A 144,179-nucleotide genomic window follows, 5' to 3' on the forward strand; every position below is an offset into this window, starting at 1 on the left:
GCAGAAGCCAATCTATAAGTAGATGGCCCATGCAGTCAGTGAGAATGTGGTAGCTGGTGTATTATAAATTGAAGCCCATTGTCTTGACGGTAACCTTGAAAAGTTACCAACTGAAGCATGGATGATGTCTTCCAAAGCACGCAAACAGCAGCTTTGGCTATCCATGCCTTTATGTTGATGAGTTAAAATTCACTACCAGTCCCTAATGTATTGGGGAAAATTTTAGCAGCAATAAACCATAGTAGCTAAGCTTACCCTAAAGTCAGCACAAATGATACAAGTGCACTTACTGTGACAGATGAATTCACTGCCAATAAAGATCGCATTCTGAAGTTGGAGGCAGGCATGTAAATATGTGGGATTCCTACATTAAACAGGATTAACTATTCAGTAATTAAAGAAAAGTTGAAGGAAACATTTATTTCATTTGTAAAGAAAACATGAAAAATCAAGCATAACACAGAAAATAATACTAAGGCAAGAAATTCTTTTTAATTTCCAGGAATAGTATAATTTAGTATTATGAAACTGTCTGACAGAGATAGAACTGTGGTTTGCAATTTTAGAGAGTTGATTACAAAGTATGTTATACACTCCAAAACTAAAGTGAAGGCCATATCTCAACCACACCAAGAGGGTAAAATCAAACTTGTTTGTTATTATTTTAGAGTTACAGTGAAAATGAAATCTTTCCAACCTTTAATTCAGCAACTACAATGATTGCTGTTTAACATTCCTAAAGTTTGAGTATATAACACATACTTTTTATGTCCATACTGAAAAAAGATTATAATCACTCAAAAATAATCAAACATTTAGAGTAATAAAACATGAAGTTCAACTGATCCTTATTTTTTGTTGTAAAATATGAGATTATTAATGACAACATTTTATAATGGTAAAACATAACACTTTATAATCCTTGAAACTTCACAACATTGCAAGTTGTATCTTCTTTAAATTTACAAAATAGTGCTAGGTAATCGCTAGCATTGTATATTGACTAATGCATAATGATAGTGAATGATCAGGACATATTGAAAGTAGAAACTTAAGACTTTGCCAGAAAATTAATACTCAAAGGAAGCTTGGCTTAACTAAAGATAAGAGATCAATACATTGCAATTAAAAATATATATTTTCATTTGTTTTGTAAACTTAGAAAACTAGTCAAGAATATCAGAAATACTGTTCTATTTAGATAATTGTCCCAATATCTGTTTTCTAGTTAATATATGTTTGCTGGTTGTTTGCCTTGGAATGCCTAGTTATCACTTGACCAAATCTTACCCATTCTTCTAAAAATCTATTAAAATATCATTTCCTTATTCGTCCATCTGCTAATTCATTCTTTACAAACTTATCGAATGACTTCTATATATCAGAACCTATATGTTACATTCAGTGAATGGGATAAAGTAGGAATTAGCTTGCTGTCATGTAAATAACATTTATGTGGAGGCCTCAGACAGTTCACAGGTAAACACATGGATGTGTTCTGTAACTCCAAGTAGCCATAAGTTCCGTCATGAAAATGTACTGAGACAGGGGGTTGAGATAGGGTAGGGTCATGAGAATTATTTTAAGCAGGATGGTCACTGGGGGCCTTTCACAGGAGATGATACATACAAGGAAATGAGATCTGAGAACACATTCAAGGCCCCGAGAGGAGAAAAAGCTTTGTTCAAAGGACAGAGAAGACTTTGTGGAGAGGGTGGTGTAATCGGGTAGGGGAGTATAAAGTATGTATTTTTAAAGGTATTCAGCTTCAGATCGCACGGGGCTTTGAAGGTGAGAGTAAAGTGATTGAGTCTCATTTTAAAAGTATTTGGAAGAATTCTAAGAATTTTGAACAAATTTGTGATGAAATCTCATGTATAATATCTTTTTTTAAAAAAGATTATTCATTTATTTGAAAGGCAAAGTTCCAGAGAGGAAAGAGAGAGAGAGAGGGAGGAAGGAGGAGAGAGAGAGAGAGAGAGAGAGAGAGAGAGAGGTTAACCATCCACTGCTTCACTCCCGAAAAGACTGCAATGGTCGGAGCTGGGGCAAGCCAAATCCAGGAGCCAGGAGTTCATCGGCGTCTCCCACATGGGAGTAGGGGCCCAAGCACTTGGGCCGCCTTCTGCTGATTTTGCAGGTATGTTTGAAGGAGCTGGATCGGAAGAGGAGCATTCCAGACTGGAAACAGCGCCCATATTGGATGCCAGCTTTCCCTGCTATGCTACAGTGATAACCTCTCATGTATAATTTCAAAAATCACTGTTGCTGCTGTGGAGAGGAAAGATTGTAGGGATCAAAAATACGAAGAGGAAAATTGATAACTAGAGTGAAAGACATTTGTGGGGATACAACCATCTCTTCAGGGTCTGAGACAGAGGTGGTTCTATAGAAATCTCCGTAGGTGCTGTCTCTCCAGCACCGGGTGAGAAATGTGGATATTGGGGGTGAGGATATGCACACTGATGGAGGACTAATTGTGGTCATCATCTTGGTGTTGCTCAGAAAGACATAGGTGCTCATGTGAGAGCCAGCAGACCATTCTGCTTTAGGGAACTCCTATGTAATCCTGAATCTTCTTTGATCTCATTTACGGGGAGTAGGAGGCTAGGAGGAACCAAGGTGTAACAACACTCAGTGCTAGAGTTGTACTTTGAACTATAACAAAGAAATAAGGGAAGAAAATGATTGCCCTCAAATTGTCCTGTGGCAGAGAACAATGCTGTTCACCAAATCTCATTGACTCTTCCTGAGAACCCAGCTAGACATTTTTGTACTGTGAATAGGGGACTGAGTTCTGTTCAGCGGAATATGGGGGACAGTTGTATATGCAACCTCCAGGCCTGGTGGTTAAAATCTACAGTGTGGCTGTCCACAGAGGAGTGTAAGACGTCATCTGTCGCCACAACAAACTGGAGTGGGCTGTCTCAGAGTCAGAAATGACCCTCTAGTATGTGACTTTACTAAGATTTGGGAGTTGCTGATTGGGAGATACAGTCTATTCTGTGGAATGTGGAAATCTAAATCTATTCTTTTTCTTAAATATGTACATTGAAAATGACTGTTAGTTTTAATTTCTGCAGGTAATAATTAGAACAAAATGAGATAACAAATTATTAAAATCTAGAGAGTGGTAGAGGGAAGAATCTCTTTCTTTATATAACTGAGTCATTATTGTCTGTATTTGCTTAAACTGAAACATGAGAAACATGTTCAATTCTTTTAATAGCAAATTAGAGTCCTGAATTCATTCCATAAAAGTTAATTCTGGTGACTGAAATGGATAAACTAAACTTGGCCTCTTAAAAATATGACAAGTAAGAATCATTCTCTCAAAGAAAATGTCATCACTGGGGGTTTACATATGGGGAACTATTCACTTACTCCATTTTCTTATCACTGATTACTTTATTAATTATTATATACTAATAAGCATAAACATAAATGAGTAGGAATTTCAAATGGGCACTCATTAACTTCCTCTAGACTGATTATGCAATGCCACTTTACTATATACACATGACACATGATTACATGTTCCTTTCTGCAATTTTATGTTAATTATTAAACTTAGAATTAACTACTCTGAGTAATTATTAACATATTCTATTCATTGTGACTATCATTCATATTTTTATAACAAGGCTGCATTCTAGAAAGAGAAACCTCATTACATTAAACATCATTTCTGCACTCGGGGCTGCAACTATTTAAAATATAAGGAGAAATAACTAACATATTCAAGGGCAATTTAAAAATTGCCCTAATAAAATAATAAGAAAACAAAAATTTTCATGCTTTTTCTTATTTTCAGACATTATTTTCTTGATATTGACACCACAAAAATGCAGGTAGTGATTAACATTTTTCCATAATCAAGCTGAACATTAGTTTATGATAATAGCTATGTAATGAGAAAGCTTTGTTGGATTTTCATTCTGTGATTTGTCCTGTCAAAGAAAACATTGCTTTGGATTTTTCTTCTGAACAATAAGGCAAAATTGTTTCATTAAAAGAAAATGAAGAGATATTGAAGAGTGCAAATGCAAATTATCTTAGTGTTCATAGTAACTAGCAGTATGAACAGAAACCAGTTTTTGTTTTAGGTAGTACATAGGTTTCAGGAAAAATGTATTAGGTTGAAAGATATTTTATTGATATAGAAAAATCACATCCACACCAAATAGCTCTGAGTAATATTTGTATAGAAAATGATTGCCCATAAGACATAATTATGAGTAAGAGGACAAAGTTGTAGGAAGAAAAAAAGTAGGCTCAAAATAAAGAGGGAAAACAATTAACTATCTCTTAAACTAGAATGAATTACCACTTGAGTAGCAGACTGCATTTTACTGTAGATAATTAAGGAGGTGATAATTTGTTGGAGGTATCATGGATGTATAGCTACATATGCAGACTGCATGCAAACTTGAACGGGGTAACCACTGAGGTCTCTTTTACTTCTTACATTCTGAGGCTTAAAAATCAGAAAATTCTATTTTGCTTTCAATTATGTGAAAGAAATGTTAATTGTGGTCATCAAATTCATCATCAAATTGACCAGAGATGGAAATCTCTCAAGTATTTACATTGACCTGCCAGGTTTGCATGGATTTCTCTTTATCCTCAATAACCTAGTAAAGCACCATGCTATATTCTCTATTTTTTCCCAGTAATATGCTTCTTTTATTTTTGTGCCTTTATCTTAATAATATATTTAAACAAGAAACAAAGTTAATATTGAATTTTCTCATAAAATTTGCTTTCTTATTTATAGTGTTACATTATAAATAGCATTCCATTATACACAAATTAAAGACTGTGCATTACTGTATGTTCTCTTTACATAATCATTCATAATATAGTACATACAGCTCATAACTATGCAATATTTAAGCTTAGAAAAACTTGAGGAAGGAAGTACAAACTTTATCAATAAGACAATTATTTTAAAATGTTCTGAGCTTAATTCTCTGCTAGATTGTTTCACTGAAACTATTCTTTGTTAAAGAAAAATGCCCCATATGAGGGATGAGAAGAACAGTTTAAGTTACCACTGGCTCCACTTAAACAAGTTAACAAATAAAAACTCCTTATTATTTATCATTGCTTTTAAATGGAGCACTACCACTGTCAAATCATTTAAACAAGTAGGTTTACTCTTCAATTCAGACACATAACATCAAAGACAGTTGGTACTTCTTTATGAAATAAAAAGTTTTCTTCAACTTTAGATTTTCCTTGTAAGCAGTTAAAGCACATATTTTGTAAGACGATGTGATCATTCCTGGTCTTAGGTTACACAATGGAGAATTTCTATTTCATCAGGGTAGAAGCAAATACAAGCACTACACACACACACACACACACACACACACCATTCCCACTCAACTGCCAGAGGCCCACATAACACTAAGCATGAACTAGCACTTGTGTCTCGAGCGGTACACGAGGTTGCTGTCAGAATTATATATATATATATATATATATATATATATATATATATATAAGAATATAAAACACCCAACTTCAGTTAAAAACCCCCAAAAGCTCAGGTTCTGGAACAGCTTTCAGTTGCTTCCTTTTTAGCCTGAACTGTCAGCTCACTGGGCTTTCCAGGCGGCAAATCCCACCTTTGATGGTCACTGACTATCTTGCCACCCTCACCGGGAGGAAGACTTGAAATATGAATCTTGGCCTTCCCACCCTGGGCTGACATAGTTCCAAAGCACATGCTTTCTGTCGTGTGGCTCCAAGAAACTCCATGTTTCCTACTGGTCACACCAAGGCAGGAATCTCTGAACTTCTCAGGGTCTGTGGGGTGGGGTCCAGGATAAAAAAGAAGAAATATATGCAGACGAGTCAGCCTCTGCAGAACATCTGTATGATCGGCGAGCAATCACTCCACCAAGCACACTGTCTTCATTGGCAAGGAAAGGTGAACTGATAAACTTGTTTTGCATAGTCTCCAACAGAGCTTGGTGAGCATCTTCAGCTTGTAAAGCGTGTCAACATTCTCTAGCCAGTATGGTGCGCACGAGATGCTCCACACATCCTGAGCTACTCACAGCTGTGCAGTAGAGATTATGAACGCCAGTATTTTCCGCCCAGCAGCCACATCCATAAAGAGCAGCCAGTGCAACTCTCCCTGGATATTCCAGACCAAGCCTCCACTAGAGACAGCAGTAGCAACGTTCCCTTCATGGTCTACAGCCACAGTACTCACTGTGTCCAAAGTGCCTGAGTCATTTTCCTTTTTACTTGATTTTCATCTTTTCTTTAGCTGAATAAAATCTGTTTCTACTCTTTGTGCCAGCTCTAGTTTCCTCTTGCTTCTTTTAAATGCAGCTAAACTGAATCTTGTGTTCATTTTAGGAGGACAACAAGGTATTCTATGATCTGCTGCCCACCTATAGGCTCCTTATCCAACTAAGAAGCTGTCATAAACTTACAGCAACCGGCACACTTAAGACTAACCAAATATTTCTTCCTTAAGATCACAAGCAACTCAAAGATGTGCACTTTCATACTTCCATTCCTTGTAGCTTACAGCCAGTGCAATAAGACAGGAAGAAAAGGAAAGAAGGAAGGAAGGAAGGAAGGAAGGAAGGAAGGAAGGAAGGAAGGAAGGAAGGGAGGGAGGGAGGGAGGGAAGGAGGAGGAAGGGAGAAAGGAGGGAGGGAAGGAGGGGGAGGGAGGTAGGGAGAGAGGGAGAGGGCAGCTATATTCTCTACACTGCTTCATGAAGCTATAACATGGACACATAGGGAGATATGCTCCTTTTTTCTCTTTTCAACGAAGGAGCCATTGTTCCAAGTTTTTGGAATGAGGTCACCGGGAAGCCTTCAGCTGTTACCCTCTACAGGGATGGCCGTGGGAACAGGCAGAGAGCTTCCTTGCTGATGCTGACAGGATTTGTAGGGCCCAGTCATTTTGGCTCAGTAAGGGACATTTTACTTCCAGAGCTACTCTTACGGATTAGACACGCCAGGGTTTCTCAAGCTTGTTACTATTGACATTTTGAGCTGTATATCTGCTCTGGGGTCTATCCCATGTTTGACATCATTCCTGCCTTGTACCCACTAGATGCTAATCACAACTAAACAGCCCCACCTGGGTCATGATAACGAAAATTTCACCCAAAGTGGGGTAAAATTGTCCACCATTGAGAACCAGTAGGCTAAAGCTGTCAAGTCAGTGAATTCGCCCACGTTCCAATCTTCCCCTGGCCCTTAATGTTGATTCCAATGCCTGCAAACTAAGCACTTCAAACACTAAACCTTGTCCAGATTCACAGAAAAATGAAAATGCTGTTTAAATCCAAACTAAATAGTCACTAGATTCTTAGGAAGGTGACTATAATTCACCTAATCTACTTGAACTCCTTGCAGAGGCTGTTAAATAAAGCAGAAATTCAAAGCTGAGCCACACTTTAGCAAGCTACTTTAAGGAATTTCTAAGTATGTAGAAATACAGGTTGATGTAAATTTAGCGGGTGGATGAATTTCTCTGCACAATTTAAAAAAAGATTTTTGTGAATTTATTTGTGGTCACATGAGGCAACAGCATAGTCAGGAAAAAGCATGGTGAAGAAAAGTTTGGGAGAGGCAGGGTTCTATGGAAAATTAAGCTAAGCAAGAATTGAGTTGGCCTTTAATTAGATTGTTGGTGTTGTCATGACATAAATAAAATTTTTCCTTCACCCTTCTATAAAAACGTAACAAATTCATAAGGAAATTGTAGGTATGGGGTGTGTGTGTGTGTGTGTGTGTGTGAAAATTGAGGGAAAAGGACTACATTTCACTCTATAGGCAACCTTTCAGAGATCAGCACACACAGTAAGAGGGTGTTGATCTCTAAAATGACTGTCTTCAAGAGGAGCCTTCAGTATAGTGCTCATAGGGAAATGCTTAAGTCCTCAGGCTGCCCCCAGATTTCAGGAGAGATATCAGGGAACATAGCATTCAAGGGGAATCCATATCAATTTAATTAAAATTTGAGAGGGCTGGCCACCTTTTCTGACATCCAGATTATAACAAAATATAGTGAATAATTTTATGTTGCTTCACATCTTCTAAAACATTTTGACTACAGCATCTCAACTGAGATATACCTTGTATGATAGTTTACATCTTTGTTTTTAACACAAAAATCATTGTTCAAGACCTAACCAATGGATATCCTCAGATACTTGAGTCCTGTTCCATCAATCTCCATTTTCTTTTACATGTGTTTATTTATATTTATTTCATTTTAAATGTTTTCATTTGAAATCCATAGAGGAGGGAGGAAGAGAGAGAGAGCTAGTGCTTCACACTCAGGTTCACTCCCCAAATGTCTACAGTAGCCTGGGTTAGGCCAGGTCAAAGGCAGGAACTGGTGGCTCCATCCAAGTCTTCCAGGTGGGTGGTAGAGTACTTGAGCCATCATCTCCTATCTCCCAGGATTTGCATTAGCAGGAAACTGAATTGGAAATGTAGGTGGGACTTGATCCAAGGCACTTGGATATGGGATGCAGACATCGCAAACAGTGGCTTGACCTGCTGTGCCAACATGTCTATTTTCCTTACACATATTTCCATCAGAGCACTTATCCCATAAAATCAATAATTGTTATAACGTATATTTTCCTGTAATAAAATAGTAACTGATCAGAGACAAGCATTGCATTTTGCTTTGTCTCGTTAAATCCTAGGACAGTACCTAAATATATGCTAAATATGGCAGGTAATGCTGCCACCTGCAGCACTAGCATCCCTTATGGACACAGGTTTGAATCCAGGCTGCAGTGGAGAATGGCCCAAGTGCTTGGGCCCCTACACTCAGATGCAAGACCCAGATGAAACTCCTGCCTCTTGGCTTTGGCCTGGCCCAGCCCTGGATGTTTCAGCCATTCGAAGTATGAATCAGCAGATGGAAGAACTCTTTCTCTCTCTACCTTTTTTTCTTTCTTGACAGGCAGAGTTAGACAGTGAGAGGGAGAGACAGAGAGAAAGGTCTTCCTTCCGTTGGTTCACCCCCAAAATGGCTGCTACTGCCGGTGCACTGCGCTGATCCGAAGCCAGGAGCCAGGTGCTTATCCTGGTCTCCCATGCGGGTGCAGGGCCCAAGCACTTGGGCCATCCTCCACTGCACTCCCTGGCCACAGCAGAGAGCTGGACTGGAAGAGGAGCAACCGGGACAGAATCCGGCACCCCAACCAGGACTAGAACCCAGAGTGCCGGAGCAGCAGGCGGAGGATTAGCCTAGTGAGCCGGAGCACCGGCCTCTCTCTCTATCTTTGCTTCTGCCTCTCTATAACTCTTACTTTCATATAAATAGATTAATCTTTTAAAAAGTGATTTCAATCTAGTTTTTATAGATGCATTCAAAATAAAACTTATAAAATGTGCTTTATACTGTTATTCCATTACATTTGCGACTATACAGATAGTCAAAACTGAAAAAATAGGAAAGAGATGAAAAGAGAAAGACTAAAACACCTACTTATGTGCATGCTAACATATATGCATTTCTGTAAGTTTTTAAATATGCATGCTTACAATAGGATTAACCATTGAAATGTTTGGTCCTTTTAGTAGTGATAAGTAAGTGCTTCATGGTTGCAATAGTAGTTATAGACAAGAAAAATATGAACATAACTTATTTTCGTTCATGAAGATTTTGATTCCAAGTTTGCCAGTGTAGGCTTGGAAAAATGAGAAAGAAAGAATGCGTTGGAAGAAAATTTTTTTGCTTTATTAGTAACACCTCATAAAACATTGTTCTATTACTGGTGCAAAGTGACTTCCAAATATTTGTAGCATCAGATCATACCTTTCCTGTAGTTACGAGTTGCTGGCCCCAAGGTACATTTTCATGTAGTTAGTTACATGCTTTATCTTTGATCTCCAGCCAGATATTCCTCCTTTAATCACTGTGGTTTTATGTGTGGGGTAGACTGTTGTTCGGTTTCTGTCTTTATTTTATTTTATTTTATTTCTTAATTGGGGGAGGTGTGGGTCAGAGTTGGGATTACTCTTCTCTGAACTTCTTCCAAACTGTCTGGGGCTTAGATGCCTGACACTGAATTTCAGCATCCAGGTGTGGTATTCTCAGAATTTCAGAGGCTTGTCAGTCTGTGATGAGATGAAACATGTCTTCATTTGTCACTCTGCTAAGTGAACTTCTTTGGGCAAATATCACCAGACTAGAATATGTAACACCTCTGTCATGTTGATTTTCGTACAAAAGTAGAATTCAGGAGTGTGGTATATCTATGTGTTTTAAATACATCTTGCATAGTGGTTCCTTTTTGTTAAGTTGTCCATCCACTTATTGTTGTGTAAAAAATTAACCCAGGTCTTGGTGGCTTAAAACTGTGTTTTATCACATGATTTGTGGGTCAGGATTTGTGAAAGAGCTAAGTTGGGTGCCCATCACCAATCCACGCGATGTGCTGAGGCAGGCAGGCTGGACTACACAATTTTGAAGATGACACCTTCATGCACACATGGGATGCCAAGAGGATCCTTGGATTCTTTTTTCTTTTCCCTTTCTCCATACACTCACTTTCTCATGATTTCTCATTCTCCAGTCCTTTGTGAATGGCTTAGATTTCTAACAGCTTCAGCTGCAGAGAGAGTTTTGTTCCTTTTACCAAGAGCAATTTTAAAGAACTTCAGGGAGAGACCATTCAAGTGCCAACCCTCCAGCTTTACAGACCCTCCACACATTATGGCCAGGGATGCAGGATGCCTGTTCACATGGAAAATTCCACATCAGCCTCATCAATGGAGAAAATATTAAGTCATTGGACAAGAGGAAGGGCATCATATCTCTAATATGCCCTTTAAGGTGAAAATAGAATTTTAATATGATAAACAATCTGTTCACTTCCCTCAAGTAGCAGTACAGAAAAGGATATAAAATTTTGTGTATAAATGACAAAATTATACACATGCACCACATTCCTGCTCTATGTGGAACTCTGTTTAAAAATATGTTCTCTTTATTTATTTCACCTTTTACTTTTTCTATAGGTTTTATTATTCCATTTTTCATATGGTCATTTCCTGAGCATTTGCTTTCCAAATATAACTCATTATGCTACTTGGAGGATGGCTTGCTACAGCCTTTGAAAATGACAGTCAGGATCTAAGGTCCTGTGTGTATGGGAATCTATAACTGAATGACTTGCAGAAAGCAGGGAGTCACAATGTGTTGAACTGTCTCTCCAACAGGAACTAAACAACTCTTCCCATTTGGGGAAAACTGCAAAGAAAACTTCTGGCCTACCTGAGGTCCTGGGTAGAAAGGAGTCACCCTTAAAAGAGAGAAACCAGGGGCTGGCATTGTGGCATAGCAGGTGAAGCCACTGCCTGTAGTGCCGGCATCGCCTATGGGTGCCAGTTCTAGTCCCAGCAACTCCATTTCTGATCCAGATCTCTGCTACAGCCTGAGAAAGCAGTAGAAGATGGCCCAAGTCCTTAGGCTCCTGCATCCACATGGGAGACCCAGAGGAAGCTCTTGGCTCGTCGCTTCGAACTGACCCAGCTCCGGCCATCGTGGCCATTTGGGGAGTGAACTAGTGGATGGAAAATCTCTCTCTCTCTCTCTCTCTCTGCTTCTCTGCCTCTCTATAACTCTGCCTTTCAAATAAATAAATAAATCGTAAAAAAATGAAATGGGAAGCTCAAGCTGGTGTGGGATCCAGTCAGATCATGTATATAAGTAAATATACCATACATCAAAAAATGAATATAAGAATTCATCAGCTACTGATGCATTTCTCCTGTCAAAGATGAAGCAAATAAAAAAAATATTAGATTACACAGAAGAGACTCCTGTAAAGAGTTCTGTTTTGTGTCACATGTAGATCACACAAAAGGAAGTTTTTAGGGAGTTTCAGTAGAATCAAATCTAAATTAATAAAAGTATTTAAAAAGCCTTTAAAATAGAACTGCTTGAAGTATCTATTAAACAATCGACTAGGCACAGCCAAAGAGAAAAGGTATATTTATATACAGATTGTTTTAAGACAAATAACCTTTCTTTTCCAGATCTAAAATAAGAAATAAATGCACAGATTTAAGCCTTTACCAAACTCTAAACAAGATGAATGTAAAATAGTACACAACTGTTAAGAACAGAATGAAAGTAGAACTTCAAAAGCAAAAAGAAAAATCTTGAAACTTGGAGACAGATTTCCTATTTTTTAAAAAGAAAATACCAATTAGTTTGACTGTGATTTTAGCATCAGCAAAACATTGGGGTAATTTTTCCAAAGTGCTCAGGGGAAACTTTGGCATTATGATTTTCTGAGAATTTTGTATTGGCTGTCATTCAAATTTGAGGGGCTAATATAACAATTTTTGCCTCTCAACCAATTTTTATTTTGAACAATTTTAAATATTCATAAAAAATTATAAAGTTGTATAATGAACATGGTATTTTGAATAACTGAAGTCAAAATCATTAGTGGTATCTATACTATTTTTATTTTTTGCTCTATAGATTTATTGATCATCTATCTCCACATATATTCCTTCTCTAAAGCTTTTGCAGATTTCTTGCATACTCTATGACAGTTCATTGTTAACTACTTATGCATTAAATTTCCTGAAAATAACGATGTTCTCCTTCAGAGAAAAATACTGCAATCATTGTAAACCTATATATTATACAGTTAGAGGTCAAGCCTACCTTGTGGTGTAATAATGTCTTTTTTAAAAGTTTATTTAAGTTATACATATTTCATTTTTCATATATATAGATTTAGGAACATGGTGATACTCCTACTCACACTCTCCTGCCCAGCTCCAACCCTCTTCCTCCTCCCTCCCACATTCCCACTCTTAAGCTTTTCAAAGATCAATTTTCAGTTTATTTAGTGATTATATAGTCAAGCCTACACTAAGTAAGAGTTCAACAAATAGTATGAAGAAAAAAACACTTTTTCAATGTAAGAGACAAGGGCTATAAACAATTGTTGAATCTCAAAATGTCTATTTCACTCCAATACATTACATTCCATGTACTCTATTAGTTACCTCAGATCAGGGAAAACATATGATATCTGTCTTTTTGAGACTGGCTTATTTCACTAAGTATAATGATTTCCAGTTGTATAATGATTTCCAGTTGTGTCCATCTTGTTGCAAAACAGTTTCATTTTTTTTTTTTACAGCAGAGTAGTACTCCATAGTGTATATATACACCATAAATTCTTTATCCAGCCAACATTTGATGGATATCTGGGGTGATTCCATATCTTAGCTATTGTGAATTGTGCTCCAATGAAAATGGGGGTACAGATAACTCTTTCATATGCTGATTTCTTTTGGTTTGAGTAAATTCCCAGGAGTAGGATGGCTGGATCATATGGTAGGTCTGTATTTAGATTTCTGAGGTATCTCTATACTGTCTTCCATAGTGGCTACACCAGTTTACATTCCGACCAACAATGGACCAGGGTACCTTTTTCCCACATCCTCACCAGCATTGTTTCTTGTTGATTTTGGCATGAGAGCCATTCTAACTGGAATGAGATGAAACTTCACCATGGTTTTGATTTGCATTTCCCTTATGGCTAGTGATCCTGAGCATTTGAATTTCCTCTCTTGAAAAATGACTGTTAAAGTACTTTGCCCATTTCTTAACTGGATTTTTTGTTTTGTTGTTGATTTCTTGAGCTCTTTATAGATTCTAAATGTTAATCTTTTTTCAGTTGCATAGTTTTCAAATATTTTCTCCCATTGTGTTGGTTGCCTCTTCGCTTTGGCGAGTATTCCTTTGTGGTGCAGAAGCTTCTCAGCTTGATGTAATCCCATGTGTCAACTTTTGCTTTGAAAATCATAACATGACTCTTCTTTGAGCACAATAGAATCTAACTGGAAACCAACAAGTAAAGAATTACTAGGTCATATGGAAACACATGGAGACTGAACAACATGTTCCTGAATGAACAGTGGGTCATAGAAGAAATCAAAAGAGAAATCCAAAAATTTCTGGAAACAAATGAGGATGACAATACATCACATCAAAACTTATGGGATACAGTAAAAATAATGTTAAGAGGGAAGTTTATAGCAAACAGTGCCTACATGAAGAAATTGTAAAGGTACTGAATAAACAAGTTTTCAATGCATCTCAAGGACCTAGAAAAACAACAACAAACCAAACATAAAATTAGTAGGAGGGAAGAAATAATAAAATTAGAGAAGAAATCTACAAAATTGAAACAAAAAAATTATGAAATATCAGTGAAATGAAGAACTGGTTTTATGAAAAAATAAATATAATTGATACACTATTGACCCTAGTAACCAAAAAAAAAAAAAAAAAAGAGGCAGAAATCCAAAATCAATAAGATCAGAGATGGAAAAGGAAATGTAACAACAGATACCACAGAAGTAAAAAGAATCATCAAGAATTACTACAAAGAGCTGTATGACAATAGGTTGTGAAACCTAGAAGAAATGGATAAATTCATGGACACATGCAATCTACCAAAACCGAGTCATGAAGATATAGAAAACCTAAACAGACCAATAACCAAGAAAGAAATTGAATCGGTAATAAAGACCTTCCCAACAAATAAAAGCCCAGGGCCTGATGCCTTCACTGCTGAATTCTACAAGACTTTTAAAGAAGAATTAATTCCCATTATTCTAAAGCTATTCAAAACAATTAAGGGAGAGAATACTTCCAAACTCCCTTTATGAAGCCTGTATCACCTTATTTCCCAAGCCAGAAAAAGATACAACAGAGAAAGAGATCTATAGACCAATAACCCTGATGAACATAGATACAAAAATCCTCAAAAAATATTAGCTAATAAAACCCAAAAATATATCAAAAAGATCATTCACCCAGACCATGTGGAATTTATCCCTGGTATGCAGGGATGGTTCAACACTCGCAATCAAACTGAAACATCAAGCTGAAGAACAAAGCCATATAGTTTTCTCAATAGATGAAGAGAAAGCTTTTGATAAAATACAACATTCTTTCATGATGCAAACCTTAAGCAAATTGGGTATAGAAGGAACATTTCTCAACACAATCAAGACAATTTATGACAAATCCACATCCAGCATCCTATTGAATAGAGCAAAGCTGGAAGCATTCTCCCTAATATCAGGAACCAAATAAGGATTCTCACTCTCACCATTGCTATTTAATGTGGTCTTGTAAGTTTTAACGAGAGCCACTAGGCAAGAAAAAGAAAGCAAAGGGATACAAATCAGAAAGGAGAAAAATCAAGCTATTGCTATTTAGAGATGACATGATTATATATATATGTGTGTGTGTGTGTATTCCAAAAGACTCCATCAAGAGGCTATTGGAACTCATAAAAGATTTTGCTAAAGTGGTAGAATATAAAATCAACACAGAAAAATCAGGAGCCCTTGTATACACAGACAATGTCATGGCTGAGACAGACCTTTTAGGAGCTGTCCCATTCACAATACCTCCAAAGAATTAAATACCTTGGAATAAATTTAGCCAAGGATGTCAAAGATCTCTATGATAAAAATTACAAAACACTAAAGAAAGAAATAGAAGAAGGCATTAAAAAATGGAAAAAATCTTCCATGTGCACAGATTGGAAGAATCAACATCATCAAAATGTCCATACTACCAAAAGTAATTTATAGATTCAATGCAATTGTAATCAAAATACTAACAGCATTCTTCTCAGATCTAGAAAAAAATGATACTAAAATTCATATGGAGACAAAAGAGACCCTGAATTGCTAAAGCAGTCTTACACAACAAAAAAGATGTCGGAGGCACCCGCAATACCTGATTTCAAGACACACTACAAGGCAGTTACAATCAAAACAGCCTGGAACTGGCACAAAAACTGACATATAGATAAATGGAACAGAATAGAAACTCCAGAAATCAATTCATGCATCTACAACCAACTGGTGTTTGACAAAAGGCTAAAATTTATCTCTTGAGCAAGGAAATTATCTTCATCAAATGGTTCTGGGAAAACTGGATCTCCTCTTGCAAAAGTATGAAACTAGACTCATTAACTAACACCTCACACAAAAACACACTCAAAATGATCAAAGACCTAAATCTGTAACCTGACACCATCAAATTCTCAGGGAACATTGAGGAAACTGTGCAAAACATCGTCATAGGCAGACTTCTTGGAATAATGTCTTTTATAGTTGTTCAGGTCCAAGATTATCCATAGTGCAACAAAAAATATTCATTGTACTTAGTTGTCATGTCTTAATTTAGATTCCTTTAATTTAGAATTGTCCATCTCTTGGTCTTTAACCTTTAGATATGTACAGGCCAATTTATTTTAACATTGCCAATTAATGAGGATTTGTTCTATTGAAAACAACATCAATTCACTGAGAAATTTCTCATGTTTGATATAACTGTAGTTCTCAGCTGTATACCTACAATGCTGTTCAGTTAGATTGCTTCCATCTTGTGTTTGTTTTTGTTATTGTTAATGGTTTAGAGTGCTTTTTAGTTTTCCCTGTTTCATATTTATAATCTTCATTTTTCTATAGGAGAAAAATAATTATCACAACACCATCAACATATTTTCTTATTTGTGTGTTCAATTCTATAATGCACACACAAAGCTTTTGGAAATTCTACTTCTTGAACACTATCAATTGTAAACCTGGTGAGGAAAGTTTTTCCTTTACTTGTTCTATATGTTTGCTCTTCAAATATGTTCCACTGAAGGTGTTCAGCAGGAGTAATGTGTTTTGTGCTAGATTTAGTTGCTTTTTCTGTTTCCGTTGTTAATCTGATAAATATGTAATTATCAAAGAATTCTGTTTTAAGGCTTTAATTCATCATCTAAGTAAATTTCATCTTCTGAAATAGAAAAATCATTCAAGTATTAAACATTACAAAAACAATATGGACATGTATTGAATCCGTATTATTCTCTTTCCTATCCTCTGCATTCCATTTTCACACAATTGTCACAGAGAACACACACATCCTTCTTTCTTCCTGAGTACACAGTATTTTGTATACATATATGCACAAAAATAAACATTTTGTCTATCTGTGTACACACAGACATATATATGTATTTCAAAATGTACATGAATGAATGGAATTAAAAGATAATACACATTTTTTTTTTGACAGGCAGAGCGGACAGTGAGTGAGAGAGACAGAAAGGAAGGTCTTCCTTTACCGTTGTTTCACCCTCCAATGGCTGCTGTGGCTGGCGCACTGCAGCCGACGAACTGCACTCATCCGAAGCAAGGAGCCAGGTGCTTCTCCTGGTCTCCCATGCAGGTGCAAGGCCCAAGGATTTGGGCCATTCTCCACTGCACTACTGGGCCATAGCAGACAGCTGGACTGGAAGAGGGGCAACCGGGACAGAATCCAGCGCCCCAACCGATACTAGAACCTGGTGTGCCAGTGCCACAGGTGGAGGATTAGCCTACTGAGCCACAGCACTGGCCTGATAATACACATTTTCCACGAATTTTTTTAAGACTTAGAATATGACACACACACAAATACACACACATAGACATGTATATTTATAGATCTGTGTTGTTTCAAATATTTCTATTACAATAACAGTGTCACAAAAAATATCATGTGCAAAGTTATCCCTATTATTGGAGGTACATTTTCATGGCAGATTCTTAAAAGCAATATATCTATGTGAAAGGATAAGTTTCATGAACAAAACAGTAAAATAATAAAAAAATTAAAGAAAAATTTCTCAGAAAAAAACTTACGCTAAATCAATAGCATGGATTCATATTTCCAGTATTGTTATTTATTAACTGTGAGATGGGGGAAATTTTCTAAATCAGGTGTTTGTCAAAAAAGAAAAGAGAAGACAAGGGCAAATTGTGAGACTCAGGTTGGAAGTGATGTAAATACTAGGAGGTGAGCAAAGGTCTTACACTACGAAGATAGCAAGGCAGTTAAAATATCTAATAGCATTGCTTGCTGCTAAAAATAAAAACATAGAGATTCAGAAAGTAAAACTCACATGTGCACAGGGACAAGGTCTTTTATATTGACAAGTAGACATTCTTTGTATATGTGTTTTGTGCACCTATATTAAATGCATTGTAGCAATATAGCCTCTCAGAAATATACCCAAGTTATTGCACTTATCATAAAAACAAAAATATGGAAGACAACTTTGCAATATCACTTTAACCTTGAATAATTCATTTAAACTTTCGAATATTAAGTTCCTTATCTGAAAAATGAAAATACTCTATAATAACTCCTATCTAAAAAGATTTTTTAAGAATAAAAAGAAAGTATTAATATGTAGGACAGGGTGGCCGGCGCCGAGGCTCAATAGGCTAATCCTCCTCCTAGCGGTGCTGGCACACCGGGTTCTAGTCCTGGTCGGGGCGCCGGATTCTGTCCCGCTTGCCCCTCTTCCAGGCCAGCTCTCTGCTGTGGCCTGGGAGTGCAGTGGAGGATGGCCCAAGTTCTTGGGCCCTGCACCCCATGGGAGACCAGGAGAAGCACCTGGCTCCTGCCTTCGGATCAGCGCGGTGCTCTGGTTGCAGTGCGCCGGCCACGGCGGCCATTGGAGGGTGAACCAACGGCAAAGGAAGACCTTTCTCTCTGTCTCTCTCTCTCACTGTCCACTCTGCCTGTCAAAAAAAAAAATGTAGTACAGGGGCATTGTTGTGGTACAGTAGGTTAAACTATTGTCTGCAATGCCAGCATCCCATCCGGATGCTGGTTCAAGTCTGGGTTGCTCTGCTTCTGATCTAGCTCCCTGATAATGTGCTTGGGAAAGGAGAGGATGATGGCCGAAGTACTTGGGCCCCTGCATTCATGTGGGAGATCCTGGATCCTGGCTTCGGATCAGCCCAGCTTCAGCCATTGTGGCCATTTGGGGAATGAACCAACAGATCGAATATCATTCTCTCTCTCTCTCTCTCTCTCTGTCTGTCTTTCCCTCTTTCTCTGTAACTCTGCCTTTCAAATTAATAAATAAATCTTTTAAAAATGTAGTGTAAAATAGTCAGTACAATACAAATACTGGTGAACCCTTTTGTTATAAGCATTAAATAGTAGATACATGGACACATAAAATTTATGAGGATCATGGCATTTTACTGGTACAGGCTATTTTGCTTCCTATCTAGTCTCTACACTAAAAGTTATATCTGAGTATAGTTGGAAAAATTGAATATCTTTTTCAGGGGCCGGTGCTGTCATGCAGTGGGTTAAAGCCCCAGCCTGCAGTGCCAGCATCTCATATGGGTGCCGATTTGAGTCCCAGCTGCTTCATTTCCCATCCAGCTCCCTGCTAATGTGCCTGGAAAAGCATAGGAGGATAGCTCAAGTCCTTGGGCCCCTGCACCCATGTAGGAAACCTGGAAGAAGCTCCAGGGTTTGGATCAGCTCAGCTCTAGCCTTTGTGGACATTTGGGGAGTGAATCAGCAGATGGAAGACTTCTCTCTTTCTGTCTCTACCTCTCTGTAACTTTATCTTTCAAATAAATAAAATAAATCTTTAAAAATATTGTGTATCTTTTCAATGTGCAAAGGAGTATTTTGATTTATCTATACATTGTGAAATGGTTAAATCAAGCTTGTCAACATATCTAACATTCCTCATTCTCATCATTATTTATTGTGGGAACATTTAAAATGTGCTGTCTTAGCAATTTTTAAGTATACAACAACCAGTTGTTATTTATTGAGATTTGCTTGTCTGTTTTTTATGTATATCACCCCTCTTAACACAGCACTCCTATAAGACATGTGAATTAAAATAATTCCTTTTGTTCAGATGAGATAGACATTATGGCGAGAGTAAAACAGTTCTTAGGATGTCAAGATAGTAAGCAAAAGAGATGAAATCAGCCTTGGCAGGCTGCTCAAGGGCTCCCAAATCATAGTCACAGTAATTTTCATCACCCTCTAGGATTCAGGGCTTGTGAGTTCTTGAGTGTTTCAAAATCAACTGCTTCTCTGTTGTGCAGACTGGAAGGCGTGTTCTCTGAATTCCTTTAAAACAGAGGCATAAATTCTTGTACCATTGCATCCTTAGAGTTTCTGTTAACTTATGACAATTTGATTTTATTGTTTTCTCTTTGGCTGTAACTATTTCAATTAGCAAGCTTTTTCTAGATTGTACCATTTCCTTTACTTCAAATCATAGAAAAATGGTACTATAGTCTTCGAATTACACATTTGTTATCCAAGTATCTTCCCAGTTGCTAGGGTTTCTCTCCCATTCTTTCTACTGAACAGATAGGGATCTCATTCTCATAAAGGAGTTAGTGCACTGACCCTTCTTGTGCTACAAACCTCCTGCAACTTGCAAAAGAGACGCCACAGGAGGCTTCCCTGTAGAAAGCTATAAAGTTGGTCCACCACCACACTGGTTCCCAAGGAAGAGCTTGTATATAGATGTGACTCCTCTTAACCTTTCTCCATGAGCACAACTTTACATTTGGTGTGAAGTGAAGCTCCAGGGTCAGCAGGAGCTGCGTGAAGGATCCTGGGAGTATCAAGAAGTAACAGCAGTATTGAGGGTGGACAGAGGTAGAATTATCAGGAGAGGAGCTCAAGAAGCATACACCAGCTATGGCCTCCTCTTATCAAATAATCATAAATAATTAAATTGGGAAAGGAAAAATGACTATTTTTAAACAAGCACAGAAAGTGTTATTTTGGAGACTGGTAGAATGCAAGTGAGCCAGCTATTCATGTCATACCCAGGAGCTCAGACAGAACTAAATTATGCTTCAGATTAATGTATCGGTCAGTTCAAAGGTTAGACAAACAGCTGTTTCTCAAGGAGGCACACTACAAAGCTTAACTGTTCATTGGAAGGTCTGCAATGGTCTCAATGGATTCCCAAAGGAGGCACTGTTATTTGTTTCTGATTGGGAGATACCCAAAACTGACTCCACGCTACCGATGACCTTTATCGCTGGGGCACAAGGGCGAAACTCTGGAGCCAGTGTGGTTTTTACCAGTCTCTGGGAATAAAACAGAAAGAGAGAGAGGAAAAAAAAAAAAAAAAAAAAAAAAAAAAAAAAAAACACCAACCCATCCCCCACCACCATCCCCACACACAATGTGTCTTCAGTGATTGGAAGATTGTTCAGAAACCCGCAGTTTGAATGGGTGACAGAATGCTGGAGAGTCAGGAAGTCTCCTTGCTCCTTTCTACAGAGCATAAATAACTCAAAATAGGAAGCTCTTGGAGAATACTGTGTGTAGTCTGGTTTGATGTGATGCATACTTCCATAACTGCTAGTAAAGAAAAGGAAAGAAAGAAGTTGCATCTTGACTCAATATTTACCATAATTCCCTTGATGATTCTCAACTACTCTGGAGGAATAATTCTTCATATGACACAGCAAATTGAACAGGATAAAACAAAGTAAAGCTGTAAGAAAGACACAGAAAAAAGGGGAGAAAATTTAGAGTAATAGATTGGGATATAATATGTATTTGAATGTGACTTTACTTAAAGTTTTAATAAAAATAAGTTACACTTTGTGTTTCTGTGTGGGTGCAAACTGATGAAATCTTTACTTAATATATACTGAATTGATCTTCTGTATATAAAGATAATTGAAAATGAATCTTGATGTTAATGGAATGGGAGAGGGAGTGGGAGATGGGAGGGGTGTGAGTGGGAGGGAAATTATGGGGGGGAGCCATTGTAATCCATTAACTGTACTTTGAAAATTTATATTTACTAAATAAAAAATTAATAAAAATAAGTTCAGGTCTTAGAAAGATAATATAAACTCATGAAGAGATCCTGAGATAATTTCAGGACTTCCATTAATTTATTTCTCAAATATTTCCACATTCTATCCAAGAGTGATGGTGTTAGAATATACCCTTTCCATTTATAAATAAAGATATTAAAATTCATGGTTTGTATCCATGTAAAGACAAGGTGGCATTAGAAATGGTGATTTAGAAATGAGATTGGCGCTTGGGGAGAATTTGGAGTATGTTGAAGGAAAAACTTGACTGAGGATACTTCAAGTTTGGGTACAGAATAGTGTTGCCTGTGAAAGAAATAAGGGTGTGGAGAAGAAAATTGGTCTGCAAGAATGTGAGTACCAAATTAAACACACTAAGTCCAAGCAGCGTTTTCACACGCAGATGAAGATACCTGAAACTGGGAAAGTAGAAAGACCTAGTTATGTGTTGACAGTTTCACCAGAGAATCAGCAAGAAGTTAAAGGATTTCTGAAGAGCAAAGATAAGCCAATTTCAAAAGTCTACATTTGTAAAAAAAAAAAAAAATCATTTTCCAAGCAGCACCTTGGACTCCACTTCCAAAGAAAACTCATGATCAAGGTTAGCTGGGTCTGGCAATGGTCATACTGGAAGATCTAGTGGTTTTCCCTGACCAGGTATAAGACAGGGTTGTTTTCAGGTTAAGACCAAGTGGTCTGAGTCGTGAAGAGTGAAAACAAAAATCGGAAATCTGCCTCATATTTCATATGTATCGATCAGCATCAGGTGACTAACAAGGTCAATGAGGTGGAAGAGCAAGCGCGATTAGGATTGACCAAGAGGAGGAAATTAGCAGAACGAGGTACGATTATGGAACAGGGTAGAAGGTAACTGGAGAGGCACTGAGTGTGGCTTTTCAGTGATTCTCTCTCCAGGTTTTTCTTATTTGTAACATAAGGCTACTTTATAGATAAAATGAAACAACATAGAAAAACCCACTCTGCATTTGTTAACTTGTCTTATATTATTTGTTCTTCTAGTGTAGTGACAAAATTCTTCCCATTGAATAAATGATCACTAAAATCTATGTAATTAATAAATTGTGTCTGTTGTAGGAGGTGGAGTGCTCTGTGCTGAGACCTTGTGCTGCCATTCAGCATTAGATTGGATTGTTGGAGCTGTGCTCTGTCTGTGTGTGACTGGTGTCAGGGAGACTGGATATCAAAAACTACACTCATACTCTCAGAAATGCCGTCAGAAATAACACTCAGGGTTATAATATAGAGTAAAACATGAATCAGGTGCTGAAGTTAGGTGAGGTGAACCTGGACTGGGTCACGAGTGCTATACTTTTGATTCTGAATCCCTAAGAGCCAAGAAGTATGCCCTATTCCTACTTATATCCAGGATCATAAATGATACCTATCACCTTAAAGCCTTTGTTAGTTATTAGAAAAAGCCTATGATATGGTTTGATGGTGTTTCCTCAAATGAAGAGATGTATTGTTGTTGTAGTAGAAGCACAAGGGGACCAAAAGCCAGATCTTTTCTTAACACTCACATCCATGCATTCAGTCACAGATACTGACTAGATACTTACTATGTACTATACACTGTGCATATCTAGATGAGCAACATAAACAAAGTCCTTGCTATCACAGAGCTTAATTTCATGGAGAAGACATAAAGTTAATATAAAATGCAGTAAATTAAGAAAAGGTAGTTAAACTTCCTGAAGCATGGTAAAGCATTTGAGAAAAGTGAAGTTTAAGGAAAGATGAGGAGATGGTATGAGATTCACAAGGAAAAGATTTATGAAAATCAAATTTAACAGCAGTGATGAAATATTATTTTCAACAAGCATAATCAATTGATCTGGTGTTAGATCAAACAACGGGCTATGCATTTGATCAGTAGTTCCAAATCACCTGAGAACTTGTGAAACATGCAGATTCCAGAACACATCCCTGGAAATACTGATTCAGTACATTTTGATGAGGTCTCAGAGTACAGCGAATGAATACTCCTTATAGTTCTGAACTAGCTGATCCTTGTTTCTTTGAAAATGTTTGAACCACATTCACAATTGTTAAGGATCTAATTAGGAGTATGACTGCTGTACTGGTTAGGAAAATGGACGTGCAGGAATTTAGGTTGATGCCTTTCAGTGCCAGAAATGGGATGCACTTGGCACTTGCTGGCCTACATGGATGCATAGCTGCTCCTGAGTTTGTTTTTCTCCTAAGTTTCAAGTACCTTCAGTGTAGACTTGAATGTTGCATATAGTACAAGATCTTAAAACTGCACTTTCTCAGCCGGCGCCACAGCTCACTAGGTTAATCCTCCGCCTTGTGGCACCAGCACACCGGGTTCTAGTCCCGGTCGGGGCACTGGATTCTGTCCCGGTTGCCCCTCTTCCAGGCCAGCTCTCTGCTGTGGCCAGGGAGTGCAGTGGAGGATGGCCCAAGTGCTTGGGCCCTGCACCCCATGGGAGACCAGGATAAGTACCTGGCTCCTGCCATTGGATCAGCGCTGTGCGCCGGCCGCAGTGCTCTGGCCACGGTGGCCATTGGAGGGTGAACCAATGGCAAAGGAAGACCTTTCTCTCTGTCTCTTTCTCTCACTATCCACTCTGCCTGTCAAAAAATAAAAATTAATAAAAATAAAAAATAAAAAAACTGCATTTTCTGAGAAACCTAAGGAAAAACACCTTCTGTTTATCCATTAATTATGCATGGGTACTTCTTAGAAAATGTTATTATAGGAAGAGAAATACAGTAAAAAGGGAAGTAAACCATGAATACCAATGTCTTTCTATTCTATTTGCTTTATATTTCCTCCAGATTAAAAAAAAGTTTTACTTTATATGTAAAATTTCATTTTACTATAGAAGTTTAAAACACTGTAGTACAGTTAATTTTAAGTTTATAAAATTTAGAAAGCCTCAACAGAAAAAAATACATATGAATTGATATCATATCTCAACTTGGTATCTATTTCCTAAAAACAGCTAGATAGTTCAGGACAAAGGAGAAACCTCTTTTGTGTTCAATATTCACTTACTTCTTTCAAAAATAAGACAATATTCAGAACGTTTTATTGGCATGACTACTATTCAATATTTTTCATTTGTGGCATCTCCAAATATATTTCTGCATTAGATGACATCGATTTGCCTTTACATGTAAGAATAATATAACCTTCTTTTAAACTCAACCAACCAAGAAAAGTGTTATCAAATCCATGTCCTATCTCCTTCAAGTAGATTGTTGTATGGCTACAAAGTCTCAGACTTTACAGGGCTCCTGAAGATATTAATGATTAACCAAAAGGAGGCACAGGATGAAACAATTTGGAGCCTTAGGACAAGGAGTCAAAGAACCCTCTCCTCATTTTCAATGAACATGGTGATAGGATTCAGAAATCTTGATAATCTTCCAAACTCTGCCCCAGTATCTTTCATGAATCTAAATGAACACAAAGACATTGTGTTCTTATCTCCTGGAGGATTTGCCCAGATTCTTGAAAAGGAAAATCTTAATCCAGCACTCAAAAATGAGTGAATGAGAACAACAGCAAGAAATTAAAAGGAGATTGTGTTACGTCACTTTGTTGCCTACCTTGACTAGCTTTAGCTTGTCAATTCCCGGATACAAGTTGATTTCAGCAAGGCAGATCAAAAGAATGGAAGACTTTCAATTTACAACCATTAAAAAAAGGAGGAGCATCATTTGTAGAACCACTTAGAGTGGGTAGATTTTTGTGCTGTTAATAGTCTGGTAGCAAATTGCATATTTTAATATTCAAGTAAAAAACTGTTTAACAGATATTAGCTTTTGGTGTGACAAAAATGTTTCAAAGTAGGGAAATATCACATTTAACAGATTTTAAACACAGCAAAAAGGTCTTAAGCCTGGGGTATGATAACACTTAACAATTTGTGACTATAGATGCCACAGAAAAGTTAAAATATGATGAAATCATCTTACATTGTAAGTGGAAATATTTTCAAAGACGTCATAGGCTATAGTTGCTTTCCTAGTCAATTTAGAAGTTTCTAAAATTCTTTAGTTATGTTAAGTGTGATTTTTTACATTGTTAAGCTAGTTGGCAGTTGAGTCCATCCTTCAATTATACAATAAACTACAAAACGTAAGAGAACTCTAGAGACCCTTAATGAGTACATTTCCTATTTATCAAACATCTAGTTTCTTCAGTCACCATACAGATTTTGACTTGAGAGTACCATAATCAGCACAGCAATGGCATCACATTCCCTTTCTAACCCAGCCTAAATCAGGAGCAGGAATTCACAGAATCCCTGCTGGTGCAGGAGACAAGGGTACTTTATGAGCAGAGCTTTCGTGGTTGCCTGTAAGTCAGGTTCTTCTTTTTCCCAGTTCATGGCTCACTTCCCAGCCCTTTCTTCTCACATTTTCCATGGCATGGTGCTAGTTCTCACTTCTGAAGGAAGAAAACAAACCAGAAGAGCCCTCTGTTCTGGATGGAAACCCTGATTGTGGAGAGTCACAATAGCTTGTCCTGCTGACCACAGTGCAGACTCTCCACTCTTTTTGCAGAGGTCTGAAGATAAAGAGAGTTTAAAATCCCAACTGCCTTCCAAATCCTGGGGATTAACGCTGTTGCTATTTGCTCTTCATGACAAGCCAGTTGGGAAGAATGGGCAGGGCCAGTCAGTGGGATAAACTCAGTAAATAGGGACGACTACTCAACTTCCCTCACCCTCACTGAGTGCAATGATGACAATGTGACTTTGATTCAAAATACTGAAGGCTTCCACCTCCTTATGTGTAACCGTAAGATGATAATAACTCTGGTAACTCAGGCATCTAAGGCAAACGTTGAGTGGTTTGTAAAAGTTCACAGAAAGACAGCAGTATCACAACCAGAATTGGAATAATTTCAGAAAATGTATTTCCTGCCCTCAGCCCTAAATAAGAAACCCTGAATTTTTAGAAAAGGTGTTAGTAAGAAGTTAGATAATGTTTTATTTTTATTTTTTACCTTTGGCATGGCACAGATGAATGGGTTAATTTATCTTAATGTAGTGCTTATTTTATGTTTTAAATAACTAGATAACCCAATGGATTGATTAAAATTCTAAAACAACAAACGATCCTATTACTGCAAGGTCCTGACTTGCTGTAAAGTCTCAGAGGTAAAAACACTTTGAGCCGACGGTGAAACTCCATCCTCTTGTACTTAGGTATGGCTCCTGGTAAGGCAGAGCATGTCTGGTGCCCTGCTGTTTGGAAATGACCCAAAGGCAGAAGTGGAAGATGAGGTTTCAGCAGGAGAGACTGAGCATCTCAGAGGATTTGCGCTGCGCTGCAGAGACGCCTGCCTGTGAGTTACGATTTCCAAAGAAGACTTAGCTGGTAGTTCTGAATCATTGCAACTGTTTAGGTCATTCACCCTGAGATGGAAGGGATCTCTGTAGTTAATATATTGTGGTAACTCTGGATGGCAACTGTGGACAATTTTAGAAGCAGGGAAATATTATGAGGAGACTTGAAAGATCTAATTCAGACATGCAAAACACATTTTCTTTGACATTCCTTTCTCCCGCTCTCTTTTCATACTTTACTTACCCCCCACCCCCACCCCCTTAACAGAATTCGTGCATTGCATGAAATAAAAGTGGGGCTGGTGTTATGGTGCAGTGGGTTAAGCTGCAGTTTGTCATGCCAACATCCCAGAACAGATCCTGGCTGCTCCCCTTCTGACCCCGCTTCCTTCTAAAGTACCTGGGAAAGCAGTAAAAGGTGGTCCAAGTACTTGGATCCTAACCACCCACATGGAAGACCAAGATGAGGATCCTGGCTTCTGGGTTTGGCCTGGCCCAGCCCAAGCTGTTGAGGACATTTGAGGAGTCAACCTGTGGATGGAATATCTCTCTCTCTCTCTCTCTCCTCCTGCCCCCACCTCTCTGTCTTATAAATAAACAAATAATTAAATAAATAAATATTTTTAGAAAAACTGGTTCTCAATGGTTTTCTCTTCCAAATATGTGTTCCTTTTCACATATGGCTGCTGAAATTTGAGATTCCTCTGAATAAATTAAGTTATAACAGAAAAGCTTCAAAGCTGGTGGTATCTACATGTTGGAATTGATCATTTACAGACTGGCTCCTGCTGGGTGATTTTAAAGCTTTAGTACTGAGGACATTAAGTTGCATTTACAGGGACAGTGCTGGCTTGCAATTGTGAAATAAGCACTTTGAGATGAATTTGGAATTAGGTCCCTATAGGAGGTGAGGTTCTCTGGTTGCCTGAAGTATCAGTTGGAAGGGTAAAGGGAGGAAAGTTGTTATACTGTAAAGCTTGCACACAGGCCAGTGACAGAAAGAATCCTCCATGGTGGCATGGGATGAGAGCCCTGCCTTCAGCTCAAGGAGCTGCTGAAATCTGATCATCCCAAGGCCATTCCACAGGAGGCTGTCATCGCCTTGCCTCAGAGTTTGCAAAACTTAAAAGGGAAAACACTTTCACTTTCAGGGCTTTTGTAGAAGAGACAATTGCTACTTCTCATACTGAGGCATTGCAACAAGTCTCATTGTCTGATTGATTTGTAGTTTGAAGATTTTTTATTCTCTTGTTGGATCGTTCATTTCTCTAGAAATCTCTGTCTTGGGCCGGCACCATGGCTCAATAAGCTAATCCTCCGCCTTGTGGCGCCGGCACAACGGGTTCTAGTCCCAGTCGGGGCGCCGGATTCTGTCCTGGTTGCCCCTTTTCCAGGCCAGCTCTCTGCTGTGGCCTGGGAGTGCAGTGGAGGATGGCCCAGGTGCTTGGGCCCTGCACCCCATGGGAGACCAGGATAAGTACTTGGTTCCTGCCTTCGGATCAGCGTGGAGCGCTGGTCACAGCGCGCCGGCCGTGGCACCCATTGGAGGGTGAACCAACGGCAAAAGGAAGACCTTTCTCTCTGTCTCTCTCTCACTGTCCACTCTGCCTGTCAAAAAAGAAAAAAAAAAAAAGAAATCTCTGTCTTGTATACTCTTAGCACCCAAAGACTGGATCATTAGGGAGGATAAGATCTCCTGCAAGTCCTTTCATTCTGGCTGTCTTCCCTATCTGGCTCCCCTTCTTCACTCCAGCTGCTGTGTTACCAGCCCAAAGCTCCACCCGAGTTTTTTTGTGAGGGACTCACAGAAATGTTGGCCTTCAAATGTGTGTGTGTATGTAAAACGTGTATCCAGTGAGCCAGTATTTCTCAGAGGGGGCATCTTCCCCATGAGAGCACAATAAACATATTCCACAATCATACCTCTGAGAGCATTTCTTCCTTTACGTGGGTTGATTTTGAGATGGATAAAAATCTGTATTAAGAAAAGTTGCTCTAAAACTTTGTGAATATTGCTTACAATGTGCTATTTAATTCCACATTTTAAAATATTTTACTGATATAATATTTGCTTCTTCTGCAATATAAATTTTAACTGTGGGATGATGCACTGACACCAACTTTCAAAACAACATCATCGTGGGTATTAGAACTTCTACATGTACAGAAGGGATGCATTGTTGGGGATTTGAAAACAGCCAAAGCTTGTCTTTGATGTTTTAAATGTGTTAATATGCATTAGACTGTTATGGAGTAGAAGAATGAGTTGTTGGTTTGTAGTTCTTTCCTGTTTGGTGTGAGATTTAAATAAAACACTGGTTGTAGAATGCCCAGCACAGGACCTGGAATCTTACATACTCGATATTGTTCATTGAATCTGAACTTGAATGGTTTGAGATTCCAGATACAACAAACATATAACATGTAACTCAGATTGTGACTATGAAGCATGTCTAAAATACTAGAAATAGAACAAAAATGAAAAATATATTCTGTTAGTTGTCATCAATACTATATTTATGATGATAATATTCTGCCAGCTCACTTAAAAATTAGAGATGATATAAAATTTTAAATGTGATTGAATTGGATTGGATTAAATTGGAATACCCTGGCATGATCCCATCAAGGTGGCATGTACCAATGCCATCTCACTAGTCCCAGTGATCATAATGATAGGTTCACAATTGATCAAAATGATAGGTCTAAAAGTCAAAGGAATCACATAAACAAGACTAGTGTCTGCTAATACTAACTGATAGAATTAAGAAGGAGAGAATGATCCAACATGGGAAGCAGGATACACAGCAGACTCATAGAATGGCAGATGTCCTAAACAGCACTCTGGCCTCAGAATCAGCCCTTAAGGCATGCAGATCCAGCTGAAGAGCCCATGAGAGTATTTTTGACATGGAAAGCCAAGATACTCTGGAAAAAAAAGAGAAAAAAACAACTGAATGAAAGATCTCTGTGAGTGAGATCCCAGTGGAAAGAATGGGCCATCAAAGAAGGAGGTACCTTTCTCTGAAGGGAGGAGAGAACTTCCACTTTGACCATGACCTTGTCTAAATAAGATCAGAGTTGGTGAACTCAAAAGGCTTCCATAGCCTTGGAAACTCATGACAAATGCCTAGGGAGATTACTGACACCTTAAACAAGAGTGTCAATTTGTTAAGTCAACAACAGGAGTCACTGTGCACTTACTCCTCATGTAGGAGCTCTGTCCTTAGTGTGCTGTACATTGAGATTTAATGCTATAACTAGTACTCAAACAGTATTTTTCATTTTATGTTTCCGTGTGGGAGCAAGCTGTTGAAATCTTTACTTAATATTTAGTAAATTGATCTTCTGTATATAAAGATAATTGAAAATTAATCTTGATGTGAATGGAATGGGAGAGGGAGCGGGAGATGGGAGGGTTGTGGATGGGAAGGAAGTTATTGGGGGGGAAAAGCCACTGTAATCCATAAACTGTACTTTGGAAATTTATATTTATTAAATAAAAGTTTAAAAAATTTTAAATGTGGATCTTGAAAAAGAATAAAGAGGAAGGAGAGAGGCAGAGGGGAAAGAAGAGAAGAGAAAGAGGGATTAAAAAATAATTATGTGTGATGCTTGGCATTTGAAGGGGGAAGTATACAGCATAATAGTTTTTTAAAAAAAGCGAATGGGAGTAAGACATCTTGGGTTCAAACCCTGAGCTAATACATAAGAAGTCATCGATTTGAGTCAAATAATTTAATGCTTCCAAGCCACGATGTTCTCTTCTTTGAAATGGGAATGTAATAGTACCTGCCTACTTGGGTTATTGTAAGAACAAATTAAGATAATGAGTCCATTTAACAACATTTAACTCAACAACATTTAAATCAGCAACAGTACAAAAAAGTTGTATTAAAAGATGGACAAAAGATTTCAATTTCAACTTGCAAATATATGAAAAGATTCTCAATATCACTAATCATTAGAAAAATGCAAATTAAAGCCACAATAACTGCAAAAAATCCACAGAAAATAGTAGGTTTTGGTAAGAATCTACAGAAATTGGAAAACTTTTGGCACTATAGGTCGGAAAATAAAATGTCGTAGTTGCTGTGGAAAACAGTATGTAAATCTTCAAAGAATCAAAAACAGAATTATATGAGGCTGGCACTGTGGCATAGTGGGTTAAGCCTCCATCTATAATGCCAGCATCCCATATGGGCATTGATTTGAGTCCTGGCTGCTCTGCTTTCAATGCAGCTCCATGCTAATGCACCTAGGAAAAAAGTTCCTGGCCCAGCTCTTGTCATTGCAGCAATCTGGGGAATGAACCAGCAAATGTAAGATCTCTCTCTCTCTCTCTCTCTCTTTTTCTTCCCTCTCTCTCTCTTCATCTCTTCATGACTTTCCATAACTCTACCTTTCAAATAAATAAATATTTTTAAAAAGTATAATTAATGTATGATCCAGAAATCCTACTTCTGGATATACACCCTAAAGAACCGAAAGCAGGATCTCAAAGAGATATTTGAAAACTCACATTCATTGCAACATTACCCACTATAATCAGGGATGAAATAATCCAAATATCAATAGATAGAAGAATTGACTTTGTCAACAAAGTATATAAATACAGTGGAATATTTGTGAGTAACATGCTGCAACATATGTAAACACTGACAATATCATGCAAAGTATAAGAAGCCAGCTTCTAAAGACCGCCCTTATAGTGTTACCTAAAGTAGTAAAACTTAAAAAAGAAAGAATGATGGTTACCCAAGCAAGGGAAAGGAATTAAGGAGTTTTTTATTCAATGAGTACAGAGTGTCAGTTTTACATAGTGCAAAACTTTTAGAGAGGTGTTGTACTGCAATATAAATACAGTTAACACTACTGAGTTGTGCACTTATGTTTTCCTTGACCACAATTAAAAGTAATAAATAAATATCAATTTATATAAATATAAACTATGAAACATTAAGAAAATTGAGAGAAGGCTTAGTTTGGCAATGAGGCATTGAAAGAAAGCATATGAGGTACAATATTTTCCAAATTAATGTTGAAAATTATTTTTACTTAAATTCCATCCCACCAGGCATTTATGAATTTTATTGCATAGTTAAATACTCAGCATGCAATTGAGTATTTTTTTTTATTTTCTGAGTAGATAAAGCGCTAGTGCATATATTTCAAAGTTATATTTCCAATGATTGTATCAAACTTTCCCTATTAAAAAAATCTTTGTTAGTATTTTCTCCAAACCTTAAGGGGTTTGTTGGTTGGTTGTATTACTATTTTTTTAATTAAGCTGATAAAAAATTATTTGGGAGAAAGCTATTACGAATATAATAAATTAATTCAAATAGGGGGAAACTTACATGTTGTACCACATGGACATATAATAGTGCTTGGTGTTTTGCAAAAGAAAGATCTTGGGATGAGAGAGATGAAAAAGTACAAAGGAAAATTCTAAAACAGGAATAAAGGATGAGAAAAAGCAAAAAGGAAGAGGTATATGGGTAAAGACAGCAACAAAAATAGATAGAGGATGATTAAGTTTCAATTAAGAAAAAAATATCCAGGAGTTGGAGATCAGATTGAGATATTACAGTATTTAAAGTAAACTCCATTGGACTGAACTAGATGCAAAAATTGAACAGAGTGTGAGGTGTTTCTTCTACTTAAGGTGGAATTATTAGATATGAATTAGAATAGTCAATTTCTGGGGAACTTCTTCACAAACTGACAGATGAAGACTTAAACTGGTTCTAGAGAAGCTAATATAATACAAATTATTTCATATCAAAATATGTGTTTTAAGCATAAAAATACAGGAATGAAGATAAAGTCAAAATATATATTTTATAAGACTTATATATATATGATTGTGACAATTAAAAAATTGAAGGACTTATCTCCATACCCTAAGCTGTACAAATGTTTTGAGAACCACACGAATGACAGGTGGGGTCCCTGCCTACTACCAGAAAGCTTGAAACTCATCTTGGAAGCAGAAGTCCTAAGTCTCAGTTATTATTTCAGAGAGAGCACACAGTATGCCTCAGATACAGAATGAGTAAGGACAAAGATACAGTGAGGATAACACAAGTTTTCATCTCTGTGACACATTGAAATCTTTGGGAAAATACACCTGACTCTAACCATGGCTAAAAATCCAGTTCAGCTCATTTCCCACATTGGAGTGTCTGAGTTCAAATCTCATCTTCACCCCAGACTTCAGCTACCCACAGTGCATACTCTGGGCATAGTGTTGGACCTACAACTCAAGTTCCCTACCTGAGAGACCCAGATTGAGTTTCTGGCTCAGCCTCAATTGATAGATGCATTTGGGGAATGAACCAATGGGCGGGAGATCTCTGAAACTCTGTTTAATTCTCTTCTGTCTTTGTCCCTCCACCTCTCAAATGAAGGAAATAAATGAACATATTTTAAAATCAGTAGAGCAATTTTCCCCATGGCTGTATGTGTTGGCCCTGTGTCTTGTCTCTCCTCCCTCCCTCCCTCTTCTTCATCCCACTCATTTCCTGCCTCAGAAATCTTTCTTTTATTCTGCTGTAAGAGACAGATTTAAAAAAAAAAAAACATATTTTAATAAGACCATAAGTTGCATTTTTAAATCATCTTTATTTGAAGCCTCAACTGTGGCTGGGGACTTGACTTTCACTCTATTTGCTCAGAAACCTGTTGAAAAGTGGAACATACAAGGGTCTGATCTCTGAAGTCTCAGCTAGACTCCATCTTGTGAACCTGCAAAGAGAAAGATGAAGCAGAGCACTCTCTCTTTGCAATCTGAACACAACTTCCAAGGCAGATCTGTTGTAAAGCAAGCATCAGTTGTAGAAAAAAGGAACAAACAAGTTCTGAAGTGAAGAAGTGAAAGAATAGGCGGTATTTTCAGAAATATTTTAACAAAACTTTAAATATTTACTGAATGGGCTGGCCCTGTCGCATAGTTGATAAAGCCACTGCTTGCAGTGTCATCATCCTATATGGACGCCAGTCAAGACTCGGCTACTCCACTTCTGATCCAGCTCTCTGCTCTGGCCTGGGAAAACAATAAAAGATGGTCCAATTTCTTGGGTCCCTGGACCCCCATTGGAGACCCAAGAGAAGTTCCTGGCTCCTAGCTTTGGATCTGCCCAGCTCTGGCCGTTGCATCCGTTCAGGGTGTGAACCAGTGGATGGAAGACTTTTCTCTCTCTCTCTGCCTCTGCCTCTCTATAACTCTGCCTTTCGGATAAAAAAATTTTATTTTTAAAAATAATTACCGAAAATATGTGGCTGAATTATTACAGTGTTTCTTGATAACCTGCCTATATACTAAATTTATTTTTTTGTTGAAAGCATCTAAGACTCTTTTTCTCTTTTTTTTTTTAACTTTTATTTAATGAATATAAATTTCCAAAGTATGGCTTATGGATTACAATGGCTTCCCCCCCATATCGTCTCTCCCACCCACATCCCTCCCCTTTCCCACTCCCTCTCCCCTTCCATTCACATGAGGATTCACTTTTGATTCTCTTTATATACAGAAGATCAGTTTAGCATACATTAAGTAAAGATTTCAACAGATTGCTCCCACACAAACATAAAGTGAAAAATAATAGATGATTTTTTAAATGATGATGAAATCAGATCAGACCTATTGTCATGTTTAATCCCAGTGAGAGTCAAGTTGGGAATTGATAATTTCTTCTTCTTTTTTTTTTTTTTACAGAAGATCAATTTAGTATACATTAAGTAAAGATTTCAACAGTTTGCACCCCCATAGAAACACAAAGCGAAATATATTGTTTTAGTACTCATTATAGCATTAAGTCTCAATGTACAGCACATTAAGGACAGAGGTCCTACATGAGGAGTAAGTACACAGTGACTCCTGTTGTTGACTTTACAAATTGACACTCCTGTTTATGGCATCAGTAAGCTCCCTATGCACCAGTCATGAGTTTCCAAGGCTATGGAAGCCTTTTGAGTTCACCGACTCTTATCTTGTTTAGACAAGGTCATAGTCAAAGTGGAGGTTCTCTCCTCCCTTCAGAGAAAGGTACCTCCTTCTTTGAAGACCTGTTCTTTCCATTGGGATCTCACTCACAGAGATCTTTCATTTAGGGTTTTTTTTTTTTTTTTTTTTTTTTTTTTTTTCAGAGTGTCTTGGCTTTCCATGCCTGAAATACTCTCATGGGCTTTTCAGCCAGATCGGAATGCCTTTAGGGCTGATTCTGAGGCCAGAGTGCTGTTTAGGACATCCACCATTCTATGAGTCTGCTGAGTATCTCACTTCCCATGTTGGATCACTCTCCCCTTTATTTATTCTATCAGTTAGTATTAGCAGGTACTAGACTTGTTTATGTGCTTCCTTTGACTCTTAGTCCTTTCATTATGATCAATTGTGAACTGAAATTGATCACTTGGACTGGTGAGATGGCATTGGTACATGCCACCTTGATGGGATCAACGGTAGACTGGATAAAGAAATTATGGGACATGTACTCTTTAGAATACTATACCACAGTAAGAAACAACAAAATCCAGTCATTTGCAACAAAATGGAGGAATCTGGAACACTTCATGCTGAGTGAAATAAGCCAGTCCCAAAGGGACAAATACCATATGTTCTCCCTGATTGGTGACAACTGACTGAACACCAAAAAGGAAACCTGTTGAAGTGAAATGGACACTACGGGAAACGGTGACTTGATCAGCATAGCCCTGACTGTTAATGAACAACTTATACATTATCCCTCTTAGTAGTTTTTTGTCTGTTCTACTTAATATGACTGGTTTAATTCTGTAATTAATACACAGTTATTCTTAAGTGTTGGAATTTAACTGAAATGTGATCCCTGTTAAACATAAGAGTAGGAATAAGAGAGGGAAGAGATGTACAATTTGGGACATGCTCAAGCTGACTTGCCCCAAATGGTAGAGTTAGAGACTCTTTTTCTCTTACTCTTGCTTCTACAATCATTCTCAAATTCTTTCTCTTGCCCTGAACAAAGTAATGCATCCATTAGTCAAGCTAACATCCTCAAGGCATTGCAAACACCTGAGTATTTATATATATATATATATATATATATATATATATATAAAGTATATGAGTGAAATTTACATTTTGAGACTTGGTCATTGTTTACTGCTCCTGTCTGTACTCCTGAGCAACACTGGTTTTTCTACTTACTACTTGTGGAATTATTTATTTAGTGGAGGGTTAAGCTTGTGATTGCAAAGGAAGTTGAAAACATGTCATTGTAAAAAGTAAAGGAAAAATAAGAAAGGAAAAAGGAGAGAGCGTGGGAGGACAGGATGGGAAGTATCATTACATTCTTTTAAAAAAAAAAAAAGATTTATTTATTTGAAAGAGTAACACAGAGAGAGGAAAGGCAGAGAGAGAGGGAGAGGTCTTCCGTCTGCTGGTTCACTCCCCAATTGGCTGCAACAGCCAGAGCTGTGCTGATCTGAAGCCAGGAGGCAGGAGTTTATTCTGGGTCTCCCACATGGATGCAGGGGTCCAAGCACTTGGGTCATCTTCTACTGCTTTCCCAAGCCATAGCAGAGAGCTAAACCAGAGTTGGAGCAGCCAGGTCTTGAATGGCACCCATATGGGATGCAGGTTCTTCAGGCCGGGGTGTTAACCCGAAGCACCACAAGGCCGACCCTGTATCATTATGTTCTTAATATTGTATATATGAGGCCAGTGCCGCAGCTCACTAGGCTAATCCTCCACCTTGTGGCGCCGGCACACCGGGTTCTAGTCCATTCTAGTCCCGGTCGGTGTGCTGGATTCTGTCCCGGTTGCCCCTCTTCCAGGCCAGCTCTCTGCTGTGGCCAGGGAGTGCAGTGGAGGATGGCCCAAGTGCTTGGGCCCTGCACCCCATGGGAGACCAGGATAAGTACCTGGCTCCTGCCATTGGATCAGCGCTGTGCGCCGGCCGCAGTGCTCTGGCCACGGTGGCCATTGGAGGGTGAACCAATGGCAAAAGGAAGACCTTTCTCTGTCTCTGTCTCTCTCACTGTCCACTCTGCCTGTCAAAAAAAAATATTGTATATATGAAATTCATGAAATTTCTTCCCCTTATGCATATTTCAAACATTTGTTTAAAAAGGAATACACTGTGATTTCTTTAAGCTTCCAAAAAGACCTTTATGAAGGAATCTCAGCTTATGCTTGACCATGGGACCCATTTGATGTTGGAACATCAATGGCAGTACAATGGTAATAAAAAGCTAGTTGGGCGGGCGCCGTGGCTCACTTGGCTAACCCTCCTGCGGCACCGGCATCCGGGGTTCTAGTCCCAGTTGGGGCACTGGATTCTGTCCTGGTTGCTCCTCTTCCAGTCCAACTCTCTGCTGTGGCTCAGGAAGGCAGCGGAGGATGGCCCAAAGTGCTTGGGCCCTGCACCTGCATGGGAGACCAGGAGGAAGTACCTGGCATCCGGCTTCGGATTGGCGCAGATGGCCATAGCAGCCATTGTGGGGTGAACCAACAAAAGGAAGACCTTTCTGTCTCTCTCTTTTTCACTAACTCTGCCTGTCAAAAAAAAAAAAAAAAAAAAAAAAAAGCTAGTTGGGGCTAGAGTTGGGGAAGAGGGATGTGGTACCCAGTCTCTCTCCAATCCCAGCTCCTGCTAATTCAGATCTTGGGAGGTATCAGGTGATGGCTCAAATTACTGATAGTGTTCATGCTACCCATGTGAGAGTCTTGCACTGAATTCCCAACTGCCTTCTGGCTTCTGGTTGGCCTAGCCTTGACTGCTTTGGGCATTTGGAGAGTGAGTCAGCAGATGGTAGATTCTCTTCCTCTCTCTCTCAAAATAAATAAATAAAATTTAGCTTGTTACACACACACAAAGGTACTTTAAAAGGTTCATGGAAGGGCCAATGTTGTAACACGAGGATTCAGCCATGTGTGATGCTTGCATCCCTATTGCAGCACCAGTTCAAGTCCAGGTTGCTCTGCTTCCAGTTCACCTCCTTGCTAATGTGCCTGGGGAAGCAGTGGAAGATGATCCAACTACTTGGGCCCCTGCCATGCAAGAAGGAGACCTGGATGGGGTTCCTGGCTCCTGGCTTTAGCTTGTACCAGTCCTGTCTACTGAAGCCATCTGAGGAGTGAACCAGATGATAAAAGTTCCATATCTTTCTTTTGTCCCACTCTTCCCTTACCCCTCCCTCCCCCTCTCCCTCCCTCTCCTTTTCCCTCTTTGTCACAACCTTTCAAATAAATGAAATAAGTCTTCCATCTGCTGCTTCGTTCCTAAAACAGTTGCAGTGGGCTGAGCTATGTCTATCTGAAGACAGGAGCTAGGAGCTTCCTCCGAGTCTCCCACGTGGGTGCAGGGGCCCAAGCACCTGGGCCATCTTCTACTGCTTTCCCAGGCCATAGCAGAGAGCTGGGATTGGAAGTAGAGCTGCTGGGACTTGAACTGGCGCCCATATGGGATGCCGGCACTGGAGACCAGCGCTTTAACCCACAGGGCCTGAAATAATTTTTTTTTAAAGTATATGGACAATATGTATTATAAAAAATTCACACAGATTCATGAAAATTTTACAACAAAATAAACTTATCTTTTAATCATACTGCCTTTGTGGAAAACAGTATGACAATTCTTTGAAAATCTAAAAATAGAACTACCATGTGATCCAGCAATATCCCTCCTGGGTGCATTTCCAAGGGAAGTGTAATCAGTTTATGAAAGAGACATTGACAATCCTAAATTTACTGCAGCACTACTCACAATATTCAGAAAACACAAACCACCTGAGTGTCCTTCACCTGGTGAATGGGTAAAGAAAATGCAGTACATGTACACAGTGGAATGTTACGTAGCCATTAATGCATGAAATCCTGTCCTGTACACCAGCATGGATGGAACTGGAGGCCGTTATGTTAAGCAAAATAAGCCAAACACAAAAGACAATTATCACATGCCCTCATTCCTATGTGGAGTCTTAAAAAGTAAGTGGTCTCATAGAAATTAAACATGCAATTGTGGTTTCCAGATGCTGGGGTGGTAGGAGGGGAAGGAGCGACTGGGAAAGACTTTCTCAATGGATACTTGGTTATAGCTAGATAGGAGTAAGAAGTTCCGGGGCCCTACCCTATTGTACAGTTGGGTAAAGATGCATAAATGTTAATTTATTGTATTTTTCTCTATAAAAACCCTAAAAGATAGGATTTGGGGAAGTTTTCATTGTGAAGGAATGTTAAATGTTGGAAAGTGTATCTTTGTTTTTGTCTTGATTGAACATTACACAAGGTAAAATTTCTATAAAACATAGCACCCACAAAAATGTACAATTTTATGTCTGAAATATTTATTTAAAAATGATTTCACTTTTACATACAGATTTCAAGTTTTTCACACCAAAATGAAGTTATCTTTTAGTTCCTTTTTTCCACAAACTTTTTGATTTACCCTATATTCCAGCATAGGACTGATAAACACAAATCAACAGTCATTCTTTTTTTCTTTATTGTCCTATTTGCTTCATTATTACTGGGCAGATATGTTTCTGTTGACCAGGGTGCAAAAGTTGTGGAAAAGGTTAGCATAGAGGAGGCTCAAGGGACATGTTCAAGATTAACTTTTTCCAATGAATAAAATAAGCTAAATGAGCCGGCGCCACAGCTCAATAGGCTAATCCTCCACCTAGCGGCGCCGGCACACCGGATTCTAGTCCTGGTCAGGGCGCCAGATTCTTTCCAGGTTGCCCCTCTTCCAGGCCAGCTCTCTGCTGTGGCCAGGGAGTGCAGTGGAGGATGGCCCAAGTGCTTGGGCCCTGCACCCCATGGGAGACCAGGATAAGTACCTGGCTCCTGTCATCGGATCAGCGCGGTGCGCCGGCCGCAGCACGCCGGCCACGGTGGCCATTGGAGGGTGAACCAATGGCAAAGGAAGACCTTTTTCTCTGTCTCTCTCTCTCACTGTCCACTCTGCCTGTCAAAAAAAAAAATAAGCTAAATGATAATTTGAGATTTCTTACTCCTGTGTAAGAAATAGTTACTAAAGAAAATAAATTTTTGCAATGTTAAATAATGAAAATCTGACTAGATTAAGGTATATTATAAAGCAAATAGTGACTCACATCATCTGTGCCTACATATAAAAATACAATCTCTAATATATACATATATAAGTATATATATATAATTATGTATGTGTGAAAGAGAGTGAGAAACATAAAGACACACACACACAGATATTAGGAAAGATTGCTAAAATGTTCATTTATTTGTTCCACCATCATTTATAGTGTCCTTGCTAAGTTTCCTGTACTGTGCAAAGTATCAGCTAGCAAAAACTGTCAGCATAGGGTTTACATTCCAGTGAAATACACACACAATTAAAAGCCAAAGCCTAAATAATACATCTGGTAGTTAAATTGTGAAGGCTTTGAGTAAAAGAAACGAAGAGAGAAAGAGTGGGTCCTTCTGGTTGTCCTGTTAGAGAGGATGTCAGGAACGTCTTCCCTCAGAAACAGCATGCAAAGGGAGAAATAAGAGAGGCTCTCAGAGAGCAAGCCATGTGCATGGTTTAGATGATGGGAAGGCCATGCATAGAGGTCTTGGGATGTGTTTGTGCACAACTTGTCGAATGCAGGGGCAGAAGGTCAAGGGAACTGCAGCAGAGTGTTACTTGGAACGGATATTTTTATCCCTGCATACTCATAATGGGCAGGTACATTTTTTAAAATGGTGTAAATTTAATAACTGTTTTTAATCACCATAGCCCATAATTCCATTCTGTAAAGTGGCATATGACTTTTGGAGAGAAAGGAAACATTTAACAAGTAATGTTCACTGGCACACAGAGAATACACTGAAAAGAACCAGATTCAATTACCTAGTCACTTTATGTGGGTATAAAATTGGAATGTGGGTAAAACTCTAACACTGTTATCAAAACTACATGAAAAACCAAATGAGATACCTGTACCAGAATTCCTGCCTTGTCTGATGGGCTGCATGTCCATGAAAATAGGATCCTATGTTAAAAGGATACTATTGTAGATACTGAAAGATCGAAATTCAGATCGCTGTATCAGTTAAACTGCTATCTTGGGTATTACAGTGCTCTCCTAGTAATCAATGCCAAGTTAATTTCTCTCTGTGATATGTTTTTTTAAAAGATTCAATAACGTTGAGGTGTCCAAAATCACATATTGATGCTCACTTTCAACTACCTGAGAAACAGAAATGGTTGTTTTTCAAATAAAATGCTTTACACAGAGTATAATTTCACAAGTTAGAACTCAACGGAGTAACAACATATGTTTTCATTTCTTTTCAGTGTTCTTTCTGTTACACTCCAATCCCATATGTACCAACAGTAGCAACTGTCTTTTCTTCATATATCATCAAACATTTAGTGTCATGGAGTTATTAATCACACTTTGCACTTAGATAGCCTGAGTTTGAAAAGGCATTGCTTAGAATTCTATAAACAGTCATTAATCCTTCAAAAAAAAAAAAAAAAAAAGAAAAAGGAAGGAAGAAAAAATTTTGGGAGATCTTATGCTTTGTAATCATTTCATCCAAATTCTAAATTTTTCTGTTTCCAGAATTATGTGCATACCATTTTTTTTTCATAGGACCAAGCTTGTTCATGTTTTTGTAGCTGTAAAACCCACTGTACTTCTGATACCATCAGGCTTAACATTCAGAAGGAGGTGGATGTTTTGGCCAACCCTAGCCTTTATTGCTCTGAGGTCATCTTTCCCAGAATTTTCTCTGACCCTGGGCTCAGCTCCTCATTGCTAGATGCTCTCAGTATCCTCAGTGAGTTCCAAGCAACAGCGTCTACATATGATTTCACTTGTTCCTGTAATTATATGTTTTCCTGAAATGACATTGTACAATCGAAAATAATATTGGGCTCTAGATTTTCAAAACTATGCTCTGTGTAAACTGCTTGTTTGTTTGAAAAACAACAATTTCTGTTCCTCAAAGAATTTAGAATGAGCCCCAACATATGGTTTTGGACACCTCAACTCCATCAAATCTTTTCAATGAAACCTATTTTATTCATATTATTTTTGCACTCCCCATTAAGGTGCTCATGGTAGGTGATAAATGTGTTACTGAATAATGAATGCTATATGGCTCTAAATTTCTGAGTACAATCCAGTCCCTATTATGAATTAATTGTCTGACCTTACACAAATTCATTACATTTTTATCATTTCTTGCTAAAAATAATGGTAATAATAACACTAAAAATGCTATTTGGGGAACAGTTTTTATGTACCACATATTGTTCTGAGCCATGTATTAATTCTTAAAATTCCATAAAAATCTTATGAGGTAGATGTTTTGTTAGCCTTAATTTATAGTTGTAATAATTAAGGCCCAGAAGAATAAAATACCTTGCTTTTACTAAAACTGGTAAGTGGCAGAATTGCAAATTTGAGTCCAGGCATTTAGCTGGAAAATGTGGCCTGACTAGATACTTAAATGATGCTTCAGGGGCCAGCATTGTGGCGTAGTAAGTAAGGCCACTGCCTGAAGTGCAAGCATCCCATATGGGTGCTGGTTCATGTCCTGGCTGCTCCACTTGCAATCCAGCTCTCCTCTATGACCTGGGAAAGCAGTAGAAAATGGCCCAAGTCTTTTGGCCCCTGCACCCACATGGGAGACCCAGAAGAAGCTCCTGGCTCCTGGCTTTAGATCGACGCATCTATGGCATTTGCGGCCAACTGGGGAGTGAACCATTGGATGGAATACCTTTCTCTCTCTCTGCCTCTCCTTTCTCTGTGTAACTCTGACTTTCAAATAAATAAATAAAATCTTTTAAAAAATGACTCTTCAGTTTTTTTTCAAAATCAATGTTGAATAACAGTGAATATGTTTTTAGGAAAAGACTTTATCCATTGATTGGATGTAGATATGCAATGTTGCCCCACCTTTCATTTATTGTATAGCTATTAACTCAGAAGATTGTTTATCTTTAACATTTATTTATAAATTGTTGATCTGATATTTAAATAAATTACTACCCATAATATATCACTGTTTAAGAAATGACATGATTTCAGTGTTGTAGAAATAATATTCATCTAATGCTCAAAGAAATTCATAGCCAAATAAAACAATGAATAGCTCCAAATTATATTTTTTCTGAGCTACCACATCATTGAGAAGATAGAAAAAGATGATTTTTAGGCAGAATTGTTCAAAGTAAAGATTTACAGTGGCTGAGTTGTTTAGTAAATAACAAGATTTTTGGTGGTTTTAAGGTAACGTTTCACTCCAAATCAATATCAAAGTCTGGTTTAAAACACAGACACTGCTAGTAGCGATAAAAAGTAAACATATTCTGTTTTATTTACTCAGACAAATCATAATACCTCTGTTTTTCAGATGACAAAACAGAGTCCCATGCATCCATAATCAATCTGTTGGTGAGAAGCAGAGCAAGATGGGACAATGGCTCTGTCAACTCAACAATTCTGTCTTCTTAAGTGTTATTTTTTTTCAACTTGAAAATGTGGTCTTAGATAATATATACATTTTTCTGCTAGGATCACATGTTTTAGCTTCACTTAGCTCTGGTCAGGGTAATCCACAGTAAGGAAACTCATTCATTCACTCAACATGTTATTTATGATGTACGAAATTGACAGGGACATGCAGTGTGCACAGCAAGGTCTCTGAAGTTAAGCACATCAAGTGAAAACATCACTTAGTGTCACTCACTTCAAGGGTAGATTTACTACTAAAATTTTAATTTTATAGCATTAAAATGAAGCTACTTGTCCCCCGCCCCCTTAAATCACAAGACCCGAATAAGCTTTGTTTCTAGATGTATAGTCCAAGCAGGCCAGAGGCAGAAGAATCTTCGCTAAGAGAAAATACTAGTTGCTCCATGGGCATCCAGCCAATCTTGAAAATGAGTACAGCATTTTCAGTCTTCAGAATATTAAGAACAGGTCATAAGAAAAAGAAAATAGGAAGTAAGGACCGGAGGTTGAGAAGCCTGGAGTCGGTTCAGACTGTCTGAATCACTTATGTTGTGGTGGTGATTTGAGCTGACAAAATGTTATTGGAGGGATCACTCTCCTCAACACTGTTTGCTTTGGGAAGTCAGGCAGAGATTTATTATGGCTGAAAGCCTTTACAGCTGTCGGATGTAGTCCTGGGTTACGAGAGTTGAAAATATCAGCTGAAATTAATAGCATGAGTTGTGATTTTGAATATTTGCAACAGTTGCAATGGAAAAAGGAAAAAAAAAAAAGGAGAGACCACAGTTTTGTTGTGCATCTATGATTACATTGAATTGCGGAGAAAAAAGTCTTGATATATCAGGGAAAGAAAAAGGCAATACAGTATCCACTGGATATCTAAAATAGATACTTGAAAGGCTGTAATAAAGGCCTGAAAATTAATAGGATGACATTGAGATGTAAGATGTTAGATTGCGCATGCAGAATGAAACAAAAAAGACAATTCTGGAACTAATCTCTTTCCAAATAAAGTTCATCTTGTAGAGTAACTCTCACTGTAATTCATGAACATTTTTGAAATACCAAGCAACATAGATAGGTATTTTAAAGTATTAATTATAACTTTAAATCTACATATGCAATTCCTATAGTTATATTTATCCATCTATTTTTTAAAATATTTATTTATTTTCTTGTAAGGTGTAGATAAAACAGAAAGAGGGAGGAAGGGAGTTCTTCCATCCCCTGACTCACTCCTCAGATGGCATCAATGGCTGAGATTGAGCCAGACTAAACCAGGAGTCAGGAAATCCATTTGGGTCTCCCACATGGGTGGCACCTTCTACTGTTTTTTTCAGGAACATTAGCAAGGAGTCGATCAGAAGTAGAATTGCTGGGGCTTGATGCTCTTATCCATCTATCTTTAAAACCGTAATCTCAGTCAAATGCTAAGGGAAATATTTCAAGTTTTGTTCTCATTTCTAAGTTGATAGAACTGAACACACCCTAAAGAATAAACAATTTTTGTGAGGCTGAACTACTCATATTTAATGTTTGTTATGAATACTAATCACCAGTTATACAATGGTTTCTGAATTTGCCTTTATTTTATTATGAATTTGCTTTCATTTTATTATGAACTTGCTTTATTCTCATTCCCATGAATAATCTCATGGATTACTTCCAGCTGAACACCTTGCTTCTGAGTGAAATCTATGTGTTGACAAGTTCTTCCATTACTTACTTAGAGGACCAGACATATAACCCAGAATATGGACACCTAGGCAAATAAGTTGTTGAAAGAATCAACACAAGCAATAAATGTGTGCCTATGCTTGTATCAACAGGAGATAGCCAGCCCATTATTAATTAAAATATTTATTTGTCCAAGTTTAAATAAATTCCAACACTTCTTGTAGACTGTGGTATGTCAATTTTAATATTGACCTGCTGATTCCAGTGACCCGTACCACTATATTACGGTTGTAAACAGGAATGTTATTTGACTAATTACCATGAAAATGCCTTAAAACTGAATATGTCTGAAGGGTGGGGGATATGAATATTTTGACTGCATTAATATCTGATTTCATCATTATGTTTTTATTCAAAATACTATTTTTCTGGAGTAATGAAATATGTCTTTCTGAACAAGCTTATATACCCTCATTACCTTGGTTACCTTCGTCATTTTATTATTTTTTGTGGTTTTAATTCACTTCAGAAATAGTCTAAATAACAGCATGAAGCGCCAATGAAAATTCCAGTATAAGAGCCTGATTTGTGAATCTGAGTAATTGTTTGTAAGTGATACTTTTGACAATTATATGCTACCATATCACCTCTCTAGTTTCAAATGCTTTGTGGCTTCTAAGTGGTTTCAGGATAAGAACACATGTTGTCTGTTTTCTCCTCTCTCTAATCTCACCCCAATACCTCCCTCACACTTCTCATTTCTGTTCATTTATCCTTCTCTTAGTTTCTTAAACAAGTTGTACCATTTGGCAGTGCCGTTACTGTGACCAAAATGTCATCTTACCCCCTCAGAAGGCAACATAGCTTATTTTCAGAGCATTTACCTCGGGTCAAAATTACACCTGTGCCTTAGTGAGGCAACGTGACTATTTCCTTGCTAGTCCCTAAGCTCCTTAAGAACTGGAGCCATATCTGCATGGCGTCCTTTCATTGTTCCATTAGGAAGGGGCAACTGCTTGTTGACTGAATGAATTTTACCAGTCATTTTTGCTAGCCAGACCTGTTTTATGCTTTCTCTGTATCCTGTTGAAGAGATAACATCAACTGATAAATGAAGAGACAGGACTCTTGACTGAAAGATAAAGATAGAATGAGATTCCACCTGTAGCTTAGTGGGTTACAAGCAGTAAGTTATTGAGCTAACCAGGGTTTAGGTAGCAAATGTTATAGGCTGACCTATTTCCCACAAAATTGATATGTTTAATTTCTAACTCTGAGTTCCTCAGAATGTGACTGTAATTGGAATAAGAACTTTAAAGAGGTAATTAATAGTAAAATGAAGTCCTTAGAATAGCCTCAAATCAAGTATATTGTTCAAGCCACCCTCTCTGTATCATTGTGTTATGGCAGCCCTTGCAAACTAATATTTATAGTATGTTCTTATTTTTTGGGATACTGCAATTTAAATTTTTTGACTCTAAATGAGGTAAGCATAGCCCATCATGAGAGTTTCTTCCATCCCAGTATTGCCTCAGCAATAGTAAATGATATTTTTTTTTCACTCTTAAGATGGTGTAATTAGTTCTAAAAAGAGATGTTTCCAACATCAAACTGTTACTACCTTAAAGAGTGCCACTACTTCAAAAATCACAATGATAATAGAGAAATAACTTTAGTTCAGTAGAATTTAGAATATACTTGTTGGGTATCTACTTGGTGCTCTGTAATACTTACTGTGCAGAATACAAGGTCAACATGACATCATCCAGTCACACAGAATTCAGAGATGTCCATGTCATTGCAGATAATCCAGGCTCATTTCATTATGGGATAATGACCTCAGTCAATGAGGCAGACATTATTTCCATATTAGTCTACAAAATGACTCTGTTTTCTAAATTCTGAAATATGATATTGCATAGAAAACTTTTTTTTCTTACCTCAAACAACATAGATGACCTCAATTCAAATATAGGAGTAAAACATTTTTATAGGATATTTCTGAAAGTGAAGGTACTGTGGGAAGAAGGCAGATTCTTTTTCCATTTAAGCAGATGTGATTATATTCTGAGATGTTGATTGTATATCAGTGTTTCAGATTATGTTACAATAAACAATCAAATTGTTCAACATGAGGAAAATGATTTTAAAAGTTAAGGTATATCATGAAATGTTGCTCTCTGAAATGCAAAATAGTTAACATGAGAAAATGCAAACAATGCATGGAGCACAGGCTATGAAACAATGTACAGTATGATGCACTTAAAAAAATAAAAACAAATAGCTATACAAAGAAAAATAAGTACAAAATCAATTGTGTCTGGGTGGTAGGATTACAGGACATTGTGTGTACGTGCACACAAGCCCTTCCGTACTGACAAGCTTTCTGGAAATAGCAAGTATATGTCATTCTATGGACATACAACATCAAATAATTTTATGGTGTGAAATCGTGTTATTAATTTCAAAAAATAAAATACTAAGACTGGAAGCTCCGTGCATTTTTTCATCTTTTTTCAGGAGGAGAGGGGAGGAGGAAAGCAGTAGCCACACCTGGGGACACAAAATACAGAACTGATCCTTTCCTATCACAGGAACATCAAGCCCAGACATACTTTCAGACAATTTTCATGTAGGAATACTGCTTCAAAGCAGGAAGTTAAATTTGGCTAAATATCAGTAAAGTATCATCAAGAGCATTTGAAGTTGCTCTAATTAGTATTTATTTTTCCTTTCAATACATTTAAAACCTCCAAAATTTAGACAAATAATTTTTTTGTAACATACGTGTTGGTTTCTGGAGACAACCATACAATCACTTAAAAGGACATGCATATGTGTATGTGAGGGTTCAACAGCCTGTGTATGGCTCTTTGGGGAAAAAAGCAATATACTAACAGCAATTCAATTTGAATGCCCTATACATGAACCTATCATGTGTGAGAGAAGTGAATACAGGTCAGATGGGGCACAAAATAAGCTGCTCCTTCCACCACTGAGTCATCTGAGACTTTTCCTATACCTCCAGGCAAATATGGTCATCTAGAAACACCTTCCACATTCCAGAATATAGTCAAAGTATCCTTATTCCTAATCAGAAGAAAGGTAAATTATTCCTAAGGAGAGACAGAGGAAACAAGCACTTTTTTAAAGATTTATTTATTTGAAAGGCAGTGTTACAGAGAAGCAGAGGCAGAGAGAGAGAGAGAGGGAGAGAAGGAGAGAGAGAGAGAGAGAGAGAGAGAAAGAGAGAGGTCCTTAATCTGCTGGTCCACTCCCTAGATGGCCACAACAGCTAGAGCTGAGCTGATCTGAAACCAGGAGCCAGGGGCCTCTTCCGGGTCTCCCACATTGGTGCAGGGACCTGAAGACTTGGGCCATCCTCCACTGTCCTCCCTGGCCACAGCAGAGAGCTGGGTTGCAAGTGGAGCAGTCAGGACTCAAACCAGTGCCCACAAGGGATGCTAGCATTGAGCATTGCAGGCGGCAGCTCCACTGACCATTTTACAGGGCCAGGCCTGGAAACAAACATTTGATAAGAATTTTTTTTTTTTTAGGAGCTGGGATCATGGTGTAGTGGGTTAAGCTGCGGCCTGTGATGCCAGCATCCCGTAGGGGTATCAGTTTGATACCTGGCTGCTGCTCCACATTCAACCCAGCTCCCTGCTAATGAGCCATGGAAAGCAGCAGATGACCCTGGTGCCTGAGCCCCTGCGCCCATGTGGGACTTCTTCCAGGTATCGTCTGGCTCTTGGCTTCAGCTTGGCCTAGCCTTGGCCATTGAAACCATCTGGGGAGTAAACCAGTGGATGCAAAATCTAACTCTGGCTTTCAATTCAATAAATGAATCTTTTCTAAAAGAGAATTTTCTGAGTGTCTTCCTAGGTAGTTCACATCCAGTATCTCAATAACCCCATGCAAACATACATAAGATTCTCTAGATGGATCTCTTCATGATTAAAAAACTAGCTTACTTTGGGTGCCTGGGACAATAAATATTTTACTGAAAGACATGTAATAAATGGTATTTGACAGAGGTAAGAATAAAGGATAGAACAGGCCCGGCGCTGTGGCTCACTTGGCTAATCCTCCGCCTGCGGTTGGGGTGCCGGGTACTAGTCCCGGTTGCTCCTCTTCTAGTCCATCTCTCTGCTGTGGTCCAGGAGGGCAGCAGAGGATGGCCCAAGTGCTTGGGTCCCTGCACCTGCATGGGAGACCAGGAAGAACCACCCAGTTCCTGGCTTCAGGTCGGTGCAGCGCCGGCCGTGACGGCCATTAGGGGAGTGAACCAACAGAAGGAAGACCTTTCTCTGTCTCCCTCTCACTGTCTATAACTCTCTCTTTGTCTCTCTCTCTCACTATCTAACTCTGCCTGGAAAAAAAAAATAAATAAAACAAAAGTATTTGCTTCCACTTAGTTTAAAGGAAAAAATGTGTTCTATTATACACTAAAACATCATTACAACACACAACACATGACAAAACTGTAATACAATGTAGTTTCATGTAATATTCAAATATTAACATTCAAGCACATGGAGGTCACCTTCTAAAAGACAAATTGGGGTTTTGTTCACAACTAATTTTGTGTAACTTTACAAAATTTTTTTACTCAACAATGTCTGACACTGAGCTTGATGTGTAGAAAGTCTTATATTTTAAAGATATTAATATACCAAGCAATATTCAAAATCTTAATTCTTTCTTATATAATATTCTCCCAAAATATGAAGGGTTTGTTTCTGTTGATTCTTGTGGTGCAGATGTGCAAAGAAGATATGAAGAATTTGAGTTGTTTCTCAAAGATCACTCAGCTACTAAAAGTGGAGATAGGCAAAAATCATTAATGGCAAGGTCTCTTTGTGAACATGCTGGATTGCTAAATTTATTTTTGTAATGTATAGGTCACATAAGTTTTTCCCTAAAGTTTGTCTATGCATTCAGGGTACCCTTTAAACAGAGGAATTTGGATTTAAAAGGCAAAGGAAGCTCAGTGTGGTTCATTCATTATGAAAAACACCCGAATATGAGATGTAACAGGGGACATGGGATGAGGGTTACATAGGACCTGATGATGCTATCTCAGAATTCTTGTTTTATAAATTTAAATTTAATAATAAAATATTTATATATTAAAATCAGAGTTTAGAGTAAATATGCATATGATATTTAGCACAAAATAAAGGTGGAAACGTGACTATTTCTAGATACAGCAAAGCAAAACATAAATTTTATGACAGATTTCCTAACCAAATACCACTGCAATACTAACAGCTATGTAATAGGGAAATTTTCCTGTCAACACAGCTTCAAGTTGAAGTTCCACATTAACACTCATAAGAAAAACACAGCCCAAAGCCGACAACATAGATGCATAGGGGATTCCCTCCACACTTTATATTACTGGGAGATGGTATTCCTTTTTGGCATGTGCTGATGGTCCATGGTCATTGGCCAGCCTTCAGTGCTAGTCATACCCAGAACATAAGGAAAACCACAACCAAACTATTTGCATTCTGTCAGTTTATTTAAAGAAACATTGAGAACAAAATATAAGTGATCCCTACAGTAACAGTGCAACATTGATTAAAAATAGTTTTCAGTTCCAGTGGGAATTGTGCATTTATGCTAAGAAACTATATGGTTATTGTTGTGTTTAACTGACTGGTTTTCTTCTCAGAAGTGGTTGTCTGGCTATATTTCTTCTTCATTTTAAAGATATTGACTTACAAATGAAATAATCATCAAATTGGCATTACCTAATTAATACGATAAAAAATTTGATTACATGTAATTGCTGGGAAAATAATTTCGAATTCATGGTTGCCAACACTGAAAAATATAAAATGAGAAGTTAATAATTATCCAACTTACTAGATCCATGTTGGTAGCAATATGAGAATAATGTTAGTGATTGATAAAGAAAAATTTGTTATTTTATTTAAATAAACCACTAAACCAGATAATTCCAATTTACTTTGTCCTGCATTTGTTAAATAATTTGTGGAAAGCATTTATCAAAGTGCTGGACATATTGTGAGGGCACAAAGTTAACCACAGTCATTTTACTTTATGGAAGAAAAATTCTCACAGGATACAATTTTAATGATATCATTCCTGCTAAAATATCAGTACTAAAATATCATGCTGTGGAATTTTGCATGGATATTCTCCCTAGCTTTCATAACTTGCAAATACTGGGTTTCATAACTTGTTTTATATGTGTGTGTGTGTATACACTATATTGGAAAGACAAACCTAGACTGAAGATTAGATGTTTATTATAGTCAATATGAACATAAAGTAAACTTTCCAACCAACCATTTCCCCTATCATAATCTACTCAGTGGAACCTGTAATAAGGGTTCAGTGCACTTTTCCCATAGCAAAACCACATAATCAATGGGGGAAAATTAGAATTTGTTCAAATTTTTGATATTTTTCACATGTATTAGCATCTAGTCCAAGGGATTTTGAAATATATATATATATATACAAACAAAAACCTCATAAATCTGTTTTCTTGCCTATTTATTTGGACTTTACTGGGGCTAAAATCTGTTTCAGCTCATTTATGCAGACTTGGTTTTCATAAGAGCTGTCTTCATTTGAATTTTTAAACATATGCCACTATATCTTAAAAAATGACAAAGAAGAGTGTTTATGTGCAAATGAGACCTAAATTTTTTTTTAATTAGTTATTCTTCCTGAGTGTATACTTTGCTTGGAAAACAAAAGCAATATAGACCAGAGACATAGAGGGTATTTAAAATTGTTAAAAAGAAATGTCATAGATGTGATAATCTATGCCCTTTGGGGATGCCTTTCAGAAAAAGGATTCCTTCTAAAATTGCTATCTTCATCAAATCTGGGGCTTGTATAAAGCTATATCTGTGACACAACACTACGATTCATAGCCCAATAAGAAAAGTAAGAGTAGAAATAGAGATTGGAGCATCCAGAGAGGACAAAAGTAACAGATGGCTGAAATTTTCAAGCGTACCTCAAAGGAGGGGGCTGGTGCTGTGGCATAGCAGGTTAAGCCACTGCCTGCAGTGCTGGCATCCCATATGGACACTGGTTCTAGTTCCAGCTGCTCCACTTCCAATCCAGCTCTCTGCTATGGCCTGGGAAAGTAGTCGAAAATGCACCCACTTGGGAGACCCAGAAGTAGCTCCTGGCTTCCCGCTTAGGAACTGCACAGTTTCAGCTGTTGTGGCCATCTGGGGAGTAAACCAGTAGAGGGAAGACCTCTCTTTGCTTCTCTGTAACTCTGCCTTTCAAATAAATAAATAAATCTTTAAAAATAAGAGTATCTTAAAAGAGAGAAACTTAGAAAGACCATTTTGAGGTCTGTCCTTTGAAATAGAAATAGTGACGTTTCTGTAGATGAGGTGATGAATATTATCATCAAAACGAAATCTCCAGCAGTTACAGACAGAGCCAATGAGGAATATATACACTTGGAATAAAAAAAAAATACAAGTAAATCAAACTAGCCACAAGATACTCATGATCCACAGAAGATAATTCAAGATAGATCTTACTACATATAATTGATTTTTAAAAGGTCATTGTGTTGTGGCTCACTGCACAGTGATTTTTTTAGTTAAAACACCAGTGATAAAGAAGGTGCAGGCAGAGCCTTGAAAAGCATGTGCATTAAGGTTTGCTTTGCTTATCAATTTATTTTTTGAATTTTGATTAACATGTAATACTTGTACATTTTTATGGGGTACAGTGCAGCATTTCAGTATATTACAGAGCATAAACTTATCATACAAGGCCATTAGGCTTTCCATTTCCTTTTCTTTGTTTTTGGAGCCTACTTGCTCCTATTTTCCGGTTCTTTAGAGGGTATATTATTTTATTATTATGAGCTATAGTCACCCCCACTATGTTGCAGAACCCCAAAACCTGTTACTGACTGTATTTTAGTATCCACAATCCAGCCTTCCATTCCCATTTTTACCACTCTTCCTAAGAACTTTCTAAGTTCAGATCTACTATTTTTTTAACTTCCACATATGAGACAGAAAATACAATATTTGGTTTTCTGTGTCTGGATTATTTCACTTAACATAATTTTCCCCAGTTTCACCTACTTGCTGAAAATGTCAGGAAGTGACATAAAAACAGACACATGGTCCAATGAAATAGAATAGAAATCTTAGAAGTTAATTTATGCATCCATAGCTGATGACTCTTCTACAAAGGCACCAAAAATATACACTGACAAAAGGACAGAAGGACAGTGTATTTAATAAATGATGCTGGTGGATATTATTATGCAGAAGATTGGCGCTTGACTTCCCTCTCTGTCACTCTATACAAAATTCAACTCAAATTTCATCAAAGATATAAATATAAGACCTGAAACCATGACACCAGTAGAAGAAAACATAGGGAAAACACTTCAGGATATCGCCACAGGAAGCAAAACTCTTAGATGAGACCTAAAAGCACAGCAAATAAGAATAAAAATAGAAAAATAGGATTATACCAAGCTAGGATGTGTTTGCATACAAAGAGAACAATTAACAGAATAAAGAGTCAACTGACATATTGGAGAAAATATTTGCAAGCTATTCGTATGGCAGAGGATTAACATCCAGAATATATAAAGAACTCCTAAAGTTCAACAATTTAAAAAAAAAACTAGTTAAAAATGGGCAGAGGATATGAACAGACATTTCTCAAAAGGAATACAAATGGCCAATAAAACAAAATGCTCAACTCTGAAGCCATCAAGGAATGCCAATCAAAACTACGAAAAATGAGCTATCATCTCACTCCAACTAGAATGGCTATTATCCAAAAGGCCAAAAAATACCAAATATTGGCAAAGATGTGGCACGAGAACTCATATACACCACTGGTGCAAATGTAAAGTAGTATAACCATTATGGAGACTTTTACAGAGATTCCTCAATAAGCTAAAAACAGATTGACTATATGATCCATCCATTTCACTACCAGATATAGATCCGAGATAATGAAATCAGCCTAGCAAAGAGATACCTGTACTCCTATGTTCACTGCACCACTATTCATAATATCCAGCACAGTGATGTTAACTTTCTTTTTGTCCTTAGAAATCATATGACCTCTATCAGATACAAAAACCCCGCTCACACCTGTTCCCAGATGACAGAATGACAATTACCATACATGCAATTGAGATCATCCTATGTTATTCAGCCACTGTGCACCTATTTGCTGACTCATGACTGAAGCCCATCTATGGTCACTTGTGCTATTCAAACCAGAAGAACCACTCAAATACCTGGTAGAATCATGATCTACATAAGTGATTACTATTATTATAAGCATTAACCTTCAGCGTCATTAATTATACAGCAAAATGGACTGATTCAGAATTTGCTCCCTCAGAATGAAGTATTGCCATCTCCAAAATCTAAAACAGCATCACTTGCCGGTGTATATGGAATCTTGAGAAGTAGTATGAAACAACACAGAGATATTTGGTTACAGTAGGCTTAAAAATGCAGGAATGCACCTGGTAGTAGGAAAACAAGTAGCAAAACTATTCTCTGCAGTAATATAAAAGATGGAAAATGTATCTACAGCTTACGTCTAACTGAAGATAATAGAGGAAAAAATATGATCTAAAGAGAACGTTGGTTGATATACAAACTGAATTTACAAAGTAGAGAAGCTAGAGTATGTGGGATTAGAAAATAAGCCTCTTATCTACAGCCTTGTTTAGCTATTAAAATATTCTCAAATTAAATAATATTCTTGAGGTAAAGTTCAAATCCAGGGTGCTGCCAGCAAACATGCCATCAAAGTTAACATCAAATCAAGTGTGCAGCTGTAAGAGCCTTTGTCCAAACCTCAAAAAAGATTGCGAGAACTTTCTCAGCTAATCTTTGGGAAACGCTCATGCTCTCCTCAGGGCACGGTCCACAGCAGTCTGACATTCCTAAAGTAAAGATGACTTGTCTGAAACATACTGGTGGACTACTGGATTAGGCATTTAGGACATAAAATAAACCTGAATCAGGTTAATAAAAAACCCACTACGTTTTTAAGAGAGTTACATTGATGAAAGCCTGTCATCTTAAGCCAAAAGAAAATGAAATAATTCAAAGTGAAAAATGTCCTCTGATCCTGCAAGTTTCCATTGACATAAAGCTAACTGAGAATTCTACCCTGTTGGAAGCCTAAGTCCTATCTTATTGAAAAGGAATACTTTTTCCCCGGTATTCCGCAAATACTTACTTTCCTTAAGTATTTGCAAGGCCCTGAAACTGGAGGGTGCATCTTTGAGATCCTGAAAGCAATGACTGAACAAATCATTCCCTTAGACCAGTAGAAGTTAATAGAATGAGAGCCCCTAAATAGAACCAGTTCATTGTATGGGGAATTGGCAATATTTTCCTAACAGAACTTCAGAATTCTGTTAGACTAGTGATTTAATTATGCCTATAAATTTTCTTAGTTTTAAATAAGAATATTTCCTTTGATTATCCATCCTACTCTTACCATTGTTGAACATATGGGGTAGAGAACTTGTCTCTTGGGTACAGAAGTTTCTGTACCAAGGGGATCCACACCCAAAAAGCTGCATCCAAAGAACTTTAACTATATCCATTTCTTATTTAGATCATAAAGATTCTCTACTTCAAGGTTGATGCTGTAATTGAATGATACATTTGTCTCTTAGGAAGAGAGAGATATTCTTTTGCATGGGGGAAAGAGGAGGAGGAATTACTTAGTCTCAGGGCAGGGAGTCAGGGAGTCTTTGGAAAACTGACCATGGTAATTCCTTTTTTTAGATACATGCCATTTGGTGGTACCTTTCCTCACGGGCTCTGGGTTTGATCATGAGATTTGCTTTAGCTAATGTGTGCAAGCAAAAATGCTCTTGTTCTTTGGTGTTCTCTCTCTTGCTGCTCTGAGAACCCAATAACTACAGTGTAAAGGCATTGAACTTAGTTTGCTGCATGTTGCGAGACAATGCTCTAGCTATTCCTATCACTGCAGATGACATCATACCAATTGCCATGCATGTGAATGAAGATGGCCATCCAGCCATCAGCTCACTCACCACGCAGGTTTGGACTCAGAAATATGCCCAGTGGTGACCATCCTAGAAGGTCTAGAGAATTGTGAGCTATTTTTTGTTGTTGTTGTTGTTGAAGTACTAAAATTTGAAGTGGTGTATTACTCTGTAAAAGCTCATTGAAAAAATAAACACTGTTTAGTGTTACTTTATATATGAAATTGATCAAGCAAACTACTCAAAAAATGTAGATAGTTCAATTTGATTGTCTACAGTTCCATTAATCTCAGTTGCTTTATGGATATCTAATATGTGTTTTGTGATTAGGACAGCTTTCTTCATTTCCTTTTCAGATTGTAGTGTAAAAGTCAACTGATATTTATGTCTTGATTTTATATCCTGCGATTTTACTGAATTCTTATATTCGTTCTATTATCTTATTTGTTCTATTCTTTCAGTTAATTTTTGCTGAGTTTAATAACTTTCTGCATGTATGACAAATGATAACTGCTGTCAAGAGGCAATAGTTTCAAGAGAGCAAAATCTATAAATGGCATCCTCTGTTATTTATAGAAATACTACAGGAGTGGGTTTTCATGTAGCAATTAAGCTACTGTTGGGCCTCTCATACCCCATATTCTTTTTTTTTTTCAAAAGATTTTATTTATTTATTTGAAGACAGAGAGAGGGAGAGACAGAGAGAGAGGTCTTCCATTCTTCTGGTTCATTCCCCAGATGTCCGTAACAGCCAGAGCTGTGCTGATCTGAAGTCAGGAGCCAGGAGCTTCTTTTGGGTCTTCCACACAGGTGCAGGGACCCAAGCACTTGGGCCATCTTCTACTGCTTTCCCAGGCCGTAGCAGAGAGCTGGATCAGAAGAGGAGCACCTGAGACTCAGACCTGTACCCATATGGGATGCTGGCATCACAGGCAGAGGCTTAGCCCACTAAGCCACAGCACCGGCCCCTCACATCCCATATTCTAAAACCTGGGTGTAAGTTCTGTCTCAACTCTACCTACTAGTTTCCTGCTATTGCAGCTCTGTGAAAGGCAACAGTGATCACTTACATATTTGGATCTCTATCATTATGTGGGAATTTCAGATTGAGTTTCTGGCTCCTGGATTTGGTCTATTCCAGTCGTGGCTATTGGGGTAGTGAGTCAGCAAATGGGATCTGTCTCTCTGTCTCTCTCTCTCTATCAATCATCTCTCTTCTGTTTCTATCTCCATCTCCATCAATGTTTATAACTTTCAAATAAATGCATAAATAAAATTAAATATGTGTACATATATATTTATAAATAAGTACTCTATCACAAAGTTTTATTGTGGAGACACTTATGGTAAAGGGAGTATGGGTATGTACTATATAATTTTTATACTTAGATTTCTGTACTCTTAAGCCAATAAGTAAAAATTAGTAAGCAATAAAGAATGTGGCTATGGAAATATGTAATTTATTATAGTCCATTGGTGAATAAATATAAATTCATAGCTATTTTCTTTAAATACTTAAGTATTTAGGCAACAATTTCTTTGGTACAACACTTCAGTGCCTGGAGAAACAATACCCATACTCACCCATTCTCCCTTTACCATAAGTGTCTCCACAATAAAACTTTGTGATAGAGTACTTATTTATATATATGTATGCATATTTAACTTTATTTATGATTTGATGGAGATAGAGATAGAAACAGAAGAGAGATGATGGAGAGAGAGAGAGAGAGAGATTTGGCTTCACGAAAATTGAAGCCTTTTGGGACTGGTATTATGGCACAAGTTAAGCTGTCACATGTGATGCTGGTATCCCATATCAGAGCAGTGCTGGTTCAAGTCTTGGCTGCTCTGTTTCCAATCCAGTTCCCTGCTAATGTGCATGAGAATGTACTGGATGATGGTCCAAGTACGTGGGCCTCTGCCACCTGTGTGGAAGACCTGAATGGAGATCCTTGCTCCTGGCTTCAGCCTGACCCAGAATTGGCTGTTGTGGCCATTTGGGGAGTGAACCAGTGGATGGAAGATTTCTCTCTCTTTTTCTTTGACTCTCCATTCCTCTCTTCATCATTCTACCTTTCCAATAAGTAACAATTAAAAACTTTTGCACATCAAAGTACAATGTAAAAAAATGAAAAGGCAAAATATACCAGTTAGAAAGCTACTGAAGTAGTCCAGGATGGCAACAACTTGAGACTGAATCAAAACTATGGTATTGGGGATGGAGATTAAGAAGAGATTCTAACACGTTTCTCTCATACACTACAATTAGGTGTCCAGTAACTGAATGGCATTTTCTGGCACAGATGCTTAGCTTGCCGATAGAAGCAAGGCAATGTAGGATGAATATATAGGAGTGTAAAAAGTGGACATCAGCTGTATTTGCTTGCATGCATCCATCCCTTAAGCTCATAGAATGGTACCAGGTTTGTCTCTGATGTGCTGTTCTTCCTTCTCTTGTAGATTGTAAGATAGTGGTGAATCTGATGGTCTCTTTTCCCATCCCACTTCCCTATGCCCATGGAAAAAGTGGTGGTGGTGGGAAAAACGTGCTGACCAATGAGCATATTCCCCACTTCACATTGTATTCAAGGATGGTCAGAAACAGCCTAATGAGATGCAATCCTAGAGTGTTAGCACAGTTACTGGGAAGAGGAAGACCTGTCCTACTGGGCGATGGTTTGATAAATATTATAGTTCCTTCAGGCAAGTGTTTCTTTTGACACCCTCAAAAGTAGTAAAAGTCTAAATAAAAGCAAGCATTTGAAAAGGTATAGCCATGATCAGTATTTTTGTTGACTGCAGTATAGACATATTGTGGAACTGCTATCTTTTAATTCTGTGTACAATACTGTCAATGGGTTCTCAGATCTCAAATTTATAGTCACTGCTTTTGCTCTGGTTAAAGCTCAGTTCTGATTGTGGTATTCACTAGCCAGTAAGTGATGCAATGAAAAAGTGAAGCAATCATTCTTTTATTATTTTCATAGAAAAGTCATTTTTTTCCTTCCAATCAGTTTCCCAAATTCAGACTACTGGACATTCATTACCATCTTCCTTATTTTCTCAGGTGTTCATTAGTAAAACATTTACACACACACACGTTTGCACATACGCCTGTCTCTCCAATCACGAGTTTAAGCAAAAGCAATAGCTGTTGCGTGCTGAATTGTAATCTACCACCAGAGAGCCAAATATGGATACAATATATCTGAGGAATCAATTATCTTCTGATGAGGTCAGATGCATTCAAAATGATATCATAAAATGCTTCGGTAGCAACATAAAGTATTCTGTGACTATTTGAAAATTTTCCTTTCCCTTTAATATAGGTCAAAGTTGAAAATTCTTTCTATGTTCTTGTACAAATTAGATATATTAGGATCTCAGATATCCTTTGTTGATTCATGATCTGTTGCTTTAGACAAACTTTGTTTTCCCAAAGACTCTGGAAGCTATTCTATGACTAACAAGTCTTGGTTTCATAAAATTCCTATATTAGCTGTCTGTAGTCTTCCTTTTCTTCCAAAGATTAATTTGGTTTGGGTGGGAATTTTCTGATAAAACAGATCTATCACAATCTACAAAAATAACTCAAATTATATCAAATTATGGTACCATAGTTACTGTGGGAAGTATTAACTCTCTAAGAAAGCATGGCCTTAAAACAATTTTTAAACAATTTCTTGCTTACGTGATTGCTTTATGAGGAACAATTTAAGATTTATCATGCTTAATTGGTCTTCAGGGAAACATTTACTATTTTCAACATGATACACACAGGAAACCTCCCCACGCACCTCTCACTAAGACATAATGTATCCTTTGAGATTATAGATTTGGAATGAATGATGACTGATGTGCTCTATGAAAATAGCCTATTATTTATAGATGGGTGGATTTACTGCAAGAGACTCCACTTCCTACATTTGCTCCATTGCTTCAAGATAAGGTCACTTTTCAGTTATCTGCCTTGAGAATAATAATCCCTATATAACTACTATAGTTGTTATACATTATACATGTTTTCATATAATATCTATCATTCCATGTAATGTCTAAATTACTGTATAGAAAGTAGGTCATTGAAAGATACTTTTTATTATGTAAAATTATATTTATGCTTGGATTCAGCAGATGTTTTGGGCATGGGAGCAAGAGCTTCCTGGATCAGCTACATACTCAATGAATTGCCACATCGTCTCAAGTTAACAGGGTAGTTTTCAGGACAAGAGATCCTATTTTCAATCTGGTTGTGCAATTTACAAACTGTCTTACCTTGGACAAGCTACTGAATGTCTCTTACCTCAATTTCTTCAACAATAAGACAGGAATATCTGTACCTATGGAGTAGAATTTTTGCAAAGAATAAAAATTAACACATAAAATATATAGAAAAATGTTTATTGAAGACCAAACAATGCATAAATGTTTACTGACTTTTTTTAAAGTAGTCCAATGCTATGGTAATTATTATTTTAATTTCACAGGTGAAGAAAATAAGTTTATACAGAAAAATGCAAGAAATGGTACCCTTTATCTAAATCCAAATATCCTTACCTCATCTTAAGTAGAGTTTACTTTATTTTTTTAAATATTTTTAAAATTTCTTTGACAGGTAGAGTTATAGACAATGACAGGGAGAGACAGAGAGAAAGGTCTTCCTTCCATTGGTTCACCCCTCAAATAGCCACTACGGCAGGAACTGCGCAGATCCGAACCCAGGAGCCAGGTGCCTTTTCCTGGTCTCCCATGTGGGTGCAGGGGCCCAAGGACTTGGGCCATCCTCCACTGCCTTCCCAGGGCCACAGCAGAGAGCTGGACTGGAAGAGGAGCAACCAGGACTAGAACTGGCGCCCATATGGGATGCTGGCGCTGCAGTCGGAAGATTGACCCAAGTGAGCCACGGCACCGGCCCCGAGTTTACTTTATTTTACTTTTAATGAGGTAACAGGTGTTTTGTTTTATTATTGTTGCCGATATTTCTGTCATGCCAAAAGAAGAAAAAAAAACTCCATTAGTGATAAATCTTGACTTGTCTTCTATACTCATTTTTTTCGAATTTTTTAAAAAATTATTTATTTTACAAGTAATTTATTAATACATTAGATTCTTAAGGTCACAGTAAATGCATGATAATTACTACAACAAAATTCTCATCATTTTCATGTTAATTTGATAATATAAAGAGAATGGGCACAATTTTAAGAATACAATAAAATTTGCCTTCCTTCTTCCCTCCCTCCCCTTTTCTTCCCTCCTTCCTTCCTTCTTCCTTTCTTTCTTCCTTCTTGTCTCCTTTTGGCAGCACATATACTAAAATAGTAATGCTCTTAAGGTGGTTTTACTCCTTTCAAAACAAAGGTCTTTATGTGCCTTGAAAGGTGAAAAAGGAAAGACGGGGATCGGAACGTCTGAACCTGCTATTGTAACACAGACAGGGGCAAGCAGCGTCACTTTACATTCCTCTTGTCTGAAATTATCTATTTCCACTCTACAGCATCTTTGTTTGTCATTTCCCCAGTGACGTGGTTACACATAGGCCAGCTTTGTCTCTCTATCTAAAACTCTTATCATGTTACCTTTAATACTCACATACAGCAACAGCAGGGTCAATAGAGCCATCTTCCTGACAGTTTGCATGAGTTCATCAGTGAGACAGAACTGTGGGAACCAATTTTCTAGGTGACCCTGAAGTCAATATGACCAATAAGGAGACTTTCATATTTCTTGAAATAAACAATTTTAATGAAGTTTGATCACTTAAACATTACAACATAGAAACTTCTGGTGAATACAATTAATACAATAGACTATATTTAGAACTTGGAGAAATTCTCATATTATGATATTTGATTTCATATGCTCAGTATTCAGTATTTCTAATATAATTCAAAAGATCAGAACATCAGATTCTCAATAGTTCTCTGATCCTCATGAAAAGATATTATTGAAAAAATTTAAAATACCATCTGTTATCTGTTGATAAAGGGGCTAGATAAACATGAAGAGCTTTTAATGGGAAAAGAAAATTATTTTGAAACACTAACATAGGATTTTTCAACTTTAAATTTCAATACTTTTATGTTGTATGGCTTTGGGAATGGGGTCGTAAGAAAAGAAAATCATCCAAAGAAAATTAATTTAATTCACCTCCTCCTTTCATCCACCTTAAAAATCTGTTTACAAGGCTCTCTTTGTTGGCTTAACTTTCTTTTTTTGTTTGTTTCTTTTTTGTTTTGACAGGCAGAGTTAGACAGTGAGAGAGAGAGAGAGAGAAAGGTCTTCCTTCCGTTGGTTCACCCCCAAAATGGCCGCTACGGCCAGCGCGCTGTGCCAATCCGAAGCCAGGAGCCAGGTGGTTCTCCTGGTCTCCCATGCGGGTGCAGGGCCCAAGCACTTGGGTCATCCTCCGCTGCCTTCCCGGGCCACAGCAGAGAGCTGGACAAGAACCAGGACAGAACCGGCGCCCAGCCAGGACTAGAACCCGGGGAGCTGGCACTGCAAGGTGGAGGATTAGCCAAGTGAGCCTCAGCACCGGTGCTGTTGGTTTAACTTTAAAATTTGTGTATACAAGCACACAATCATCTTCAAGTGTGTAATCAATGTATTCAGATCTTTGGACTGTAGATGTCACTGAAATCCAGAAATCAGTGTTGGTTTTGTTCATTGTTAGTGTGATCAGGAAGCAAGCACATAACCTGTAAAATTTCAACATTAATAGAATATCATATCATTCATGCAGCACACACACTCTTGCCTTCCATGTTTTCTTCTAGATGGTGGGAGACAAGCATGAGAAATTGTAGCCAAGAGGACAGATCTGGTGAGCTGTGCACCTCCCCTGCCTGAGCTGCATTCACAGGGCTTCTGCAATGTCCATCTGCCTGGTGTTCAGTGAGCACGGCTACCCAGCCCATAGGTTCCTTGTTGCATCTGAAAATCTCACAAATACAGATGCCATTGATTTTGGTGTTGCTTATCATCACATTACAAGGCTACATCTTGTAACTTTAAATCTTAAATATCAAGAATTCCCCCCTACCACATTCCACAACCTCACTTCCTATTTGCTTCATAAGAGAGCTTTTATCAAAGCACAAGGAATGTAGAGGTCAAAGTGCACAAAACTTAATTCAATGCAGAATAGATAGTGAGTTTTTATAATGGCTAATTTCATGTTCATGGCTGTGCTATCAAATACACTCAGCCATGTTGCGTTACTGTAAGCCATTAGAGCAGGGTGCATTTGTTTCCAAGGCTGCATAACAAACATCAGTTCTGGAAACTAGAAGTAGGAGGCCAGAGTGTCAGCAGGGTTAGTTCTTTCTGCAGTCTCTGAAGGAGAATCCATAAAACAGTGTTTTCCGAGATCTTTTCTTTTTGTACAGTCAGATTCTGGGTAATTCTCCAGTCTAGAGGGCATGATCTTGGTTACCAGCTCCTAGAACCTGAAAAGAAGGGAAATGATCAGCCTGATGTTCAATTAACACCACCCCTGCTGTCAGTGGATGGGAAGGTATGTCCTTCCCCTACAAGTATACTGCAGAGTCCTTGAGTGAAACATTGTGGAGAGAAAAATCGTTACCTAATGCTGGTTAGAGAGGGTCTCTACGGCGTAACTGCTTTACCAGCCGATTCTCAATAACTCCTCATGTTTCAGCTCCATTTTGCATCCTGGTTTTTAACTCCTAAGAGTTCATGGTAGCAAATAAGGTAGGCCTCGCCCTGAGTACTTTTCCTCCGATGCTGATATTTCTTCCATGTCTTGTCTCTATTTACATTATCATTATGATGATGGTTCCACAGAGTTTATATTTATTTTTGTCATTTTGATAGAGTTTATTTTCATGTTTTAAAGTATGATGATCATTTTCATGTCTAAAACGTTTTCTACTTTTCTGTTCCTGAGTCCACAATATAATAAGAAACTGTATTTTCTTTAAAATTAGTGGAGTTCACTCTAATTATAAGATAATGGTAATTTTTTTGCTACAAATATATCCTTTCCCTTTAAGTTTTCACTGCCAGTAATATAAAAAACAATGATTTTTATACTACTTTTGTAGCTTTTTGAATGTGCTTTTTTACACATTGCAATATTTGATTCTCTTTTAACAAATTATTTGTATATTTGAAAGGGAAAGAGAGAAGAGGGAGATAGAGTTATTTCATTTGCTGGTTCACTCTCCAAATGCCTGCCATAGACAGGGCTTGGTCAGTCCAAAATCATGAACCAGGAGTACAATCTTGGTCTCCTACATGGGTGTCATGGTTCCAACCAATTAAGCCATCACCTGTCATGCAGTAGGGCATTTTAGAATGTACTTACTTAAACAGGATTATTTGTATTTGTGACTATATAGCAATACACTGTCTTATCGCTTTTTGTAGAGAGGAGCTACTGTAAGTATTTATAATTGGCATTTCTAGCTATAACAGCTACCCTGCACATATGTACTGAGGAGATCATTTGAAAGTTTTGTGGGTACCCAGAAGGGATCACACAAATAAGACTAGTGTCTGCTAATACTAACTGATAGAATAAAAAAAGGGAGAGAAAGATCCAACATGGGAAGCGGGACACACAGCAGACACAGCTATTTAGGCAGATGTCCTGAATAGCACTCTGGCCTCAGAATCAGCTCTTAAGGCATTCGAATCTGGCTGAAGAGCCCATAAGAGTATTTTAGGCATGGAAAGCCGAGACACTCTGGGAAAAAAAAAAAAAAAAAGAAGACCTAAATGAAAGATCTCTGCGAGTGAGATCCCTGTGGAAAGAACGGGGCCATCAAAGAAGGAGGTACCTTTCTCTGAAGGGAGGAGAGAACTTCCACTTTGACTATGACCTTGTCTAAATAAGATCGAAGTCGGTGAACTCAAAAGGCTTCCATAGCCTTGGCAACTCATGACTAGAACCTAGGTAGATTACTGACACCATAAACAAGAGTGTCAAATTGTTAAGTCAACAACAGGAGAAGTACTTACTTCTCATGTGGGATCTGTCCTTAATGTGTTGTCCAATGTGAATTAATGCTATAACTAATACTCGAACAGTATTTTACACTTTGTGTTTCTGTGTGGGTGCAAACTGATGAAATCTTTGCTTAGTATATACTAAATCGATCTTCTGTATATAAAGAGAATTGAAAATGAATCTTGATGTGAATGGAATGGGAGAGGGAGTGGGAGATGGGAGGGGTGAGAGTGGGAGGGAAATTACTGGGGGGGAAAGCCACTGTAATCCATAAACTGTACTTTGGAAATTTATATTTACTAAATAAAAGTAAAAAAAAAAGAGATAAGTTTATTTTGGTGTAAAGATTTTTGAAATTTATGTTTTTATGAAAATGAATTTTCTTTTTTTTTAAAATATTTTATTTATTTATTTGAGAGGTAGAGTTGCAGACAGTGAGAGGGAGAGACAGAGAGAAAGGTCTTTCAATTGCTGGTTCACTCCCTAATGGTCACAAAGGCTGGAGCTGAGCCGATCTGAAGCCAGGAGCCAGGAGCTTGCTCTGGGTCTCCCATGCAGGTGCAGGGGCCCAAGCACTTAGGCTGTCTTCCACTGCTTTCCCAGGCCATAGCAGAGAGCTGGATCAGAAGAGAAGCTGGGAATTGAACTGGCACTCATATGGGATGCTGGTACTGCAGGCAGAAGATTAACCTATTGCGCCACAGTGCCAGCCCCTGAAATGCGTTTTCTACAACTGTTTTGATGACCCTCATATGCATGAATAACTATCTCATATATAAGACATATATGTGTGTATACATATATGTATGTATATATACATGTTCACACATTTTTATATCACATTCATGAGTTTCTACTGCTTAATTTTATGATGTGATAGAACTATTATAATAATGATAATAAAAACATAAATCAAATAAACTCCTTTGACACTAAGCATCACTTTTAGTGAGAGAAATAAGTGTTTATTGAAATTAAAGATGACTCTCTCAAGTCATGTATACATTCTGTTGTTTTTATTTCCCTTTGAATTATTTGAGTGAGTATAAGACATATTCTAGGCTATAGGTTGTTTTTCCAATTGCCAATTGTCATGTAATTTATTTGGGTGCAAAACTGTTGACATGCTGGAATGTGTAGCTATTTTAGGGTTTTCAGTCCTATGTGAGTCAATATATTATGCCAATCTTAGTCTCCTAGATAAGGATTTAAGATTTACTGTGCAAAGAGCACATTTCTAACATCACACAAATAATGTTAAAAAATTTAGTAGAGAAGAGTTCATTATAACTATTTTCTATGAGAAAATATCACAGAAAACTTTAAATGCATGAACTGCCCTAAGCTAGAGAGAAATGTGTTTGCTGTGCAATTACCCTGTAAACAATGCAGGAAACTGATGCCCAAGAAATAACTTTCCCCTGTACCTTCTTTTTCCAAACAATCCGAAGTCCAAGTTACAACTAAAGATAGTTTTATCATGTCATGTCCGAAAGTATCTTTCATATAATTATCTGATGAGTATCAAACAGATGATGTTGCATAAAAACTTGACTAACGGCAAAGTTCATAAAAGACAATCAATAATGTTGCTTGGAATTTCTCCTTAATGTGTCTGAAGAGATATGTTAGAAAGTAGAATGCAACTAATGCATTACTTAAAACATAGAAAATAGAGGCTGAGGTAGGACAAACCATGCAATGTTTCTTAGAGGAGGAAGGTTCCCACTTGTTTTTACACTTGTGTTGATGTTATATCCACTCCATTTGATCTACTTTGCCATGATAGATTTACCTTTATTGAATTTTTGAACCTAAAGATGACTTGAATCTGAAGTGACTAATGTAAATATTAGATTAATTGAATCACCAGCTACTTCAAGTTAGTTTTTTTTCCTAAGCAGATATTGAATGATGATATGATCTGGAACAAGTTCATTTATGGTGTGAAAGAGTATAAAAGAAGAGATTTTCTAAAGATGGAATAAACTTTATTCATTTAGTTATCCCATCAGTTAACAAATCTGTAGAATGATGTCCAGAAATGCTTGTGAGTTGCCCCTGGTCACAGATTTAGTTTGAGAGAAGTCATGGTATTCCAGGTACCAGGAAAGGCTCTGAAATCACATATTAACACTTTAGCAAATGCACTTCATTCTTATCATGGTGCCCACTGTACACATAGAAATAAACCTCATTGAGATATTCTCAGATAAATCAAATGTCTATCTAGTAATTGAACCCCAATACAAACAATGACAAGGCTGTGAAATGGAAAAAATACAATTACAAGATAGCTTTATTTTATACAAAAATTAAAATTAAAACATAGTTTTTTTCATAATTTGCATTTTCCATAGACTTTTCAAAGTTCCCACATATACCATTTAATGCTTATCTTCAAAGCAGTGTGTAGTTGTGACTGTAACTGATTGATAGTAGAATAACAACAATAATAATAGAAGAATAATATAATATAGCTACCATTAAATAATTATGTGAATGATTCTAAATATGATCCTTTCCTGGCATAATTATCATTTTAATGGGATGATCTTGAATACTTAAAACTACTTAGACCCTAAATTCATATGTTACATCTGGTTGTAAATCTATAATAACAGATTATTTTGAATTATTATAATTAATTCTCATTGAATAGATAGATCAATTGAGCATTTCTCCCCATGATTTATAGTAGGAGGATCTCTAATTTCAAAATAATTTAAGTTTCTTTCCCCAAATTATTGGGCCCTGAACTCAGTTCAGGTCTCCCACATGGGAGGCAGCGACCGGACTGCTTGAGCCATCTCAGGATGGGTATCAGCAGGAACCTGGAATTGGAAGCAGAGCTGGGACCCTCATCACAGACACTCTGATATGGGACACACGTGTCCCACACTACATCTTAGCCAATATGTCAAATGCCTGCCTTGGTCACTCGTCTAAAAAGATCATAACTCATTACACAGAATATTTCTCCAAGTTCTAATTCCTGTCAGTCACATTTTAAATTAAAAAAGAATCCCTTTAGTTAATATCTTATTAATATATATCCCAAATTATTGTGACTTTTCACAATGTAAAGTGACAACTTACTTTTTTTCCCTATTATTTGCCTAATTTCTGCTTGTTGCACCAAGGTTCAGGCTTTGAAGTCTATACATTCCAAGTCACTGCCATTGAAACCTTTTGTGTTTTGTCTGGGAGCTTGATTCCAATAACAGAAGACTAACAAGGTCTTAAGATATTGTATTGTACAGAATTAAATGTGTACTTTTGGGCTGGAGAATTGTTAGAGTCTTGTGGTATTAAAATTTCACAGATCAACCAGTTTACAGTTTCTTTAAAACTTTGAACACACTCTACTTTTAAAGATTTATTTATTTTTTATTTATTTGAAAGACAGAGTTAGAGAGGCAGAGAGAAAGAGAAGTCTTCCATCGCTGGTTTGCTCCCCAAGAGGCTGCAATGACCAAAGCTGAGCTGATTGGAACCAGGAGCCAGGGGCTTCTTCTGGGTCTTCCACACGGGTGCGAGGTTCAAACACTTAGGCCATCTTCTACTGCTTTCCCAGACCACAGCATAGAGCTGGATCAGAAGTGGAGCAGCTGGGACTAGAACTGGTGCCCATATGGGATGCTGGCACCGCAAACAGAGGCTTAGCCACAGCACCGGACCCCCACACTCTGCTTTTAATTGCAGTACTATTATCATAATGCTCATTATTTTGGGGGGAAGTAAAGCTCTATTCCCCTTGAAAGTTTATGACTTCTAATCATCTCTCTCCTTTATCCTTTGACCCTCTGGTATCTCTTTTAGCTCGTTCACCTCTTTAGTACACTGAAAATCATTCTGGCTAAAGAATTTCATATACACATACAGGTTTGTAGGAAAGATGTAAAAAATGGACAGAGCGGGCAACTCTGTAGCATAGCAGAGTAAGGTGCTACCTGTGATGCTGGCATCCCATATGGGCATCAATTCTGTCCCTGCTGCTCCAGTGGTAATCCAGCCTCCTGCTAATGGCTGGAAAGGCAGCTCAAGATGACCCAAGTTGATGCATCCCCGCCATTCACTTGGGAGACCTGAAGAAACTCCTGGCTTCAGGAGCCCAGCCGTGACTATTGTGGGTATTTGGGTAGTGAACCAGTGGAGGGAAGACCTCTGTTCCTTTCTATGTCTCTCTCTCTCTCTCTCTCTAACTCTGCCTCTCAAATAAATAAATAAATCTTAAAAGAAAAAAAAATGTAGACTGTTTAATGCATCCAATGGTGGAAACATTATAATAAGGCCTTAGGACAGACCTACAAACCAGGGAATCACAAGATATTGCTTTCCTATCTCATGAATGTTTTCATCTGAAATCACATTAGTAGATACTATAGTATTAAGGTGTAAAAATATTGTACAAATACTCTAAACTTTTTTCTTAGAGGAAAATAATCAAATCTATATGTAGTTAATTAAGATTTCTGCTGCTTTCTGTCAATATGATGTTAAGATTTTTTTCTTAGAGGGTACTATGCTTCTGTAACATGTTATTACGTTATTGTTGATAAAAATACTCAGGGCTGGCATTGTGGCATAGTAGGCTAAGCCTCTGCCTGTGGTGCTGGCATCCCAGACGAGAGCCATTTCGTCCTCTTCTGATCCAGCTCTCTGCTTATGGCCTGGAAAAGCAGTGAAAGATGGTCCAAATGCTTGGGCCCCTGCATGCACATGGGAGACCCAGAAGAAGCTCCTGGCTCCTGGCTTCAGATGGGCTCAGCCCCTGCTCTTGCAGCCATCTGGGGAGTGAACCAATGGATGGAAGACCTCTCTCTCTGTCTGTCTATAACTCTACCTCTCAAATAAATAAATAAGCTCTTTAAAAAATACTCTATTTAACATAGTAACCACTATGAAACTTCAGATATTTAAGTTTACTTTTGTAGAAACTTCTTAGTAAACATTTTTTCTGAATAGTCTTGGATAATTTTTGCAAATACTACATTTTAACCTATTTAGTTATTAGTAATTATTTAATTTTGTGTTCTGAAAAACATTAATACACAGAAGGCGTTAATTTGAATATTTAAGCTTTGATTTCATAGTAAAGCTGTCCTTGTAAATGAGTGATAGTGACTACTTCAGGCTTACTCCATCATATTCTAGTAATAGTCCCCCAGTCCCTTGTGGGTCTCTTGTCCATGAAGTTCTAACGGAACAAAATAGTTGCTCTAAGGGACTGCCTGTGAAGAGCAGGACACACAGCTGGGAGTATGGACTTGGGGGGATTTGGATGCAGGAATCCCAAATAAAATGGATCACAGGCCTTATTATTTTCAAACACTTACTCCTTGTGGTTAATAAAGTACTCTGCCTTGCCAGTAGGAGTGCATTCTGTTCCTGTTTTAGGGTTTTATGTTGAAACCAAAGCAAGAAGTTTAAGCAATGAGGAATTTTGAACTTGAACTACATGAAGAATTTACTGGATACTTTATCTAGCTTTTAAATTATTACTCAGCATTTGTAGCATGTTTGATATGCAGTCTATGTCCATAAATAGAGCTCCAAAACTGTCCTCATTCCCAGGATTTTTTAAAATGCACATAGAAGGAGTGAAATTTTAGGGGATTTGTTAAAACACAATTTTATACATATTTAAATTAAATAAATGTTATACTCTATTTATATAACATGTATATATATATATAGTATAGTCTTCATCTGTGGACAAATAGGTACATATTATATACGTACCTATATATATATATATATATATATGTACTATACACATAAAACACAAATATATGAAGACAAAGATCATGAACATATACTAGAGGGAATGTACTACATAAATGCTAGAAGAATGTGCCAAAGTGTTAACAGTTAATATCTTCTATTACCAGAATTAATAGTGATTTTTATTGTTTTATTGAGAGCCTGTGTATTCTAAATTTTGAGCATATGTGACTTTTTAAAATATGTAATCATATGTACACACATGTACACAGACACTACACAAATGTATAGCTTCTTCATTCAAACAACAACTTTTTTGAAAATATCAAATACCCCCTTAAAGGTTAGTCTGATGGTTTTGCATAAACACAGTAAAAGCATGTGGAACTAATTTTCATTGAACTGTATTTTGACTTAAATGTGTTTAAAGAACAAAGAGCTTTCAGGTAATTTTTGAAGTTTAAAGTTATCCCAAAACAACATTTGACTATCTAATTATAATTTTCTTTAGTATAGTAGGTGATGTGGATGAAGAACGGTATTTTTAAAAAATAGTTTTGAAATTTAACATTTTTGTGCTCTGAAACTCTTACATAATTTTCTGCAAACGTTTAAACATTATCATTTGTCACATCTGGTTAGATCACAATATGATGACAGTTAAAAGCACCAATAAAGATTGAAACACATCACTTTTTGTTATAAAATAACATTTTCATTGATTTTTAGAGATTTTCATTGATATTTAGAGTATTAGCTATTAAGTCATTCACAAAGCACCTCTGAATTGTCTGTTGTGTGCATCAATTACTGAACGTTATAGTGTTATTTTGGCCATTTATGAATCGTGGTTCCAAGTTCCGCCCTGGTCATGGCACCCTGCAAAGGTAAAGCTGCATACAAGGAGTCCACCATCACAGCTGGCAGGTGTGCCTGAGTCTTCTGTTTGGCTTGTCTTCTCCTGTTTGAAATGGAACTAAATCTGGAATTTCACATGCAGGGCGAAACTTACAAAGATAGCGGGTGTGTCTTTGTGATTTTAATTTGCCATGGCAAAAATGAAAATAAATTTATAGTCATATTATTTCTGTTGATAAAAAGAGCCAAATGATTGGAAATGTTTGTCTTCAAACAAACTTTAAACATATGCTTCTGATCACTAACTTTTAAATAAAATTGAACATTGGTCTGAGGTCACTTTTGGATATTTAAATTAGAGATGGCAGTTTTAGAAGCTGGTTTTCTTAACCAAGCTTTATTGATCTTAATGTCTAATGCTTCTTAAAACCTAGAATTTAGCCAATTTAGTTTAAGTTTGTCTATAAAGGCAGTATTTGCCTCTTGGAATGCTTGTTCCCATTTCACTGCCTGCTAATGTGCATCCTGGGAGGAGCAGGAGATGGCTCAAGTACTTGAGTCTCTGCCACCTACTTGAGAAACCTTCACTGGATTCCAGGCTCCTAGCTTTCCAAACTCAGCTATTGCAGGCATTTGGAGAGTATACAGAACCTCTCTCTCTCACACACACACACTTTCAAATAATTTTTTAAAAATTAATAAATCCTTCTTAAAATTCTTGCCACCTGTGATCACCTTTCTATAATATGCCAATTCTCCACCTAGTCTATTGAAATGATGTCTTGCTTTCATTATCTCCAGTTTTTCCAGGAATTATCATTTTGAAATATGGTTTTCTAAGAAACAAAGCATACAACATTCAATTCAAGACAATATGCTAAAATAATATTAATATGTATTTGTAGAAATCCTGTCTTCTCTACACTCATTCTTTGTTTCTTTTTTTGCCTTATTCTAAGTTCAACTTGTAATAGGCAATTCAAAGACAAAAATGTGAATCAAGTCTTCATTTCTGATATCCTTACACATCACTCATTTACTGATTGAATAATATGATTTGTTAGTATTTTAAGTATATATAATTGTATGTACACACAACTATGCATTTATGTATATTTTTTCTGTAAAATGTTGATATCTACTTATCTATTCAGTAGAATGAAACAATAGCACTATCAAATAAGTCAATAGCTATTGAAGCACATGGATAAAAAAGGTTCAGACAATATTAGGAAGTATGTCCATAATAACTTACTTTTACATAACTTACATAATAATTTACATTTAGAAATGTAACCCTTGTCTACTCTAATTGACCTTGTAAACAAAATTAGAAAAACAATTAATAAATAATTAGTCCAAGGGCCAGCACTGTGGCATATTGGATAAAGCCATCACGTGCAATGTGGGCATCACTTATTGGTACTTGTTAGAATCCCAGCTGCTCTATTTCTGATTCAGCTTCCTGATGATGTGCCTGGGAAAGTAGTGGAAGACAGCCCAGTCCTTGGGCGCCTGCACCTACATGGGAGACCCAGAAAAAGCTCCGGCTCCTGGCTTTGGATTAGCTCAGCTCTAACCGTTGCAGCCACTTGGGGAGTAAATGGGTAGATGGAAGACCTTTCTGCCTGCCTCTGCCTCTGCCTCTGCCTCTCTGTAGCTCTCCCTTTCAAATAAATAAAAAAATTGTTAATCCCTACTATGCATCAGAGGATCTTCCACATGGCAATCATTTGTCATAATTAAGGAAAGTGTTAAATAATGCCAAATTTTCAAAAACAGATAATTTTATAAATATACTGAGAGATATCATACTTTAAAATACATTCAAGTATTAACATTTTATATTTTTGCTTATATGCTGGTATTCTGCTCTGTGTCTATTAGCTGTTGCGACTTTAAGAAATGTATATTTTTATCTCATAATTTTGAGAGTCAAGAATCTGGGAGTGCATTAGTTGTGTTGTGATGACTCTAGTCTCTGAGGGTGTTGTAGTCAAGTTGTTGGCCAAGTTCACAGTCTTCTAAGCTTAACTGGAACTAAGAGTTCCCAGGGCTGGTGCTGTGGCTTAGCAAGTGAAGCTTCCGGCTGCAGTGCCAGCATCCCATATGGGCACTGGTTCAAGACCCAGCTGCTCCACTTCCAATCCAGCTCTCTGCTATGGCCTGGGAAAGCAGTAGAAGATGGCCCAGGTCCTTAGGCCCTTGCACCTATGTGGGAGACCCAGAAGAAGCTCCTGGCTCCTGGCTTCAGATCAGTGTAGCAACTGCCATTGCAGCCATTCTGGGGAGGGAATCAGTGAATGGAAAACCTTTCTCTCTGTCTCTGCCTCTGTGTAACTCTGCATTTCAAATAAACAAATGAATAAATAAATCTTTAAAGAAAAAAAAGCGTTCCTGTTCTAAGCTTACTTACTTGGTTCTGGGAAGGTTTGAGATCCTCACCAAACTTGCCTCTCTATGGGACTCTTGAAATGGTAGCTGACTACATCTCAGTGGAAGTGGCCTCTGAGAGAGAGCAAGAAAATTTCCAATGTGGGAGCCACAGTGTTTTTTATACACTTATTTTGGAATTGATATGCTACCAACATCTGCTGAATTCTCTTTCTCACACAGACCAACTATGGCAAAATATGGGAGGTGGTTACACAAGACTGTGAACACCAATGGGTCGGACTGGGTGAGAGCCATCTTGGAGGTGACTACCATGTAATCTAACAAGAAACTCCCATAAGTTAGGCGGTCATGTGCTACTCATAACTATTTACTCAATTCCCAGCAACAGCTCTTTCTTCCCTTCCTCCCTTTATGATAAGACACATATGTTTTGCTTATTTAGCTATCTTTCCATGTTAGAGCTCATAGGATAGGGTCTCGGAGAAAGTATAAACTAATCTTTGAATTATAAAACATGTGAAAAGTGAAATATGAAAGATGAAATAATGTGACAAAGATGTTTAAAGGCATAATCAAAGTTTCTCGATCACATCCTAACAAGTCTTCTGGAATCTGCTACTTTATAATGATTTCTGTTTAATCTTAATAATCCCTAAATTTATTTGTGTAATATTGAATCAAGTCTGAATTAATAGCTGATTTCCTAAAGAAATTCTTACTATCATTTTTGTTTCTGGACCTCTTTTTGTTTAAATCTTGGCTTCTTATCATGGCATTCAAACAGGCTGATAGCAAGCACTGCTTCTGTCCCATTTTCACACCCCCCAGTTGGGTTTGTCATTTAGCACTCAACTTTGATATGCTAAATTATGTCTTCAGTTTTATCAGTGGATCTATCAGGTCAGACATTCAGCACTAAATAACACTAATGTATATCTGTATATCTATATCTTTAAAGTCATAAAAGGAAAAAGATACGAGAGGGTGGGGGAAGAAGGAGGCAGGAGATGGGAGACTGGGGGTATGGGATATATTTTTTAAGTACTTAAAATTTTGGATTTTTTTTTAAGTTTTAAAGTATTTTACTTGAAACGCTCCTATTGAGTTGAAAGACAGATTTCAATCAATAGTTCAGAAAGGGTTATTGAACAGGAACACTAAAGAGCAGGAAGAATTCTTTGGAGAAAGTATAAAATGCAGTCTTAAGTAATGAAAAAATAACTCTGTAAAAGCTTATCTGAATAATTATTTACAGTTAATATTCCAAAGACAAGAGTCTACATTTTACAGCAGGTTCAGAAAACCACAAATAATTTAAAATAGTATCAGCTTCTAAGAAATAGTAGGCAAGGAAGGGACTGTTTTCAAATTATAGAGAAGTTGGAGCATTTGTACGGTAAGACTGTGTTGTGTGTGTGTGTGTATTTGGGTGTGTGCACATACATTCCAATAAAGTCTCAGTGAGGGAAAATCCACTAACAAGACACATATATATTGGGGAATTGTTTTCTACATTTTTGTTTTTTGGACAGGCAGAGTTAGACAGAGAGAGAGAGAGAGAGAGAGACAGAGAGACAGAGAAAGGTCTTCCTTTTCCATTGGTTCACCCCTCAAATGGTCACCACATCCGGCGCACTGCACAGATCCAAAGCCAGGAGCCAGGTCTGGCTTCCTCCTGGTCTCCCATGTGGGTGCAGGGCCCAGGCATTTGGTCCATCCTCCACTGCCTTCCCAGGCCACAGCAGAGAGCTGGACTGGAAGAGGAGCAACAGGGACAGAATCAGGCACCCCAACCGGGACTAGAACCCGGGGTGCCGGCGCCACAGGCAGAAGATTCGCCCAGTGAGCCATGGTGCCGGCCAATTTTCTACAAATTCTGAGAGGAGGGGGTTAACAGAAGAAACAACACTGGGGATGCCATTACAGTAAATGAGGTAATACTATTTTGCTGGGACTGGGTAAAGGGGTGGCTTAGAAAGGATAAACTCAGGCTGGAGCCAAGTCGAAGTTAATTAACTCCAGCTACTCTGAAATTCTATTGTAGAAAAGCAAAGGCTGAAGCCAGGATTCCAACTGTACTGTCATGTAGTGAGAAGAGTTAAATCATTCGTACTTGCACATATCTTACTGTGATGAAGACTGCTCTGGCAGCAATATTGTCACTCGGCATCACATATGATGTGTAATTACTTATAATGGCTTGAAAGTACCTCGGATTAGAAAATCCAATTCAGAAATAAATTTGCAAACCTTCAAATACTTACAGAATGTGTTTTAAAAGGGCATGAAAGGTCGGAAGTGATCGAGCGTAAGGTTCACTATTATATACATTTTACCAAGTGACTTTTGAATCTTCTTCAAGAAATTTTAAGAATCATAAACAGATTCTATCTTAAACTCCCAGATTCCCAGAAGGTTAGCACTTTAAATGAATTGAAAAGAAACGAGAGCCGAAGCAACATGCTGCATCATCAAACACTTTCTGCTTTGGAACTATCCTTGCAGGGATGTGAGTCAGCTGTTCGGCACTAAAACAGAGAAGTCCTATAGAAGCGAATAATTAAAATTTATTCAGGGGAAGAAATTAATTGCACATCAAATCAACAACATTTTGAGCTCTTTTCCTGCTGAGTCTCGGTCCCCTGTGCATGACTTAGGTCTTTAATTCAAATTTCCTCACCTCGGGTATTCAATAAAATAGTGAATTCACTGCTGTGATTTAACCTATATTTCTATAAGCTGTATGTAAATAGTTCTAGAGAAAGCCATGTGAATATATGATAGGAAGACGTGCAAAGACATTGATTCAAACCAATCTGACCGTTGGATGATACCTGGAACTGCCTTATTTTCTTTAATCCCTAATAAACCTTTCTCCCACATCAGTGTTATCACACTATAGTATCATTTTTTGCCATGCACTTTTTAAATCCATGAATTGACCTTCAGCCTTTAATAAGCATCATATAGGTAAGTTTCAAGTTTCATCATTCAACTTTTCTCTATACAAATTATCCAAAGACATCGAGCTGACAAGCCAGCCTCCAGAAAAATCCTTATAATTAGAAGAGATAATTCTGATTAAAACATAATTCCTAATATTCAAAGTTTTTTCATGTTTAGCCTTCTATGGCTTCCTAAATGACTGAATAATAGTTGGTGGAAAGAAATATAAAGAAATAGTTTCAGTAAAACATCTGTAAGTTGGGATACACATTTGAAAACTGTATTACACCTTCAGAATCCATGGGGCATTTGTCCCAGGAACTCCCCAGTATATCAAAATCCTCCACAAAGCAATTTTCTAGGATTTGCATTGAGTCTATATCGAGTTGAGATGAACTGACATCTTCATAACATGAGCCTTTTTCTCCATGAATGCAGAATATTTAGTCATGTATTTACATCTCTGTTGATTTATGTCATCAGAGTTTTGTGTTTGCCTTATATAAAATTTATCTATTAAATAGTCCTTTGGTATGCATGGGGAATCGGTGCAAGACACAAACCTTGTGGATGCCATAATCTGCAGATGCTAAGAGCTCTTATAGAAAATGGCATGGTAGTTCCACATGTGTCTATCTCTGTATATTTTACATCTACATTGCTTATAGTATCTAATAAAATATAAATTCTGAATACACAGTTGTTATACTGTATCTTGGAGGGGAACAGTGACAAGTGATAATCTGAATATGTTCCGTACAGATGCATTTTTCAAGTATTTTTGAGCCATGGTTGTTTGAATTAGCAGTGTGGAACTCACAGGTATGGACAGTTGACTTTTTAAGTAGATAGCAAAATGCACAGATGGATTCAAATGGCCTCTCTCACTACAATACAGTATGCATGCTGGGGTGCTCAACCTCAGTGCATAGGAGGGCAGGTGGGGCCATTCAAACCAAAGCATTACAGTGCTGATTGTGGAGGTTGACTCTCACAGATTTCTGTGTCTCGAGCATTGGGTGGTAGTTTCATTAGTATGATTATGGTTGGTTTTGGAAATAGTGGAATTCAAGAAAATGCCTCAAAGGATTCTATGGGCAACTGAGATCCCAACATACACTAAGATTAAAGAAGATTGAAGCAGAAGGGACGTGATCAACTGACATACAAATGTGCGTGCGTGCGTGCGTGCGTGTGTGCGTGTGTGTCCAACTGACCCATCCTACTTAGTAAATGTCTTTCCCCTTTTCCTTTCTGCCAACAGACTGCCAGGGACAATCGTCACTCAATAAATATTGGTTGATTTAAAGGTATATTCAAGACATTTATATCCAAAGAATTTTATCCTGTTTATTTTTCAGGGCTTTATTTGTGTAAGCATATTTATAAGAACACAGTGATTTAACATAATGTTTTATAATTTAAAATTTATCCTAAATGTTTAAGAAATCATCTTGTTGTTAAAAATAGTAAAACAATATCTAAAATGATTTCTGTGCTAACAAAATGAGAAAAAAAAATTGTGAAATATCCTAAAATGTGATCCCTTGTCACAGGCATTGAGCATTGAGAAGTAGCTGCGCTCTCTCTGGCTTCCAAAGCTGTCGGCAGACTCAGGCTGCCAGCAGACAGCAAAGGCTGTACTCAGCTTTACAGAAAAGACGATGTCGTGACCGGGGTTAGAGTTATCTCCTAAATTGGTGTAACTGAAACTCTCTCGTATTCCCAGAGTGTGCCTGCTGTCTCTCTTAATAGACTAAACATATGTGTCTTTTCAATCACTTAGGAAAAGATGTTTTGAAATAACTATAGTCATAAATGGGCCATAGATGGTTTTAACATAATATCATAATCCATTCATAACATTCTAATTGACTTTCAAATGTATCTCAGTTAGCTAAGATATTTATTTTTAATAGTATGTTATCCAATAAAGGTCATAAAAAAGATCTTGGATTTTTTTGCTCAGTGTTACAAAAATAGTATTATGATCCTCCATTTGGTTTTTCAAGAAATGATATTGTCTTTCATCTGTATAATTTAAAAAATTTATAAAGTTGTTGCTTGTATTAAATTCTTGTCATCCAAGGGAGAGAAGAATGTTATTTTTCAATGGGATTGCATGTTGTTTCACTTTAAAGTTGTGCTATGTATTTTTTCTCTACAGTAGTATTTATATTACATTGTTATTTATTATGTTCATAGCTCCCTTTAGGTGTGAAAAGGTCTACATGTGAAATTTCTGCAAAATATCACTGCCATCATTAGATGAACTGCTGTCAAATGATCAGTGTGAATTTTTTGAAAAAAAAAAAAAGAGGTTATTTGCTATTAGCTGATTGGGTTGATCGCTTTACTTCAGTGGTGGGTTTGGGCTAATATACTTCATCTGTGAAGTTTACTTATGGTATATTGAGATTTAGCTGGTAATGACTGTGTTTTAATATTTGTAAAACACATTGTTACAATTTATTTGATAATATCCTCCAATAGAAGAATATTCAAATGTAAGCATAATGCTAAGGTCCCCAAACACAGGCAACATTCTTTGCCATTTTTAAGCTCTAGGTTTAATGAAAAGCCATGGCCTCCCTCTAAAGGTGAGAGACACATTGTTTAAGAACCTGTTTGGTGCTAGGAAGATAGCAGTGTGCCAGTGTGCTTGGAATACTCCACTTACCCCTTTGCTTTCTTCCAGTTGAGAATCCAGAGTTCTCTGCTCCCCTTACCCACTGCTTGTTGAAGAGGGTTCGATTCATTCCCAAGAACAGAACTGCAGAGCAGACTTCAGCTATTGTAGACTCTATCTGTCCTTGAGGACATCCTTAAGGTTAAGAGGAAAAGTTAGAGATATTACAGCAGCTTAAAAAATAAGGCCACAACTAAATGTGGCTTTCAGTCTTATGCCATTAGACATTTAAGAAGTAAAGAACTTAGGAGAGATTCTAGCATTTCTATCTTTACCAAGATCCCTCAATTCTACCTCTCCCAACTTGTACATACACAAAGGACTACTTTACAATTCTTCAAAAATGTGGAATTGATTTTCTCTGTCTCCAAGAGTGTCTATTATTTGAGAAAGTGTCAGTGCTTATCTTCCTGCTATTTGGCATAATCCTGCTTTGGCTACATAATATGGGTACATTACAGAATCTTGTGTGCCCTGGAAGAATGTTTTGGAAGAAACTCTTTAGAAAGAGAGAGAGAGAGAATAATCCATTCTTATCATTAACTACGAATTCCATTCAAATATTATAAATTCAGTGCTATAAACAATCCAAAGGCCACAATTTCAACACTTGATATCCTCTCTGTATCTTGATTACCCTTCTCCAAAGTGGTTTTACCAGGATGAAAGGAATACAGGCAGTTTCAACATCACTGATCATTTTACCTACTATCCACTTTCAAACATATTAACTGTTCTTGTTTCAACAAAGACTTACTGAAAGGAATTCTGTTCTGAAATGATAAGATTTCAGTTATATGCCTATTGCACTTATCACTACTTTTTCATTTAGCCAAAAAAATGTGTCTTCAGGATTCACCAGCACATTCATTCTTTTTATTCTCTTTTCCCAAACACCCTATACACCATTCACCACTATTTTCTTCACAAAACATTCCATTTGTCTTTGTTGAGACGACTTGTGTTTTAATGCCATGATTTTTTTCTAAGAACTTCCAGATTGACTTAATAATTAAATGAATGATTCAGACCTCAGGTTATTTCTAAATGCTGTGGGTGTGTGTATGTGTGTGTGTGTGTGAATTTCTTCCAGGCCTGGTTTTGCTTCAGTCACCTGGAACTCCCCCTTTGCAGACAGGCAGGGAAACTTCTCCCCAGTCACCAACTCCAAGCCTTACTTCATTGCAGCTGTCTCTTCTCTGCTTCTCAATCATCATGGTATCTTCAGATCCACGATACAGCTCCCTGAGTTCAAACCTGCATTCATCCCCTGGCTTCCACAAAACCACATGCATTATGGATATTATGATTGTGACCGAAACAATTTGCCGTTGTTACAAATGAATATTTGCCATGTTTCTGACTTGCAACCTTTCATCAGCCTTCACCTTCCATTTGTCTTTCTCCCTTCCCTCCTTTACATCCTATTTCATGATCCTTGATTTTAATCTTTCACCCAAACTGGTGCCATGTGCCAAACCCAACCAACCTGACATACAGTACTTAGCTGCTTCTCAAGTAAGAGGCACTCCACCAGATTCTTACTCCTTCTCATGCTTTTTAGAAGAGTCAGGATCTTACATCTCATTAGTTTATAAACTAATGAACTTTTAAATCATATGAAAGCTTTCTACAACTGGTATTTATGAAAGATTACAATTTTTTTCAGTACTTGCAAAGCAGCAGGAATAAATGTACATCATAGTCACTAATGTGGTCCTCAAGAGACTTATAGTCTAGATAAGGCTTAAGACGGCGCTCATCAGACCTTTTTTTTTTAAAGGTATATTTATTTGCTTGAAAGTCAGAGTTACACAGAGAGAGAAGGAGGTACAGAGAGAGAGAGAGAGAGAGAGAGATGTCTTCTATCTGCTGGTTCACTCCCCAGATGGCTGCAACAGCCAGAGCTGCGCCAATCTGAAGCCAGGAGCCAGGAGTCTCTTCCCAGTTTCCCATGCGGGTACAGGGGCCCAAGCATTTGGACCATCTTCTATTGTTTTCCCAGACCATAGCAGAGAAGTGGATCAGAAGTGGAGCAGCTGGGTATCGAACTGGCATCCATAAGGGATGCTGGCACTGCAGGCAGTGGCCCCACCTGCTATGCCACAGCGCCGGCCCCCTTATCAGATCTTAATGCTGATAAATACATTATTAGTTCTCCGAAGGTGTAAAAAGACAGGAGAAAGGATTTGACTTGGGCCCCTCTTTCAAAAATCAGCATTTTAAACTAATTATAATGACTTGTTTGAGTGCATACTCAGATTATCCGATGATGCTACCCCCTTACATAATGTAATTGAAGTTAAGAGAACTCATGAACAGGGGCCGGTTTTAGATCTGTAGTTAAAACACTCACATCTCATACTAGAATGCCTGGGTAGAGGTACAGCTTTACTTTTGACTCCTCCTTCCTGCCAAAGTACATGCTGGGAGGCAGCAGGTGATGGTGACTCAAATAGTTGGGTCCCTGTCAACCACATAGGAAACCTGGATTGAGATCCTGGCTTCAGTCTAGCAAAGCTATCAACATCAGGAATACCTTTCCCCTCACCTCCTTCTCTGTGTCGCTGTCTTTCAAATCAATCGATCAACCAAAAAATCTTTTAAAAAAGAAAGTGTACATTATGAAAACTACAGACTGATTTGAAATTTTTTGAACCCAAATAACCTTGTCTTTTAATTCCTTTTTCCATGAACTTTTTGAAGTCTCCTAATATGATGAAAAGAGCAATAATAGTAATAAATAAATATATAAAATAAATAGTAAAAACCAAGATGAAAATGTATGGGTTAAATGTCTGATTTATGCTGTTAAATGAGTGTTAAATGCCTCTGGTTTCAATACTAGCTCTCTATTAATTCATACCCTGGAAGGCAGCAGTGATGGCTCAAGTACTTGGGTTCACTGCTACCCATATGAGAGAGCCAGAATTGAGGTCTTGGCTCCTTGAGTTTTTACCTGATCCAACCCTGGCTGTTGTTAGCATTTGAATGAACCACTGGCTGGACTCTCTCTCTCTATCTCTCTCAGTTCCTGCCTTTCTTCTGCCTCTAATCCTCCGTTTCAAAAGTAAATAAATAAATATAATTTAGAGATTAATGAATACCTGGACAAGGACTTGGAGGTGTGGTAGAAAATTGTTCAGAGTATAATCATTGTGGTTGGAGTTCAGGAGCTTAATGAGAACACAGCAATAAACAGCATGTGGGTAAAACAGGACCAAGGTAATTCTTGAAACTACAAAAATTATAATTAATTTTATAAACAGTTTAACACTTTGTAAAAGCAGATGAACTGCTGAATAAAATTGTGTCTCTAAAAAAGATTTTCTAAAAATGAATTATGAATGGCCTTCTTGGACTTGATGTGGGCAAAATCTAGGAGACTTTTACAATTGGCTAATATGAGGTGTTGAGATCAAGACTACCACATGACAATGAAAACAGAAAGAAGGTGCAGATAGAGTCTACAAATAGACTTTTTAGTTCCTGGTGGCTAATGGGTTCCATAGAGTACAACTGAATCTAAATTATGATGGGAAATATAGCTGATTTACAATGATATGTTCATGCCAAATAATAAAGTTCAGTACTAGAGAACTCAGAATCATAATTTTGCCATTATAATGTATAGGGCATTAGCAAATTCCTGGAAATTTGTTGTGAGTGATTTTTTTTTTCAGAACATAACTAATTAGACTATGAACTGAGACAAAACTTTACACTGATGTGAAAATATACATGCTTATGTTCTAACAACTGTGTGGATAAGATTGCTTCAGGCTAAAAGGAAACAGCAAAGTGAAGAGAAATAATGGAAGAAAATATTTGCAAATTATGAAACTAATAAAAGAATAATATCCAGGATCTATAATGAGCTCAAAAAAACTCAATAGCAATAAAACAAACAATCCAGTTAAGAAATAAATAAACAGACATTTTTCAAAAGAAGAAATTCAAATGGCCAACAGACACATCAAAAATGTTCAGGATCACTAGCCATCAGGAAAATTCAGCTCAAAACCACAATGAGGTTTCAACTCATCCCAGTTAGAATGGCTCTCATATAGAATTCAACAAACAATAAATGCTGGCAAGGCTGTGGAGGAAAAGGCACCCTAATCCAGTGTCCATGGGAATGTAAACTAGTACAGCCATTGTGGAGGCAGTATGGAGATTTCTCAGAAAGCTGAAAATATATTTACCATAAAACCCAGCAATCCCACTCCAAGGGAAACAACATCAGCTTATGAAAGAGTGATCTGTACCCACATGTTTATTGTACCTCAATTCACAATAGCTAAGACATAGAATCAACCCTGTGTCCATCAACTGATGACTGGATAAAGAAATTATGGTATTCATACACTATGGAAAACTATTAGGCTGTAAAAAATGAAATCCTGTAGTTTGCAACAAAATTGATGCAGCTGGAAACCATTTTACTCAGTGAAATAAGGCAATCCCCCAAATACAAATACTTGTATTTTCCCTGATTGTGACAACTGATAGAATACCAAAAATGTAATGTTAGGAGTGAAATTGACATTTTGAGATTCGATGATTGTTTACAGCCCTTGTATCTACTGTTGAAGAACAGTGGCTTTGTTTTTCTTCTTCTTTTTCTTCTTCTTCTCCTTCTCTTTCTTATATGTTGAACTCTTTACTTAATGCAAGGTTAATCTTATGAGTATAAAGTGAACTGAAAATAGATCATTTTAAAAATTAAGAGAGGAATTAGAAGTGGAAGGATGACATAGGTGGGATCATGGACAGTAGGGAGGATAGGGTAGGAAGTATCACTATGTTCCTGAATATTTATATATGAAATACATGAAATTTGCATACCTTAAATAAAATTAAAAACAAAAAAATTTAAAAATTAGCAGAAGAAATTCACTATGAGGACATAATTAATTTCCTTAGTGAGTATAAATACTTTTGAATTATCTAAAAATATAGAACATATGTATTTGTTGTACATGCACAATACTATACAACTATCCAAATAACCATTTTCAGACATTTTAATGATTCTATAATTTTTCACATTTAAAATACCATGGAATCCTAAGGAGGATCTCTGATTCTTATAATGAGATTCTCTTAATTAAACTATTGATGTAGTTGAAATAAAGAGACTCTCCCTAATTTGTCAGAGAGGCATTTATTAAATGTCCACATAATTTTTACAAGGAAACAGCAAAATTTCTTTTATTTCTGTGTCCTCAAGTCACATAGCACACTATTTTGCACATTTTCACATTCATGTGTTTCCTTAGATTACAAGAAAGAAAGAATATTTTCTTGTCATTAATTATTAACTGTATAGTCCTTTCATTGAGGAATTAAGTGGAGAAAGCTACTTTACCCAACGCATAGATAAAAGGAGCCAAGTATGAATTGGGATTATTCATTATCAATTTTTTGTTGTTGTTGTGGTCTGGTCTTTTTTTTGAACTTGGACTTGCTCTTACTTTACTGAAACCATATACCAACAACAGGGAGATGGCTGATAGGGGAGAGGCTAAAAAGTTCAGTCTGTCAGGAGAGGGATTCATTTCAGCCCATCAGTGTTGTTATTCTGCTAAGTGGTGACATAATCCCAAATCCACGTTCCCAAGAGATTGGCTCTCAGGGTCTCTCCCATTTGCTGACTTTACTGCAAAAGAATGCCAGCTTCTGCCATAATTGAGGAAAAAAGGTTTCAGGCCAGATTATCATTCCTGAAATGGATCACATAACATATCTAAAAGTGTTAATATAAACCCAACCTTCTGCCCAGAGATTGTCTTCTTTTAAAATGAATAGATTTTTTAAAATCTGTTTCTTTTTTATGGGCACCACCTACTGGGTTTGTCTTTTAAATTCCAAAAATTCTAATTTCCTAAAAGAAAACAATTTAGGCAAAACACCATCCTGCATGAATATTTAATATAAGAAGAAAAAAATTAAAAACTGGGAATAACCTTTAGGACCACCCTTAAATATTATAAAATCACTAAAAATAATGGGACCAAGCTCTATATGTCCCATAGTGTTTAAAGATGACAGGAAACATTCTTAAATGGACAAGTTAAACTAAAATAGAATATACATTGAGTACTGTCCTTTCTGTAGGAAAAATGATAAACACATACATGCATATACATATATAGCACACAAACACATCTGTGTGAATGCATATTCGTAGATTGCATAATATTAATAATAAAACTAATCATTATCACTTTTAAAGGGACTAGAGTAGATTTTAACTTTCTGAAATATTTGACTACTTCAATCTGACTTTTTATAATTTGCATTGTATCTTGCAAACAAATTTTCTTAATTTACTCATTAAATTCTATTTAATCTGTTGTGTATTCTATGCTAATTTACTTAATTTTGATGCATATTTATTAGATTTTTGCTAAGTGTCTTATGTATTTAATAAGTTCCTACCAAACACTGAGGAATGTTAGAAACAAACAGAAGTGAGGGGAGTACGTGCACAGTGACTCCTATTGTTAATTTAACAATTAACACTCATATGTATGATATCAATAATCACCCAAGGCTCTGTGCACCTACTCCCCATGCAGGATCTCTGTCCTCAACGGGTTGTACTATGCAAATTAATCTAAATCTTGTTCTCAGTTTTTTATATTGTGTGTGTGTGTGTGTGTGCAAATTGTTCAAATCTTTATTCAGGATAGCACTGGTCTTCTGCATATAAAGTTAACTGAAAGCGAATCTTAGTGGAGAATGGGACTGGGAATGGGAGAGGGAGGAGGTGAGTGTGGGAGGGCAGGTATGGTAGGAAGAGTCACAATATTCCTAAAGTCATACTGATGAGATTTGTACTCATTACATAACAGGTTTATAAAAACAAACAAACAAACAAAAAAAAAACAGAAGTGAGGGGACTGGATGCTAGGTAGTTGACACAAAACTCTTACGAAAGGCCACTATGGAGATTTAAGATCAGCCGAGGTTTGACAGTATCTTTCAGATGTTTAGGGTAGGTGATAACCCAAAGCACACTTGGCCAAGTTCTATGTTTCAAAATAAACTGTACCCATATGTTTTTTATTTATTTATATGTAATTCATTGAACCAAAAGTCTTAAAGAGTTATTTAACACATAAGGGGATTTTTATGTTATAATTATATTTGTTACCCATAATATTGTGTACAATAATGTAGAGCAAACTTATATTTTGTCATGTTAAAGATCCCAGACACATGTTCCTTCTTAAAGATTCACTATGCTTGAACTGAGCTATTGACTCGTTAAGCATCTTAAAACAGTTGAAATTTGTAGACCAATCTGGCACATTGATTACACCTGTATATTTCTTTTAAAAAATCATGATTTTTCTGTGCCTCGGTGGAAATAATAGTCAAAATACCATAATAGTATGATGATTTTAACATGAATATTTATCAAAACCAATGATAAGCTTACAAATAAAAATTAGTCCCTAGACTATAGTTTTGTTTTTTTTTTGAATTTTAGATAGTACTTGAAGATACTAGTGCACTCATGTATTAACTCCAATAGTTTCCCTTTCAACATGGAAGACAGGTTTCCTAGAAATCTTAGGATTCATGAAGTTTCAGAGTTATGGACAGTTACTTATATCTAAAGTTGTCATGGCTAAAAGTCCAATGAAATTTCATATTTTTCCATACGTATCTCATTATTTCTGTAGATCTCAAATGGTTATCCAGATTGGGAGATAAAACTACATTACCTTCTTCAGTTATTTAAAGGGGAGGGAGGGACATCATTAAATTCTTAGAATTGTATCCACAAACTATATTGGATCTGTTAAAAACTAATTTAAGATTAAAGTAAAAAAGTTACAAAATAAAAAATGAGAAATCATTCAGAAGACTCTTGCTTTTGTTTACTGTATATAATTAGCAAGATTTTCTCCATTTATAAATATAGACTTTGGCAATTTTTCTGTGGTTCCTGTAATATTATTTTCATATGTAACTTTGTTAATCCATCTGGTATTTATTTTACTGCATCAAAGAATGTAATAATATAATTTTATCATTTTGACTTATAACAGCAAAATATCTTGCAAGTTTTTATATTTAGTACCATAGTGAAAATGATCATCTCTGCCTTCAAAAATGCATGTTCTTTTTTCAATACTTGGCGTACTCTTCCTAATATTCTCACTTTCAGATTTATAAGATGCATGCTATGAAGATCTTTGAGATGAATTCACCACCAGATTTCTCAAATTGTCAAATGGAGGTAATACAGAAAAAAGACATCCATAGTCACTGTTGCCAACAAGTTGGTCATCCCCTCCTGATAACAATTATAGCTAACTCTTTATATGTACCAGGTCCTGGGAAAAGCAATTTGCATGGATTATTTCAATCATTATGTTAGTCCAAGCATTTGGATGCTGTTATCATTCCTAATGTACAGATAGAAACTAGTACAGAGCAATACAGTAACCTATCCAGTGCCGAACAGTCTGGCAAGGATGGGCCAGAACAACTGAATCCAGAGCCAGGACCATTAACTATGATGGTAGACCTGGTTCTGAAATGGAGAGAGCCTCTCAGATCAGTTCAACACTTAATACATCAACTACATCAGATATGATCAAACCAACTCATTCAAACCTCTTTCAAGACAGTAGCCATGACTTTATCTATAGTTAGTTCTTCCCTTGTTTCTCCATCCATAGCATATTGCACAATGGAAATGATAGTGGAGCCAACAATATTGAACTTATTTCCCTTATTTTCTTTCCTTCTTCTTTCTTCTTATATAGCTGGCTCATTTAAACTCTCCTAAGTTTAATATAGTTATAGTATACTGTTCCTCTGCAGTTGGGTGTCTCACCACTCCATACATGCATGAATGGGGGAATGGTAGGTTTTAATGAGCATGCAGGTAGAATGGGGACTGTGGCAATCAATGGGGATGGCATGAGAAGGAGGGTAATATAAAAGGTGCTGGTTGAAGTCAACTTTTTTTTTTCTTCTTTAGCTTTCTATTTCCTTTCTTTCCTTTTTTTTTTTTTTTTTTTTTTTTTTTTTTTTTTTTTTTACTTTTTATTTATTTGTAAGGCAAAGAGACAGGGAAGGGAGTACTCCCATCTGCTGGTTTCACTCCCTGAATACCTACCACAACTGGGGCAGGGCCAGGATGAAGTCGTGAACTAGGAACTCAATCTGGGTCTCCCACAAGAGTTGCAGGGACTTAAACACATTATCCATCCCTCACAGCTTCCTAGGGTTCACAATAGCAGAAAGCTAGAATAGGGAGTGAAGCCAAGACTGGAACCCAGGAGCAATGATATAGGAGGAAAGCGTCCCAAGATGCATCTTAACTGCTGTGCCCAACACCTGCCCCAACAACTTTATGCACTTTCCCATTTTTTCTTATATAGGCAGCTCTAATAAAAAGAGAGGAGTTCATTATTTACTCAATGACTTCTATGTACCAGGCCCTCATAAAATATGCATTAACTCCAGTCATCTTTTTAAGTCCCTATATCCTCTATATGACAGAGGTCATATTATCTCCACTTTAGAGATTAAGGGATTGCAGCTCAGAGAGATGAAATAACTCATGTAGGTCATATTATTGAAAGGCAGAGAGCAGAGAAAGGGAGAGAAACAGACCTGATTCAAGAATTTCTTTTTTTTTTCCTACTGTAACAGATTGACCCAGGAAATTGACCCCTGAGAAAGAAAAAAAGAGAGAGGGAGACAATATTTTGTAGAAAATAATATTCAAGGTACATCTAAGTATTCCATTCTATATTAGAGAAGAATTGCTAATTTTAAAAATACTATTGACAACATTTTCTTAACCATTATTTTTTAAACTATGTCTATAAAAATTTGGGATTAAAGAGATTACGAAGAGAACAAGAAGTACATTTTATAGAAAGAAAGAGAGGTTTTGTGTCTTGACAACTTTTGCTAGTTGTTTAAGCCATCTGGTGCTGATCCCCTGTCTCTGAAGCTAACTCACCAAAAGGGTTTCTGAATTGAAGAGTAGAATCTTCAGTGTTTAATAAGAGTTGCCTTAATCAGGTGATACTTTGCAAGGGACAAATCTGACTTTAAATAAGATGGCTTATGGTCTATTTCCTAGCAATTTGGAAAGATTTGCACTGCACTGATAGCCCATTATGCAGTAACTATGTTTTGTTAGATACTCATTTATTTTAATGCAAGTTTGCTTTATCCTGCCAGTTTGTTGACTGTTCCTTGCTGAGTAGGTCTGTAATCTAAACTTTAAAGGAGGATTAAGCTTCATACTATTTACCTAACTAAGTATTGTCATTGTTGTCACTGTGTTATCCTCTTATATATTTGTTACCTGGGGAGGGGAAAAATCTATTTTTTATAAATGGGCCTTCCTGCTGTATTGGAATAAAAGCCTTTGTGGTGTTTTCTTTTTAAATCGTTTTATTATCTGAAACTATCTATTAAATATAGCCACAAGTTACCTTAGACTGCGATGTACTTAATCATTTTTTTGGTGCTTGTGTATGCATAAATAAATAACTGAAGAAATCTAACATATTTCATATTTTTAATCTCTGAAATGAGTATTTAGTAGGTCAACAAAAACTAATTATAATTCTGATATCAACAATTTTGTCTATACCTCTTCAGAAATAGTATTGGTTTCAAAATCTCCTTGAAAATAACCTACACTTTTAATGAAAAAAAACCTGCTTATCTCTTCTGCATGACTTCCACACCTAAGGTAAATAGACTATATAGCTGTGCTTTGAAAACCTTTTTAATATTAATTGTTCACAAATCAGAAGATACTATAGGGATCAGTAAATATTTGACAGAGAAAAATAAGGAAATCTAATTTTATTTTGAATAATTGCCTATCCGGAAATTTATTCACTTCTCCTAAAATCTTAAATTCTTCCTTTATTTGAATCAAATTTTTATTCTATTTTATTATTTCCATATCATCCTTTTTAATGAAGTTTAGGCGCTCTACAGCTCCAGGAGTGAATGATGATTAGTTTTAACTTGTTGGTGTGACCGCATTTCCCTTCCAGGGATTCGTTTAGGAGGGGACAGGTGACCCAGTTTTAGAAAATGACACTTTTTGGGAGACCAGTGGAGAAATGATTCTTGGTTCAAAGAAATAGCCTTGTGTCTCTGGATGTGATTATAAGGAAATGATCCTTAGAACTTTTGCAGCCAGTTTGCCACCATGAGGCCACCAGCTTAAGGAGAAGATCCAACATGATATCGAGGAGAAAAACAGATGAAAAAAAGTTATTTCTTTGAGCTGTGCACTTGGAAACTACCTACAGGCTTCCAGTTATAAGAAATTATATACTGTCATTCAGTCATGTAAACCAAAAATTTCTGTTGCAAGCAGCTAAGCACATCCAAACTGATCTTGTTTATTCTTTGTATAAAATGCTAAACACAGACATATTGTCATAGATCTGACCCTCCAGGACTTTAAAAAACCTACAAGTGCCAGCATGTAGAGAGAGAGGGAAAGAGAAATTAAGCAGACATAAGATAATTTCCATATGATATATACACTCTATTTTCACCGAATACAAAAATGGGCTGAGTTATGCTTCACTCTTGAAGGAGGAAGAAAAAAACTCAGTTCCAAGATAGTATTTAGAAAGATTAAAAACCTCATGACTTCTCTTAACAAGAGAAACATCCCAACTCATGATATGCCACGTGCCTTTCAACACAAATGAGGTAATAGAAGCTCTAATTGTTAAGATATTTTTGTACCTCCTTCATTGTGACAGCGAGTAACTGGTACAGAGAGCAGGCAGAAAAAAATGAAGCTGGGGGCTTGGGCTTGAGCAACTGTAGGGCCAGACTATGGTCTAAAATTGAGCTGGGAACATGCTACAAAGAATCTTGGTAGGACATGTAAATAACTTTAGTGTTACAAAGTAAATTAAGTGAAAGGTATTAGAGAAAAGCAATTGTAACAAATTCACGAATCTTGGAAATTTGAATCATCTACTCAAGAAATCAAAACAAAAGCTAAAAAAGACACATTTTTTAGGGGTCCAGTGATTCCAATTATGGGAATCTAGTTTAAGGAAGGAATCTGAGATGTGGTAAAAGATTAGGTACAAGGATATTTGTCATTGGATTATTTATATCAATAAGAACAGGAAATAAAGTATTAAGCAAAATGACAGTCAACTAAATTACATTGTTGCAATGAAATATTAAGAAGCAATTGAGATAATTTATTTGAATAATATTTGGTGTCACAAGAATATGCTTATAATAACTTCAATTGTGGGGAATCATCTGAAACTAAATATAAGCTGATTCTTATTTTGGGAAAAGGGAGGCAAAGGAAATACATTTACACCCCTATGAATAACCTCCATGTTCCCTCCACACACAAATACAATTAAAAAAAAGACTAGAATTATTCAACACAGCAACAAAACTTATTTGCAGACAGTGGCCTATGGACAATTTTCCTATGCATATGCCAGTAAAGGTGGACTGATTTTATATTAAAAAAATACCCTCTGATTTATAAGAAAAAAATACAAAAAGCTCATAGTATTATGAAAGTTAAATTTCAGGAAAAAAGATTTAATAAATAATAGTAGGATATGAACAGGAAGACAATATTGCAATCTCAGTAAATAAGCAGTGTATGGCACCAAACATAATTACAGGGTACATGTGGAAAACACTCCCAGGAAAATGAAAAGCAAGATATTACTTTGCTTTGTAAATAACAAAATCACAATAACACTAGAGAAATGTTTGACAAACATAAAATATAACACATATCTTATAAATTACATTAGTATTTAAATATCATATATAAATTACATAAAACACGTCAGGTCTATCATGTTATCTACATATATGTAAAACATAATTCTCAATATAGTTTGGTTTGTTTTTTTTTAAGGGAGACAGCAATGCCTTCTGTAGTAGGGAATAACTAAATTGACAAAGGAAAAGAAGTAAAGAAACCATAAACCTAAAGCCATATATTTTGCTTTTCGTTTACCAAAACTATAATACACACTCTTATTAATTCCTGATCTGCAGGAATAATGAGATTAATAGCACTAAAATCAACCCTATATAACCCAGAAATTCTCATTTTAGCTTTTCAACTTAGATAATGTAAATCTTTTTAAGAGTTCCAAAATCATGAAAGATTCTAGGGCTCTTGATGCTCACACAGTTTTTTGTTCCAGTAAACAGTGATGATTCAAGACCTGAGAAAGACTCTATCACTGCACAGTAAGTGGCACATATGAAATGTCTGGGTTTTTGTTCGTTTTGTGTAAATAAAGAATGAGAAAATCCACTGCTCTGAGTCTGAGAAGGTCCTGGATTCATGTCCTATTTCTTTGTTGATTGTCAAGATCAGCTTGTATTTGACACATCAACCTTGCTGTGCCTCATTTCCTTATCTTCTAAATAGAGATTGTCTTTAATATTCTCCATCATATTTGAAGGTATTCAACAGATATCTTGTAGAATTATGTAACCAAAAGGAACAGCAGAGCTCTAATAAAGAAGTTTATTATTTATGTCTTGTTCCTTCAAACACTCCACCTTCTGTGTCTTAGTCCATTTGCACTTCTATAGAAAAATATCTGAGACCGGGAAATTTTTAAAGAACATGTCTTTGTTTATCACAGTACTGGAGGTTGGGAAGTTTAAGTTCAAGGCACCAACAAGTTTGTTGTCTGGTCAGGGCTGCTGTCTCCTGCAATGGTGCCTTGGTACTGCATTCTCCAGAAGGGAGGAAAGCTGTGTTCTCACATGGCAGAAGGTGAAGGGCAGCCAAGTCAAATACTGCTTGAGGCTTCTTTTTTAATAGCCTTAATTCCATTCAGCAGGCAGGAGTACAGCCTTATAAACTCTCAAAGCCTTTCCCCTGGCCAATGTGAAGCAGCAGCTTAAGTAATGGCCTATGAGGATGGCATCCCATATTGGACCAGTTGGAGTCCTCGGTGCTCCACTTCGGTTCCAGCTCCTTGCTGATACTCCCAGGAAGGCAGCAGAAAATAGTCCAAGTCCTCGGCCCCTGAACCTACCTGGGAGACCTAGATGGAGTTCCAGACTCTTGACTTGGCCTGGCCCAGATCCTCCTGTTGTGGCCGTTCTGTAGTGAGCCAGTGAATGAAGCGACCTTGTTTCTCCCTGTCTGTTTCACACTTCCTTTCCAGTAAATATAACAAATCTATGGAGGGAAAAAATAAGTGTACCTCTTATTTCTATCACATGGGCAACACCAGAATTTTGGGGGAGGCCCAGACAAGCCATAGCATCTTGGAAACTCCAAATAAATATGTTGAGATACAGAAATGGATGAGTAGCTGAATAGCAATTACACATTCCTGATCAACTACAGTAAGTAAAAAATAATTGTAAGTGAATTTAGGGAAATTTCAAGAGTTGAATCAGAGAGGCCTGTTTTCATTTTATTGGGAAGAATCCATGAAGAAACAAGGAAAGTTGAGCATTTTGACTAAAGGAAAAGACTTCACTGGCAAGAACATTATGGAATTCTCAAGAGAAAAACTCACTGCATGCCATTATTCATGAGAATCTCTTATGAAACTAATTGGTAATGAAGATGTCAATAAAATGAATGAAGAAATATGTCAGTAAAAAGAACAAAGAAATGACATATTAAAGAAACTTTCTTTTATAATCTATAGGGAGAAGCTACCCAATGAGAAATGCAGTTAATTTATTTTCAAAGTAAAGAACCATGAAATCATTTTAGATTTAAGTTGACTCCTCCAAAATTAGACAAAATGGCAGAATGAAGATCTCATAAAACTTTCCAAATTAAGCTTTGTTTGATAGGGTGTAAGATTTAAGATTGTTGTAAGAATTAAATGAATGAATACAGATAAATATCCCATACATAGAACAGTACCTTGCATATAGTATTAAATAAGTATTAGCCATCTTGGTAATTATGGTCTTCGTCATTATTGCTGTTGCTTTCATATTTGGTCAGAAACATATCCAGATTGATTTCTCTAAATGTCCAACAAAACTAATAGCAGAGTACAAAAATATTGTAAAATTATTTACATTGCAAGCTGCATAAAATTTTTCCTGTGCATAAACTGTTGAGAGGAAATGGCTTAAAGTCTAAATGAGCTTCATTATTATCTCGTAAACACACAGAAATTATTTAGATGTTACATTATCATTGGCTGCATTTCATTGAAAGAAATTACGAATGACTAATTGACCAAAAAATTGTATATGGGTGAAATGGTCACTTATATATTCAATTATTGTTTATAGCCATTGTCTTTATTCCACTAAACTAAGGTCTTTTTGCTTTTTACTTGTAAAAGTTCTTATTTGGTGAAGCATTGAGTCTTTTTACTGTAATGTAGATTTAAAATTTGCTACCTCAAAAACTAAAAAAACAAAAAAGAATGAAAGAAAGAAGGAGGATTGGAGAGAAGGATTGGGAGTAATATCATCATGTTCTTAGACTTGTAGCTACAAATCACATTGAATCTGTTAAAATTAATTAAAATTAAAGTTCAAAATGAAAAACAAAAAGGAGCACCAAGAAAGATTACTAACAGCTTGCTGGCAAACAAATGCACTCTGTGATGTTTTCAGTTACATGACTCCACTTCCTTTTGAATAGACCACTTTTTTGTCCACCAGATAACTCAATTCAAAGTAAAACGTGCAGGAAGCCTCTGACATGTCATGGCAAAAGCATGTGTAACATTTTTTTTTTTTTTTTTTTTTTTTTTTTTGCTGATCAAGATGAAACAAAAGTCAAACTACTAATTTTTGAGTTTCATTCATTAATGTCCAAACTCTGCATCTAGGAGATAAGCCATTCTTCCTAGTGAACTTTGTGGGGAGAGCACCGAAGTCATCTCAAATCCATGCTCGAAGCTTAAACATCTTCCTACACAACTGAACTTTAATTTCTAAGAATCAAACTCCTGCTTGCAAGTACCTAAGAAATATGAATCACTTTTCAATTCACTGAATGACACAGATTTCGAAGTGTTCAAGACATCGTGTTCAAGCAATAACAAGTCACTTTCACATTTTAGAAAGCAACCATCCCACTGAAACAAACAGAGGGAGTGAGCCCATCACTTCCTCTCTGCTTTCAGTATGAGTGAAATCAAGTCACACACAATAGCTTCTGGGTCTTAAAGAAAATTCTAACTAATTTCCTACATGAAACAAAACTTTCAGGAAATAATTTGTACTTTTTATACTTTCTAATAGGCTTTCCTAAACTGAAACTGTCTTCTTAATTGGTAAGATCAGGAATATATTTTAAAATGTAAAATTCAGAAGTTCTTCTACTTAAACAGTTTTAACATTTTTTCTTTGAATGAACCTTAAGAAATGATGTTTAAAAGACTCCAAATATTTAGTAGGGGAAAAGAAAAATAAATGAATACTTGTTAAGTATTAGCTCTGAACTATGGGCTTGATTGTATGACTTACAGGGTTTTTTTTTTTTCCAGTTTAAATTTTAACTTTTCCTTGGCAATTATATATATATGAATTATCATAAATATAAATGCTGTTTCAAAATATATTTGTACAACATTGAAAAATGCTAATTTTTGACATTTAAAATATCCAAAAAGGACATTTTTCCTCTGATTTCTCACTGAGTATTTTATTTACTTTTCCCTTTCAATTCACATTGTTGAAACACTCCATATTGCTTTTATGCTAATTCTATTTTTACATTACAGGGTTTGAAAGCAGTCTGTGGCATTTATGCAGTCAACATGAAGATGTGAACGAGGAAGAAATGCTAAGTGACATGAAAAGTGCCCCAGAAGGAGGTAGGTAATTCTATGAAGAAAAGATGACAGCGACTTCACAGAAATGGCACCAAGGACGTGTCACCTGGTAACAGCCACACAGCATTAGGGATAGAAAAGCTCTCAGTCATCAACAACTAACAATTTTTAACAGAGATTGTAGTCTACACTGTTATCATGAAAACTCATGACATATTTGGGAATCAATCCAACTTTTAATCTCTAATTTTATACTCAGTATTCTTTCAATTTTTTTTTTTTGATTAATACATTGGGATGGAGAGCTTTCTATGCCCTTCTCTCTCTTTTTTTTTTTTTTAAGATTTTATTTATTTAACAGGCAGAGTTACAGATAGAGAGATGAAGTGAAAGAGAGAGGTCTTCCATCTGCTGTTTCACTCCCCAAAATGGCCACAATCGCCTGGAGCTGGACCAATCCAAAGCCAGGAGCCAGGAGCTTCTTTGGGAGCTCTCATGTGGGTGTAGGGCCCAAGCACTTGGGCTATCCTCTCCTGCTTTCCCAGGCCACAGCACAGAGCTAGATTGGAAGAGGAGCAGCCAGGACAAAAACTGGCATCCACAAGGAATGCTAGAGCCACAGGCAGAGGCTTAGTCTACTACGCCAGAGTGCAGGCTCCTCTAGGTCCTTCTTAACATGCTCACCAACACTGGAGCTGCTGAATATAACGAACAGTGGCAAAGGTGCACATGATTTGATCTGGGCATCAGGTCAAATTGCCACCTCTACTGTGACAATGCAGAGGTCACAATACGTATATCAAGGCTCAGGGCTTTATCCACAGTGCTCTTATTCTACTTCCTTTGTGGGGTTTGTTGTAAGAGAAATAAAAACTTTCATAGTCACATACACAGGATGAACTAAAGACTTGGGCCTACTGTTTTACTAAACAGTAGGAAGTCTCTGTGATCTCACCCCATAACCACAAATTCAGAGTGAACTAACACAGAAAGTCCACTCTACGTAAACTTTCAGATAGCAACCTAGGTTTTATGTCTCTTTTTTCCTTTTTTTAAAATTTTATTTATATAAAGGGAATAAATTTCATGTATTTCATAAATACAGTTTTAAGAACATAACAGTACTTCCCATCCTACCCTACCGCATCCCTCGCTACCACCCTTTCTCTTCCTTCCTTTCTTATTTTTAAAAAAAATTTTTGCAGCTTATATATTTAAAAAATAAACAGTATATTTTAAGACCAACCAGTACTGTTAAACATTTTCACAGGATTCTAGAGCAGGAAGAGAATCTGGTAATTCTCTGACTTTGCAAATGAGGAAAATGTAACCTCAGGGGGTGATCTGACTTACACAGGGTCACATCAGGAATCAATTAGATACCTGAAAAAGATCTACCTGACTTCAAACCCTACCTTTTGATGGCTTCTACAGTAATCTAAATGCTTAAATAAGTCACCTCTAAAAATATAGTGTGTTGTTTTTACAGGCACAAGAACTGAACCTAAACTACTGTTTCATTGAAAATGAGCACTTATCTGACATTTGAATTATCTTTAGGATTTATTTTTTTATTTATTTTTTTACAGGCAGAGTGGACAGTGAGAGAGAGAGACAGAGAGAAAGGTCTTCCTTTGCCGTTGGTTCACCCTCCAATGGCCGCCGTGGCTGGCGCGCTGCGACCAGGGCACCGCGCTGATCCGAAGCCAGGAGCCAGGTGTTTATCCTGGTCTCCCATGGGGTTCAGGGCCCAAGTACTTGGGCCATCCTCCACTGCACTCCCTGGCCACAGCAGAGAGCTGGTCTGGAAGAGGGGCAACTGGGACAGAATCCGGTGCCCCGACCGGGACTAGAACCCGGTGTGCCGACGTCGCTAGGCGGAGGATTAGCCTGTTGAGCCACGGTGCCGGCCTTATCTTTAGGATTCTATCTCTAGTGCATTTTAAAAGAAAAGCATGGGGCCAGTGCTGTGGCGTAGTAGGTAAAGCAGCTGCCTGCAGTGCCAGCATCCTATATGGGCGCTGGTTTGAGTCCTGGCTGCTTCACTTCTGATCCAGTTCACTGCTATGTCCTGGGAAAGCAGTAGAGGATGGCCCACATCCTTGGGCTCCTGTGCCCACATGGAAGAACTGGAGGAGGCTCCTGGCTCCTGGCTCCTGGCTCCTGCTTCGGATTGGCGCAACTCCAGCCCTTGCAGCCAATTGGGGAATGAACCAGCGAATGGAAGACCTCTCTCTCTCTCTCTCTCTCTCTCTCTCTCTGCCTCTCCTTCTCTCTCTGTGTAACTCTGACTTTCAAATGAATTAAAAAATCTAAAAAAAAAAAAAGCAGAATTTTAGAATATAAGCAAGAAGCTTTGTTCTTCTCTGTGCCTTAAGAGGAGTGATACAATGTAAGCTCTGTGGAATAAAATATTCTCAATAGTCTACTCAAGCTTCACATCTTTGTTTAATAAATAGATGTTTTTAAAATTCTGGAGCAACAGTTTTTTGTTGTTGTTTTAGGATAATAAGGCTGTATTTTCTATTTGCCTTATGAAGATAATTTTAAAGTCCATACAAAAATATAGCCATAAACTGAAAACTAGCCATATTTATATTTTTGTCCTGTTTAAATCCTTTGGTATTTATCTTTAGGAAGAACTTTCTGAAAGAAGTGGGAAGAAATGATTGGATGATGGCAGAAGTTTACTGAAGTCAAGCTCAGCTTTGTCAGGCAATAGACATGTAAGTAAATAATAAGATCTCTTATTCGTGAAACTTACCTTCAACCAGAGGGAGACAGACTACAAAAAAATAGGTATAATAAAGAAGTAAAATAAATATATATTATATCCAAAGAAATAAATGCAATGGGGAAAATACTGTGTAGGATCAAAGGAACTCATGTTTTGAGAATAGAGAGCAGGTTCCAGTTTGAAATAAAGAGCTTGAACTAGGTCTCATTGCAAAGAACACATTTAAACAAACAATTGGAGGATATGAGGGAGTTTGAAATTCAGATACCTGGGAGAACAGCCAGAATAGTAGTCATAAATCCATTACGTGCTTGACATATTTGAGAACTAACAAGTAGGTTTGCATGGCTGAAGAAGAAAGAAAAGGGGACAGTGTAATGGGAGGTGAGGTGAAGTTAATGAGATCCAGATTATGTAAGAGCATCAAAGTTATTGTAAAGCTTTTGATTCTTCCTCTGGATGAAATGAACAGGCTATGGAATATTTTGTCCAGAGAAGTGACAAGTTTATAACATTGTTGTGGATCTCTGTTGAAATTAAGGTGTTTTGGGAGAGATTGCAACCAGACAGGCAGGTTAGCAGGCTATTGCAGTAGTCTTAGGACAGACCAGAAAGTAGCAATGAAAGTGGTAGGATGTTAGATTATGGTTGCATGCTGAAAGTAGACAATATGGCCAGCTGCTATGTCAGATGAGGAAGTGAGAAAAAGGGAAGAGTCAATGACATCCCAAGATTTTTGCTCTGCACAGCAAGGGAAGATGGACATTTCATCACATGACATAAGAGAGGATGGGAATGAAAAGAGTTTGTGAAAGAAGTCAAAACTGACTTTGAGTATGGTGTGTTTGAAGGACATATTTTCAAAGTGAAATATTGAGTCTTGAGTTTGGGAAATAGATCAGCTGTGCAGTTAGACTTGTAGGACATGAAGGCATAGAGCTGCTAATTAAAGTCACAGAATAGGTTAAGATTGCTTACAAAAGGGAGTGAAGACTGAGAGAAAAGAGATCCAGGGACCAAAACTTGGATCACTGTTTCTGAGAGAAAAAAGGAGTCAGATGCAGAATATGAGAAGGAGTAATCAGTGAGGTAGGAGAAAACGTGGAAGGGTGGTTTGTCTTGGGAGTGGTGTAAAGAAGTAGGTCAAGGAGATATAAATGGTCAGTCATTTCAAATGACGCTAAGCAACTGAGAAACTGTGAAAACTAAGTAAGCATTGCTTTAGCAAAGTAATTGTTTTTAGTGTGATATCACTTATGCATCTCGCTTTGTCCATAACAGTCCAAATTGATGTCTATCACCATCAAAAATATATTCACTTGGGTTTAAGAGAATGAGAGAAAAGGTTATGTGGACACTAAATCTAGTGTTGGAGGCCTGAATGTTGACATTGAGGATTTTCATGAAAAACAGATTGGGGATTTGACTGCTTTGTTGCCAGGTTCAGAAACTACATGCCCTTGATATAGCCCACACTCTGTATTATTCTGAATGATGCTTCACACTGAAATGAAAACTACTTAAGAAGTGCAAGACGGAAGGATGATTTGGAAGTGATAGCTTCAGTTTTGAAGAATCAGTTGATATCTGAGTGAATTTACACAAATCGAGTTTCAATGGAAGTGGGCTAGAGGGAAGAATTAAGTGGTGCAGTGTGTTAAGCCTCAATTTGCAATGCCAGCATCCCATATCAGCATACTGGTTGGAGTCCTGGCTGCTCAGCTTCTGATCCAGTTCCCTGTTATGTGCCTGGGAAGAACCAGGGACTTGAGCCCCTCCCTGCCATATGGGAGACCAGGATGGAGATATGGTCTCATGGCTTCGAACTGACCTCATCACAGCCATTTGGGTGGCCATTTGGGAAGTGAAGAAGCAAATGGAAGATATCTCTCTCTTTGTTTGTCTTTCAAATAAATAAATAAATCTCCAACAAAACTTCAGAGTGTAAAAAGGATGAAGGGTGTTTTTTGTATTGCTTTGTTTTTGGTAGACTTGGTAGAATTTGCAAGCTGAGGAACAGGAATAGGTAGAAAGAGAATAGGTAATAATTTTGGATAAAAAGGCATTTTTAAATTTTTTTTAAAGATTTGTTTTATTTATTTGAAAGACAGAATTACAGAGAGAGGGAGAGGGAGAGAAAAAGGGGGAGAGAGAGAGAGAGAGGTCTTCCATCTGCTGGTTCACTCCCCAGATGGCTGCAACAGCTGGAGCAGCGCCCATCTGAAGCCAGGAGCCAGGAGCTTCTTCTGGGTCTCCCACAGGGTGCAGGGGCCCAAGGACTTGGGCCATCTTCAACTGCTTTCCCAGGCCACAGCAGAGAGCTTGATTAGAAGAGGAACAGCTGGGACTAGAACCGGTGCTAATATGGGATGCAGGTGCTAAAGGCCAGGGCTTTAATCTGCTGCGCCACAGCGCCAGCCCCAACAAAGGCATTTTTAATGAAATAATAACTCTCAGAAATGGTGATTAGTGTAGTTTGGAGATTTGAGATTTGGCAAATGTGTGAATAAATGTAGCTCAAATCTCTCAAAATTTGAAAATGACATTACATGAAGCAAATCAAATATTTTACAATCAGCTTCTATGTATAGAATATACTTATTCCCAACTTGTACTTTTATGAGTAGTAGATATAAGAAAACATGCAACTGATCAGTGTTTCTGTGGCTTTGAAGTGACTTCCAGCCTGTTACTTAATCCCCTTGTATAAAGTTGGTCTTTTCCAGTTACTTTGCACACTCCATTGATTAGCCTGCAATAAGTATTTCACTAAAAATATTCCTCCTCAGAGAACTCAGAACTATAGAAATATTTCACTTTCTAATGATATTGCCACATTTCTCTGGAAAATTTACCATTCACTGTCAGCAATGAATACTTCATCATTTTCCTTTATTGGTAAACTCTTCAAATCATCTCTTTCCCAGTTTTTCTTGTACTCCAACCTCAAATACTGATAACTTTGCTTTGAGTTTTTGGGAAAGCAAGATGGATAGAAATCAGCTGACCAGACTCCAACTGCAACACCTACAACAGGATTCACATCTGCTCCTCTCCTCTCTAATGTCTCTGGGCAATCTGAATCCACTCTAACTGAGATTCTTGAAGAATCTTGGGTCGTTTTTCTTGTGCATATCTTTTCAGTTTGGGTCATTTTTCTTGTGTATGCCTTTTCAGCTTCTTCCAAATTATTCTGGTTGTCATTCAAAGTATTCAATACTGTTACAATTTTTTTTAAAGTGCTCAATCTCTTCCATTTTTCTATTTCTATGCTTTCTCCAAATATTAGAATGTTTCCACTTGTAGTATAGAAACTGCACAAGTTTCTCTGAAATTTAGGAGTTTAAAATGCCATCATTTATTATTTCACAACTTCTGTGAATCAGCAATCTGGTGAAGCTTAGCTGGGAAACTGTGATCCAAGGTCTTTCAAGAAATTGCATTTAGGCTGTAAATGGGGCTGCAGTCTCATCTGCAGACCCATCTGAGGGGAGCCATCTGCTAAGCTCATGTTTATGGTTGAGACTAGAGTTTCTCTCAGCTGGTGATTGGACCCCCCATTTTTGCTCTGTCATCTGGACCTCTCTATGTGGTAGCTAATAAGAAGAGTAAGCTGAACAGCAAGAAAGGGCAAACAAGAGAGAAGTTGGTCCTTTATAACCCAATCACAGAAGTGACATTCCATCACTTTTCCATATTCTATTTATTGGAAGCAAACCACTAGGTCCAGCTGATTCCCATGAACATGAATTCCAGAAAGCAGGAGGTCAATGGGAGCCATTAGGGAAGTTGCCAAGAATACCACAGGGCTTTAATCCTTTTCTAATTCTATCTTCTCTCTACTTTAGCAATACTATTTATTGCTCTTGTCATCATATTACACATATTCTAAATCTCTCCAAATTCACTTTGACAGGTTAGGCCTCTTTTTTGACCTGTACCTTTCTTGATTTGTTATCTGCATTTAGCATTATCACAAGGTCTAAAAATTAATGTATTTCAAACAAAATATTTTGTTTTGCATTCCAATACACTCTGAATACATTTTTTTTTCTATAAACATTTTATACATTGTTAAAATGACACATCCCTCTGCCTAGTCTCTCAGGCCACACAACAGAAAATTGTTCCTTATATTCCCCTCTTCCTCACCTACTTCATCGCTCATTCCATCACTAAACTCCACCAACTACCTCTTGGATAACTAAACAGGCCTTTCAGTATGTCTGCTTCCATTCTTGCACAGCTGCTGTCCATTTCTACCAGCAAATACATCAATCATTCAATAATGTAAATAAGAGCTTGTCTCATCCCTTTTTCAAGCTATCAACGGCTTACCATTTCTCTGCATACTCTTGCTTTGTCCAGCCTCTCTCTACGTCACCAATCTTATCTCAGCTTTCTTTCTGAGTTCCAACCATACCTGGACTTCTTTTAGCTCCTGTTTTCCTCTCTGCTTAGAAGATTGTCCTCACAGGTCTCTGCCTGACCAGCTCCTAGCCACCCCTCAGAGATGTCTTCTAAGACCACCCCATCTTACACATATTCTGAATGCTGTCTTTTTCCTTCAGAGCTCTTATAATTTGTAAACTCCAGATAAGGACAGACTAAGTCTATGTTATCCACTGGCTATCAACACTTAGCTAGCTCCCTGCTCAACACATAGCTGTCTGTAGATAACTGGTAAAAAGAGTAGAACTAACAGCCAGAGAGGGAAACCAAAAATCCTGACAATATTTTCTTTCAGACTTTTCAATTTGCCTTCTCCAGTCATGACTATTCTTAATTTAGTCCTCCAATATTGATTTTAAAAATGCATGTTGCTCATTTTGTCATTAAACTTTTATTTGAAAAGATGTTGAGAAAATTCCTAAAGATTACAATTTACTAACGTTTATTGAAGTTATGAGGAGTTACCTTCAGGTCAGCATTGTGGTACAGTGGGTAAAGCTGCCACCTGTGGTACTGATATCCCATTTGGGCACCAGTGTGTATTAGGGCTGCTCCACTTCAGATCCAGCTCCCTACTAATGGCCTGGAGAAAGCAGCGGAAGATGGCCCAAGTTCTTGGGAACCTGCTACACCTGTGCGGGAGACCCAGGTGAGGCTCATGGTTCCTGGCTTCAGCTTGGCCCAGCCCTGGAAGTTGTGGCCATCTGGGGAGTAGTGAACCAGCAGATGAAAGATTTCTCTCTCTCTCTCTCTCTCTCTCTCTCTCTCTCTCTCTCTCTCATCTCTCTCTCATCTCTCTCTCTCTCTCTCTCTCTCTCTCTCATCTCTCATCTCTCATCTCTCTCTCTCTCTCTCTCTCTCATCTCTCATCTCTCTCTCTCTCTCTCTCTCTCTCATCTCTCATCTCTCATCTCTCTCTCTCTCTCTCTCTCATCTCCGTCTCTCTTTCCTTCTCACTCTGTAACTCTTTCAAAACCAATAAATAAGTTATTTTTTACATTAAGAATTACCTTGATAATGATGACATCCAGACTTACCTTTCCTGGGAGGGCATAAAATTGAACATGAGGACTGATTGTTTTATCATTTCTTTTTGAAGATTATTTCAGAGGCTGAGGAACTGGTTGCTGGAAAAACATCTTTTTTGGGGAGGGGGCATGAAAACTTTCAGATTTCCTTACTGATAATAGCCCTGTTGTATGTGTACTACAAAATACAGCTATAGGAAAGCCCACTTGACACCCACATTGAGACTGCCCTTCTCTTCTAGCTAATATTTTTGTTCTTTGAAGCACTTGAGAAAAGAATAACCCTGAAATGAATCAGGATACCAGTGATATTCAAGCTATTGTTGAATAAAGCCAATAAAAAGTGCTACATTGGTGTGAAAAGCTGGAACCATATTTAATGAATAATAAAACCACAGAATACACATAAACAGAAAGGAAAAACTTAACCCTTTGGTACCCAGGAACATCTTCTGATAAGTGTGTGATGCATGTGTGTGGGTGAGGTGTGAAGTGTTATAGGAAGTGTTAAGTAAAATGTGTGAAAGTAATCTTCTGCCAAGTTAAGTTCTCTCTTGGTGCTTTTAGGAAAGAACTGCACTGTAGAGGGGATTAATGAATCTCTATTATCTTATATGAAGTTGTTCTTTGAATATTTTATATTATTCTAGAAGAAAATATATTCTTTCCAAGCCTTATAACTATTTCAAGTCTCTACCCTGTTTCCAAGAATATTAGTCCACTGACTACAACTAGGCTAGGTTACTCATTTGAAGTTAATAGTGTCTTCTAATAATTTAAAATAGATATATAAGATATGTGATGAAAGAAGAGAAATTTAGGGAAACTATGGGGAGGGGGAGCTGGATTTAAGTACAAGGAAAAGAACATTAGCAAGAATGTGGAAAGAGGGTATGGGAGAAAGAGAAACCAAATACCATCTCTACTTTTTGAAAACTATGGTTTAACAATGCAGTTTATATTATATTGTAGTAAGGTATTTCTCCACATCGTTACATCCCACATACTTTCTTATTGTGTATGAGTGAGAAATTGCCATCCACCTCTGTGAAAAATCTTGCTTTTGATTCTAAGTGAAGCTCAATTAGTCTAGAAAACAGGAAACTCAATAGGATTACAAGTGCGTCTCCTTATTTTTAATCTCAGTGTGACAGACTATTAGTATTATTTTGCATTGTGATGCATATTTATTTTACATCTGGTCACAGTAAACCTCAGACCCAGCCCACAGCCAGCTGAGTGCATCACAGCTATGAGCAGCTGGAGACAAAGGAAGCTCATCTACTCTGATGCTGATGGCCCCTCTGGGTAGAAAGCAGAGCCACTTCACAGGGAAGCTAGAAAGTGCAGTCATTCTGAGCCGAGGTTCTGTGAGAGTCACAGGCATGGGAGAAACACAGCTTGGGAATGGACAATGGGCACAGGCTGGGAAGCTGAGCTGTCTAAGGGACCTCAAAGTGGCTTCTGAAGCAAAGCAATGGATGTGTGGAGCTGCTCTGTGTCCCCCCATGTAAATCTTTCACTGATGATTGACATCACTTGCCAGTGACATTCAATGATCATCACAATATAGGGTTGGGTGTTTCATGCAGCAGGTAAGTCACTGCTTAGGATGCCCACATCCTAAGTGGAGTGCCTAGTTTGCATCCTGGCTTCTCCATTTCTAAATCCAGCTTCCTGCTAATGGCATCCTGTGAAGCAGCAGATGGTATCTCTAGTACTTTGGTCCGTGTCACACAAGTGAGAGGTGGGAAGATGGAGTCTGGGCTCCTGGTTATAGCTTGACCCAGAGCTAAGAGGATCTAGATTGATCCGGCATTTAAGAATGCTTTTAAACCTGTAAATAACACTTGTCTTTACTTACCACAGCTCTTTCAAATATTTATTTTTAGTGTCATATGGGAAGATGATGAAAACTTCTATTTGATGCTCAGTAGCACCTTCTTTTCTAAGATTTATTTTCATTTATTTTGAGTTAGAGTTACAGAAAGAGCAGAAAGAGTTACAGACAGAAAGAGATAGAGAGAAGTCTTCCATCCACTGGTTCACTCCCCAGATGGTCGCAAAAGCCAGCGCCGGATCAGCAAAATGACACAATTACACAGAAAATTACACAATTACACAACAAAATTACTCCAATCGACAACTGATCTTGTTTCACAGAATCTGGGATAATGCAGAGCCTAACTCTGTACAGATTTGCCTTTCTATCAACTTGAAAGAAATATTTTATCTGCATGACAATATACCAGTTTAAACCAAGTCATAGAGAGGAAGCTAAACCTATTAACCTAAACTTGAATTGAAACAGTCATTCTGGAAAGTAATTCTATGTATGGAAATTGATCTTGAGGAAAAAAGTTGAATTGTATAAAAAGGGATATACACAAATGTAACCACCACAATTTTATAAATCAGATAAATAGATATTACAGATGGTTATAATAGACAGAAGTTTAAATTTGTCACCAAGGCCTGTCAAGTTTTTTTTTAATAATACAGAAAAAAGATCATCATTTGAGCAGCATAGATAAAAACCAAAGACACACATGAAAACATATGACAAAAACTAACAAGTGATGTCAGTGAAGTTACTGGAAAACTTACGGTAAGCAGTGATGATATGCGTTATCTGATTGAAATTTAGCCAAGTGCACCCAGTTTAGACTAACAGTACTGTGAAGAGAAATGGCATGTTGGTGTATGTGTTACTGCTTTAGCAGGGCTCTTGGCAAGTTTGGCTTCAGCCTTACTCAGACACAGCATCCTATCAGCTTGCGTCCTTTGACATTCCTTTGCAGCTGCTCATGTTACTGGCATTGCACACATGACTTCTAACTTTGCTCCGACAACATCACCACCTGTAGTTGTTTCATTTAACTGATGGTTATAGTGCTTATGATTTATGTTTGGATATTATTTTCCATTTCTTGCCTTTTCTGAAAGTCAAAATAAAGAAAAATTGAATTTCTTATTATGAAATAGAACAGAGAGGCAGAAAACTACCCCAAATGTTTGCAGCCTACTGTGAAATTACATGGCAAATACCTTGTAACCACAAACCAGTTCGGGAAGTACATCTTAGCCGGCAACCCCAGAAACCCACTCATCCAACCTATCCCTATCATCATCCCTCCTCTTAATTGCTTCTCAACTGTTGTAGTGAATATTTTCTTGCATTTCAAACAGATTTGACACCCAAGTGCTTTTAACTATATTCTATAGTTTTTTGGTGTGTTATGGTCAAGTGTATTTTTATGTTCAGATTTCTTCTCCAGCCCTTTCTTTTTCTTTCCTGTTAACTATCTTTACATCATTTTATCTGCAAAATTTGCCTTAGTGTGGATGGCAATTGAAATAATTCCTCCAGTAGGACAATATGATTGGTAGGCTGTATTTCCCCCTTTTGATGCCTGGATTCAGAGGCTTGATCACATTCAAATGTTCTTTTATGAAGATTGTATAGATAAATTTTTTTCTTTCATTTGGAGGTATAAAATATTTGATTGCCCCTGGTTTAGTGATTTTAGTAGTGTTTGTGAGGAGTTCATCAGTATTTGCATCTGTGTTAGATCATACTGATTGTCTGAAATTCATCTTCAATATTACCTAAGTTCCTACATACTGCCAAAATTATGCTTGCACCCTCTTTAATTGAATGTGAATTTTCTTGGAATATTAAACTGTGATTCAGATTTTCTTCCCTTGTGTTCTTAAATGTATTCTCCATTTATTTTTCTGGTGTAAATTTTTGCTGCCAAACAATCAGATTATTGTCTACTTTTCTTTCTTTTAAATCACTTGTCACTTTTTTCCCAAGAGAGTTTTTCCTTTGATGTTCAAAAATTTCCCTAGACTGTATTTTCCTCTTTATCACTTTTGCTTTACATTCTGAGGTTTGGAATATTTTCAAAGAAAAGTTTTCTTTAATTACAACTTTAAATATTCATTCTGTTTTCTAATTAGCTTTTTTCTTCAGGGATTCTTGTTACCTATGTGTTTAGTTCTACTTTGCCTAGTTTTTTTTTCCCCTTCAAATCACTTTCATGTTTTTTCTTGAATTTTTATTTAAATTTTATGTTACTAACTATGGAGTCTACCTGTTCTTCTATGCCTTTTGTTTCATCCTTTCAGAAGTTACTATTTTAGGGACCAGAGCTGTGGCATAGCGGGTAAAACCGCCGCCACCTGCAGTGCTGACATCCCATATAGGCACCGATTCAAGTCCCGGCTGCTCCATGTCCCATCCAGCTCTCTGCTGTGGCCTGAGAAAGCAGTAGAAGATGGTCCAGGTCCTTGGGCCCTTGCACCCATGTGGGAGACCTGGAGGAGGCTTCTGGCTCCTGTCTTTGGATCAGCTCAGCTCCGGCCATTTGGGGAGTGAACCAGCAGATGGAAGACCGCTCTCTGTCTCTCTGCCTCTGCTTCTCTGTAGCTCTGCCCTTCAAACAAATAAATAAAACCTTAAGAAAAAAAAGAAGTTGCTGTTTTATAATTCTAAAAGTGTTCCCACATAATTTCTTTTTTTTTTCACATAATTTCTGAGATTTGCTATTTTCATGTCTCTTATTTTAATATCTTCTGCTTACTTTGAAATAGTAGGTCATGCTTTTGATCTATTTTATGAGCATATGTTTCCATTGTTTTTTAGAATGTGATTTTGCTGTTAATTCTCCGTGTCTTTTTTAAAATAACTTTTCACAAGAGAGATTTGTCTTTAATGTTTTTCCGTTGTATGTGAAACTAATGTCCCTGCACTTTAACCAGAGGGTGTGGTCTAGTAGAGAGTTTCTAACTTCACAGAGCTCCCTTTTGGTTGTTTTTATGTAGCATAAAATGCCCACCATGCTTTTTGAGATCTCCTATCCCTTTAACTCACTGCTTTTGTCTGGACTGTTTCTTGGCTTTGTCTACATGGTACCTATTCTGCCCACTGTGGATCCCACTTGGGGCAGTCTCCCCTCACTGTGGAGTCATGTTCTGGGCGAGCAGTGTTAGTTATCTTTAAGAGATCTCAGTGGCTAGATTCCCCTGCCCCTTCAGACCTCATGACACAACCATTGCACTCACATTGCTTGTTGGTCAAAATTCTCCCCATTTCAGTTGCTAACATCAGATTAGTACATCATGCTTTCAATAAATGACATTTAGTTCCTCTTTTGTTTTTTTGTTCTCAGGCACATCACTCTGTATTACCCTGTATTTGTTCTTCACAGTCTAAAACCATGAGCTGTTGTGATTACTGATTTTTTTGACATGCATGTTTCCAGGTTCATAGGGATATCTCATAATTTTTTTAAAAAAATACTGTTCATAGTATTTTGGTCTTACTATCTAGTTGCCTGTGTGATTTTATGTGGATATCAAGGAGATTCAAGTGTTTGCTGTCATTATCATTTCTTTTCAAAATACATTACAATTCCTATCAGAAGGAAATGAATGCAAGGCAACATAACACATAACTCTTGAAAATCACTGACTTGTTCGGTTGTGCCACTTTTAACATTTTTGTTGTAGAGTCCACAGCAAGCAGTCCAAAAATCAGACTTAAGACAGTCCTTTCATATTGATTATGTTATAGAAAATTATAGTCAAGGTGCTACAAGGGGGTATTACAACTCTTCTCTGCTGAGCCTTGAGAGTGACAAAGATTCATGATCAGAAAAGTCATTTAGTATTTATCATAAATATAGCATTTGCTATATACAGGTCTTCAATAAATCCGCTGTTACTAGTAAATGATAGCTCTAATTGCCACAATAGAATACACTACCTTTATGAATATTGAAGGAAAAATACTTCCTCAGTGGTATGATGGGTTATTGCCGGCTAACAAAACCAAGAAACTAAATGTAAACTAGGGACAATTTCTACTTATAGTCAATGACAGTTTAGGAATAAGAAGAAAAATTCTAAATCCCCCTTTCACCTGGAGACAATATTTCATCTGTTATGATTATTTTCTATAATTTTGCTTTAATATATATTTTCCTAAAATATATTAGCCTTATGAGAGAGAGACAGAAGAGCAAGCAAGTGAGCAAGAGAGAAACCGGGAAACTAGGAATTGTGGTAGTGGTATATATTTCCAGCTTCCTACAAATGATTCCTCAGTTCATCCGTCCCAATTAATAAAAGGAAACTTAAAAAGTTCGAGGAAAATTTGAGTTAAAAAATGTTTACTTTTTTGGAAAAATTATTTTGAATCTCCACATAATTTTTAGCAAGCATTTTCCGTGATCTTTTTGACTACACCACATATGCCTGGTTTCAAAAATATTTTTGAACTGAAATAGTATTTTACTTCTATTTTCCATTACTTTTGGAAGTCCTCATGGACTATCTTAATCTTCCTTTGTCTCCTGTTCAAACTATTTGGTAATTTTTATATTGGTGCCCTTCTTGAAGACTTGCCTTTTATAACCCAATTTCCACAAAGAAGTAATTTTTAAAAGTTCAGTCATAGCTTGTGATTTGACTACTTAAAACCCTCCAATAATATTCCATTGCTTGTAATTTTATATACAGATTTTCTGTATGACTTAGAAGAAACACATCTTTAACTCCTGATGACTACTGTGCTTCCACAGATAAATGGTTTTCCATATTCTTTTGCCCATCAAAGATATTCTTAAACATAGAAAGCCTTTCTAAATTTGTCCTCTTCCAATCATTCTGTTTTTCTTCAAAGTACTTGCCACTATTACAATCACTTTATCTACTTGTTTACTTATTATTATCTGCTTCTTGTAAGCTTCCTGAGGAAGGGATCAGTATAGTTTTTCTCCTTTACTCTGGTTTGAAGTGTGCCTATCATATCATATAAATACTTAATCACCATAAGCTAAGAGAGGGACTAAGAGAGGAAGGAGGAGGTAGAGCAGAAGTGTGGGCAGGAGGAAGGGTAGGGTGGCAAGCATCAGTATGTTCCTAAACCTGTATATGTGAAATACATGAAATTTGTATACCACAAATAAAAAAAAAGAAAAAAAAACTTAGCAAACAAATGAGGAAATTTGAGTCTGTCCTAAGTTTATAAGGCTATCAGTTGGATAATTCTACTACCAGGCAAGTTGCAGGATAACTTAAATTGACACTGGCCATCAGAGCAAAATATAAATAAAAATAATGCTTTGGTTTGGATTTAGAGATGCTTGACTAATAGGAGCCTTTTAAGTAATGGTAGTTCTGCACTTCTTTAATTTATCAGATGCTGTTTACATGAGTTGCCACAAGCTAGGTCAGTGAATTTATTGCTTCCAATTTTCCTCATTTCAGTGGTCGGATGTTATTAACAGTAGAAAGAAAGGAAATAGAAGAGTAGAGAGAAGAAGTAAAAGGAAGTGTATTGGCCAACGCCATGGTGCAGCGGGTTAAAGCCCTGGCTTGCATCTCTGGCATCCCATATGGGTGCCGGTTCGAGTCCGGCTGCTCCACTCTGATCCAGCTCTCTGCTATGGCCTGGGAGAGCAGTGGAAGATGGCCCAAGTCCTTGGGATCTGCATCCACATGGGAGACCCGGAAGAAGCTCCTGGCTCCTGGCTTCAGATCAGCTCAGTTCTGGCCATTGAGGTCATTTGAGGAGTGAGCCTGCGGATGGAAGACCTCTCTCTGGCTCTACCTCTCTCTGTAACTCTGTCTTTCAAATAAATAAGTAAATCTTAAAAAAAAAAAAAAAGGTTAATGGGAAAGTTGAATTAAAAGATAAATTTATTGACCGCTGCCGCCTCCTTCTTCTGCCACTCCTGGTGCGGACCTGGTACCTCTTTTGTGAAGCGGCAGCTGAGGAGACCCCGGCGCTCGCCATGGCCGACGAAAAGCCCAAGGAAGGAGTCAAGACTGAGAACAACGATCATATTAATTTGAAGGTGGCGGGGCAGGATGGTTCTGTGGTGCAGTTTAAGATTAAGAGGCATACACCACTTAGTAAACTAATGAAAGCCTATTGTGAACGACAGGGTTTGTCAATGAGGCAGATCAGATTCCGATTTGACGGGCAGCCAATCAATGAATCAGACACACCTGCACAGTTGGAAATGGAGGACGAAGATACGATTGATGTGTTCCAGCAGCAGATGGGCGGTGTCTACTGAAAAGGGAACCCGCTGCTTTTCTCCAGAACTCTGTCCTTCAGACCAAGAACACATTTTCAGCCAGAAAACTGCGACTGGGTTCCACCACACCCTGACTACTGCAGCATAGTCTCTATTCTTTCATTTCCCCTCCCCATTCCTTTATTGTACATAAAGTAACTGGTGTATGTGCACAAGCATATTGCATTTTTTCTTTTCTTTCTCTCCTTTTTTTTTTTAAACTAAATGGCCAATGGTATGTTTTGATTGACATCAAATGGAGATGGAATGGGGAAAAATCCTGGTTCTGTGAAAATACCCCTTTTCTCCATGAGTGGCATGCTCATTCAGCTCTTCTCTTTATATTCCAGTAAGTTATTTTGCTCTCACTGTTTTAACAAAAAAAACCAACAACATAAAAATCCTTGCATACCTTGTTTGATTGGAGAATTTTAATGTTTTTCATTTATCATTGTAAAACCAAGGACAATTTTATAACTTTTTTGTACGTAGCTGTTACATGTAGGGCAATCTGCCTTTAAGTAGGGGTAAATTACTCTTAAAAAAAATGAATCCTAGATAGTTTTCCCTTCAAGTCAAGCGTCTTGTTGTTTAAATAAACTTCTTGTTTAAAATGAAAAAAAAAGATAAATTTATTAAAAAAAAAAACACGAAAGTGTAAAAGAACAGGAGACCTGACTGCAAAACTAAGAAGAAAGGAAAAATGGCGAATGGGGAGTGCCCACCCTCCACTCTGGCAGGCTGAGCGTCTGCCTTGAGGTAATGTCACTTCACAGATGAGACATAGTTGAAGCTGAATTCTCTCTGTGACTAACCTACTGAGGAGACATCTCTGTGGGCTGAGTCACTATTACTAATCAACTTGATTTTTTTATTTTACAAGCCATTATATTTTCTGACTCAAAATTTTCTCAGCCAAATTGATTGTACCAGAGAGTTCCTTCATGAACTCAATAGAAAAGATGTGTGGGAGTACCCCTAGCTAATTTAAGTACAGTATGTGGAATTTTATCATTCTCGTTTTTTCTCAAACCATACCAGGGGCTGATGAAGGAAATCTGCATTGATCTCAGACATATATATGTATTTTAATACATGAGAACTATATCTGTAAGAGAATTAATGTCCCAGATATTATTGCAAACTCAACACAGACAATTACTGAACTTACCAGTTGTGGCTAATGGTACTTTTTAAAGCAATGATTTCTTCTGATTCATCCACAGGGTAAATGACTAGGTCATGCTCACATGATGTTCAATGAAAATCCTAATCAATTAAAATAATGATAAGAAAATAATGATCTATCTGATTTTTGAACTCTCTTTAAGAACTGTAACATGTAAATAGATTAATGTTTAACTGAAATTAAATCAACTGTTTAATATTCACGCAAATTAAATGGTCTTGAGGAATTGTGTGACTTTGCAAAATGCTTTCTGAAAAGCTCGGCTTGTGATGAACTGATAAGATTTCGAGCAGAATGGGTTAATGCACTAGATGGCACTAATTGTATGCCTTTTATGTATTATAAAATCAAATTTACTGTGAAAAAAAGAACGTACCTTGCACTTGAAATGTCTTTATCAGGTATACTTTATGAAATTTCTTTGATATGTTATTTGTAATTTCTCATTACTGTGTTTCAGATCATCAGAAAAAAAGAATTAATTATAGGCACTTTGATATTAAAGGAATTTCAAATTGAAAAATATAATTCCATGATTTTTTTTAACCTAAAGAAACTAATTTACTCCAGGCAAGATGCAAAAGTATTTTAGTACAGAAGGATTAAGCGATCAGTTCAAGTGAAAAGTTCTATACCAATTACATGGTTTTCCATGGACTTTGCTTATCAAAAAGATTAAAGTCTTAGAAAATAAATAAATTCTTCAGATTTTTTAAACAAAGTATAAACTTTAAAGTGTGAAAGAAATTCTGTGCTTTGCAAAATTCTTTCCTTGTGACTTTTAATACACAAATTGGTAAAAAAAAAAATAGAGAATAAAATTTTGTTATTTAAAGAACAAAGTAAGAATATAAATGAGACAATTTTCAAAATAAGCAGTTTCCAATCAGGTTACTTTCAGTTTAGGGACACAGTCTAATAAGTATTGTATTTAAATATAAAGAAGGAAAAATCATTAAGATAGTTAATGTACACCTACTTTAAAATGAATAAAATGTTGATATTAGTGTCAACTAGATTATGAACCCACTAATTTTATTCAAATTTTGATATAATTTTAGCTTTCTTTTTAAAATATTTTTAAAAATTTACTTGGAAGGCAGAGCTACAGAGAAAGAGCAAGAAGACAATAGGAGAGAGAGAGGTCTTTCATTTGCTGGTTCACTCTCCAAATAGCCAGGCTGCAGTAACCAAGGCCAGGCCAAGGTAAAAAGTCAGGAGCCTGAAAAATTGCATCTGGATCACCCACATGGGTGTCAGGGGCCCAAGTACTAGGGCTATCTTCTGCTACCCTCCCAGGTATCTTACCAGGGAGGTAAATTAGAAGTGGAGCACACAAACTAGATTGGAAATGGAGCACCCATATTGGATGCCAACATTTCAAGTGGTGGTTTCACCTGCTGCACCACAACACTGGACTCCAATGTTCTTTTAGTCCAAAGGAAGTAGTATTGGTTCAGGGTGTGATTTCCTTATCTAAACTGAACATTGTTATAGCGAATAGAAATGCCTAGTGGTAGCCAATGTGTCAGTTACTTCAATTGAGGAGTGAGTGAGGAGTTTCCTTTAATTCTAGACAGCAAAAAATCTGTAAATTAGTTAGTTGATAGAAACCAAATACATACAATGGGATAGAATATCTGAAATCCCAAAGAATTCAGACTAAAACACACACAAGTAAAATATCATCATTTAGTTTCTTATAGACAGTGGTAAAACCTGTAGCTTCATATATACTCTTCTTTCCCATATGTAGAAAAATGGATGGGCAGAATGGGGAGGACTCTCGGGATGTTCTAATGTCTCATCCTTAATTTGTGTATTAGTTATGACTGTGATCAGAAGACAAAACAGCACATTTATCTGTACACTTAGGTACATTTCATGGTATGTATATTGTATTGCAATAAAATGTTTTTAAAATACCTGTAAAAATGATTTTTGGGGTGAGTGTTGTGGGAAAGCTGGTTAGGCTGCCACTTGCATTGGTAACATCCAATATCAGAGCACTGGTTTGAGTACCAGCGTCTCTCCTTCCTGACTAGGTTCCTGATAATGTGCCTGGAAGGCAGTAGATGATGGCCTATGTACTTGGGCCCCTGCCATCCACATGGGAGACCTGGGTGGAGTTCTGAGCTTCAAGCTTCAGCCTAGCTCCAGCTTTTGCAACCATTTGGGGAGAGAACCAGTAGATGGAAGATCTCTTTCTTTCTCTCTTTTCTTCTCTCTCTGTCACTCTGCCTTTCAAATAAATAAAAATAATTCTTTAAAAATTATTTTCAGTTGGGGTGACAATGGGTTAGTCGTAGAAAAGAAAAGATACATAGTGATACAGATTCCAGGGCAGGGTGATGGAGGTGGTGAAGTGGAGGAAATAGAGGATAATGCAGATGAGCACTTACCCTAATCTTTGTGAATCAGAAGTCTCATTGATAGGTTACTCTGACTCTGAACAGTGTTGCTTCTGAATGAACCATGCCGTTCATGTGAGGCTTATGTATTAGTCTGTTTTTTGTTGCTATAACAACATGGCTGAGTACTTTATTTTGAAATGGTTTATTTAATATCAGTTTTTGAAAGCCCAAACATCATGGTGCTGGCTCTGGCCAGGGCCCTGGTGGATGCATCAACTCCTGGCAGGTGGTGTCCCAGCAGGGGTGCAAGCAAGGGACAGATCCTGTGATGACATAGGAAGCCAGGGAGTAGGGAGAGGTTTATATTGGTTTTTATAACAACTCTTCCTCTCTTTGTTTTAAAGATGGTCTAAAAATTTTGAGAGGCAGCAGGAGAGGTGACGGGGAGAGAGAGAGAGCATTCCCAACTGCTCTTTCACTCCCCAAATGCTCTCAACAGCCAGAGCTGGGTCAAGGCTAAAGCTGGGATCTGGCACTTCAATCCAATTCCCTATGTTAGTGGCAGGAGCCCAGTCACTTGAGCTATCACTGCTGCCTCCCAGAATCTGAATTAGCAGGAAGAAAGAATTGGGAACTTGAGCCAGGACTCAAACCCAAGTACCCCAATATGAGAACAGGCACCTTCACTGGCATCTTAACCACTAGACCAAACACGCGCCCCTACTCTCTTGAGAACTAACAAGGGTCCCATGAAAACTACCTTAATCTCTCCCAAAGGTAACTCTCCCAGTGACATCCCACTAGAGTCCACCTTTCCATGTTCTACCACCTCTCACATAAGCACAGAGAGGATGACACAGCTGTACCATATCCGTACCATAGCAAGTGCTGTTTTCGTTAAAAATCAAGTTAATAAGGTAAATGCAAAAATAAATCATCCCTCCTATACTTCCTCACTTCCTTGCTTGCTGACTCTCTCTCTCTCTCTCTCTCTCTCTCTAATTACTCAATTATCAATTTTTATTTAGAGTTTGGGCAGATATGGGAATTTCAGCACACTGAAAATGTACTTAACAAAATTTATTCTTGTATGAGGGTTACAGAAATGATGGAAGAAGTTTTGAAAGGTACTCTAGGTTTGAATGCTACCTAGAAAATCCCTTCAATACTCAGAAAACACTCTCTATGACCATTTCCTTTCTCACACTACCATGAACCAGCTTCTCTTTGTCCACAGTGAAGTCGAAGTTAATGTCCCAAAATGCACAATGAAGACCTAAACCTTATCAATTTTATCTCATTTTAATATTGTTCTTTTAGTTTTATCATCTTATAGAAATAAAAATGATTTATAACATCTATAAGCTCATTGATATGACTTTGAATGCATTTAAATGTGAGAATCTATCTTCTGAGACTTTAATCTTTCTGATAAGCATATAAGCATTTCATTTTTAAGTAACAACAACAACAACACATGCACATATTTCTCTATTAGAGCAAGATGATAAATAAAAAGAAGAGAAAACTTCCCCAGGTAGTTTTAGATCACCGTGGCTTATACATAAAGATCACATTACTTTTTATAAGCAACCTCAGAGTAATGCTGCAAAGATAGCTTTGTTAAACATTGTTTTATGCCTTTGTCAAACCACTGGTTAAGAATGTTAATGATCTGTGTGTGTGTGTGTGTGTTTTTGTAATTTTTATGATCTGTGATTACTTTAAAATTTACTGTATATGAGTGAAATAATCATTTTTACATTCAATTATTGTTTATAACCCTTGCCTATATTTTCCCTAAACTAGGAACTTTTTGCTTTTTACTTGTTAAACTTATTTGGTGAAACAGTAAGCCAATTTACTGAAATGTAAAATGAAAATAAGTTATCTCTAAGAAAGAACGAGAGAAAGAAAGAGAGCGAGAGGGAGAAAGAGGGAGGGAGGAAGGGGATATCACATTTTTAGAACTGTAACTACAAACTATATGAAATCTATTACAAACTAACTAAAATAATAAATAAACGAAAGCTCAGATTCTAACGTGCTGGATTCCCCTCCTCAGTGGAACCATATAATTCAGGTGAACATCACTGCCCATTTCCTTTGATTTACTGCCCTTATAGGGTTGTCATACAGTGTGTGTGTGTGTGTGTGTATAGATAGATAGATAGATAGATAGATAGATTTTAAAAGTAAATATATTTACTGGGCACTGTGGCGAGTGGGCTAAGCCTCCACATGAAGTGCCAGCACCCCATATGGATGCTGGTTTGTGTCCCAGCAGCTCCTCTTCCAATCCAGCTCTCTGCGATGGCCTGGGAAAGCAGTAGCAGATGACTCAAATCCTTGGGCCCCAGCACCCACATGGGAGACCTGGAAGAAGCTCCTGGCACCTGGCTTTGGATCAGCTCAGCTCTGGCCATTGCAGTTATCTGGGGAGTGAACCAGTGAATGGAAGACAACCTCTCTTTCTCTTTCTCCTGCTCTCTGTCTGTAACTCTACCTCTCAAATAAATAAATAAAATCCTAAAAAAAAAACTAACAGAGCTATTATCTGCTGTACAAACACTCACATAATATGGATCCACATGGGGTAAATTCAGAATTCCTTATTAGTTTCTCAAAACTTGTCTCAACTCTATACAAGGTAATGCACCGTTGTGTAGCTTTGCTTTTGTTGCCTGTGCTTTTGGGGTCCTATCCAATCACTCATCACCCAACCAATATCCTGAAGTGCTTATCCTATGTTTTCTTCTAGCAGTTTCATAGATTCCAGTCTTACATGTAGCTCTTTGATCCATCTTGTGTTGATTTTTGTATATGGTGAAAGGTAAGGATCTAATTTAATTCCACATAAATATGTGCAATTTTCCTAGCACCATTTACTGAAAAGATGATCCTTTCTCCACTATATGTTTTGGCACTTTTGTCAAAATCAGCTGGCTGTGTGTACATGGATCAATTTCTGAGCCTCTATTCTGTTCCTTTGGTCTATGTGCTGGTTTTTATGCAGGTACCATACTGTTTTAATTACTATGGGTTTGTAATTAATTAGTTATATACAACACAGGGCTGTTCTTAGATCTAAGAGATCAAAAAAAGAGAATCATGTCTGAAACGTTATATACTTTAGACACTTAAAATTATTTTTGTCAGCACTAAATTATGTATCACGAGTAAGGAATGAAATGGCTGACACCACAAAACTGTCTGTAGTGACTTTTATAAACTTTGCTTTATGTCACTAAGAAATATTTCAGAGCTCTTCAGGAATATTGAGGGGTAGTGCATTTGAAAAATAGGAATTCAGCAAAAGTACATTATTACCTCCTAATGCATACAGCATTATTAGTATAAAGCTGATAAGGAAACATTGCTACCTTGTCAGCTAAGCCTGATCACCCAAGCAAATAAGGTTAGGGTGTCATTGACAGGTGAATCATTTAGAAACTATTGTTGCTTCAGTATTTTAAGTTATTGAGCACTTTTTAAAAAAGTAGCCTAAATCTTTATCTTTTGATTAGAACTTTTATTAGCAACATGATCAACCACTCTGAAGAAATCATCCAATGACAACTTTGTAATATACCCCAAATTTCAAATTAGTAAAGCCAATTTACCAAGAACTTGCTTTAGTAAATAGAAAGAGTCAGAATTAATAAGAAACTGGCAAGTGTAGGGGTGGATACTCTCAGTACAGCAGAACCAAAAGTTGAGGGAACTCTTGATTCTCATGGGATGTTTGGCTCTGTCCTACAAAACTGGATGAAATTATTCAGTCCCTGATCACCAGCAAAATTGCTATCTCACTATTCATTTAGGCAATAAATGGAATTCTGGTGAAAATCCAATGTTAAATATAAGCTCTATGGGCGTATAATTTCACTCATGCATCAGTAGTTTCTTTCATATCATGCTTGTTATCAGAATCAGATATAAAATCATCAGTACATTTTATGGGACTATTTGAAGAGATTAATATTTTACTTCATTGAAAAGTTAGAAAATGATGGGATAACTGCTGCTCCATAAAATGGCATCAAATTTTAATTATCGAATATGTTTTTGAACACATAGAAAATGATTTTTTAAAGACAGAGTTATAGAGAGACAGAGACAGAGAAAGAGCAGTCTTCCATCCGCTGGTGCACTCCCCAGTTGGCAGCAACCAGCGGAGCTGGGCCGATCCAAAGCCAGGAACCAGGAGCTGCTTCTGGTCTCCCACATAGGTGCAAGGGCCCAAGCACTTGGGCCATCTTCCACTGCTTTCCCAGGCCTTAACAGAGAGCTGGATTGGAAGTAGAGCAGCAGGGATGCGAACCAGTGCTCATATGGGATGCCAGTACTATAGGCTGTGGCTTTACCCACCACGCCCTGGAAAATGATTTTTTTTAAAATAATATGAAGGGTCTGGTATCATAAAGCATCAGGTTGAGCCATGACTTGCTTTGCCAACAATGCCAGCATCCTGTATTGAGAACTGGTTTGAGTCTGGGCTGTCCCACTTCCACTCTAGCCTCCTGCTAATGCCCCTGGGAAAGCAGCAGATGATGACCAACATATTTGGGCCCCTGCCATCCACGTGGGAAGTCTGGATGGAGCTCTGGATTCCTGGCCATGCCATGACCCAGCTTGTCATTGCAGCCATTTGGGGAATGAAGCAGCAGAAGGAAGATCTCTTCCTGTCACTCTCATATTTCTTTCTCTGTGTTTCCCTCTCTCTGTGGGTCTTTGCTGTCTCTATTAGTCTGCCTGTCAGGATAAAGTAAATACCTAAGAAAGATAATAAGAATAAGAAAACACATCTATACCTCTTTACATGTGGTTTAATACAATTTAGGAAAATAAATAGATATCTATACATAATATTGATTAAAAACTAGTGGATTAATGTAGGAGAATGTGTTTCCCTTTATGTACTTTTGGAGTTGGTTTTACATGAAGCATGTATCATTTAGGTAATAAAATCAATAAAATCATTTTTGTTGTAAAAGGATAAAATGTTCTCATTAATTGTATCTGTACATTTTGATATCTTTATTATTTTAATTTTAAATTATGTTAGGTATTCTGTTAATTATTTTATCATATCAGTATCACATTTTGAAATGTCATATTATAAATATGATTGGGTAACAGTAGAATAAACTACTCAGCTAAAGCATTGCTTGGGGAAGTGTTTAGCCTAGAGGTTGAGATACCAGTGAAGATATTGTCCCAGGTCACAGTGCCCAGGTTTGATATTTGGCTCTGGCTCCTGAGTCTAGCTTCAGACCCTTAAAGGAAGCAATGAATGGCTCAAGTAGCTGGGTCCCTGCCACCAATGTGGGAGACCTGGGTTGGGATCCTTAGTCCCAGCTGTTAGGTCTTGCCCAGTCCTGGAGGTTAAGCATCAATCTCTCTCCTCTCCCTCCCCCTTCTTTTCTTTATCTCCCTCTCTCCCTGTCTTCTATTCTCTCTCTGTTTCACAAATAAATAAACACACAAATAACTTTTTCAAGAAATGCTGCTACTTGCCACATTGCCCTCACTGCTGGGCAAGTAGATAGTTACATAATTTATTTTGTGGGATCATAAGGCATTTCCAACTTCCCTTCTTGGAAATAGAAGGGAAGGAGGCAGTGTGCACTTCACGATTGACCTATCACTTGCTGACTTCTACAATATGTCAGAGTCAAGTCCAGATATTTGAGCTGTGCACTGTCTAGGGCCTGGACATGATCCTCTCATGTGTGTTTATCTCGTCTTCTCAAATAAAATGTAGTTTTTAAGCAGTTTCCGTATCCAAATGACATGCCCATCGTGGGATGAAGCAACTTGTTAATTTAATGAAAGTATTACTATTTCAGGCTTTCCCCATGGTATTTTATTTACATATATTTGCCATGCAGAAACACATGATGGGAGAACACACCTTGCAACACTCTTTCCTAACTTTTTCCGCATGTGGTCCCCATCTCCTGGCTTCCTTCTCCTTTCTTTCACCCCTGCCATTAAAAGTCCCTCTGAGAAATGAGGAGACTTAATCACAAACGCTCTGTAGAATATATAGGGAAACACGTATTCATCATTATATCTCTCATCCTAGCCTGTGTCCTTACTTCCACCATCACTTCCCTAGCATCCATTCTTAACAGAGAAGCCAGAGTGAGCCGCTAAACCAAGGCTGTTTTAGAAATAAAATTTTATTACAACAGAGCCACACTCATTCATTTACATGTCATCGATGGCTGTTGTCACATAACTTTGGCTGAGCTGAGTAATTGCAGCAGTGACCACATTGACCACAAAGCCTGTGTGTCTACTGGTTCTTCACACAAAACAAAAGGTTTTTCAATCCTGCCTTAAGCATAAGTCATGATTGAGTACCTCTTTTGCTCACAACCTTACAGTGGCCCCCTATGCTCCTGAGAGTAAACTTTGAAGTTCTTGAAGTGGCCTCCCAGGACTGGTGTGAAACTGTCTTACATATGTAAGCTCATGTTCTCCTCTTTCTTAATCCACTCCAGCCATAAAGAGCTCCTCAACACACAAAGAAAGCCCTAATGGCTGTCCAGACTTCTTCTCCTGTGCTGTTCTGCCTATCTGCAATATTCCTCTCCTATATTTCTGTTTGCATGGTTAACTCACGAATACGGTGAATAAAAAACATCTGGACACAAATTCATAACTACTTCCTGAGGCCAACTAATTACACTATCTGGGGAAAACAAATAACTAAAGCAGTGCTCTACTTTTCTTATCTATTAAGCAAAATGGAGATGTTGGGTTTCTTTTCAGTCCTTGTGTTCTTGGACTTTCTGATTATCAGACAAATGCAAAGTCAATATAATTTCAGATGCATTTTTGGGCATCTGAATCTATTTTACTGACTGTAACTATGAGGAGGAAAGAATAAGTCCAAATAAAATGATTGTTTTAATAAGTATACAATCTCATTTCTCAATGTATATTAATAGCCTGCATGTTTATTTCAGTTGCATGTGTGTATTTGGAAACTGATCATTTATATTGATGAAGAAAAACAAATATTTACCTGGTGGAAGCAAGACTGGTCAAATACATATTCATTCAAATATTTCTACAGGCTGCTTGCCACTTACTTGATTTCATTTGCCTTTGGTTGGTTGATGAAATTTTTTTTAAAACTAAGTTAAAAAACCTCTTTTGAAAAATACCCTAATTTTCTGCATAAAGGCATTCATTTACATATTTTAATCCACACGCTCATTTTATATCTTTAATTAAAGAGAACATAATATATACTCTTGGATATTCTCTAAGGCCATGCTTTATTCATCAAATTAGCAAAATGTTTATTATATGAAGATCCTTTATTATATCAGTGACAATCTAGATATTTTGCATTCATTAAAAAAATCACTAGGACAGTGTTTTGTTGGAAAATAAATTGGCAAGTTTGCTCCAAAATGAACAGAACATCTCTCAGTTTAACAAGAGAGTGGACCATTTAGGAAATGCCCTTTGTTTCTTCCTTAGTTGAAGCTCTTTATAATTTTGTTAAAATATTAATGTTATCATTAAACTGGAAAGGACCCTAGAGCAGCCTATATGTTGTTATTAATTATTCAGATCAAGGGATTCTGACCCAGGCATTCAGTATGACTGATGTAAGTTCACATAATTAGCTAGTGCTGGGGAAGAACTAGAATTCAGAAATTCTGTGGTCAGGTCAAAATCTGTCCTGGCTTTTAAATGGACTGCATAGAAGACATAAAATTAGTAGATAAATTTATGTTTTGTGTTCTCTGTATAAGACTAGTTGCAAAGAATCATAAGTTAGAAATACAAAAAGCTTTCTGAAAAGTATTCTTCACAACTTTGTATTTATTCTTCCCTACAGGATTAGTAAATGTCTGTATCTGTTTGCTTCTGATTTAGAGTGTTGACCTAATTCAAAACCTAGATGGGAATATAGCCTTCAAAAATCCACATTTTCAATGATGGTCACAGATTGCAATGTGAAATGGCCATTAAACAATGGTGGTGTGGGGTAAGCATTTGCTCTAAAGATTAGGTTGCCACTTGGGATGTCCATATGCCATGTTGGAGTGCCCGGGTTCAAGTTCTGGCTCTATTCCTAATTCCAGCTTCCTGATAGTGCACACTTTGAGAGGCAGCAGTGATGATTGAAATAGTTGGACCCCTGCCACCCATGTGGAAGACCTGGATTGAATTTCTGGTTCTGAGCTTTTGCCTGGCACAGCCCCTCCTCTTGCACGTAAGTCTGTCTCTTTTTCCTCTGTCTCCATCTTCCTCTCTAATAAATAAAAATAAAAAAGATGATGTTACTAAAGGCATGGAGAAGATGGGAAACCTTAATGCTATCGTGACCAAGACAAACTGGACATGTTTGCTGTTGCTAATGTAGACTGCTCTGACTAGGAGAGGCAGTTGACCTTGTATTGGTAATACATCCATATCTTAGCCAAAACTCTAAAAATTTACCTGTTTTACTGCTTTAAACTTCATTGTGATCAAAATAATTTCTAGTAAACCATTGGAGCAGGTACTTTCCTGGGGATTTCTGCTGCAAATATGTTTAGAACCAGCGATGTTTCAATGTTCCTCATAAAATCTCCCACTCCTTAACTTCATGTCACTCAATAACCTCACATTTCATAGTTCCATTACTTCCAAGAATTTATTTCTCTCTCAATTTAAAAAAAAAAAAACAGGCATACTAAAGAATGAAGAAGCATAAAGCCTAGATCCTTAGCAAGGAAACTCTATAAATCTAGTTTCCTTCAACTTGCTGTGAACTATTGTAGAGTGTGATTATCTACATATTACTCTCATCTGAACCAAATTCCAAAATACATAGTTTGGGGGGAAAAAAGCCATTTGGCAAAACCCATTTACTTATGAAAAGTGATTGTGGTCAGACATATTTAGCTTATATTACTGGCATTCATCTTGAAGTTCTGTAAATATTTATAGTGAATTTAAATGCATGTAAATACTGTATACTGTTTCAACCATTTAATGGGATTCATTTATAGGACATGAAAAAAATGACCTTAGCTTCCACATTTCAAAGGACTGAAGCTATCCTTCATTTACTTTCAAATGTGGATGTTTTGGAATAGGAAGGTCCAAGTGGAAAGAAAATGTGTGTATGCTTCTGTGCAGAATGTGCTTTCAATACACACTTTCAGATGTAGGTATGTAAATGGGACACAAAACTGGGAAACTGGAATCTGGATTTACACAGTTTTCCTCTCTTTGGCATTTTAATAGGAAAAACATATTAAATTTTGGGAACATACAATTGTCCAATTATTCACTTCATTTTACCTGTACGAAATAGTCCTGAGGATTACATTCAAACACACAGACACACAACATATGTGTATGTTCATTCTTAAACAAAATGTAACAAATTTGTGATCACTAATTTGAGAAATATTTTACTTAGAAAATTAGTCATATTTGGTTAACATATGATAACTTTTAAAAAATATTTATTTTATTTAATTGTAAGGCAGAGAAAGAGGAGAGAGAGAGAGAGAGACATTGATTTCCTATTGGCTGGGTCAATTCTCACCTGTCCAAAAGAGAAAGACCTTTGGGCCAGGCCAAAGCCAGTAGCCAATCCAGGTCTCCCATGTTGGTGTCAGTGTCCCAAGTCCTTGAACCAGTAGCTACTGCTTTCCAGGGCGTGCATAAGCAGGAAGCTGGAATGAGAGTGGAGCCTAGACTCAAATCCAGACACTCCAATATGGGATGTGGGGAACCAAGAGGCATCTCAAACTCTGTGCTAAACACCTGCTCCATGACAGTCTTTTAAATCCAAGCTTTATGATCCCAGTTTTCTTAATATATGTTCTAGATAATCAAATATATAATACATATATATACACATAGATTTTTATAAAACAAAAGTATAAATTTTATAAAATAACTAGAAATACCAAGTTGAGTGGGTTACTTCATGTAGCAACAAAAATATTATACTTAGTGTAGGACTGTTGAATAAAGTGTATTTATTTACATTGTATTTCTGAATTCTCATGAAAAAATATCCAATGAGTATAATTAAATTCATATATGAATCAGCAAGGGAAATCTAAATAGACTAAATGGAAGATTACAAATCTAGGAAATAGTAACATGGATATTAATGCTGATTTTCAAGTTCCATGGATAGTCCATTTCTGACCTACTACTTGATACTCCAAAGCATTCCAAGTGAAAGATTTGGAGGATAATAAAAATATAAATTTGACAAATTTTTGTATGGATGATGTAGAAGATATTCAACAGAGAAAAAAATGTTGATAAATCCTATAAACAAGGTCACACACTAACTGTGTATCTAAATAAGATACAGAAAATCTGATGTCAAATTGCGCAAAATTTATAGGAGAACTAATAAGTCCACAATTAATTACAGTACTACAGATTAACGCTTGCAAAATATCATCATAAATCAAATAAATACATGCAGATAAGGTTATATTAATTCATCTGGTAAAAGAAGAAATAAGTTGAGATGCTGAGACTATAAAATTTCTAGAGAACAGATAAAATTTGGATTAAGAAGGAAGGATCTACATATAACATTAACATGATTACTAGGTTGAGCTATTTAAGCAGTTTTTGTAATTAAATTACCCAGTTACTTCATAAGGTGTAGGAACTGAGTTAATATTCTGCATCAGAACCTCTTTTACTTTTTTGTAGATAGAGTTGAAACAGTTCTTTATTGCACTGAATGTAAATTACCTTTGCAAAGCCTCTAATGTTGTGTTTTGCATTCCAAGTTCTGTCCCTTGCAAGACTGGTGTGTGAGAGAGACAGCGTGTGTTTGTCTGTTTCTCTCTCTCTCTGTGTGTGTGTGTGTGTGTGTATGTAAATGCTATGAAAAGAACCACAGCAGTTCTTTCTAATCTAATCTAAACTCTGTTCCAATATCTACCATTCTCCATTAGCAAATCGATTACTTTCACTTTTATAGTTAGTAGAATGCATATTTTGGAGCTCATGACCTGAAACTCACTTAAAAAATATCTTCACTTCAAAATATTTGGATACTCCATGTCTACAAAAGGCCAAGCTAAGTTTACATGGTTTGCCAGCACAGCAGGGGGTCCCAGTGGGCACTGTGGGTGGCTACTAACACTTTCCAACATGCACAAGATGGACTCTGCTCTTGTCTGTGGCTCCAGACATCCACAACAGTGCCTTTTCTCTGTCAATCCTGTTGTGCCAAGTTAGTACTGCAAGCCACTATTTATTTTAAAAAGTTGATAATGACCCCAGTCATGGGGAGTGCTTTCCAATGATGAATACCCTTGAAAAATGCCATTTCCCCGAGTTGCCGTTTTTGTCTTCTATATTGCATAATAGCAAACATATTCTAGAGAAAGAAATGTATAGGTGTTTGTAATATATGTCACTCAATGTTTCCATTCCCATCGTGGTGTGGAATGTTTAACTTCTAAACTCTAAGTGCTTAATGACTACTGGTTATTTTCTCTTCTCAGCAAACATTACCTGTCCCAGTTACAGTTCATGGAATCCTGCCTATATAATAAACAGTAATAGCTGAATGCCCCTAAGGTATTCTCCTTTTCTTGGTTGAACAGATAATTTCTGTTACTTTTCTCCTAAAAGATAATATGATGTTTTATTTGGAAACCAATGCTGCCAAATTTAGACTAATAAAACTTTTAATTGCATTTAATATTCTATAATAATTCCTCTTAATGAGGTATGTCTTATGTCAGTGTTCTTCCCCAACCCCACCATCAAAATTCCCTGAGTTTCAAATTGAAGTACTATTTGACAGAATGCTATATTAATGGAGGGAAGATTATCCTTCAGGAAATAGAATTTCTAAACAAGACTGGGGAGAAATTACAAATAGTAGAACCAGGGAAGAATGTATATCTAGATTTTAATACAATTTTTGATTGTACTGGTTTTATAATTAAGTAAGCTGTGCACACATATCTCATTTTATAACACAAAAATGTGCTATATATTGTGATTAATAATCATTCCAATATCAATACTTTTGAATAAAAAATGTATTTCTGATTTTGGAAATTTCCAGTATGCTCTTTCAGTAAAGGAGGTAATTTCATTATGTTAAGGATGCATGTTAACATTTTATTACCTAAAATATCCCCCTTCTCCCTGAAAGCAATGTTTGGCATGCCTGGGGCACCCACAGCCCACATCAGAGAGCCTGCATTTGAGTCCTGTCTCCTGCTCCTGACTGCAGGTTTCTGCCAATGCCCACCCTGGGAGAAAGCAGGTGATGGCTCAAGCACATGAGTTTCTGCCACACATGTGGGAGAACTAGACTGAGTTGCTAACTCCTGCCTTTGGCCTGGCCACCCCCAGGCATTTGTGCATTTAGGGAGTAGACCAGCAGGTGGAGAGTTTCTCCCTGCCTCCCAGCTCCAGGCCCTCCCATGTAAGAAGAGAAAACAACAACAACAACAACAACAAAACACAAATATTTGCTTTTTTGAAAATTTCCCCACATGGAAAAATATTTATTTTATACATATTTAAATGGAATATTTTATTTATCTGTTAAACAACAATTTAAATAGTGCTAAAAACTAAAAGTGGACTTCTTTAGTCCCTCTTGGTGTGGCTAGTTTAGAACATGGTATTTAGTCACATCCTACTCTACTGTGTTAGAACCGTGTCCTACATTTTTAGGGTTAAGAAAATACAATTCCTCAAATTCCCAGAAAAACAAGATACTGGCTCATAAATTCAAATGCATTTATTTGTCTAAAATATCCTCAAGGGCATTTTATGATTATAGATGTACTAACAAAATTGGTGAGCAAATTAAGATAAGAAGGGGGCTATCTGGGGGCAGGAGTTTGGTGCAGCAGCTAAAACACTGCTTAGGACACCCACAGGTGCCTGGGTTACAGTTCTGGCTCTGTTTTGATTCCAGCTTCCTGCTGATTCACAACCTGGGTGATAGCAGGTGATGGCTCAAGTACTGGGCTCCATGGGAGCATGGAGCACACATGGGAGACCTGGATTGAGTTTTGAGTTCTGAGCTCCTGGCTTTGGCCTGACCCAGCTTAGCTGCTGCAGGCATTTGGGGATGAAGCAGCAGATGGACATTTTCTCTCTCTCTCTCAAATATAAATAAACAAACAAAAATCTATTTTTCAATTAGAAAAGGATTGTCTGATAAATTTTAACTGATGTGCAGAGAAATGTGCGACATCTAGAATAATCATAATGAGTAGAAGCTTTATCTGGGAACATGCTTGGGATTTAATCATTAAAATGGAGGGAGCTTTGCTTTAAAAGAGACTTTGAGTTTCAGTTGAGATAAAACAAATATACACCTATTCCCTTCTTGAAAACAACTTTCTTAAACATAGTCTTTCTTAATTCAGGCCTAAGGTTTGCCCTAAGTAGGAGGTTGCTCCTAACTGTCCCCTCCACCCTTTAGAGGTTTGCTCATCTCTGATGACAGCCACTGATGAGAGATAATGTCCAAGCAAAGGCGGTCCCTAAAAGCATAGTTGATGAAACGTGAAGCATGCACTTCCGTGAAGGGGGCTATGTACTAAAGGGCATACGAAATGTTCACCGCAGTAGCTGGTTTTTTTTTTTTTTTTTTTTTTTTTTTTTTTTTTTTTTTTAGCACATTATCTGATATCAAGTGTAGAAGGATTAATGTGGACTTTTTGGTATGTCATGCACATTTTTGATTGCAGTGATTAGAACCATGAGTAACTGACCCCAAACAAAGCATTAGGAAGAAAAACAGAGCTTACCCTTTGACTTACATTTCAGCTGTTTTTGAAGTTTCTATGCTTTCACTGTGGCATGACCATCTTCTAAATATTTTTCAGGAGTCTGAACCATTTCCACCAAAAAAATCACACACATACTGCAAATATTCAGGGTTCTAGTTTCTTTCTTTCTTTCTTTTTTTTTTTTTTTTTTTTTTTTTTTGACAGGCAGAGTGGATAGTAAGAGAGAGAGACAGAGAGAAAGGTCTTCCTTTTCCATTGGTTCACCCTCCAATGGCCGCCACAGCTGGCGCGCTGCAGCCGGCGCACTGCGCTGATCCGAGGCAGGAGCCAGGTGCTTATCCTGGTCTCCCATAGGGTGCAGGGCCCAAGTACTTGGGCCATCCTCCACTGCACTCCCGGGCCACAGCAGAGAGCTGGCCTGGAAGGGGGGCAACTGGGAGAGAATCCGGCGCCCAGGTCGGGACTAGAACCCGGTGTGCTGGCGCCACAAGGCCGAGGGATTAGCCTAGTGAGCCACTCGCCGGCCAGGGTTCTAGTTTCATATATTCAACTATGTAATTCTCTTGGCTTAAAAAAATTTTATATGAAAAATTCACCTGTCAGTAAAACACCAAAACGGATTTTGCAAAGAAAACACATTGCTTGATATTGTATTCTCCAATGGTGTTTTGAAATAAGATGTCACAAAGATATTTTATTATAACAAAATGATTGAAAATAATTTTTGTAAGAAATATAATTATTTTTTTCTCATATTATATAAAATAATTAACACTATATAAATATAATATGTCATATTATTTTTATTTCTTAGTTTGAATTTCACAAAAAGAATTTCAAGATTCATATATATGGACACATTAATTAATCTACTTTTTAAAAATATTCATTTATTTGAAAGGCAGAGTGACATAGAGAAGAGTAGAGGCAGAGAAGGAAAGAGAAACGGGGAGAGAGAAAGCAAGAAGAGAAAGAGAGAGAGAGAGAAATCTTCTATTCACTCTCCAAATGCCTACAACAGCTGGATCTGGGCCAGGCCTAAGTCAGGATACAGAAACTCCATGCTATATGCATGTTTCTTGTAAGGGTGACAGGAACCCAAGTAGGTGATAAGCCTTCACCAGCACATTTGCAGGAACCTGGATTGGAAGCAGAGGCACAATTCAATCCCAAGACTCTAATATGCCTGTTGCATCACAATACCTACTCCTACTTTTTTGTGGGGGTGACCATACTTTTTCTTCATTATCAAGGAATGATATATGGAAACCCTATTTAGAGTTCTACAATTACTGCTCATTAGAAACAAATATTAAACTGAGTAAATTTATGATTTGGAAGTATTTGGTGTAATTGGTTAAAGTATATAATTAGCTGAATATAAGAAAAACTAGGACACTTTGTTTTAAAATTCTAACAATTGTGTTTATTTCTTCAAGCACGTTGATTTGGGATTATATTGAAATTACAGAGTATAACTCTGAATGATTGTGCTACTTTATGGAAAATGAATCATACATGGGGAAGAATTAGAGAGTAAGGAATCCACTTGAAGAGGTACTAGGTGATATCTGAAAGTATTTTGGACTAGGTGAAGATATAGATGGATATTGGCAATATCCATAAAATTTAACAATTCATTGGAAAAAGAAACTGAGGAGGGCTGTATTTTTACTTGAATACCTGGGTTTTTCCAGTGTCTCTTGTTCTGAGACAAGAAAGATTAAATAATGAGGAAATTTTAGGACACAAAATGAGAAAATCAAGAATTTCATTTTGGACATGGTAAGTCATACACCTGCTAAATTCAGATTAGGTTCTCTGATAGCAGAATGTTAAGACAGAGATTCTTATTAAATGCATAATGAAGAAAACAATTTCAGGAGGCATCCCTAAGAGAGTGAGGGGAAGACAGGAAAGTCAAGTAGATGAGCAAATGTGTGTTTTCAGCTAGAGTTGAGCTTCTGAAGGATCCCAGGAGCAGCTTTAATGCATGACATGTGCCCAACCCCCTCCCTTGGCCCAGTCAGCCTTGTCATAAGGGAGGAAGTGGGAGGGTGGAAACAATGGAAGGAGGGTAGAGTGGGGAGCATCATTAGATTATTAAAAATATGAAATACATTAAAACTCTTCCCTTTACATAAATAAAAGAGAAGCAACTAAAAATAAATCAAATGGTGGAAAGTACTTGGGGCTGGTGTTGCGGTATGGTGAGTAAAGCCACTGACTGAAGTGCTGGCATCCCATATGTACACCGGTTCATGACCCAGCTACTCCACTTCCCATTCAGCTTCCTGTCAATGGCCTAGGGAAAGCCACAGAGGACGGCCCAAGGGTTTGGACCCCTGCCACCCATGTAAGAGACTCATGGGAAGTTCCCTGCCTTTCTTCAGCCTGACCTTGTGGTCATCTGGGAATTTTTCCCAATGCTGGGAAAAATCTCTCACATCTCTTTCTCTGTAATTCTGACTTTTAAGATAAAAAATTAATCTTTTTAATGATTTATTTATTTATTTGAAAGGCAGAGTTAGAGAGAGGATGACAGAGAGAGAGAGAGAAAGAGAGACGGAGAGAGGTCTTCCATCCCCTGCTTCACTCCCCAAATGGCCACAAAGGCAGAAGCTAGGCTGATCCAAAGCCACGAGCCAGGAGCTTCTTCCAGGTCTCCCACGTGGCTGCAGGGGCCCAAGTGCTTGGGTCATCTTCTGCTGCTTTCCCAGGCCATCTCAGAGAGCTGGATTGTAAGTGGAGCAGCCAGGGCTCGAACTGGTACCCATATGGGATGACAGCACTGCAGCCAGTGGCTTTACCTGCTGTGTCACAGTGCTGTCCCCAATAAATAAATCTTTAAAAGAAAAAAGAAAATTCTTGCCTCAGAACTGAGGATTAATCAGTAATAGACTGAACAGGTTCTGGACCCACTTAACAAATCATAAAATGCAAGCTCTAAAATGACAAACTTAGCAAGTGACAAAATCACCAAGCAAACTCAGGAATATTTACAGGAGTGTAAAATAGCATGCACACAAAAGGGTAAAGTTCACAAGATAAAAGTGAACTGAATAGAACTTAGAGAGAGGGAAATTACAATATCAGACATAAAAATTTCACTTTCTGATATTAGTCGGAATTTTAATACAGAAAACTGGTGAACTTGAAGACACAGTAATAGAAAGTTGATAAAATGAAATATGGATAAAATAATGAGATTTTTTAACTTTTATTTAATAAATATAAATTCCCAAAGTACAGATTATGGACTACAATGGCTCCCCGCCCCCCAACCCCATAACCTCCCTTCTACCTGCGGCACCAGCACACTGGGTTCTAGTCCCGGTCAGGGCACCAGATTCTGTCCTGGTTGCCCCTCTTCCAGGCCAGCTCTCTGCTGTGGCCCGGGAGTGCAGTGGAGGATGGCCCAAGTGCTTGGGTCCTGCACCCCATGGGAGACCAGGATAAGCACCTGGCTCCTGGCTTCGGATCAGCGCTGTGCGCCAGCCGCAGCATGCCGGCCACAGCGGCCATTGGAGGGTGAGCCAATGGAAAAGGAAGACCTTTCTCTCTGTCTCTCTCTCTCACTGTCCACTCTGCCTGTCAAAAAAAAAAGATTCATTTTCAATTATCTTTATATATAGAAGGTCAATTTAGTGTATATTAAGTAAAGATTTCAACAGTTTGCACCCACACAGAAACATAAAGTGTAAAATACTGTCTGAGTTCTAGTTATAGCATTAATTCACATTGAACTACACATTAAAGACAGAGATCCTACATGAGGAGTAAGTGCACAGTGACTCCTGTTGTTGACTTAACAATTTGACACTGTTGTTTATGGTGTCAGTAATCTCCCTAGGCTCTAGTCATGAGTTGCCAAGGCTATGGAAGCCTTTTGAGTTCACCGACTTCGATCTTATTTAGACAAGGTCATAGTCAAAGTGGAAGTTCTCTCCTCCCTTCAGAGAAAGGTACCTCCTTCTTTGATGGCCCCATTCTTTCCACTGGGATCTCACTCACAGAGATCTTTCATTTAGGTCCTCTTTTTTTTTTTGCCCGAGTGTCTTGGCTTTCCATGTCTAAAATACTCTCATGGGCTCTTCAGCTAGATCCGAATGCCTTAAGGGCTGATTCTGAGGCCAGAGTGTCTTTAGGGCATCTGACATTCTATGAGTCTGCTGTGTATTCCACTTCCCATGTTGGATCATTCTCTCCTTCTTAATACTATCAGTTGGCATTAGCAGACACTAGTCTTGTTTATGTGATCTCTTTGACTCTTAGACCTATCATTATGATCAATTGTGAACTGAAATTGATCACTTGGACTAGTGAGATGGCATTAATACATGCAACCTTGATGGGATTGAATTGGAATCCCCTGGCACGTTTCTAACTCTACCATTTGAGGCAAGTCAGATTGAGCATGTCCCAAATTGTACATCTCTTCCCTCTCTTATTCCCACTCATATTTAACAGAGATCACTTTCCAATTAAATTTAAACACATTACAGAGTTCAACCAATAGTACTAAGTAGAATGAAAAAAAAAAGGACTCACAAATGGCCAAGAGGTATATGAAAAAAAATGGGCAAATTCAGGCTACAGTTATTGCTCAGTTTATTTACTCTTTTTTTTTTTTTTTTTTTGACAGGCAGAGTGGACAGTGAGAGAGAGACAGAGAGAAAGGTCTTCCTTTGCCATTGGTTCACCCTCCAATGGCCGCCGCGGCAGGCGCGCTGTGCCAATCCGATGGCAGGAACCAAGTACTTATCCTGGTCTCCCATGGGGTGCAGGACCCAAGCACTTGGGCCATCCTCCACTGCACTCCCGGGCCACAGCAGAGAGCTGGCCTGGAAGAGGGGCAACTGGGACAGAATCCGGCATCCCGACCGGGACTAGAACCCGATGTGCCGGCGCTGCAAGGCGGAGGATTAGCCTAGTGAGCCGCAGCGCCGGCCTATTTACTCTTTCTTAACCCATTATCTCATCAACTATCTTAATTATATGAATTTGTAACCCATAAAGCTAAGTTTAAGTTCTTAGCATGCACTCAGGCACATCTACAAAACTTTACCACTGCCTTTTATATTGTCACCTTAATATATTCACCCTCCTGTTCCTACTACAAAGCTGTGCTAGGACGATGATGGAAGAGTGCCAGAGAGAATAATGAGGCAATTGGGAGATTGTGACTTGGAAAGAAAGTTGTCCAGATAGTTTGATCAGGGAAAGCTTCCAAAGCAAAGACATTTTAGCAGAAATGCTAATGCAGGGAGAGAGGAATCTATGAGGAAATCTGGAAGGAGAATGAAGGAGAACCTTTAAAGAGGTAAGAGCAGGTGCAAAGATCGTGAGGTATCAGCTTGTATTAGTTACCAGTGAGCTGGAGTCTGAAGCAGGTGATAAGAAATGATGAGGGAGAGGAAGGCAGTGCTAGATGGTGTTTGCATTTCTAGAACTTTTTGACTCTAAGTATGAATGGAAGTCGTTATAAGACTTAGAGCAGGATAGGAAGCTAATATTTATGCTTAAAAATGTACCCTTGCGGCTCTGTGAATAATAACCCACAAGTACAGGGAGACCAGTTCCTTTGAGCTTCTCTATACCAAGCGGTGGTTCAAAGTTCAAAATTTCCCCTCTAGGAAAAAATTTACAGAACTTATTCTGAGAAGTTATCCCCTTACAAAATTTTTTTATTTATTCTGTTCTGTTGATTAGCACTCTGGGACATTTTCTTGTAACTTGCATGCATGAATGACAAAACTTGGTATTTTAGCATGTATAGACTTCATTGATCTAAAAGATACCCTTGATTTAAACAAATAATTAAATAAAAGCCAAACAAATGAAAAGGAAGGAAATTGCAGTATTTGATTAAAAAAATAAGGCAATTGTAAAGTCACTTTGTATTTAATCCCTCTCTAACATTCTCTTAAAAAGATTGTACATAATCAAAAGTAATTATTTATTAAATAAAAAGCCTCCACTGCTGGTTTTCTGCTTTCCTTACCATGTACCCTTTCCACCTTTAACTACAGTTCTCTTTCAATTGCTATTACATATTTCCAGAGATTGCCACATTTTTACATTTGTATTGAGATATAATTAATAAATAAAATCTCACATACTTAAGATATACTTTGATATAAGTAGGCATTGTGAGAGAGCCAGCATAGTCATGATCGTGAGCACATTCATCACCTCATATCATTACCATTTTCTTACATTTTTTTACAAGGAAAATACTTTAAAATCTAACATCTGAGACAGTGCCTAGTGTGATAGACAAGTATTGTTCCCTGACATCACACTGTTGTACACTAGTTCTCCAGACTTCACTTATCTTGCAAAACTGAGCATTTGCACTCCTTAACTCGCATCTTCCCGTTTGCCCCTCCCCCCCAGATACTGGCAACCAATTTTACTCTCTGCTTCTATGAATTCGACTGTTTCAGATTCCAAACATTAAGTGAGGCCATGCAGTGTTTGTCTTTCTGTGACTGGTGTGTTTCCCATTGCATAAAGTCCTCCAGCTTCATCTGATTTCATAAATGTCAAGATTTTGTTCTTTTATTTAAGACCAAATGATATTCCACTGCATACGCCACCTTTTCTTTCTTCATTTGTCTGTCACTGAATATTTACCTTGTTTTTATATCTACCATTATTAAAATGTTGCAATAAACATGGGATTACAGATATCCCTTGGAGATACTGATTTCCTTTCCTTTGGATATGTACCTGGAAGTGGGATTTTTGGTTCATAAGGTAGTTTTCTTTTTAATTTTTGGAATGGACTTCCATTCTGTATTCCATAGTAGATATACCAATTTACACTCTGACTGATGTTTTCTAACTCTGTACCCTTGGCAATCCTTGCTATCTTTTGTCTTTTTGATACTAGTTATTCAACAGGTGTGAGGTGATCTCTCATTTTGTTTGAATTTCCCAGATAATAATATTGAAAAAATCCACTTAGTTGTTTGTCCATTTTTTGAATTGCATGTTTTGTTTTTTTTGTTTGTTTGTTTTTTTGTTTTTTGCTATTGAGGTATAAGGATTCCATATGCGTTTTGAATAATAATCCCTTATCAGATACGGGGTTAAAATATTTTTGTTGATTATTTCCTTTGATGCACAGATTTTTAGTTTTATGCAATCCCAGTTGTCATTTTTTGCCCTATGCTTTTCATATTTTATCCAAGAAATCACTTCCCAAACCAATATGAAGAAGACTTTCCCTTACAATTTCTTCTAATAGCTTTATGGTTTTTGTTTGTATGTTTATGTCCTTAATCCACTTGGAGTTGATTGTCTTATATGGCATAAGATTTAATTTTATTTTTCTATATATATTCAGTTTTCTCAATATCTCTTATTAAAGAAAATCTCCCTTCCCTATTGTATATACCTGGTGCATTTATTGAACATAATTTGATGATGTATGTTCTCAGTTTATTTCTGGGCCCTGTATTCCGTTCCATCATCTATATGTCTCTTTATTGTACTAGCACCATTATAGTCTCATTATGGTAGTTTTGTACTATATTTTAAAGTCAGGAAGTGTTGTGTCTCCATCTTGGTCTCTACTCAAGATAGCCTGGATATATGCGATCTTTTGTTAGTTCCATATTAGTTTAAACTTGCCATTTTCTATTTCTATAAAGAATGCCATGGGGGGTTTGATTGCGATTGCACTGAAGCTCTAGATTGCTTTAAGTATTATGTACATTTTAGCAATATCAATTATTTAAGTCCATAAAATGGGAGTCTTTCCATTTATCTATATTTTCTCTAATTTCTTTCATCAGTATTTTAAAATGTTCAGTGTACAAATATTTTGCCTCTATTATTTTCATGGATTGAAATAAGATTTTTTTAATCCTATTCCATAAGGGCCTACTTACAAACATGTGTTTTTTACATTAATCAATTGTTTTATTTTCATCAACCTAGTGATTTTTCTGCCGATTTTGATAATAAATCCTGTATTTTAGTTTCAATCTTCTTCTTCTTGTCTTTCAAAATTCAAAGAATCATTATTTCACCTTTGCTGTTGTAAGAGATTGATATGCTTATAAATACCTTGTCTTAACCTTTCTATAATACTATGAATATCCGACATTATTTTCCATCTCATCTTTACCTCCTGCTTTTAAGGTGTCGAGGTTACTGTGTTGTTATATTTTGCATTCTTGACAAGCTAACCTTTAAGCTTATACTCTCAATGGGAGAACTTTTCATGTTTACCATGCAGTTGCATAAATAGTAAAATGTATTCTCTTTTTGCTACCTAACTATGTATTTAGCACTTGTGATTCCTTCTGGTTTTATATTTTCCTGGTTAAATACTAAGTAAAGAACTTTCACTCAGATACTAACCTCCTGGATTTGGTCATTTATTTTTTAGGATGCTCTTTAACCCTGTTTTTTTATTGCTTTGGATTTTTTGGTTGTTTGTTTTTCTTTCTAAGCAGTCCTTCAGCAGTATGATTCAATCATTTCAGGGATTTTTAGTTTTTAATGTCTGCTAGAAAAGTAGTGTATCTTTATTATCTTCTTGAAACTAAGAGTAAGGGAGTTGAATTTCTAAGTTTAGTCACAGAATCTGTGATGTGCACCTCATTAGGGTTGTCAGATTCTCCAGAAATGGCTCTAACACTCCAAAGATTTCTAGTTGTAAACATTCTAGAAGCTCAAATGAGAGACTTGGGAGCTCATGTCTTACTGAACTGGATTACTTCTTTTTCAGTAGGATACTTTCAGTAATTGCCCCTTTGTTTGTATTAGGAGAAATTTTTTCTCACAATCTTCCTAAAGGGCAACCTTCTTTTTTTAAAAAAAAAAAAAAGATTTACTTATTTATTTGAAAGTCAGAGTTACACAGAGAGAAGGAGAGGCGGTGGGGGGGCGGAGAGGGAGAGAGAAAGGTCTTCCATCCGCTGGCTCACTCCACAGATGGCAGCAACAGCCAGAGCTGCGCCCATCTGAAGCCAGGAGCCAGGAGCTTTTTGCAGTCTCCCATGCAGGTGCAGGGGCCCAAGGACTTGGGCCATCTTCTACTGCTTTCCCAGGCCATAGCGGAGAGCTGGATCAGAAGACAAGCAGCCAAGACTCAAACCGGTGGCCATATGGGATGCCAGCACTGCAGGTGGTGACTTTACTTGCTATGCCACAGCACCAGCCCAAGAGCAACCTTCTTATTTAAATTTTTTCTAAGATCTATCTATCTATCTATCTAAGAGGTAGAGTTACAGACAGTGAGAAGGAGAGAAAAAGAGAAAGGTATCCATCTGCTGGTTTACTCCCCATATGGCCACAACAGCCAGAGCTGCGCAGATCCAAAGCCAGGACCCAGAAGCTTCTTCCAGGTCTCCTGCATGGGTGCAGGGGCTTAAACACTTGGGCCACCTTCTACTGCTTTCCCAGGCCATAGCAGAGAGCTGAATTGGAAGTGGAGCAGCTGGGACTCAAACCAGCACCCATATGGGATGCCAGCAAGGCAGGTGGCAGCTTTACCTGCAATACCACAGTGCCAGCCCCTTACTTGTTTCTTAAGGAATAAGAAATGTTTCCAACTTGACAGAGAGGTGGAGGAGTTCTGGAGGGTTTATACATTCCTCCAGTGTAGTTTCAAGTACTCTTCTGTGCTTGAAGCACCCTCTTACTTCATTCTTGGTCTAGAGGTAGCCAGCACAATATAATTCAGATATTTGTGGATTTGGAAACATCACTGGGCTTCATTCTCAATGTCCTCTGTTGCAAATGTAGAATCCAGCTCCATTTTGTGTATTTTGCCTTCAAAATCATTTTCCAAGTCTCCCCATTCTCATGTATTCGTATTGCTAAAATGAAAAAAATAGAAACCACTTTCTGTGATAGATTTGATAATGCCTCCCCTACCCAAAGTAGTCAGTGTCCTCAGTCCTAACCTCAAGAATTTGTGAATATGTTGAATGGCAAAAGGTACTTTGCAAGTCTAATTTAACTATCTTGTGATGGGAGATTAAAATTCTGAATTATTCAAATTGGAAAAAATTAAAATCACAATTCTTTGTAAGTGTAGAGCCATTTGGGGCTATAGTTAGAAGTGTGAGAACAGAACAGGTATTATAGAGATATAATATTGTCAGCATTCAAGATAAAAGAAGGGAACCAGACTATTTCCAGATTCTAGAAAAAAAACAAGAAAAAGGATTTTCTTTCACCCTTCACAGAGAAACACCACCCTGCTGGCACCTTGACATTAGCAGCGTGTGACCTGTATTGGATTTCTAGCAAAAGACTGCATGGTCATGAGTTCATGTTGCTATAAACCACTGAGTTTGTGATAATTTGTTATAGCAGCAATAGGAAACTCATATACTGTTGTTTCATTGGGATTTGGAAGTGGTGCAAAGGTAGATTCACTCTTAGTTCCCATCCTTAGATATAAATAAGTATTAGCAGTTTCTTGTGCATCCTTGCAGAAATATGCTAAATCAATGCAAACAGAGATAGCCAATGTAGCATATTCATTTTTCACACATATTACAGATATTCTTATCTTCTGAGCTATTTTTACTTATCAGTATTTGTTAGAACATATTCCATAGCAGCATTTAATTTTCACATTTTTTCTAACTTTAGATATGTGTTTATTATAACTTATTCAACCGATGTCTATTGATTCACATGTATTTTGTTGGCAAGCTTTTGTGATTTTAATAGTGAAATAAAGAGAATTGTAATACTTATACATATTATGAAATATACATTAGACAAATTAGAAAGGAATAGCTGGATTAAAAGATAAACACATCTGTAATTTTATAAAAATCAGGTTTTTTAACAAGTGGATCTATAATTCTAGATACATTAAAATAATAGCAATACAAAATAAAATGATGAAAGCCAAAAGAAAATATATGAAGGTATAAATATAAAGCCAGATCTCTCCTAAATCCTCTTTCTGTTGCCTCAAGATTTAATAATTAAACATCAAAGATATAGTTGTAAAATTTATCACTTTAAGAAACTTAAAAAATTCACTATAGAGTATAAATAAGCAGACTATGTAGATTGTTTCTAAACTAAAGAGAAAAGAAAGAATTGGGAAGATGATTGGATTATAGTAGCCACACATTCATTGTCAATGTTGAAGACCTTGTGCTTATTGTAAAAAATAATTATACTCTTCCATTGTACTAAAAAAGATGAATCTGATGTACATTTTTAACTCTCATGTTCCTTAAATGTCCAATCTTTGACATCAGCTGAATGTAGGGAACATTTTTAAATACAGTGGTTGGGTTCCACAGTCTGCCTGCTTTCAAAAAAATTTTTATTTATTTATCAAAGACAGAGATAGACAAAGAGAGAGAAAGAGAGACAGAGACGGAGACATCGAGTGAGTGAAAAAGAACAAGATAGAGAAGTCCATCCATTGTTTTACTTCCCAAATGCCTGCAATAGCCAGACTACATCAAGCCAAGGCCAGGAACCAAGAAGTCAATCTTGTTTTCCCCCATGGGTGTCAAGAACCCAGTAACGTGAGCCATCACCTTGTGCTACACATGATTTGCATTAGCAGGGAGCTAGTATCAGCAGTGGATCCAGGACTTGAACTCAGGCAGCCAGCCTGATGTGGGATATGGGCTTTCTAACTGGTGGCTTAACTGTCCGGCCAGTCACTCACCCCTCCTTTAATTGGCTTGCTTTCTCTTAATTTGTGACCTTGAGACATCATTTTTAGTGCATATCATCTTTATCTAATATGCAATTACCAGTCCATTGAAAATGATCCTCAATACTCATTTGATTTTCACAAATGTATGAAAAATAAAAGTATTATCATTTGTTTATTGCCCTAGTATACATATTAAAGTATGTACGAAATGAATGTTTTTTTAAAAAAAATCTGATTAGGGTTATACAAAACTTTTATAAGTTTTCTACTCCAACACTTGTCCCTATCTGTCTGGGTACCTTCCTATAGCTTTCTTTAAACTTTGCCAAAGAAAATACATACACTTCCCTGCAGTGAAAGCATTAAAGTTCCCATACAGAAACCCATTCCCATGGAACCCAAATAAAAACATAAAGAAGACTGTTGGTAGACTAAATACATTTCAAGTCTTCTCTGGATTTCTATTTAAACACACAGTCTGATTTTTACTCAGTTGACTCTCTTCTCTATTAAGCCCAGGGCGCAAGGACCAGGACTCACTTTTATGGCTTTGCAATAGCAATGATGACAGCTAAGGCTAAACAGGCCCACATTAGGTCCAGCAGTGCCAACAGACACACGTTGCACAGATTATTTGGTTAGAATACCAACAAATGAATCCCAACAGAATCTTTCTTAGTACCAGCACCTGAGTCATAATGGACATTCAGTAATTGTTTGTTGCATTATGACCCAGTGATTCTTCAATTTATTACATATTCAGTGATCTGAGCCTAAAGAGGCTGAGAGGTTAACTAACAAAATGGGAAGTTCAACTCAAGTTCTTTTTTCAAACCTTTCTTTGTGTGGATTCTGGTACTTGGGGTGTAGAGTTAGGGTCCTGTAGTTATTAACATATAAAAGTTCGACTGTATTTTTAATAGTTACCTAGCATATTAAACTGAATTTGCTTTGATGTACTCTTATCTCATTTTTTATTAAGATGGATTTTGCATGAGTCAACTTAAGATATTATGTGAAAAATAACCTTGAAAGTGAACGAATGTTAAGCACAAAGTGATCATTTAAAGCCACACCAAAATAATTCCTAAAGAGAATGTAGTTTGGGAAAGAAGTTTGTTTTTATTTTCATTTTTCCCTCAATTCTAGAGCCTTAAATGGTGGTTGAATGTATAGGTTACTTATTAGTGTTGGGAATGAGGGATGATCTAATTATTCCATGAAATTAAAACCACATGACACATAATTCAATAAATCATGCATGGGATATTGGGCACTCAAGATGAGACAGCTTTGTTGTGTAAAAAGTAACAGGGGGTGAACCAATGGAAAAAGGAAGACCATTCTCTCTGTGTCTCTATCACTGCCACTCTGCCTGTCAAAAAAAAAAAAAAAAAAAAAAAAAAAAAAAAAAAAAAAAAACAAGCAGCAGGAGAAAAACAAAAAAGAAGAAGTAACACAGAAATTAATGAATCTCAGGAAATTGAGGGACTTTTTTCAGGGCAAACTACAAACTTCCCTCAGCCAAGAAGTAAGCCAGTATTTATATTTATGTGTTCTCACTGGTGTATTTTTGGAGTATGACAAGGAACATTATATAAGGGAGCAGGGAACTGCATGATCCTAGGAAAAGAGAAGTACCATTCCAGAAGAATGAAAAGTTGTACCTTGCACTGATGCTTTCTTTTGTACATGCAATTCACAGCTAAATATAAACAGGACTGTAAGAATTGTTGAGGAACTTCCTAGTGCTCAGAAAGCAGATGACACATCAATGCAACATTTAACTGAATGCAAACCCTGAAATACTAGCCATGTTTTCAGGAATCCCTCATGTCTATGGGAAGCATGATGTGCCTTAAATATATTGAAGGAATTCTGAAATTCTCTCTCTTCTAATGTCTTCAAAGAATTCAAAATCATTTGAAACAAAAACAGCCTTACATCAGTGGAAAGTAATACAAAAATTTATTTCTAGTTTAGAAATACATATACATTTATATTATAAAGGTAGTTAATTTAGTGAAGATTTATTAAAGCTGGTTTTCTACCCAAATACTTCACATACTTTATCCAAGACTCATAATAGCAAAAACTGAAGTTAATGTCAGGAACTTTTTGGTTCTCTGTTCATCTCTCCTTGATCTACCACCTATTTAGATCAAAATTCCAGCAGTCAAATGGCAATAGTGAAGGTATATCTTTGCCTGGATGTTGTCACAAAGTTTGAATGACAGTTCTCCAAATGTAACCCTAATCCAG

General features: G+C 37.2%; 2 pseudogenes; one reads left to right on the forward strand and one right to left on the reverse strand.

Moving 5' to 3' along the window:
- Positions 1 to 5,598: 5,598 nt before the first annotated feature.
- Positions 5,599 to 112,651, reverse strand: LOC103351025 (threonine aspartase 1 pseudogene; annotated as a pseudogene).
- On the forward strand, positions 112,574 to 113,116 carry LOC100342981 (small ubiquitin-related modifier 2 pseudogene; annotated as a pseudogene).
- The last annotated feature ends 31,063 nt before the right edge of the window (positions 113,117 to 144,179 follow it).

Source organism: Oryctolagus cuniculus, chromosome 13 (assembly GCF_964237555.1).
Source record: "Oryctolagus cuniculus chromosome 13, mOryCun1.1, whole genome shotgun sequence".
NCBI lineage: Eukaryota > Metazoa > Chordata > Mammalia > Lagomorpha > Leporidae > Oryctolagus > Oryctolagus cuniculus.